Source organism: Ixodes scapularis, unplaced genomic scaffold (assembly GCF_016920785.2).
Source record: "Ixodes scapularis isolate PalLabHiFi unplaced genomic scaffold, ASM1692078v2 PGA_scaffold8__174_contigs__length_109621045, whole genome shotgun sequence".
NCBI lineage: Eukaryota > Metazoa > Arthropoda > Arachnida > Ixodida > Ixodidae > Ixodes > Ixodes scapularis.
The window spans coordinates 95,645,863-95,768,042 of record NW_024609883.1 but is presented as its reverse complement, the minus strand read 5'-3'; the positions used below and the strand labels follow the sequence as shown (position 1 = coordinate 95,768,042).

General features: G+C 46.8%; 4 protein-coding genes across 4 annotated transcripts; 2 read left to right on the top strand and 2 right to left on the bottom strand.

Moving 5' to 3' along the window:
- Nucleotides 1-1,162: 1,162 nt before the first annotated feature.
- Nucleotides 1,163-26,423, bottom strand: LOC8029649 (glucose dehydrogenase [FAD, quinone]). Its single transcript, XM_029995338.3, has 11 exons — nt 26,189-26,423; nt 22,611-22,813; nt 20,729-20,918; nt 18,526-18,657; nt 14,961-15,082; nt 14,063-14,233; nt 13,595-13,748; nt 12,173-12,336; nt 7,572-7,749; nt 2,561-2,783; nt 1,163-1,378 (listed from the first exon to the last, which is right to left on the bottom strand). Exons 1-11 carry the CDS (start codon nt 26,322-26,324, stop codon nt 1,249-1,251), a joined length of 1,803 nt encoding a protein of 600 aa, XP_029851198.2. The 5' UTR covers nt 26,325-26,423; the 3' UTR covers nt 1,163-1,248.
- Nucleotides 26,424-26,739: 316 nt separating this feature from the next.
- LOC8029650 (rootletin) lies at nt 26,740-109,852 on the top strand. Its single transcript, XM_029995331.2, has 30 exons — nt 26,740-26,952; nt 28,889-28,993; nt 32,215-32,406; nt 34,733-34,804; nt 35,070-35,155; nt 40,219-40,390; nt 40,971-41,185; nt 41,829-42,050; nt 45,812-45,939; nt 52,835-52,998; nt 57,700-57,930; nt 61,460-61,781; nt 66,800-66,969; nt 68,511-68,690; nt 69,146-69,342; nt 70,441-70,616; nt 72,671-72,847; nt 74,025-74,248; nt 76,771-77,050; nt 78,832-79,130; nt 79,739-79,859; nt 81,854-82,017; nt 83,402-83,560; nt 90,630-90,749; nt 91,938-92,077; nt 92,643-92,763; nt 97,660-97,842; nt 99,658-99,759; nt 103,061-103,201; nt 108,480-109,852. The coding sequence occupies exons 1-30, from the start codon at nt 26,950-26,952 to the stop codon at nt 108,678-108,680; spliced, it is 5,067 nt and encodes a 1,688-aa protein (XP_029851191.2). The 5' UTR covers nt 26,740-26,949; the 3' UTR covers nt 108,681-109,852.
- Nucleotides 109,853-112,866: 3,014 nt separating this feature from the next.
- Nucleotides 112,867-116,296, top strand: LOC115332839 (cysteine-rich DPF motif domain-containing protein 1). Its single transcript, XM_029995340.4, has 4 exons — nt 112,867-113,072; nt 113,190-113,298; nt 115,469-115,552; nt 116,116-116,296. Exons 1-4 carry the CDS (start codon nt 112,945-112,947, stop codon nt 116,155-116,157), a joined length of 363 nt encoding a protein of 120 aa, XP_029851200.2. The 5' UTR covers nt 112,867-112,944; the 3' UTR covers nt 116,158-116,296.
- Nucleotides 116,297-116,540: 244 nt separating this feature from the next.
- Nucleotides 116,541-120,346, bottom strand: LOC8029660 (protein NLRC3). Its single transcript, XM_029995339.3, has 2 exons — nt 120,012-120,346; nt 116,541-118,851 (listed from the first exon to the last, which is right to left on the bottom strand). The coding sequence occupies exon 2, from the start codon at nt 118,838-118,840 to the stop codon at nt 116,738-116,740; it is 2,103 nt and encodes a 700-aa protein (XP_029851199.2). The 5' UTR covers nt 118,841-118,851; nt 120,012-120,346; the 3' UTR covers nt 116,541-116,737.
- Between the last annotated feature and the right edge of the window lie 1,834 nt (nt 120,347-122,180).

Genomic DNA, 122,180 nt, shown 5'->3' with positions numbered 1-122,180 from the left:
TGTTCTTGTTCTGTGAAGCCTTCGCATTCATGCAATAGTAGCGGATTTTCACAACCACAAAGCTACTGTTTTTTTTTTTTTTTTTTGCGACTAGTTACTGGGTCCTACCTACTGAGCAGTTTTTTGGCGACTCCATCCGCATCTACCCCAATTATAAGGCTGCGAACAACCATCAAATTATCAGTAAAATATTATGCAGCCACCCTTGGAATAGCCATAAATTTGCTAGTCCGTCGGGTCTTAAAGGCAACTGTTGTAATGAGTGCCATTCTGCTCTGGGTATGAATCGGAGCGTAACAAAACATGAACTGCCCAACGGTGTGCAACCTAAAGTAAACAAAAGTCTTCCGGCTGTCCTTGATCACGACTTTGTTCTTACAGTAAAACCTCGTTATAACAAAGTTGAAGGAGCGGTCGTAATTATTTCGTTATAACCATTAGTTTGTTAAGGCCCGTTCACACTCTTGCGACCGAGTACGACTGAGTGAGACGAGATCTCTTACAACTTCTTAAATGTTTCTAGAATGAGGGAACACACTGACATTGTGGCGCCATCTATGCGGTGACCCTAGAACTGCATTTCACAAAAGCGAAGGTTTTGCGGGATTTCCGAAGTCAAATGTGCGTAATACCCATAGAAAGGCTCGTTTATAACATTGACAAAAGTTTTTCGAGACAAAAAAGAAAGGATATTGCGCGAGAAATAAAAAAAAATATGCCGGACCGCCGAGGTTACACTGCTTCCCAATAGATGGCGCCAGTGTGTTCTCTGGTTTAAGAAGTTTTAAGGAACCCAGGTTTAAGAGGTCGCAAGCAGTCGCAAGTGTGTGAACGGGCCTTTATAGCCAATGTCCATTTCTTTCCACTATTAGCAAGCAAGGGGAATTATGATTGCTTTGTTATATCCATTAGTTTGTTATATCCCGTTTTGTTATAACGAGGTTTTACTGTATAAACGTCAAAATGATATTGGTGTAGTATTCAATTTTTAAAGTTTATGACATGGTGCACATATTTCTGATGTCGCTGACTACCATTCTTCCCAAACTGAAATAAATATTCTGGGTAATTTGCGAGGACGTCGCACACCGATCAAAGGGAATTCCGACCCTCGTCGCAAGGCAACGCTGCAGACATGGCTAGAAAAACAAACGACTTGACCTGCAGGCCTACGTGAAAATGACTTTAATGGGCTGGTGTTTTAATTGGTTGATGGGATGCTGATTAATAGAACAAAAGAAACTGTCGTCACATTCCGGAGAGGATGAGGTCAGACGCCCGCTCGCCTATCATGATGACAGGAGCGTTGGTGTTTCCGGACACGATGGTGGGCATGATGGAGGCGTCCACCACCCTCAGCTGCCGGACACCCCTCACCCTGCGGCAGAGAGGGGCACCCCCAAACACTGCTAGTATGCGGTGCACATGTAAAGTTTATCCCTCAAAAATGTTTATCGTGGACTGTTTGAAAGCACGTGAGAACTCAAAACAAAATTCAGTTTGTTCATCAGGCCAAGAAGTTATCTAATGTAAACTATTAGGCAGGGGATACATATACAACGAAAACGGACACTGTCGCGTCAATTTTCATAGTAACCTGCGCAGACACTGCGACGGGAGACCTATGCCCTGCCGCCACGTCGCGGCGTCTGCGCAAGCTGCTGTGGAAATTTGTGGGTGGTGCCCGTTCATATACATGGCTTGCACTGACGTCGCATCGCATACTTTTGACCGCCATGAAAAAGAGAGGGAAGCTGCTTTTGTAGGAATTTTGAGTGATGGCTTAATCTTCTGGGAGGAGAATAGCAACGTCTGGGCAAATCTGGGAAACACAAAAGAGGGTCCTGGTAAGAGGGGAACTTTTTTTTCTCCTCTTCTCTGGTGGCCATCGGAGCGCACTTGGGATAATGTCATGTGTAAGCCATGTAGCTCGTGTGCCCTGCTTGAGCCCCGCTGAGTGCGCTTCTGACCGAGCGCCGGTGCACTGTGGAAAAGTTACGCCCGAGGAAGCAAGCACTGCGGGTGCTTGAATTAAGTGGCTTGTAAGTATGTTAAAAACATAGTGGGACAACCAAAATTTTGAAATTTGTTTGGATTAACCAGAAGTATGAAATATTAGTTTTAATTATCGCGAGCCTACCGTGATCGTCCTGAACGACCGCACACCATCATAAAAAAAATTGCGGTGGCTTAGCTCAGCTATGTCGGGATATATGTAGCGTGAGCTTATGCACACGAAATGAGGCGCTATCAAGCGGCTCCGGTGCAGCGTCGGACTTGGCTACTGCGCAACGGAGGCGCACAGCTGGGCACGTGGCAGCGCCAGTGCGTCTGCTGCGGCTGTGATGTCACTCCTCTGGAATGCGCAGACCGGTGAGGTGCGCTTTGCGGCGGTGGCGGCTCCAGTGCCAGCTGTGCGCCGTGTGACGTCGCTGCTCCTCGCGCATGTGCAGCACGGCTCTTTGGGAGCCACACGAAACTGTTCAACCTCGGCCAGTGTAGCTCACACTACAAAACCGAGCAACGCCCCTACCATGTGAAAGCATGCTCATTCCCTCACCGGAGCTTGCTGTCGACCACGGCAAGACGGTCGTCCGCCGCGCCCATGCGGCAGGTCCCGACCGGGTGGTAGAGGGTGCTCGTGTAGGAGCGCGCCACGCAGCCCAGGTACTCGTCCCCGAGGAAGGGGTACAGTTCGCATCCCGGAAACGGGATGTCCCAGACGCGGGAACCGAAGCGCGCAAACGGAGGCGACTGCCCCAGCCACAGGCACAGCTTCATGGCTGCAAACAGGTGAACACTGTTCACTCGCATTCGCGAGAAAAAGGAGAGCGCCGTTAACGTCGTTGTCGCAGAGCACATATTCGAGCAGAATCTCGTCGTGTAGTGATCGGAGATTTAATGTCAATCTGACAATCGCCCAACTTTACTTTGTTTCAGCTTAAGTCCAGTCGCTAATGGGACTAATCGAGCAGTACCAAAAGCCCAAGTCACTAAGCTTTTTCTGTTTACGACTGATTCAGCAACGACACAGACAAACATGACAAACACTATGATGGTGCACTTCCGACGCTGCCCGATCGGTCCCATCAACACATGGCGTGGACTTCAGGTAAAACTAAGTATATACACAAGCTGTGTCATTTCAGTTAATTTTGTAATCTAGAACAAAAGAAGACTTTAGAGGCTGCCCTCCACTTTTCTCCAGAGATTTCATGCTTGTCTTCCTTCTCACCCGCTTTTGTTTTCTCTAGATGCACAAATGCGAATGATAACAATATCATTCGCGTTTTTGCAATCGCAACTTTCAGCGACGGTGGTGCTGCCTAGCTCCTGGATGATAGGCTTCGGAATGAAAGTGCTCGCTTACGCCTTCCTGACGTGTGGAAGTGTGAGGTAACGCTCTTATTTCACAAAATTGGAACTACTTGTGCATCGTGGACCCAACCTCGTACTGCTGTTCTTCGACGATCATCCAGATGACAGCCATTTCGACAGGAAATAGTGTGCCCCATGAAAGTTGCAAATAGCCGTCCTACATTGCGCTCGCTCTTAAAGGGCAACTCCGCTCAATTCCGAAAAATTTAGTCTTGCATGTGATTCAAATTCACAAAGCACTACTAAACAACTCTACGTCTTCGGATTCGCTAAATGAGGAATATTATTTGTGTAATCCGAATTTAAACATCAGCTGATACCGAAACTTAGGTTGCGTCAAGCAACACTGGTCTCGGGTCGGCGGAGTCATGGCCACGTCACGTCGAACCACGTGGTCTTGTGACGTTCGGGAGGAAGCGAGAAACAGGACACGCGACGCAGGCAGGTCGCTTCGCATGGCGTGGACGGTGATGGCCCGGGGGAGAGAGGAAAGGGGGAGAAGACGAAAGAGGAGATGAGGAGCGGAGAAACAGACCGATAAGCGCGCAGGGCAGCGCAAACTAGCGCATCCGCGTTGCGATGATCACGTGAACGCCCGGTCAGCCAACACCGGGAGGAAAAACTCATGACGTCATCGTTCAATTTCGCTCCGAGAAGTAAAAACAAACAAAACGTGAGAATGACGTAGTCATGCCTCTGACGTAGTGGCTCAATGACGGCTGCTGCAACTCCGTGGCATTGACTGCGCTGATGATTGCGCCTCGCGCTGCACGCTAGAGTTGGCGGATTTCGGCGACTTGGCTCGCTTGAAGGTTTGCTGGCCAGTTTATTAAATATATAAACGGAATTAGATCGTAATATTTGACATGGGGTCTTCCTATATGATACTGAAGAGGGCTACATAGTTTTCTATATATATCAAAAATGAAGCGGAGTTTCCCTTTAAGCTGTGACTGCAGCCATTGCCGCAAGCATGAGAGCACGAGATTTTGGCTTCGAAGAGGTTCCGCAGAACGAGCGCTCATGCTTGAAAGGCGTGTCTTGAAGCCAGAAGTGGATGTGAGCTTGTGCTTGTAGCTTTGGCTGTAGCTTTAAGGGTTGGTGGGGTACTATAGTGCTTGCTGCACAAGTACAATAACTTTAGTGCACCCCTCTGCTTCCCACGGGGTTCAAGTCATCATAAAATTGACTCATTTAGGGGATTTAAACGATGCTCGGCAAGCTTCTGATTGGAACCATAGATTTGTTTTCACTAATTAAGAACAAATTAGTTAATTTTAGGTAAATATTTTGCTAATCAGTTTGTTTTTTCTAGCTCCTGACGTCCGTCGTGGCTGACAGTTTGTTCCCCAAAAAATATCTTTTTCTTTCCCTTAACTATTTAGTTTTAGGAAGTTTTTAAAGAAACGCCTGGGTATATATAGGGTGTCCGAAATAACCAGGGTTGATCTCAAATGGGTCGTAAAAATTGGCGCCTGCACAAAGGAGCACTCTAAACTTTTCGTCAAAGGTGTATTTTGCGGGTCAGTTTTATTACGCAAAATTGCAAAACGTAGCTCCCTTTCTGTAAAAAAAAATAGGGCCAAAAACTTGCCAGGGTCAACGGTGGGCGACGGCGTGGACGACCGATTCGAGTGGTGGGGCGCATTTGGTGCACATATTAATAAATGGCACTAGCTTCTCATTCCAGCTTGCTTTTTAAAAAAAGTGGAAGTACCCCCGTTGACCGTGGTCTATTAATATGAATGTAATCTTTTTCTAATGTACCTTTGGTTTAAAAATAAATACAGACAATGATTGCAAAATGTGAAGTAACAAAAATAGAAGAAAATGTGGTTGCATAACGACGGCGCTCTTGCCGTCGACGAATTTTGTCTGCTTTCTTTCGCTGGTCGGTTACACCATCCGACGCTGCTCCCAGGACCTTTTTTTGTCACAGTTGGTGGGAAAACTGCCACAGTGCATCACCTGATCATCCAAGAGAGGGCAAAGGCAGTCCTTTAGTCGAGAAAAACCAAGAGCATGAGGCAAGTGTTCTCAAAGTTTCGAGCCACTTTTCGTAGGTGCCCATCCACCTGTCTGACTCCCATTGGCCTGGGTAAACCGATTCAACACGAAGAACAGTGTGAAGACCAGGCTGCAAGCACGTGAAGAGAGGTCGCCACAGCAGAACAAATGTTGCACCGTGCTTGCAGCATTTGCGTTCAACCAACGGCTGTCCGTGGGACAAGTCGCAAGACAGTTTGGTATCAGCAGAGATTTTGTATGAACGTGATCCGTCAACAAATCTGTCCATTCAAGCCACAGGCCCTGTTCGGGCTGCAACCCGATGACTATGAACGGCAAAATCAGTTCTGCGTGGACGAACTTTGGCGCATCATCACAAACAGGAAGCTTTCTGCTTTTCATGGATGAAGCTATTTTTCATCTCGACGGATACATTAAGAAGCAGAACACGTGCTGCTGGTCCGGGACAAACCCTTACTGGTTCATTACAGAGGCTGTTGAGTCCTTAAAGGTCGTAGTACGGTGAGGACTTCGGAGGAAAGGCTTTGTCGATCCGTTCTTCTTCGAGGGCACGGTCACTGGCGACGCCTACCTTTGCATGCTCCAACAGGACGTCTTGCCGGAGCTGGAAGCTTTGCACATGCAAAGGTGGGTGTGCATCTTCCAGCAAGATGGAGCACCCCTGCACAATGCCACAGCAGTGAGGGACTGTGTTGACAGGACCTTTCTCAGCAACTGGATGAGTCAAGGGTCACCGACAATGCCCTGGTCGCCACGATCCTTTGACCTGACAATTTGTGACTTTTTTGTTTGGGGTGATTCGTAAAAGCCCGGGTCTACACAATCCGCGTACGCACGGTGACGGAGGTAAACGAGCGGATTATATCCACCTTCGAAGCGATCACAGACAACATGCGGCAGGCAGCCTTCAGGGATCATGAGCGAAGGCTGCACAAGCGCCTCCAAGTTTGAGGTGGACATGTTGACTGAAGAGCATAGCTAACCATTTTGTACACGTGATGAGCACCTTTGACAGATGTGAAAACTGTGGGCTTCTATTGACAAGCACCTTTCAGAGCCATGAATTGCTGTTGACCTAGAGTACGCTCTCGTAGCCTCCCATGTTTGTTACTTTTTACTGTCACTGTTCGCATTTATTTTTAAATCCAAGGTACATTACAAGAATGGTGTACTACGGCCTATGCTGCTGCTGCGCCATAAAAGCCAAAGTTTAATTCAACATTACAAAAAGATTATTTTCATATGAATGGACCACAATTGACGCGAGCACTTTCATTATTTAATTTTTTTAAAGAGAGCCGGAAAAAGGAGGTAGCGCCATCTATCAACATGTGCGCAATACGCTCCCCGCCACTTGACTTGCTCATCTGTGTCGCCGCCCGCCGTTGACCCTGGCAAGTTTTTTGCCCCTATTTTTTACAGAAAGGAAGCTTCGCTTTGTAACTCTACATGATAAAACCAAACTGCAAAATAGACCTTTGACGAAAAGTTTAGAGTGCTATGTGCAGGCGCCGATTTTTAAGGCCTGTTTTAGATCGAGCCTGATCATTTTGGACACCCTATACTATATATTACACTATGAAGAATGAGCATGAAGTGCTTCCTTGCCTGCTTTTCTTTTTCCTCGCAATAGTATTTATACTCCCCTTATACAATGCCCCATCACGGCGCTTTGAGGTATATTAAACAAAATAGATATAAAAGAAATTATGCCGAAATCGCTGCTGTTACTAAGCTGGTTCTCGACGAAATGTGTTAGCATTTAGCACAGGGGTTCGTTGTACTCGGAAAGCCAGTCTGTTCTCTGGGTATTGGCAGTTTTGGATGCAGCCGCCCCAGCTTCCCCTCGAACGCGCCTATGGTCCGCATACCGTTGTCTTCGAAGAGCCAACCTTCTTCCCGGATGCCGGCGGTTTCGCAAAGACGTCGTCGCTGCGCCTCGGTGTTACGTTTTTGCGTACGTTCTGTATACTGGGGAAATGAAACAATGTGTCTACGCCCCAGTGTCGTCATAAGAGGAATGCACATGAACAATGGCATGTCGTTACCAGCGTGCGAGAAGAGTCTTTACCTCTTACGTAAGAGGAAATGCTGGCGCGTTTAAAAAAACACTCATGTAAACCCGCTCCAGATGTGCTTTGAGACGATCGGCAAGCTTGACTGACCGTCCACCATGGTCCGCAGGTCTTGTGGGTGCGTCAGGTAGCGGGGGTTGAGGAGGGGCTCATCGTGCGGGTCCGTCGACCGCAGCCGCACCGTGCCTCGCGACCGCGGCCGCAGCAGAACGGGGTACAGAGACATGGAGTCTTCTCGGATGTGAGGAGCGAACGTGCGGCTCCATACCTGCGGGGGAAAAGCATCGGTAGTATGGCTGTGCACGATATGAAAAAGCCCAGGCAAGCGCTTGGCCTGGTAGACCCGGAACACTATCTAACAGAAGAAAGCTCGACCGTTCTTGAGGCTTCAGCAGCTGTTAAATTTTTGTCGACACTCCCCATTTGACCGGCTGTTGCTGTGTGAACGCTGATTTCAGTGCCGATTGTGGAGGTGTTCTATGTCAAGAGGTGCAATCACGTGCAGCTGAAACCACCGGGCAGGTAAGTTAAGTGATTACTTTTTGGGCGTTTCATAACAAGTTTGCGGGATAAAAGACGATAGGCGGTTTTCACTTTATTTCACCGAGCAGCCTTGCCACTTGTTTTGGAACACCGCAAGCTTGACCCAAAAAAACAGCGCCAAAATTGGTTTTGACTCGGCGGACGTTCGCTGACCAAGTGGAGAGTAGGGACAAAAATTTAACTGCCGCTGAACTGCCGGTGGTACACACAACGTCTTTGATGATAGCTCGACTTTCTTCCATTAGATTGCACCGAAGTTCTTTGAGACCACGCACTCACCTGGGCTTTTCGTATCATCCACAACTGTACCTCTGGAGAGTGCAAAAGGGAATGGTTTGCTGTATAGAGTGGCTCCGCTGGATCTAGAGCTGTAAAACATGCCGTAAAAATCGACACCTGCACATGAAGAGCTAAACTTTCACCGAATGTGCTTTGAGGGAGTGCATTTTTGCCGATGAAATTTTAAGGCATAACTCTCTTTCTGTAAAAAATTAGATTTTTTTGCAGAAAGGGTGGGGCTTTAGAATCTGTGTACAGGCATCGCTTTATTCGGCTCGTTTTACACAATAATATCCACTAAAGCCGTCTCATATATGCATTTGAGTCCTCGATTACATTATGATAATAAGACACAACAAAAGTATCTTGCAATCAGACATTGTACTACGGAGCTCACATATCGTCTCCTGCCTGGTTGACGCTTTCCAATGGTGCCACTGGTCCCTGAAGTAATCAACCTAGATGAAGCAGCAGGTGTACAGTCGAACCCAGATATATTGAATTTAAAGGGGATCCTGAAATAGTTCAACATATCGATAATTTAATATACAAAAATATGTTAAGTTAAGCTTGAGTTTAAATTTCTTGCTGTCTCTGCCAATACCGAAGGTCGTAACAAACGGGATCTTACTAAAGAGAGCATCCAAGAGCTGCAAAATACAGTACAGCGTAATTGGCGTAAACCACAAATACCGCCACACTTACACATGCACCTGGCCGGAACCTCCGCACAGCAAAAACACACACAAATAATAAAAAAGAAAAATGGAAAAGTAAGACGCATAAAAGAATCTCTTGATCCACAAAAAAAAGTTAAGCAAGCAACAAAAAAGGAAGCTCACTAAATTCAAACAACAAAAAAAAGCAAAGAAAACAAAAGGGCAAAGCAATACTGGCAAAAGAAAAGGGCAAACAAAGGTAAGGTTGTGTGTGTTTATACAGCCTAGAACTTGGTCTGCCTCACAGGGGCGACGAGTCTCCCAGCTGTAGATGAGAAATTTAGCCAGTGCGGTACAAACCGCTAGCCTGGGGTCTTTAACGTGCGTCACGCAGTAGTGATACACGACCGCACGCCGGTACGATGCTCATCCAGATCGAAACGGGCAGGGGTGGGGCTCGAACCCAGGATCCCTGGGTTCTGCAGCGCGAGCTTTCGCTTCACGTGCTCCGAGCTGGTGTGCGCTAGACCACTCGGCCACCGATCCCCCATACAAAGGTAAGGCATTCAAAGTGTGATTGCAGAACCGTTGTTGTCAACACACTCGATTTGCCGAAGACTTTTTTTTTTTGCTTATTTTATTTTGGGGCTAGGGAGTCTTGCAGCAGCAGCAGTGTTCGGGGAAAGGGCGCAGGCTACCGTTCCAACAGCGAGCACTCCCTGCTTTCCCTACCCGCGCGCGCGTACCCTTCCCCTTGTTTTTGCCATCCTCTGCTTTTTTTATTTTTTATTTTACAACTTATTGTTTTTTTTTTTTTAGAACTGCTCTTTCGCTGCACATGTATTCTGGCTTGGGAGTCTGCCAGCCCTGCAACCAAAGCTAGCTATGTGCTCGCTTGCTAGCCACCAGCGCAATCGAATTGCTGGAAAAGCAACGGGCCACTGGGCTTCGTTTGCTATATAGAGTGTCCCCGCCATGGGAGTTTGATACAAAAAGACACCACTCCTATACTATTACATGTGATTTTCAAGGGGATGTTTGGACTGTTTGATATAAACAATAATTCAAAATACCCGAGTGTGATATAACAGGGCTCGACTGTATTTACTACCATCTATTGCTGGATGTCATATTGTACAATAGTTAATCTAGTGTAGGATCAAAGTGCACTAGAAGACAGTTATAGTTGTCGTCTCAGCTTCTTACTGGAGCCTCGTAACATCTGCTGGACAAGTTTTATCACAAGTGCTTCTATGTTGTCTGCTAACATTGAGTTAAATCTGGGACACATTACTGACCTAGAAAATGTCCTTATTATCGTGCAGCAAATTGGGTTAGGTCAATCAAACATCGTAGCAGAAGTAACATTTGTAAGAGAATGCCAAACGATAACAAATAAGTCTATCGAAGAACCCGAGACCAGAATCGCTGCACTGGAAAAGAACACTCCAGGACCACAGAATGCAGAACTAACACCAAATATGCAGGTACTTTCAAATGAGATTGCAGTTCTTCAAGCGTCCAGTGAAGATGCAAGCAATCGATTACATAGAACTTACCTGCTCTCCATGGAAATTGAGGACTCCCATGGAAAAACTTGGATGCGATTGGAAGCAAGGCTGATAACTTTATCTTCCCAGTAGTTACACTTTGAATAACATAGAGCAGGTGCATCGTGCTTTGAGGAAAAATTGCCCCATCGTTCAACTTAGTCGATTTAAAAACAAGGAACCAATTTTAGTATGTGGACGCAAACGAAAAGGATCTGAACTTTCGCAGTTAGTGAACATTTCTCTGCTGTGACGAGACTAGCGTGCAACAAACTACTTCCGCTTGTCAAAAAAAAAGATTTCCTTTTAAGCTGTGGCTCGACAAGAGTCTATTATAGGATAGGATATTATCGCCGCAATCCTCCCCCGTGGATCGGGCCCACCGACACTTCTGCTGATCCAAAACGGGTCCCCAAAATATGAGTGGTTGAGAATTAATACGCTAGAGCTTCCATTACTGTCCAACTGCAGAGTAACTTCTTGAATATCTTTCATAGAAAAATTTTACCACAAAATCGCAAGTAAAAATGACACTCTTCTGTACCTTCAGGTAAAATATCATCTCGCTTAGTCACAGTCGCTGCATCAAACATATAACAAGCAAAACATTAGCCTTTAACACCTCGTTTTTTCCGGAGGCTATAACCATCTGGCATTCCCTCCCCGAGGAAATAGCACTTATTTCAGACCCATCCATTTTTTGGCAGAGTGTCACCTTACATCTATGCAGCCACCACTGTCCTACCAGATTGTCACTGCATGCAGTTCTGATAGCTATTGTTTCTACTTCCGATTTCTGTGCTTCGAAGTCTTCATCGGGCCCTTAAGGAGAAATAAATAAGACGAAATGAAGTTATACCGAACGTCTGCTCACAACCGTTCACTATAACTACTAGTATGCTTCAGCATACCAATGAGGCAAGTTGAGCTACAGGGTTCTTACGCGAATACTTAAGTGCCAGTCTGAAAGTGACGGCAGCTGACTCACGTTTGTGGCTAACTGGGTTTATCGGAGCTAACAGAGAGCGTCTTCTTCCGCTGCCGGGAGTCAAGGGGGGACTACTTATGCTTACGTTCCACACAGAAGAGTGAAGCGTCCCATGGGGCCCCGCTCATAAAAGCGTAAAATGTTGAGTGCCAGCAAACCGCCGTAAAAAGTAACACTGCCGTTCACACTAGGTCAACACGAAGCATCATCTTTTATCTGACCACACAGAAAGTTGGGGATTTCGATGCACCGGCAGCATGAAGTTCGGTGCCTCCGACGCATCTCCGAGTGGCCTGTTTACTGCGTCCTAAAAAGTGGCCCCTCGATTTCTGCCCGACAACGCCGTAAAAGTGTCGTGCGGTCTACGGTCGCGATCTGGGCGGCGTTGCAGGAGCCGTGTTTGTTGTGGCAGACGTGCGTTCTGTCGCAGGTCGCTCTCCAGCTTGACAGAGTCCCCGGACAATCCGGCAGCCTAGAGTTGAGACTCTGTGACGGCGGCGACGCTCGCACTCACTTGTATGTTTCGCTGTGACTTCAATTCCCAGTTGCCAAGATCGCGAAGTTCGTTAGCGTGACGTTGCAGCTCTGGGGATGTCGTTTGTTGTGACGGACTAGTTTTGATAGACAAGATGGAACGCTGAAAACACTAGTTAGAGATGCGTTGGCCCTCACCTTGTCGCTGAGGCCATGCGCGGTCTTGAACGTCTGTCCCCCGTCTGACACGGGGGACCCCGACGCAAAGTGGATCTCGACGTCGGGCCAGTCGAGGCTGGCGTTGGCGTAGCGCGTGTTCACAAACCCCAGGCCCTCCACGCCTCCGGGCAGAGTCAGGGGCCCTGGAGAGAGAGCAGGAGAGGGCTGGACACTTGTCATTCTTTGCAACAGAGGCTCGTTTGCACACTTGACCATGTTTACGACCGTGTCCCTTAAGACCTCTTTAAAATTTCTCGTTTCTCTTAAAACCTCCTAAAATTACCTATTTTCCTTGTGCATCATTCTTTGCTTTTTCTAGGCTTCAAAAACTGTCGACAATCTTATAGAACAGCCATTGCTCATAGATAGCACATGCTACATTTGAGCTTGCAAATACTGCAAAATCTTCAATCTAGTGAAAAGCAGTTTCAAGGTCGCCTCGGATGATGCAAGAGTGGCAGTGTGATCCCTCGTCGTAAGAGATCACAAGAGGTTTTGACACATTCAGTCATAAGCAGTCAGAAGTGTGTGAACCAACCTCTATAGCCGGCAGTTTGCTAAGAGGCTGAGCTCAGTCTCGTGACGACTGAAGGTGTGCTTACAACTACTATGTTAGTTCCTCACAACTAATACGTATAAATGACTATTAGTGAAAAGACAGGGAACTGTCATACTACTACAAGCGTCCATGCTGGTATTTATCTTATGTGCTGAGGAACAGTTCACGAACTGCTTCGACACCGCTGGAAATGAATCCTCGTGATCGAATGCAAATTCTACAAAATAAAAGTAAATCACCACTCGTCAACTTACGAAGACGCGATCCAGCAGCGCTCTTTATAGTATTCTTCTAGCAGCTGAACGCTGTGTATTTGTTAGTTTTGAATACGCAACCATGAAACAGCAACTCACGCGGCCAGATTTGTTGTTTGACACTAAACTGCCCGTGCGAACAGCAAAAAAGTAATCACACTAATGTTTGTGCTAACTCTGCTGCACGATGTAAGCTGTGCATTGTGGATAGATGAGGCAAAGTAACTTACTCAAAACAAATAACTATACCGGGTGTTTCAGCATAAACTTCATCATCTGTGTTTTCGCATCATTAGCCTTGTGCCTGATGCACCAGTCTTTTTAAAATAAACTGTTTCAGGAGATTGCTGTGAGCTCAGGAAGTTCCTATTGGAACCATGTCTATTTTTTTTAATTAGAAAGATAATTAGTAATTTTAGTTAACTACTTAGCTTATTAATACGTTTTTGCTATCCGCGACGTCCGTTGTGGCCAAAATACTCGGTATATAACGGATGGATCATTGTCAAATTACACCAGCGAAAGCCTTTCACACACTAAAGGGGAAGTACACCATCTGCGCCTTGTTCGTCGCAGCTGAGCCGTCACCTGTGCCCGTGGTGAGATAATTGACAACTTCAGGGATGGTGAACATCCGCGACTGGACCACAGACACCGGCTGGTCTAACAGGAAGTTGACACCACCGGGAAAAATGTGGTCCTGCAGGTTGGAGCCTACGGGAAGGTCTGCCACAACAGGGATCTGCAAGGGATCAGTGGGGTCCTATGTCTGGAAAACGCTCGTTGGTAAAATTTTTGTCAATTAAGTCTTGCTAGAAAAACTTAACTTCAAAGTCGTAAAGTGACCTAAAGAAAAGCAACTACAAGCCAGATGCTTTTTAGCAGGTGCATTACTGTTTACAAAGTTTGTATGCTTCTTTACTGCTTTATTGCATGAATGGTGAAACTGGTGATCTAAAGAAGATTTTGTTTTTTTAAGCCGGAACTCGCTTCTTAGGAGTATGCACTGGGAGTCCGGAAAACAGGGTACATATGCTGCCTGGACGACCCGCTTACCTTGAAAGCTTCGAGATGCGACCTTGGACCGATGCCGGACAGCATGAGAAGCTGGGGCGTGCCGATAGCTCCGGCTGAGAGCAACACCTCCTTCCGCACCCGTGCAACCTGGGGCACTCCAAACCGCTCAAAGTGCACCCCACGGGCCGTCTTGGATGCATCGAGCTCCACCTGCAAGAACGCAAAGCAAGCTTCGAGTACTTGAGAAATCATGAAGGGGGTGCGTAAATTCCGCAAGAAAAGAAAACTCTGGATGCTTCTGCAACACTTACTGCAAAATCCTTCACTTTTGATGATTCTGCAAGTTTGGAGTTAAAAAAGTTGCTATGCTTTTTTTTTTTATTAACACACTGACATGAGTTGAGAAACTTGGATACTAAAGATGCAGTGATCACTGAGTAGAGTAGAACACCTCTAGGGTGAAGTCAGCTGCTTGTAAGAAAAACCTTTACTCAAATGCCTGCACTAGTAATTAATACAAGTTTGTTTTTTGTTTTTGTCAGGCAAAACTTTTATCTTTTTTCATTGGCCTAAATGTCAGCAATTATAAATTGGACTTTCATTTTGCTTCACTGTAATCTACCTTGACAGTTGCCACATAATATCAGATTTCACCATTGTAAAAAGCATTTGCCAAAAAGTAAAACATCGGAATGAAAACATTCGGGAGTGCAGCATGATCCGACAGGCAGCTCATTTTCTTACATTTTGTCAGACTAGAGATAGTAAAACTGTGGTTTCAGTAAGGCAGTGATCATGCCTGTGGTCTTGTATCAATCGTTGGCAACTGCTTAGAACACATTGTCGTATAGAATTATTGCCTATCTCTGTCTTGTTCGGCGGTCAGTCAACTAAGTAGGTAATGTAGTCAACTCGGTTGGCGGGATTTAGAACATACCTTGGTTGCGTGAGAGAACACGGCAATGTGGAGGTTGTCTCTCCCTAGAACGGGGTCTAGAAATGCCCTGCGAGTGCTGTGGCGACGGCCGTCCAGGAGGGTGCCTTGGGGGATCATGAATCCTGAAGATCCAAGGAGCAAACCACATGTAAAAGACCATTCATTCATTCATTCATTTTCTGTGCTCATGCAATAATGCACAAACTGTGAGATTACAAATTAGTCCAGAAACAACTGAAATGATAAACAATTTGAGTTAAAAACGTTGATATTCGCCGTACTAAGGCACGCATACAGCACTTGTATGGGGATTTCTAATTGTTGTTTACGCCGAACAGTTCATAAATCCCCTTGAAAATCACACGTAACTGTATAGGAGCGTTGTTTTTTCGTATGAAACTCCCATGACGGGGACACTCGATATAGCGAACGAAGCATGGCCCGGTCACTTCTCCCGAGATCGGATTGCGCTTGCGGCAAGCGACGTGTTCCTTTTGTATGAATTCCCCCCTATGTAATGCCCGAAAGGGCCCTTAGGGTAAATGAATAAATAAATAGCTCGCGTTGCAGGGCTGGCAGACCGCCAAGCCAGAATACGCGCACAGTGATACAAAGCAAAAGAGCAATTGTTAAAAAAAAACAGAAAGGAAAAAAGTAAAGGATGGCAAGAGCAAGAAGAGGGACACGCATGCGAACGCCTAGGGAGGGCGATGAGTGCTTGCTGCTGGAACGGTAGCGTGTGCACTTCCCCCAAACACTGCTTGCTGTCGCTGCGTGACTCCTTAGCCCCAAAATAAAGTAAAAAAAAAAAAAAAAAAAAGAGTCTTCCAGGTCGAGCGTGTCAACAACGATGTTTGAGCAATCACACTTTGAACGCCTTATTTTTGTTTACCTTTTTCTTTCGCCGTTTTTGCATTGAGCGTTTTTTCTTTTTTTTTTTGATGCCTGAATTTAGTGAGGTTTCTTTTTTGTTGCTTGCTTAACTTTATTCAATGTATCTAAAGCCTTTTTTTATGCAAATTGCTTTTTCCGTTTTTTTTTTATTTTCAAAATTATTTTTGTGTTTTGTTGTTGGCGCTGTGTGCACGTCGTGGCCAGGTGTAAACGATCGCAAACACCGTCGCGTAAACGCGGCGGTGTTTGTGATCTTCACCAAATAAGTAGGGGTGTCGCGAACTTTTGTCGAACCGGATTTTTAGGTCGAACTTTTGGGGTTCGACTGAGTCGAACCGGTTCGACGAACTTTCGAACTTTTCACCAGATTCGACCGGTTCGACTTTGTGGACAGTGTGGCCAGACCTTGATAAAAGCATGTCTAGGTTTGGATAACTTTTTTTTTTATACAAAGAGTTATTTTAATTTTGTGAACAGCTACAATTAAAAGAAACTGATTCTAATAACTGAAGAAGTTAATAACTTAATTTGTTGTACTGTATTAACTAAAATAACCAATCAGTGCTGCCCTTAGTTCATCCCTTAGCCATCACCATCCAATCCGAAACCAACTGGCCAGCCCGTCGTGCATGCGCACACTAGTCGAACCTCAATACAAGGTTCGTCGAATTTTCCACTAAAAGTTCGAAAAAGTCGAACCTGGTCGAACTCGAACCTCGGCCGGTTCGCGACACCCCTACAAATAAGCTCTACTGTATTTAGCGGGTCTTAGAGGCTCTATTTGGAAGGTCCCGTTTGTCGCGGCCTTTCATATTAGCAGAGACGCGCGAAAAAATGCAACTGGAGCTTAAAGGCCCGTTCACACTCTTGCGACCTCTTAAACCTGGGTTCCTTAAAACTTCTTAAACCAGAGAACACACTGGCGCCATCTATTGGGAAGCAGTGTAAACTCGGCGGTCCGGCATATTTTTTGTTATTTCTCGCGCATTATCCTTTCTTTCTTGGCTCGAAAAACTTTTGTCAATGTTATAAACGAGCCTTTCTATGGGTATTACGCACATTTGACCTCGGAAATCCCGAAAAACCTTCGCTCTTGTGAAATGCAGTTCCAGGGTCACCGCATAGATGGCGCCACAATGTCAGTGTGTTCCCTCATGCTAAAAACATTTAAGAAGTTTTAAGAGATCTCGTCTCTCTTAGTCGTACTCGGTCGCAAGAGTGTGAACGGGCCTTAAGTCTACATATTTTTGCATATCAAATCATCGATAACTATTTTACAATTCCCTTTGAATTCAATATATCCGGGTTCGACTGTACAGTTTTTCCCTACACATTCTCAACCTTGCATAACTCTGAGGTTGAGAAAAGTGGCCGGCCTAATTATGAAAGCGCCAAAGAATTCGACATTCTGGTGTCGGCTGTTCGACACTATCTTTTATTTTGCAGAACAAGCAAAGATTGGACGGGTTCAAAAAGTTTCTCATGAAAGAGAAAGGCACGCCCGCAACCCGAAGATGAAAGATTGCCAACTGCTTTGCGACTGTCGGATTTTCTCTCGCGAGCATGCTTCCCGAGCAGGTGAACGATTCCCATAGCTGCAACGGTCTCTACAGGAGTGTGTGAAAACATGTTGGCAAAGCCACCGAGTATAACTCTGATTCGTTGGTGCTTGTCAATGTGGACGTTCCTGTTGTTGCTCCCGCCATGGATGCTGAGATCAAAGACCTTGCATATGGCCAGGGTAAACACAAAGCGACACTGAAGAAGCACCTCGGAAAACGCAGATGACTGTGGGGACGCGAAACATTTTACGGCTGGTTCGAAATGAAGTAAAGTGCAGCGACGGTGACGGTGCTCTTGCGATGCCTGGAGCTGTTTGAGGAGAACTGATGCCTGGATTAAGTAATCGGCAAACTCCACTTAATTATTTTTTTACTTGGTAAAACTGCCGCAAGATGTTCATAACCAAGGTTTGTTTGATTAAATATTCAATCAGAGTGTATCATATTGTTCCCGTCAACCTTCAAGGCTGCTGGCACTGTTTCTCTGGCTCTATCGCCTTTATTGAATTACCACTTATATTGAATTTTTGGCCCTCCCGTTGACTTTATTATAATGAGGGACTACTGTATATTTGTCAGGTGCAGACTATACTACAGTCGCTGACCAATTTTTCGGACTTTGCAAGGACTGAACACCTGAATAATAAACATCTGAATAAAAAGGCAGTCCGAAAAATCGGCAGATTAAAGAACTTGCCTTTTGTTACGTCTAGTCGGGCTTAAAAATTTAGGTAGTGCTGCCAAATGAAACCAATCCATGTGCAGCCAACATAGAATCCAAAATGGTCACTTCTCGGTGGTGTTTCCCGCTGATCACTTGAAACGATTTTGTCCAAAAAATCAAACTTTCAGACTTCAAGCTGTCCGAAACATTGCTTGTGAATATGCACTATTTCTATCGGGTAGGTCACGGTTCCTCCTTTAGGTCCGAAATATTGAACAAGTCTGAGTTACCGGCGTTTCAAAAATCGGTCGGCGGCTGCATGCAGTCCGGGAAATATGACACCTTCATGTCTGCATAAACAAACGATTCAAACGTCGTAAAACTATACACGGCCCTAAAACTGTGGCAGGGCACTTTCAAAATCCAGTCCAAATAAATTACGTACCCGTAAGCTGTCCGGCGTTGATGTCTCTGGCAGGGTAACCCAGGTGAACTCCAGCCTCCACAAAAGCACTGGCCAAAGGCGTCGCGTACGGGGCACGCATCACCGACAGCGGGCCGCCAACATTATGGTGTCCTGCGCGTGTGCGCACAAAACCACATTTGTTGGTTTGATTCGGCGGAAGACAGGACAAAAGAACGACCCGACGCCCAGCAACTTTGCTCGTATGTCACAAAAAAGAGAGGATTTTCTCCGCAGACACGATGACAGAATTGCCTGCAAACACTGCCGAAGCATGTTTGCAGGCATTTGCATACTTCAAACATGTCTGCAGACTGTTTGTGCGTGCGAGAAGAAGTATGCCTCGGATGGTGTCTGCAGCAGTGCGGCCATGACTTTACGAAAGCACCGCGATAGCGAAACGGTGGGCGGGTGCACAATCTCGCGTAATCTAAGATGTTTCAAATAGTGGAAACAAGTTGGTTACCATATTAATCAAAATAAAGTAACTGTAATCTCATGTTAGTTTTGATGAAAGAAAAGTCATCATAGCTTCTATTATAATGCACAATAGTATGTTTTGTTCGTCTATTTGGGTCTGCGACAGTGTGGGGTATTTTGTGCGTGAATAGATGGAAGTAACTGCAAAACAAGTAGGGAAAACGACAGGAAAGATTAAAAGCTAAAACGTGCATAAAAACTTTATCTCCAGCAAGGCAGACAATCCTCTCAGTGTCCTCTTCCCTTAAAACAAAAGGGTTCAGACTTATGCTATAAATCAAACAAACAAAAATACTGCTACCATAGTTAATGCAGTCGAAGTTAGGGTAGGCTGTTTTGGATTCATATCATAAAAAACTTACAGAAAGCCATACACCCGAGACTGAGAAAAAACAAAAACACATACAGCAGATTTTAAAACATGTTGTATGCATCTCCCACGTTTTCCTTAGCCTCGGGGTTTAGTATATGTCAATCTTTAAAGGGAAGCTGCGGCAATGTATTGATAGACAATGATTTGCCTCAAAATTGATTCAACACATTAATAGACACATCTCATTTACAGTAGACTCTCATTAATACAAACTCTACGAAGGAACGAAATTTTGTTTGAATTATCAGAAATTTATCTCACTATGATGCAAGATAAAATTATGATTTTCCGTATGAATGGCTAGACATACAAAGCAGATTTTTGATGCTTTCCTCTACATAGGCCTACTGATCATAAGCAGGTATGCCACGCATGAAACATTTGTGAAATGTATGACAGAAGTTTATTGATCTCAAAAACGTTGTTTATCGGAAATTTCTGCGTGGGGCCCGTTTTCGTAGCTCATGTGTGCCTTGCTTGAGCCCCGTTGAGTGCTCTTCTCCCCGAGCACCAGTGCACTGCGAAGAAGCAACACCCGTGGAAGCAAGCTCCGTGGATGTTGCTTCCCGGCAGTGCACCGGTGCTCGGAAAGAAGCACACTTAACAAGGACGCGGGAATAAAAATTATAGATTACATAAAAACACCGTTCGAATTGAGCGGTTTATGAACGCACTAAAAAAATAACGGGACATCAAAAATTCTAAAATTTGTTTCAATTAACCAGAAGTATGAAATTTCCGAGTCTGTTGCAAGCCTGTGGTAACCCATATCACAAGTAACAATTATTTTTTCGATGTTATTAAAGTTTAATATTTGGTCTGCAAGGTTGAGAGACTACGGGCAACAGTGAAAATGTGACGTCAGATATTATGATCATGAACAAATGTGGGCAGTCCAGCTTGTTCTTGATGGTTTATGAGAAGTTTGATGGTTTGAAATTATGTAGATTAAAGCACATGCCAAGAAAACATATACATGCACAGAATACTGTATTTCACACTGCCTGATTGACTTGCAAGTTATACAACGCGTGACATTTCTCAATTTCTCAATATCTATTTTTAACTTTAGAGAGAATACATAACATGCCGAGGAGAGTAAAACCTGGGTATTCTGAAAATGTGTTTAGTTAGGGTAGCTTAAAAAACTACTGGAGCTCTCTTTTTTACCCTTTCTTAAATATATCCTTCGACCACTCTTTTTTTTTTTTTTTCAAGTTTCTTTAAAAACACAAACTCCAGTCTTCGTGCGACATTTCTGCAGAAGCAAATGGTCCTACGGAGAATTCTGAATTGTCTGGTTTCGGGCGTGCCGGAGGCATTGCCACTCACCGTTCCGTGCAATGTCGGGGTCCCTGTTGTGCTCAGAGCGCAGGAAGTAGGGCCTGACGTCTGCCCAGCTCCAGCCCACTGCACCCTGCTCTTCCCAGCTGTCGTAGTCTCGGGGGCTCCCTCGGACGTAGAGCATGTAGTTGAGCACGCTCGAACCCCCCAGGACCTTGCCCCGAGGCCACCTGCTTTTCTGTACACAACAAACTCCAATTTGGAACGCATCCATGTGAGTGTTCAGGGCATTTCCGAGGGAAGAGAACTGTGTTTTTCGGCCTGGGTAAATAAACTATGCATTGTAGAAAGCTCAAACTCCGTGAGTATGCTACACTAGCAGTTAGGATAAAAACTGAAAGTTAGAGAAGATATGGTGTTGTCTGGAATAAAAGATAATTGAGAAAGTCTAAATTTTTCTATGAGCCAACATCCCCCTAAGCCTAAGATAGTCAAAATAAGAACTGCCATCATAGATGCATGTGGCATTTATATAGTGAGAAACACCTATCAGCAAGAAATATAATTTTGTTTTCTTTGTTTTCACTGAAAAAGATGCTGGAGGTGCTTGCAATACCATTCCTTGTTAGGACGAAATTAGGCTGAGGCATATGTCAGCTAACAAAAGAAATATAGTCTTTCTCAATTATCTTTTGATCCAGGCAATGTCATGTTCTCATACTTTCGTACCCTATCTCAACCGCTAGCGTCACAGTCTCACAGAGTTTGAGCGTTCTGTGATGCATATTCCATTTATGCGGGCTGAAAAAACACAATTATCTTCTCTCACAAACACCAGGTACTGGTCACTTTACGATGAACCTCACAGAACACTACGAGCCATCAAAACCAATCCAATGCCGTTTGAATGTCACGTGAGCTTTTGGAGGGATGCATTGTCACATTGCCACTACCAGATTGGCTGGGATGGCTTAAAGTGTCTGCTGTTTTTAAGTACTTATTTAAAAGGATACTTCAACAAAACTTGAAATATACCCGTCGTGTTCAGAAATAGGCTGAATATGATCCGCAATACCCGTAAATGACAATTGCACATTTGTATTTTTGAGCCCGATGGCTGTATTTTTCGTTATAAATGGCCCACTCTGGCAAGTGCTCGAAGAGCAAGTGACACCCGGCGCAATTGTGACGTAGATTGTCTCAAGATTAGCAAAGCTGCAGCGAGGCTGACGTCGATAAGATGTCCTGGCCGCTCCAGCGACCGAAGCAGCCAAAGCATGCCGGCGATCGGGCAACCACAACTAACCCCAAAGCTGCATTTGTATAAATTTTGATTGGCATGTTAATCTTTTATAATCTTGTAGAGGGACAATAGTGACATCTGGGACACACAAAAAAGAGTCCCGGTGAGAGGGGAGTTCTTCCTTCCCCTCTTCTCTCGTGGTTGCCGGGCAGCTGGTGAAATGATGCCAAGTTCAAGGCATGTATAGTTCTAGGTGAGATATGCATCGTCACTACCTGTCAAGGTTCCTCGACGAGCAGTACAAACGAGGCTTTAGCGACATTTACCAGGTACTCTTTGCTAATTGTTTAATTCATTTAAAAATTTGTTTTCATGTTGTTTTTTTTTCAACAAGAGTTTGGTGAGTCCAATGTGATACTGCTCCCTTGAACACGTGTAGACCAAAAAACTAAGCACCAAAATTTAGTTGTAGTATTCCTTTAATGAAGTATAGGTGGTGCAAGCCACTGCCCGATTTAGAGGGTGCAGCTGTTTATTCATCTATCCGTAGATTATGGGATGGCTTGAAGCACCTTCTGGCCAGCCTTTGAAGCCAACGACAAGTTCCCACTTTTCCTAACCATGTATTAGGGCTAATGAATGTTTGCTGACTTAATGCATGAATGAAAGCATGAATAAAACACTCGCCCCTTCATGCAGACCGAAGCAGGCAGCCTCCTGTGTGATGGTGCGGTAGCCCCAGTCGAGGGCTGAGCCCTGAAGAGTCGCAGCCACCAATGGAATGTCCGCCAGAACATTCTCAGAACCCCCGGCTTCGAGGAGCAATACTTGAAGGCCAGGATCGGCGCTTAGCCGATTGGCCAGCACCGCGCCCGCCGAGCCCGCACCGACTGCAAAAAGAAATTATATTTCCTCGATCTATTTAACTGATTTGGTCCATGCATACCTGCAGCGTGCGCACCTTGACAAGTTCGTCGTAACATATTTTGTAAATACACATTTCGTTGATACTGTGACGTTTTGCGGCAACATGCTCTCGCAACATTTCGACGACAACATACATTTTTTTCCTAAGTGCGCAATAAAATCTGGAAGCTGCTAAAAGCTGGCGCCCGATTAACTGAGGCGTGTTTGCTCGAGCCTTGGGACCTCTTTCTCTTTCCCCCCCAAATTAGGTGAGACGCAAAAAGTTTGTTACGAAAGCAGCAGCGTTGTGTTCGGCGAAACGGTGCGATGTGTGTTGATAAAACGAATGCGGGAAGATTTTCAATGAAACAAACTGTAGATGAAATGCAGCAAGCTGACGAAACGATCTGTCGATGACATGTCTTTCGATGAACTGATTGCCGCTGCCTCTTGAAGTAAACTAAAGAGGAACTTACACTGGGTGCAGTAGGTGCACTTAAGGTGCCGTCGACATGAGCAAATTTTCTGTGAGCTGGCTCATTCCCTCACTAGTGGAAACTGGCACTTATCACACCTGTACATAAAGGGAATGGATCCCCTGTGTTGTCGGTTGCCTCTTACGCTCTCACGGGCCCATTTCGAATACCAGTGTTGTGTGAAGAACAATGTAGCATATCAACAAAAAGCTCCTTGAACACGTGAAGCCGCACGACTGCCTCTCGCACTGCCAGCACGAATTTTGACTTGGTTGATGTTGCGAGTCAGCCCTGGCTACTACCCTTCTGATGCCAAACTAATTTTCTGATGACCGCACCCTGTGAAGTCTAGCGACTCAACTTTAAGTGAGCCTTTGACATGGTGGACCTTTGAATTCTTCGTCAGAAACACGCGAAGGTGGAAATCTCGAACTGCCTCGAGAAATTAATTTCAGACTTCTTATTGAGTCACTAGCGAGTGGTGTCCTGAGGGGCAGGCTCAACCGCAAAATGTGTCCTGTCAAGAATTCCCCAAGGCAGCATTCTGGAACTTACCCTGTTTAATATTGTCACGGGGGGTGACCAAAAGAACAATAAACAAACAAAAAGAAATAAACGTTTAATGTGGCGAACTTGTGCCAAAAATAAACGGGCACAAAAGATAATAACAAAGCGCCGCACGCATCGAAGTTGGCGTGACAGCAGAGTCGAACGCTGGGGTGAAACTGACTCCGCTCGCCTTGCGGAGTCCCTTATGTACCCTCGTGGGTTCCTGGATTGTTCGGCGTAGAAGGTTCAGCGCGTAGAACATTCTAACCTCGAATCAGCAAGACGGTTCTCGAATTCACCAGAACATCACATTACAGCATCAACAAAAATTAGTAGCCGCGCCCAGGAATCGAACCCTGGCCGTCTGCGTGGAAGGTAAGTGCGATAACCGTTAGGTTATCACGCTTACCTAGTTAGGTTATCGCGCTTACCCAAGTAGCGCGCTGCCTACTTGGCCAGCTGCTTGCGCGGCAATATCTTCATAAATTATATTACATCCTCTCTACAGTACATCCCCCTTCTGTATGCTAATGATTTAACAATCATTCAATTTGTCCACCACCCACTCTAATATCAGAAGGACGACGTGACCATTGTCTTTCGATGGTCAAATCTATTCAAAACAAGCTACCCCTCAGCATCCAGTGTTTGTCGACCCTCCTCACTACGCCCAGGAGACAAGTTACCAGCCACAACAGTCTACAGCTGAGCAGAATGGTACTCCTTGTGACCAGCCGTGCAGGGTTCCTTGGTGTGACAATAGACTCCAAGTTAACGTTTTCGACCCATATCGCTGAGCTGACCTCCAGAGCCCAGGGTGCTGGAGCTAGTGTGATGTGGCACCTCTACACCGTTCTGGTCTTCCCATAACCGTCGCCGTCAGCGTCCCTCAAGAGTGTGCAGCGGCGTGCCGCCTACGCAGTTCTGTGGCAGCAAGCCTCTCCTAGTCTACCACTTCCCCGTGAGTTATCCACACGGGAGGTTTTGGGGATGGTGGGGTGGAACTTGCTGGCTGTTCGTCACCAGGTGGCATCCATCTGGCTCCTGGCCACCTTTTGCCTCACCAGGTGACAAGTTAAGAGGGAAGTGGAAGCTCCTTCCAACTTTTTCCACTTCAGCAAAGCAACCGCTGGGGAAGAGGCGGCCTCCTCTCCAGTGTCCATTTTTTTCCTATTCTTTAGTAACACGACACCACAGGCTTTAGGTATGGGTCAACAACCTTTTTGTGGTGTCGAAGCCCTTAAATGAAGATTATGACTCTTATTACCATAAAAGTGAAATTTGCGGGTTTTACGCACCGAACCAATCGAAGGGCACCTAGCACGCCCCAGCGGAGGGCTGAGGATTAATTTTGATCACCTCTGGTGATCTTTTGGCGTGCAACTGAAATCTCGATTACACGGCGCGCCTTCTCCGCAATAACAGGAGCCCAAATACACTTGTTTCCTCAATCTCGGGGCCTTCGTGAAAAAGCAACTTCAGAAAGCAAAAATATTTTTACAATAAAAGCAGGAGAAAAAAAAAAACTGTGGATGCATTTTAGACGAGGAAATATGACAACTAATTCCTTCATGAGCATGACAGGTTCATTTTACGTCAGACTTCTTTCTTGAGATAGATTAAGAAACAAACAAGATTATGGTTAGTGTGCAGGCAAGCTGGTGGAACTTTACCATGATGATATTAACCCGAAACTGGGGCAGAAGGATTTTTTTTTTTTCAGTTGAAGAGAAAACAACAGGGGCAGACAGCATCTTTAACTCAGCTAATAATTTAATCCAACCAACCTCCTTATATACAGAACTACAACTGCCACAAAACCACAGCTCATACTGTTTTTCAAGGACGCGCGCAGTCCTCATTCACATCACAAAACGAACTAAGTGAGACCATCAACAAAGCACAACCACCTTTGGGTTTATACAAAAAACCTAGTCAGCTGGAGGTCAGAAAAAAAAAATATACAATGATTTTGAACTAGACATACACACACACAGTGATACCTTTGGTTGGTTTAGACGAAAAGCTTGTGAACTCTTACCTCAAAGGACCACATTAACAGGATGTTTGGTGGCGGTTGTTATTCCGTTTATAAGGAATTTGGTTCAATACAATTACTAGCCGAGTTTGAGACGTTGTCTGTCCGTGTTACTTTCTCTTCAGCTAAAAAAAAAAAAACTTTTTTGTTTGTTTTGTTTTATTTTTGGGTTAATATCAGCATGGCAAACAAACAAGGGAGTGACATCTGGTTAAACTGAAATCTTCAAGCGATATTTTTCGGGAAACTGACGCGACATGGTGCTAATGCTACTTCTCGTGAGCGTGCACACTCACCGATGATGTAATCGTACTCTTGCCGCAAATCCGCGGTCTGCAGGTTTCTTTGATCGCCGCCCAATCGATAAAAGATGAAGGCGGCCAAGGGTAACAGCGTCCTGAAGCCAGGAAAAGCCGGAAAAGCACTTGCCATAGCGCCAGCAAGCTTGGCGCCAGCGCTAACCACGTGTACTCCCCAAAACAACGAAGCCGAAGCGCGCGTGCGCGCCGCTCAAAAAACTGCGCCAAATGCGCTTCCGCAAAAAAAGAAAAACAAATATTGGATTACGTTGGCTCACATGTGGATATCGGATTTGAGATCGACTTCTTCATCCGAGATATGTTTTTCTACTTCGCATTTTTCTCATTTTCTTGTGTGTTCTTTTTGTTTCCTGATTGCTGCATGTCTCTTAGTTTTTCTCGTTGCTGCAAGAAATAAAAACTCAGTATCACTAGGCGGGGTAAGTCTCCGTCCAATTCAAATAACGGAACTAAATTTCTTGAACCCTTGATAGATCCAGCAACATAATTCTGCTCTTTTTTTTTTTTTTTCGTTCTTGATTATTTTTTTTTTCTGGGCCTGAAGCAACAGCTTTTAAGTTCCTTGGATTCGTCGTTTTAAATACTGTCAGCATGTGGTATATCATCGCCTCGCAAACCTTGACAAGACTTCATGACATATCTTGGCGACGGGCAAGTTCAGGCGGTTCAGGCACTCGGTGGTTCATTCCAAGCATTCTGGAGGAGCGTTATTTGAAAGCCCGCTTCGCATTGCAGTGATGGTGAGTCAACGTTTGAATCTCCTCCAAGCTGTCAGTCATTTTCAAACGAGCAAGAGCTGTTCTTGCGGCCGTCGGGTCCTTGGGATATCTTCTAAGATATCTTCTAAGGTAATGATCGCGTAGTTTTGAGTCGTTGTGAGATATTTGTCATGCCGTGATGTCGGAGCTGTGCAACTCTGGCTTTATGGTTCCTACTTGCTCGATGGCACGTGTAACAAGCACGACGGAGACTTCTTTGAAGCCGACGTGTTCATAAAAACCAGCAACATGAAAGTTGACATTCTGACGTTACCCTTTTTTCCTTCGATGAAAGCAAAATAATACGACCAAAGACTCCGGGCCCAATAAAACATGGTGCCCGTTGGCCAATCGTGTTTGCTTCCATCGAAGAAGATTGTGTACTCCACCTTCACCCTCCCACCCCTCCTAAAATATTGAAGTCTGCCCCTGCCCCCCGCCCCCCTTGGAAACAAGTTCTGCGGATGCCCATGCTGCTGCCTTTTACTGATCGAGTACCTCGCTAATTTACCCAAGCACTGAGGAGTGTGCTGCGAGTACAGCTCCACACGCTTGACATGCCGGTGTCTGCAGCCGTAACCTCAAATGCAAACTCCTACAACAAATGGCACGTAGCAAGTGCGTACATCACCACCTTAGTTTCGTTATTTGCTTAGAATCTTTTATACATATAAATCTCCACCCCTGTCTGTTTTGATCTGGTGTGCGATCATGTATCACTGCTGCGTGATGCATCTTTTCTGGGGCTATGTAGTAAGAGCACAACTCAAGTGCTCACTTACATCGAGCACCGATCAAAGCTGTGCATTCATGGTCTTCACTCCTAGGCCAATGCACCGTTTATAAACAAACCCGCGTTTGCCCCCACCAGGTGTGGACACTGCATGCGCAGAAACCAGATTCGCACGAGGAGAGGCGTCTGCATTGTGCCGACACAACGCTACCGAGGCAGTGTTACGTCAGAGCTGCATGTTTGTGTTGCACTCGATAAATTTTTCGTCTGCAGCGGAAACAGTGTGCTAAATGCCCACTGGGCTGATTCACCTCACACAACACACTTATTAAGGATAAGGCAAGCGGGTGCGGTGCATGCACCTACATTCCCAGCCTTCTCTTTGGTGCCCACGTATTTTGGCAGGTCTGTTGACTGCTGTGCAGAAATGACTACAGTAAAATACCACAGAAGCATGCGCTTCATTCAAGCACCCACTTTTGACATTTCCCAAGCTTGGAAATTTTGCAAATTATATGTTAAAGGGATGCTGAACCGAAGTCTGGATTCCACGAAGCACGGCGGCAAAAGCGTACAACAAGATACTACAAACACCAAAACATCACTCATACAGCGATATCTCGAACGGATGACCGTATTTTTCAAAAAAAAAAAAGGAGGTGCATTTGACAGAAATGTTCATGTCATGTTTCTCTGAGAAGGAGAGGGAACGACCTCGCGTCTTCTCCGCCTCGCCGCCTTGAGGGAGCGAAGCGAAGAGAGGAGGAAACGAGGTATCTTCACACCACGCGCCTCGTCGACCTAGGTTCAATCTCGACCTCTTTTTCCAAAAATACGGCCGTCCATTCTAGATATCACCTTACGAGTAGTGTTGTAGGGATTGGAGAGTCCCGCCTACATCTCCTGCATTGTTTTTTTTTTAAATCTGAATTTCGGTTCACCATCCCTTCGAGTGCCTGATTTGACCGGACAAGTGTCCACGTCTAGATTAACCCAGTTTTCAGTGGAAGTGGGGTTGGCGGTGCCCCGGTATTTTACGGTAGGTCTGTGCTTCCTAGGGGTAGTCGTGGTCTTTTCAAAAACCAGAACTGCATTTTAATCATGCATTGTTATTATTTCACATGCTTCTGGAGGTCATTTACTCTTGTTCTTAAAGCACTTTCATTCTTTTCTACCACCATCAAGGAGCAGCAACCGGAGAACGTAATTGCGAGGCTACCGTCGTCCTCGACCATCAATGACGAGGACTATGCAACGGCGGAGGAGGAACCACCAGGCAGAACCTCGAGGGTACATATCACCTAAAACCAAAAGTCGTAGCGCAGAAAAAAAAAAAGAAGGAATTATGCTGCGGGCAGAACATATCGCACAAGCAGTGAGGCAACATTTTACTTAATTGCCTATCAGCTACGCAGAAAACCTGTAGCTTGGGGGGATCGGTGGACGAGTGTGTTAGTGCACCGCAGCTCGGAGGATGTGGAGCGAAAGCTCACGCTGTAGAACCCATGGAGGGACCCCAAAATTAATCCGCGCCCCTGTCTGCTTCGATCCTGATGAGCATCGTGTTGGCGTACGGTTGTGTGTCCCCCCTGCGTGATGCACATTAAAGAGCCCAGGCTGGCATTCACACTGCGCTGGCTAAATTCCTCATTGTCAGCATAATCCAGCGTCGCCTTGCTTCAAGGGCAGACCGACCTTGCGCCGTCTGGACACGGACGTCTAATTTTCTCTGACCCGTTGCTCGACAAAGGGCATCCACCAAAAAGTGTCCCTCCGCCGATTGGGCTTCAATTGTGTCCTGTTTGTGCGTATGTTTTTCTCTTTGTGTAATTCTTTCTTTATTTTTTTATGCTCCCCCCCCAGCCGCTGTTGGTTTCGTAATTAGTTTCCGGCTGTACTGAGGCATTCTCATATTGAACCAGGGAGGGTATATAAGATGTGCTCTAAAGAAGATGGAGCTTCTTGAGTGAAGCCACATGCTTTCTGGCGTTTCCAAGATGGCAGTGCACCAGCTTCACTTCAGGAGTGCCCTCTTCACTCTAGCAAGTTATTATACTGGGTGTTTCTCAAAACGCAGGCCAAATCACTCCTGCAAAAAGTACTCATTGCACATAGAAAAGGTCGACGTCCTATGCAGAGCGCAAATTTGTCTGCTTGTTTTTCAGGAGTTGCGGTGATGTCAGAAAGATGCCGAGCTCTAATTGGTTCTGATTGAAGGATAGCGGGTAGAAATCAAGGCAGCTTGCTCTGAGGTCTACCCACTATCCTTCGATCAGAGCCAATGAGAGCTCGGCATTCTGACTTCACCACAACCCCCACAAAAGAAGCAGACAAACTTGGTTTCCGTCAAAGGGACTATTTAGGAACATTAATAAGGTTTGGTGTAATTAGGTTTTTAATTACTTTTGTGTAAGAAGTTTTAATTAGTAATTGTAAAGGTATGGTTTAAATGAGGAACTTTCTGGGCATCATTGAAAACGACCGAGTCTTGTGCACGAAAAGGCATATTTAGCATTTTACGGCGCTCTAAAGAAACACTCACTTTGGACGTGATTCTAGGTTTTGGTTTTCTATCGGAGCGCATTTTAGCACCAGCGGTCCTGCTACCCGCGACCAAGGCGTGCAACTGCTGCCTCGCCTTTCTCGTGGAAGAGAAGGAAGTGGCACGAGCCAGCGAAGTAAGGCGTTGTAGGACTCGGAAAATGTCATCTATGACGTCACAGGCGACATCTCTCCTCTCCCAGATATTTCCGGGACTCGTTTCGCGGGCTGGTTTGGACCGGCCTACCCAAAGTTTGAAATGTGTTCCGCGCTGTGATTACATGGCTGGACGCCGGTTTGATGCCTCTCCATGTCACAACAATTAGGAGCACAGGCTACATAGATAATGGGCTGAGCAGATCTACGACGTGTGCGTCAGATTTAATCCCTGTGCCCCCACATTTGCCCCGAAGCCTCGGATCATTTGTCCCGGTGTGCTGAAATTAAAGTAGGCTAGGCGGAAACGTGCAGTCATAGCGGGGCGAGGGTTCATCCGTCGATTCCTGATGAGCTAGAGCCCGCCCAAATCCGATGAGCCTAAGGCAACAGAATTGAGATGGTCCTTATGTTCATGCGACAAAGTCTACACGAGACCTATAAAAGCTTCGACATTACATGTGCGCTGAAGCCTAAACAGATCAGGAGCTCACCTTAGTAGGGGTCGATATCAAAACAGCTTCAATCTCTTCTTTTCTTTTTGATTCTAGGCAACAAATTCCATAATTGACCACGTGTGACTCGACTGATAGCATCAGTGAAGCTGTGCGGATTATGCGTGTCTGGCGTTTCTGCCACAATGCGGATGAGCAGATAACACCCACACCATCACTTCCAGCCAACTATGCCGGCAATGAGCACACCTCCCTCTCCAGTCCACCCCTGCGGGTCGGTGCTCAAGGCATCACTGAGCAGGACGTCATGCCGAGTCCTGGGCGATTTACACGTCCTTCACACGAGCCACTGTCGTTTGCAAGTAACAAAGCGTCTGAAAGGACTAACAAACTTAAAATAAACAAAAGAAGGATACCACTCACGCTTTCGGGTTATCAAGACGACACAAATGCTTCTTCTGTAGATTTCTTCTTGTTGTTTTCTTTCACAAATATGTATATATACATGCACACCAACGGAATTCTGCCAGCTTGGCGTCCGTAAACAAAGTGAGAAAGCGTAATGAGATACAGCCGAAAAATATTTGATTTTGCTCGCCAGAAGCGCTGCTCAAAACTTGAGAGCTACAGGCCTATACGCAGAGCAAGTTTTCAAAAAGCGTCTTTGCAATGCATCGAAACGCGGAGAGGGGCACACTCGTCAATCAAAGGGAAACAGAGAACGCTGACAGAATGTGAGATGACGAGGCAGCCAAGTCCGCGCCTCAATGGTAGACATAGGGCGGGGAAACAAAACCTGAAGTTAAACTGGAGGGTTAACAAATGCACGAGTTGCGCATGCTTACCCTCCAGTTTACCTTCAGTTTTCGTTTCCTTTTATTCTTTTTACAATTCCCTTCACGATTACCATAGCATTGCCATATTAGACTAAAATCTTTCTAGCAATGGCCTTCGTGAAGGCTTGTAAACGCCCGTTTAAGTGACTCTCGGCAAGGTGAGAGGTCAGCAATGGCAGCTATCTTTCGTTTAGTTCGGTACCAACCTGCATATTTAGTGATTACGGCAGCCCTCGGAGCGAGTCTTATCTGGAGGGCAACAGTTGCAGTGACGTCAAGACGACGCTGAGCTCTTATTGGCTGATTGAAAAAAATAGTGGAGAGACCCCAAGGCATCTGAAAGGCTCTGGCTCTACCCGCTTTCCTTTCAATCAAAGCCAATCAGAGCAGCTTGGCGTCATTCTGACGTCACTGCAACTGCTGTGCAAGAATCAAATGACTTGCTCTCCGCATTACTACGACTGGGCGGTCGGTGGTCCAGAGAAGTAGCATTCAGCGTCGAGGGTGGCCGCATTTGTTCTAGCTCGAGGACGACGACCAGCAGGACGTGCTCTCGGACGCCTGCTCGACCGACAGCGACCACGAGCTCGAGTTGGTGGGTCTGGATCGCGAACACGAGCTCAAGTCGAAGCTGGAGAAGTCGAGGACCATGTTGCGCGCCTACGTGCAGCACACGACCAATCAGGACAGGCTGCTTGGGCACCTGGGAGCACAGGTTCGGAAACGGTCTTGTTGAAAGCGGCAGCTGAAACAGCACCGCCTTTGCAAAACTGGGCCTGTGGCAGTGGGAGGAAATAAAAATAAATTACAGGGATAATTTTTTTTTTCTTTAACTACCAGTGTTCAAATTATTCTAGCAATGTAAAAAAAAAAAGGGGGGGGGGGGGGGCGGGGCAGACCTTTTACAGGCGACCTTTTTTTTTTTCTACCACTGTCAAAATGTTTTCCTCCTGTCTCAGCTCGCCTGCTTTTTCCCGCCTTTTTTATTTTTATTTATTTTTTTTTTTTATTGTGGGAACGTGCCTGCGCATGGCGCGTGCACAGCGGCTTTCGCGTGCTGAGCATTCCAAAGTCCGGTTGCTACTCTTCGCGGTCGCTGCAGCGATGAACAGCGAAGAGCAGCTCCCTGTCAAGCACCGTATCCGTATATGGGAAAATCGGAGAAACCCTGCACCGCGCAAGGTAGCGTTAACCATATCTCGGGCTTTCACGCGTTTTTGCCCCAAAGAAGCTGGAAATGTAGAGGCTACCGTGTAGTAATAATATTTATTTTGGTTCAGAATAGCCGCGCCGCCGCGGAAATGCAATATTTCAAGAAGGCCTGCGCCGCCGCATCTAATGATGAGTGTTCAGAGGAGACAGGCAGTTCATCGAACGACGTTTCATCGACAGCTCACGTGTTAACCCACCGGACAGCTCAGGTGGATGAACAGTTTTGTAATGAGCCGCCGCAGACTTGCCGGCGGGCGCGGGGCACCCAGCGATACACGCGTGACAAAATTTCCTCATAGCGAGTGTCGATGAAACGTTCGTGTCGACGAAACGTGTGTCTATGAAAAGTTGTTCCACGAAAACGAGTTTCGACGAAACGATAGGGACCCGTTTTAAGTTATTTTGTTTTGTTTTTGTGCACTTTTTTTACGAAGTGCCCCCGTCGGTTACGAAAAGCTCGTGTCGTCTGTATCTCTGTATTGCCTCCGTGCCGCTTTCGTTTTCATAATCTAGTCACCAGCACGCAGAACCATTACTTTGACTCTTTTGTTACTTTCGAAAATGTGGTTTCGGTTTCGCTTTGCTGCGCAGCGCTTGCACGTCGGGTCCGCGTTTCTATCGCTTTGTGGGCCCTTGAACTGCGGCGTGGACGCGCGCTTTTCTGGAGCGGTCCGCGCGGGAACGCGTCGGTTACCATGGCAGCGGGTTTTGTTTACGGCGCGCAGTCGATGACGCTTGGTCTTAATGGCCGCCGTCCTTTCTGGCCTGCCAGTCCGCGACCGGATCTTGTACTGGGAAAGACTCCTGGCGCAAATACGAAACCAGGTGCGAATCGACATGCCTGTGCACGCAGGTGTGAGCTAGTTCTGTGTGTTATTTGAGAAAGTTTTCGGGGCGCACCACTTGCAAAGTAGCAAAGAAAAAAAAAAGTTATGCACTCAGGTTGGAGGTGCAGTTTCCCTCTCCATTAATGTTTTTGCTTCAACTGGCAGAGTCTTTACGATTAATGCTTATCCAGTCACCTAGGAGGCATTAAAGAAAACCCATTTAATCTGGCCATCGGCCATTTAAAACATTCCTCAACCTCAGTCTCTTACAACATGAGCTTACTCAATGGAACATTGGTTGCAAACTGCTACAACTTTAAGAGCTCTTTTTACACGAATAACAAATTCGGGTTTGCATTGAGCTGATAGTGACTGCTGTGTCTTTGCTAGTATTTGCCCAAATATTCATTGTTGAATAATATTTCCCTGTCATGCTTTCCGCAAGACTCATAAAAACATAGTAAATGAATGTGCTTATTTTGTTTTTACTTTTTTTTTCTTTAAGTATTACAAGTAGCACATTCACCTCAATATTAGGCTTGACTCTCTACTTGTCTCGAGCCCTTGCCACAAACAAACAAATTTAATTGTATTTTATTTATTTTACTAGTAGGAATTGGCGAGGCACTTAATGTTGGCTTAGCCTCTTTTTTTATCTGCCTTGGCGGGATAGAGCATAACGCAGCAAATAAAACTGGAAAGAATTGGAGCACGGAAAGATTACATTGTTTCTCAGCCATTGCCAATCACACGAGTTCCTTCTTTTTCTGAGGCAGTGCTGTCAAAGAAATGGGCGGCTGCACTCTTGTGCACCTTGAATTCCGATCGGAGCTTTCCTGATCAAAGCTGTGTCGATCAGAGCTGCGACGCACACCCTTCACTTGTTCAGAAATGCCAGAGAACCTCATATAGGTGGCAAAAGGTTTGGAAGCTTACGGAGTGTGAATGCTTGACTTTGAATCATATACCAGAAATGTTGGATCAGCCTGTGCCAATCTGCAGGTGGAGGAGTACCGGAACCGCTGCTCGAGATTGGAAGAGGTCCTCCGCCAGTGCCCGTGTGCCGATCGAACTGTGAGCATGATTCATGCAAGAAAACCCGCCGCGAAATTGAATTTAATTAAGATTGGTTTCCACTCAGGGTTGGTTTTCAGTTGGGATTGATTTCCCTTAAGGATAGTTTCCAATTAGTTTCCAATTGGGAATGGTTTTCAGTGTGGATTTATTTGCAGTTGGGATCAGTTTCTAATCAGGATTGGTTTCCACTCAGGATCAGATTAAAGTTGGGACCAATTTCCGGTCAAAATCAGTTTTAAAAAAAGTGTCCTCCCCTGTGCAGGAAAACATTCAAGACGATCGCGCGTACGAAGAAGATCCTCCTGACCTTCCGTCGGCCTTATCAGCACTGGAACTAGAGAGGGCAAGGTAGGATGTCTTTTCAGTCGTTTAGTCCCTTCTGTGTTTTATTTTGTTAAAGCTTTGTGTAAGCTGTGATGCCTTGGGCATGACCTTGTACGGTGGTTTCACTACATAGTTGTAGCTTAGATGGTATATTTTTGGGCCGTGTTCCAAAATTTACTGTGTTGTACTCCAGGGTACGGGTTTTGTACCTTGGCGTTCTAAAACCTACTCGCGTCCAGCGTTTTCAATCTGTTGTCACGTGATACAAGGCACCGGTATAACTTAGGTCAGGGTTTGCATAGGTCCTTGAAAGCCTTGAAAACCCTTGAATTTGCAAAAACAGCATTTTCCAGGCCTTGAAAGCCCTGGCGTTTCTAGATGTGCTAAAAAAACCTCTGACACGCCCCCCCAAAAAAAAAAAAATTTTTATGCTAGGTGTTAAATTGGTGTATCAGGACATCACCAAAAAAACTTTTCACTTTAGAGTTGCAAAGTTTTTCTAATAAAAAAATAGAAATACTAAGCCCAATTCAAAGTACCCACAAGTTCCCTGTGGCGTAACAGTGTACCGCAAGGTGTCGGGGCGGTCAGAAGGGAGGCATCGCCGAAAGTCACGTGTGTTATATCACTCCTCGTGCTTACCGCGACCGCGTGTAATATTTTTTTTTTCGATTCTTGTTATTCTCCGCACCTTCACGAGCAATCTAAGCAGACAAGATTCCTTTTATTTGCTTTTCATTGCCTAATGTCGCTGTAAAGGTAGAAGAGGAGTCAGGGAACCTATTTAACGGGTTTTACTCATGTTCTAGACAAAACACTTACCTTATGCTTGACATTACTTGTACTTGGTACACTCACCAGTTTGTATTCTCTAGACGGCAGGCATCTTCAGCCTGGAGAGTATCCGATGATTCGACGACCTCAGTGTCTGAACCTTTAGCAATGTGATCGGGCGTGTCGTATGCTAGCAATCCTAATTTCTGCGAGCGTTCTAAAATTTATTTTTTCAAAACTCAATGGCTTGTTTTGTGCCCAGTATGGCTGTGTACCACCGGACTGATGGCATGCACTCGTACACTGGCTTGTACTTGCAACGCATTCATCATTGACCTCCATCACGTGAATCCACTGACTCTTCGTCCTCAATTTTTGCAGCACGCAAACTAACCAACGGTGCAGCGATAAAAAGCCAGTGGAATTGAAACTTAGTTTTCTACGATCGCTCGTAAAAAAAAGGGAATAAAAAAAAAAATTAAAAAAGAAGATTGTCTTATGCACGACCATAGAGGGCACGAATAGTGAAACTCACTTTTAGTGATGTAAGTCGATGCCTCCCTTCTGACCGCCCCGACACCTTGCGGTTCATTGCTACGTCACAGGGCACTGGCGGGTACTTTGAATTTCTTGGGCGTGTCAGAGGCCCTTTAAAAACCCTTAGATTTCCCAATAATATTTCTTTTGCAATAATTAGATTTTTTTTACAATACTAAAATAAAATATATTTGTTTATGTGTATGTTAACATAAATTTTAAAATATCAATGAAGTTTTTTTTATATGGCACATTTAGGACACATTTAGCTATCGCCTGCTATGCACCTAGCCACATTGGTAGCAGCCGCGGTGATTCCAGATCTGGTCTCGCCCGTCCGCCGTCTTGCGATCTTGCCTCTTGTTCGCCTTGTTTTCTCGCATACTGTTTGCGAGCTACTCGTGGTTTGTTTGTTCCACATCTGTTTTATGCTACACATGGTGAACATTCTGTAAAACCCACTGATCTCAATGACAATTGCTGGATCGCGTTTGCCCGCTCTGCGAATGCGGTCACTGGCGGCCATCTTTAGGTAGAGTTATATTACCTCTAGCCAAGGTAGAGCTCCTGCAGCCACTGTAATCCATCCATGGCAGACAGCGTTTTGGCAGGTATGGTGGCAGGCTGCCGTCAAAATAGGGTGGATGATATTTTGTGCTTGATTGAAATTGTTTGACGAAACATGTTTTTGAAACCCAGCGTGAACGGTAGCGCGATCTTTGAGGACCCGGTGAAAGTTTCACGAAATCGCAGCACCGGGGGAAAAGCAGCGCAGCTCGCATCGAAAGTCGCATCGAAGGAAACATCGAAAGCAGACGCCGTTACGGAGTCTGCTTTCGATGCAAGCTGCGCTGCTTTCCCCCGGTGCTCCGCTTCCGTAGAACTTTCTCCGGGTCCTCAAAGATGAGGCTACCGTTCACGCCGGGTTTCGAGAATCTGTGTCGTCGAACAACTTGAATCAAGCACGAATTATCTCCCACGGTACAGTGTACTAGATCCACGGCTATTTTATGGCACCCGGCCACCATTGCGCTGTCCGCCATAATACTATGATGGCTAGAGATGATATAACTCTACCTAAAGATGGCCGCCAGTGACCGCATTTCGGTCCATAGGCGGAGCTGGTCAAACGCGATCCAGCAAATAGACATAGAGATCAGTGGTCAAACCCTTTATTTTCGCGGCTACACATGGTGAATCATACTGTAAAACCCTTTATTTTTGCGGCCCCTATTTTTCGCGAAGCGGTCACTGAGAACATAATCATGGCCACTTGATTTCACAAATTCCAGACGCCTGCATTGAAACTCTTAAGGATCGAAATTTTTGCCTGCCCTTAAAGTTTGCGAACTTTTTTATTTTGTGAAAATTGCACTAATAGACCCCTTCCGGAATTCAGTGCCATCTGGTGACTCAAATGGCAGTTTACCTTTTACTATACTAATGGCGGCAATGAACCTGAGGTCTGCAGTATTTAAACGGGCACCGTCACTTAAAGGTCAACGGTAAACGAGAATGTGCACTTCACTAAGATTATTTTTCAGTCTCTTATAGTGTCGATGGCGAAACAAATGCAGCCAGTCGAAACGAAGCGCCAACCCACATAGGTGCCTTGATAGAGTCCTATACATCAAGGGGCTTTGAGGCCGAGTGAGTGCTACTAACAAATTGACTGGGACTGAGTTAGAAATGTACGCTTACGCAGCTCTTGCGTCCGATTCCTGCTTCACGTCACGCTAAAATCTAGAATGTATAGGGCCTCGAATCATCTGCTTAGGAGCATCTTCAACTTCTTCCTTCATCAGTAAACAGAAGGCCGCCATTAGTATAGCACATATGGCGTTTTCAGATGATGATGATAGTGATCAAAGTGGTCAGTCTGAATTCCGGAAAGGGTCTATTAGAGGCTCCCTACACATTAAGGGTTTTACAGTATTTTGAATTGTGCGCGATGCCTGAGAAGTGCAACTTTCAGTGGTCGTGGCTGGTCACAACAACTACGGACACCCAGAAAGTGGAGACAGCAGATGACACCACCTACATTTTTGCCGTTTTCCTTTAGGCTGTTCAACTTGACATTGTAAAGTTAAACAGCCTAAGGAAAACGTCAAAAGCAGAGATGCAAGAACTTCTAAGTATCAATTAGGAAATCAAGGAAAAGCTGCAGTAGCTCTACTAAAGCTTTTACTAGCACCTCTTTGGCAAATGCGCCTTTTCCCAGGTATCGTGCATCACAGAATTTTCGCAGTGTATTTCAAAAAGTTGTTATATTATAAATTTTCTAGATGGAGTATTTTAAGGGGTCCTTGAATATATCTTTACAGGCCCTTAAAAGTACTTGAATACCCTCGAATTTGTTTCTTTGAAGCCTGTACAAACCTTGTTAGATCCATTTGGGTAAGATTTGGAACACAGCCTGGGTTTCAGGTTATGATGGATCGCAGCAGACGCTAAAATCATCCCAGCCGTTCCAACGCTATGAACATATCACCCCTTTGAAGGCCACGGGACATTAGCATGGCATTGATGTGGCATCGATGGCTTGTAATGTGTGGTTCATCCGAAGGTAAAACTGAGCATATTAAGTAGTGCTTTTAAGAGCTTACCTCAGTTGTACTTTGTCGAGAAGTGTCGAGGTACGCTTTAAAAGCTGCTGTGGGAGCTTGACGTATACTGCTCAGCACTGTTAGTGCAAACATGACATCGGCGCTTTTTTGCTGTATGCTGAGACGGAGTGTTGGTGGGTACCGAACTTTGGAGCTTGAGTGACTGCCCTAAAGGAGGGCTTTCTACCCCACTAGTTGTTTTTATGGTAATTTTCAATTAAGAAAAAAACAAAAAAAAATTGGTGATTACTTGTTCTTTCGTTTTCTTAACGTTGCGCTCGTCTCGCGGAAACCAGTTCGGGAACCAGCCGTGAGCATTTGGTTCACTGTGTTAGTTTCACACTGCAGAAGTTGTAGTTCGAAGAAACCATTAAGTAGAAATAGCCGTCAGTTCCCAGCAATGGCGATGTTTGCAAGCTATGTAGTACACATTCTGCGTTGAAAATATTGATTTGTCTTGAGCAAACAGCGATGTACCATGCAGGAAATTTTCCCTTTTTCAGAATATTTTCGGTGAAAAGGGAAATGAAAGTTTGAACGCGATTGCAGGGAATTCTAATGATTAAGGAGCGAATTTGGGAAAAACTTTAGATGACACTCTGCTTGGCAACGAAAGTCTGCAGCGGCTCATTTAAAAAATATTAACCCAGCTGGCCCACCCTTACACGCTGCTTCGTGGCGGCCGACCATTCGCTAAAGTGTCCTTCGATGAAAAGTCGAGGGCGGGACTTTGCTCGCTAAAACACCATTTGACCGAGTGCCACCCCCCGGCAAAAGGGGTGTCTGAACGACTCCTAGACGCAGTGAACAGCCGCGTCTAGAGGTTATATCATTTGGTTAATAAAAACATAAACTGACCAGTAACATTTTCTTCTCTTTAATCATGCGATTTCACGTGACTTTTATGGGAAAGGGCGTGCAAAGCGGCCCGCACGAGCAAAGAAGTCGGCCGCAATGTAAAGAAATATGCAAGGACATTTCGAAATTTTGCTTGGTACAAGTACCTCAAATAGAGAATTTTTGTCCCCAGGAAAGGGAGTTCTTAGACATGGTATTGAACAACCCTGGGAAATCCTACAGTCCATAGCGCTGTGGCCCAATCGAGCGACAGTCTGTCGCTTTGTTTCGCGCCGTCGTTACCCACGCGTCTGGTCGGCTCGTGCTCCGCAGATGTGCGGAGCTGAAGCAGCTGAACGTGGTCCTCCGCGAGCACCTGGAGATAACGACGGAGACGAATGCGACCCTCACCATGCACATGGAGAGGATGACGGAGGACTGGCAGAACGCGACCCGGGCTGACGCGGTCAATCGCGGCAGCAGCAGCAGTGCCACCCACGACGAGGTAACAGCGCCTCTTTACAGTGCCTCAAACACACCTACGACTTGTGTGGTGTCGGGATGCGGTCCCTCGATTTCCGCCTGACAAAGTCGAAAAAGTGCTGTGCTGCCATCAGCCGCGATCCCGGTGATGTCACAATAGCGGTGGTGGTGGATGACCGGTAAAAGCGAGCGAGTTGAACATGAATACTTAAAATCGAAAGAATAAAACACGGAAGGCAAGCACAGGACAACCACTTGTGCTGGTCCTCCGTGTTTTATTCTTTCGATTTTAAGTTTTGGTGGATGTGACTCACCTATTCTGCCGCAGGTCGCTTTACTGCTCAACAGTCCGAGAGAGCTTCGACGGCCAGGAGTTGAGACCCCGTGATGACAGCAACACTCATGTTTGCTCTCACTTTGACTGAGACTTCTAACCCCAACCGCCATGATTGCATCATTCGACGGCATGACGCCCCTGTGACATTTTCGGGTGCAAGTCTAGGGACCAGTAATGAGGGCGCGGTAGACAAACCAGTCGGAGACGTGCTCCAAGCACCATACCCTGCAAACTATAAAACGAGCGCACCTTTTTTTCTCCTCAGTTTCGCGCAGACTCCGAGCAGGGCAACGTTCCCAGGCTGCGTCGAGACCTGCAGGAGCTGAAGGGGGACCTGGGAGACATGAGGCAGGCCTTTGCCACCAGCCTGGCCTCCATCCAGACGATGCTGCACGACGCCGGCGAGGCGGCCGGGCGTGTCCAACTCTCGCTTGCGGACGAAGCGGCGGACAGCGACCAGCCAGACCTCGGGCTCACCAGGTGAACTAAAGGCCCTTTGGAATTTTAGTTTATTGGTGTGTAATGCACTCATTGTGGTCTTGCCATGACATGCAGTTATTGAATTCTTTTGATCCTCAGGACAAGGTAGGGAGACAGACTGTGATGGTGTCGCTTGCCTTTTTGGAACATTGTGACACCGCATGATACAATGATGTCATGTGACACTGACGTCCCAGGACACTGACACTGCGTGACATGATGTCAAATGACACTGACATCGCTTGTCACCATGACATCACGCGACAGGCAGAATGTCGCACGACATGACGTTGCCCGGAGTGCGAGGGAAACAGCGGCGCAGCAAAAAAGAGCAACGGGCACAGTGAGGCAGATTGGATCGATAAATGCTGCATTTTGAGCGCTTTTGGGACATGCCAAAGAGACGGACAGTGATTCAGTAGGGTGAAGATTTGGGCGAGTTGGTTTTGCATAGTGACGAATACGAAAAAAGCGCAAACAAGACGAAGGACAAGAGGAGACGTAGACAGACAGAGCGCTCAGAGGGCAGTGTTTCATTCGTGTTTCTCGTGCGTGTACCTCTCTTGCCACAGCCTCAACGAGGCAAGCAGTATTCGTAAGCAAACGGACATTTGGGTTATTCCGTCTGCCATTCGACGTCCAGGTCTCGGGACGAGGGCGTGGCGGGAGTCTCTGCGGCGCCGCTGGACTCTGTCGCCAAAATGGTGACAGACGACCTCAACCACCAGGTGGAGGCATTGCATCGTGAAAACGAGGGCCTGCACACGGTCCTGGCGAGCAGGCTGGAGACCATCGAACAGATGACAAACATAATTGACGCACTCAAGGCCGCACAGTGTAACCTCGGAGCCAGCGCCGAGAAGAGGTGAGACCGAGCGTTTTGTATTTCGTCTCGTCCTACGACAAACTGCAGTCGAGGTTACCGTGGAATACCGTACGAACACCGTTTCTCGAGAGATTGGCCGACCTGTTGTTCTGGCTAATAGACCCCTTTTCAAAAGTGTGCGCAATCCAAAGGCTGCTACGCTAATTACCCGAGTCCGCCGTTGCTCGGACACATGCTCTAGCGTGTATTGGACGCGAGTTGCATCGGCGTTCAATCTGAACTCTGCTCGGCTCGTATAGAAAACGAGTGCCGCGTCGGCATTCGGCGACGACTTTGATCCAATCGCGTGCTTTTTGCCCGAGAAATGGCGACTGCCATCGTTGCTCGATGAACTTTCAGAAAGGGTCTATTGTTTGTAAACTACGATGTCCGAAACATTGCCCACTACCGATTCCCGGCCAACGAACCAGATGCTTTGCGGCATCGGTAGGTGCCGAGTGAGCTCGTAGCAGGTTTTCACATCTTCGTCGCGCCCCAGAACTCGAGTTGGCCTCGTCCGCGAGCTGCGGTCGCAATGTCGGTTGACGTGGCGGGCAAGTTTGTAGCGCGTTACCGCGTGTTTATCGCAACGTAGAACGCGAATCTGTTGCGTCCACAATCTGCGATGTCGGTACGGTACCCGTGCCATGTGGTTGATAGCGTGTGCAGTGGTGTTTATTGGCTGGTTTTAAAAGACTTTCTGCCGTATCATTCCCAAAGATCTCTCAGTCGATTTTTTTTACCAATCATCTCTTCAGAATGGATGGGCATTCCTACGAGATTTTACAATACATCCTGCAATGTCCAGTTGCGGGCCAGATTAGAGACTTCGCGGTTTACTGCTCCGACAAGAAATATGCACATCCCCGAGCACCAAGATTCGCACGTCGAAGCAATATGTTATGCACTTTTTATATGGCACGTGGTTCCTAAAGAAGTAGAAAAATCTTTATTTTTTCTTGCTATTCAAAAGTTTTGAAATGAGGTACAGAGGTCATTAAACTTATCCAGAACGTGCAAACGGCATCATTTTGTCATGGGAGCGCTATTCCAGTGGCAAACGAAGAACTGCTTTACGATGTAGCACTCAATAGAACCGTCCAGGCATGGGAGGCCGCTTGCTGAACGCTGCTGGGTCGGGGACGAGGCAATCTGCACTTTTCGCCTTATTCAGTAGAAAAATAAAATGCTTACTTATTGAGTAATCTGATCGCTGACTGTTTTGTTGGTCTCCAATGCATCTTCGCGCAAAAAGGTGGCTATAGGTATACTAGATTAGCCAATTGGCGAAATTGCTGCGGCATCCACAGTGTGCTGCGATTGGCCTCCTCTGCTCTAGCAGTTCCGTTAAGCACTGCGTCGTAGAGCATTTCCTTGCTGCTCCCATTATAGCGCTCCCACGAGACAAGATGCCAACCACGTGTTTCGAGAAAGTTTGGCTTGCGCTGTTCTAAGGATGCAGGCAAGTGGGTTCGGGACTAAATTGGGAAAACAGCGCCCGTCCCGTCCACCACTTCTACGCGTCTTTGTGTTTGTTGCACTGTTTTCTCGGTTTAGAGCACTGTACATTTAGGCAGTGGTGGTGACGTAGACAAACTTGAAACAACTCCCAGATTGGCATTGGGACGGACGCCGAGGTTTCTTTTCCGAGGTTTCTTTGTGAAATGGTCAGTGTTGGCACTCTCCGAATTCAACACGCTGGCGCCATCTATGAGGCGACCCTGGTACCCCATCTCACGAGACTGAAGATTTTGTGGTATTTGTGAGATCGAATGCACATACTACCATGAGAAATGGTTGTTTATAACATGGTCAAAAGTTTTTTGAGCCAGTAGAGAAAGAATGATCTGTAAAGATGTATGGAAATGGCAAGCGTTCCACGGTTACTTGATGGATATTGTGGTCGTGCATTCTCTCGTCATAAGAAGTCGCAAGGGGTTGGAAGGCACTAAGTTTTAAGCTGTCGCAAGTCTGTGAACCAACCTTAAAAAGTTCTGAAAAGAAAAATAAAGTTTTTTTAACAGTCTGGAGTGGGACACGCATGTCAAGAAAAAAATGTTATGCAAAAAAAAAAAAAAAAGTTATTTAGAGCGATATTGACGGCGAGAGATTTATTTGCAATTGTGTGTGCCAAGTTCACGAAGTCATACGGAGCGGTCATTCGCTCTTTCGACCTCAATGTGAAGGCGAAGCCAATCCATTTCTCCTCCACACGCCCAAAATGCCGAGGGAGAAATCAAGTGGAAAGGAGGTGACGACCAACTGAATTGCGTCTTGCACCATCAATATTGCCCTAAAAAAATTTTTTCTTTCGCTTAAAATTAATTTTAACGTGCATGTCCCAGCCAGACTGTTTAAAAAAACATTATTTTTTCTTTTCGGGGGCCCTTTAAGGAAGGACACCGCCTGGGAATGTCAACTTTTGAAACGCTCGCTCATTCGGCGTGATACTTGCAGGTGGTGCTTGTAGCCATATAGGAGGAGGGCATGCGGAGTTCTGCGCCAGTGGTTAAGGAGTCATAAGTGTGTGAACCTTCCTTTACGACCTCTTGTGATATATTATGAGGAGGGATCACGCTGGCATCAACTATAAAGTGACCTTGGAACTGCAGTTCAGCCTTGTGAACCAATTTTATGAGGTATTACACCCCCAGAAGGTAAAGCATAGCTTTGCATGGAATCTGCTCAATGAATCTATCCTTGAGAAATGGTGTTGATGAGCACATATTGTTCTGGTGGAATGCATACTAAAACGCCTTTTGCCAATTATTATAAAAAAAAGTTTTTTTTTTTTCATAAAATATGCATTTTTAGATAAAAAAATAGTGAAAAGTTTTTTTTGTTTTTTTTTTACATTTATTAAGTTTTGCAAATTACCAGTTTTTCATAATAAAGGAACTTGAAAACGCAAAATCTAAGTTCGTAGGAACCAGCTCCATTAAATTGCGGCATATAAGCTGCAAATATTAAGTCTATCGATAGTTTCATTCTAAAACAATAGTTTTATTAAAATAAAATAGATACCAAAAAGTGGAACAGAGAAAAATGCATTCAAGGTGCTAGAACTTCTACCTTTTCTTTAACATCGGTGGAGTGAAAATAATAATAATAAAAAAATAACTATGCAGTGTAAACCCATAAAGGCCCTTTCACACTCTTGCGACTGCTTGCGACCTCTTAAACCTGGGTTCCTTATAACTTCTTAAACCAGAGAACACACTGGCGCCATCTATTGGGAAGCAGTGTAAACTCGGCGGTCCGGCATATTTTTTTTTATTTCTCGCGCAATATCCTTTCTTTTTTGGCTCGAAAAACTTTTGTCAATGTTATAAACGAGCCTTTCTGTGGGTATTATGCACATTTGACCTCGGAAATCCCGCAAAACCTTCGCTTTTGTGAAATGCAGTTCTAGGGTCACCGCATAGATGGCGCCACAATGTCAGTGTGTCCCCTCATTCTAGAAACATTTAAGAAGTTGTAAGAGATCTCGTCTCTCTCAGTCGTACTCGGTCGCAAGAGTGTGAACGGTCCTTCAATCTTTCTGGGAATACTCTCTAGGTGTTGGTGGATGTAAATATGGCATTTTTTAAAAATCAACATTTTTTTTGGGTAGTGTCTCCCCTTAATTAAGTGGACCTGGAATACTGCTTCGGTGCTTGCTGAAACGTTTCTTGGGTTGGATGCCTCGTTTCTCACAAGGTTGCCTTTGCATTCGTGCAAGTGTCTCTGCATGTACGTGTCAAGCCATTTTCTGCTTGCAGCAGCCAGGAAAACGTGGACCTGCGCGTGCGGGAAGCCATGCTACAGTTGGAGGTGCGCAGCCACGAGGCCACGTCGAAGAACCTCGCCTCGGAGCTGGAGTCCGTCCAAAAGGAAAAGAAAGAGTGCAGTGAGTTGTCGGCCACCGACCGCCGTGTTGACTGCGCTACGCTAGAACCAACGAATGGGCTGCGCTCGAGGCTGGTTCACGCACTTGCGTTCGCTTACGACCGTGAGCCTCAAAACCTCTTCAAATCTTTTACGACGAGCGAACACAGTGGCACCACCTATCGGGTAGCTGGGGAACACTTTTCACTTTCATATATTCGCAATATTTTTTCGTTCGTCTTTTTTTTCGGAATTGAGAAACTTTTGAGAACGTTATAAACAACCAGTTTTCATAGATAGTATGTATACGTTGGATGTTGCAAATACAGTAAAACCTCGTTAATTCGGATTTTATCAGACCGGCAAGAATGTCAGAATTATTCGAAGGTCGAAATATCGAATGGAAGAAAACTGCGCAGAGAGGTTTCCCTTTGAAGTATCGTTATTTTGAGAAGAAATCTTTTATTGCCGCCTGCTTTCTGGAGGACATTTTGGCGGAGATTACGACTTTTAGCGCAGTCAGGTGCTCCACCACACTCGCGCTGTCGGAGGCGTCGTAGCGAAATTCCTCGAGCACAACGAGTGCCTTCGCGGCCTCTCGTGAAGTGCAACGGGATGGGGTGGCAGCTCCTCACACGGACAGTCCTCATCTTCGTCCGAAGCACGTCCGTTGTCACATAGGGCATCACTGATGATCTGATCGTCCTTCGACTGATCAGCCACAACAACATTGTCATCAATTGCGAAGCAGTCGGCAAGTTGCGCTTGGACAGGAAGGAGACCGTCTAAATCGCCATCGTCGTTTTCTGCGATGTCTGGGTCTCTACCGCCTAGCAAGCTTCGAACCGAAAAAGGCCGCCGTGCTTAAAACAATTTGCGATCATCTCAGCGGGCATGTTGTTCCGCACGTACGGCCAAATGTGGATCGCGCTAAGGGGCAAATGTCTGCCCTGACAACTCACCGCTGCGAGGCCTCTTCTTGTTTCGGATGCGCCCCCTTCAGCAGCCGCTTTCTTTTCACGTTGAACTTCTCGCCCTCGAAGGCCCGTAAGATCTCGGCCTCATTTTTTACGTACGTGGTCGGAGTGCTTTCCTTGACGTCGTACCTTTCCATCATTTGTTGTCGAGAGACGCCGTGTTTCAAGGCCCTGGGTATTTCCAGTTTCTTCTCAAAATCCTTGGCCTTTTACTACCGCTGCTTCATTGGTAGCGCCACCATGGAAGTTGCTGCAGTTAGTTGTTGCACATGATGATGACATCGACGACATGCCAGGAGCATGCGAAGCAATGCGCCGAATGCGTGGCGTTCTAGAGCAAAACTGGCACGAACCCAACACAAACTGAAAGAACCATGTGTGCACCTCGGATGGATAGCAGTCATACCCTTTGGAACGGGCGGTAGCTTGCGCCATCTGCCGAATTCATCCGAATTAACCATAGCGCACCCTACTTCTTCCAAATTAATGAGCGTTGGGGCCTTTGACTAATACACATGTTTGACTGGGTCGGATCAGCAGTTAAAATTATATGAATTTGCGAATTAGTGGACTTTAAATTAACAAGGTTTTACTGTCCTGCAAAACCTTTGTTCTAGTGAAATGCAATTCTAAGGTCGGCTCATACTGGGGCGCCAGCATGTCATTGTCTTCTCTCGGTGTAAGGGATTACAAGAACTTGATCATAAGCAATTGCAAGTGTGTGAATGAGCCCTAAAAAAGCTGCAATGAAAAACTTTTTTTTTTCTAAAAGGCTTCTTTAAAAGGTCACATATATACAGTGCTAGATGTAATTTATTTGCATAATGTAGAGGTCGCACCCCGCTAAGCCTCGCCCCGTGTTTACATTGGCTTACATCTCTCATTGACTGGAGAGATGATTGGCATGGGAAAGGTTGGTTGTAAATTGGTGTCTCCGTGCCGTAATGGTATTTTAATCGACTATTCTTTTATGTTTTGAGAAGCAACTAATCAAGGTGGAGGCATTATTGTTTTCAAATGTATTCTAAGATTGCTTCTCCAGCTTTAGCTTTAGCTTCTCCGGCGTCTGCGGAGTGCTGAACAAGCGTAGCTCATAGAGCTCGTCAATTTGTATGAGTGCGAGTCGTTTCGAGTTTACAGAGGTGTTTAGAGGAAGGCCTCATCAACCGACGTAGTTTGCAGCAAAAATCTAGCTGTCGCATGTATGCGCCTTCGGAAGCGCTGTGTGGATGCTTGTTTTCGTAGCGGGACTGACCTAAGCCTAGCATCCCACATTCACTACTTTGATTGATCTGGCTTGATTTCTTTCTTTGCACGTGTTGATGCTGAATAAAGATGTTGATTTCCGTAAGAGCGGCCCCGCTGCTCTGTGAATTGTGCAACCGTCTTGATTGCGACCATGGTTTCAATACTAAGAGGATACCTACACAGGTAAGGAATCAACCAGGGCGTTTGGCTCGCTTTAAAGACCGACCAACGAAACCATTTTCCGCAAGGTAGGAAAATGCCCCCCGCACGCTCCTCTTTTCACCCTCTCCCAAAAATCACGTGACGGCAGGGGCTTCTTTTGTGTCGGCTTTTTCTGTAGGGATAATCCTCAAAAACCGCGAAATGAGCGGCTAGCTGCGAGCGCCACAACGACCTTGAGACGTCCAGGTGTCTTCCCTCGTTGACGCGGGTACGCTCAATCTGCGAGATTGAGGAAGCCAGCGCGACTGTACGCTTTTTCCCATGAGCTGCAGGTCCGAGGCCGCTCGGTCGGTGGAGATCGAGGGGTCGTGGTATGCGGGGTTCGCTCCAGTAGCCGCTTTCTGGCATCGCGCGGCTGCTGGAACCATTCCCGTGTCTGCGCAAGGATTGGCTTGCGCAATAAAGGGTTCAGGTCGTCGATAATACATATATTTTCGAAACTTATAGATCAAGCGGCTTTCCCTAATCTCTTCTTTACTGTTTGAAACACATCTCCTCTCATAGGTTGTTTATCTCATTTTGGACTCTTTTGCGTATTTATTCGTCCTTACCTCTCCTGGATGTTTGTTTTATTACTTGATAAAGACCTTTAAATATTGGCGCGAGCTTGCGCGATCAACGCTTTACCGGATTTATCCAAAATTGGAAAGATTGGCGTCAAGAGCGGTTGAAGAAGCAAACCGAAATCCTTGCTTCTAATGAAGACGGCACAATCGCAAGATAGGTCTTTGCTTCACTTGCCTCCACAACGCCCCATCGTTTGCACTATCGCAACTTCTCAATAAAATAGCGGTATACCACATTTTACTCATGGTTACTATAGATGTGGCCCCACAGGCTTTCCCGTTATCAGCGAGTCGACGTGTTAACGACCGGCGACTCTCCTGAGTGAGAATAAATATTATCACCTTCCATCAACATCCACCCCTTTCTCTCCCTCCACCCCCCCCTCCCCTCTTTCCCGAGTCGGGGAAGTATCAGGCCACTCCAGGAAGCAGCCTGCAGACTGCGCTTTTCAGCTACTCATCCTCAACACATTCGAAAGTGGAAATAAACATATCGCATGAGCGACGCCCAAATTATTTGCAACCTAAATAATGTGGCTCTACTGTTGGGACCCAATCAATTTCATCATCAATCATTATTTTTTACGATTTCATGGTAAAAGTGTGTTTGTCGTGATGCCACAAAAGTGGTTGATTCAAATTTTGCTGAAATACTCGCTCCTGTGACGCTCTAGTGCGTAAGGTCAAAGCACCCGAGGCAGTGCGTAATACTTTACAACTGTCGTTGACAATAAAATATTCGTGGGAAGTGCGTAAGATTGTTTACACCACAAAAGCGTACCTAAACACAACAAAATATCGCAATGGCAAAAAAAAAAAAAAAAAAAAAAGTCAGCTTGCGAAGTTTGTTGCTTTTATCTCTCTCTCTCTCTCTCTCTCTCTCTTCGCGCCACTACAAAAAATAGCGGCCGAGCAACGAAATTCTATCAAAACCTCGCTTCTTGGAGAAAGGACAGCAGGCTATATGGTAGTGAATTTGCCAGGGAGCTTGTAGAAATTATAGGCGACCATTGAACATAGCCTTTTACACAAATCATGCCCGGGATATTTCCATTTTCCTTCCACGGGATTAGAAGGAAAGACGCTGGGAGAATTCATGTGCATTAACATGCTGCTTCTAAAAGAAAGTACCAGATTTATAGTGCATGTCAATTTAGATGTAAATAGTTTAATCACTGTGCACAAACATTCGCGGCCTGGAGGATGACATGGAAGCATGACGAAAAGCAGCTTGCTGAAAATAGAAGTCTCTATTGCATTGCACTGGTGTGAAGAATTATTACGTATTTTGTCTTATTTCCGTGCCAAAATAAAAACAGCGTTTAGAAACCGAACCCTGTGCGTTTTGAGGAGCGCCGAAAGGACATAAACAAATCGGGACAACCTGAACAATACGAGGCGCCTTGCGTCACTCAGCTTTTCCTGGTTGCTTGTTTTTCCGGAGCCTTTCAAAAGGGGATGAAAAATTATGAACCAATTGACCCGACTTGCCACATTAGAGCAGTTCATTTTCATTACGACAGGCTCTCTTAGAGCGTCTTGCATAGTTCAGCTTGTACTGGTCCGTTTTTATTTGTGTGGCTTTTGTGGTGTAAACAATTTTACGCACTTTACACAAATATTTCATCCTCAACGACAGTTGTAAAGTATTACGCACTGCCTCGGGTGCTTTGACCTTACGCGCTAGAGCGTCACAGAAGCGAGTATTTCCGCAAAATAAATACGAGGACCTATTTCTCCCTTTGAATTGACCACTTTTGTGGCATCACGACGAACACACTTTCACCATGAAATCGTAACAAATAATGATTGATGATGAAATTGATTGGGCCCAACAGTAGAGCGACGTTATTTAGGTTGCAAATAAACAGGGCGTCGTTCATGCGATGTGTTTACTTCCACGTTCGAATGTGTTGCGGATGAGTAGCCGAAAAGCGCAGTCTGAAGGCTGCTTCCTGGAGTGGCCTGATATTTTTCCGACTCGGGAAAGGGGGCGGGGGGGGGGGGGGGAGAGAGAGAGAAAGGGGGGGATGTTGTGGGAAGGTGATAATGTTTATTCTCATCCAGGAGCGTCGCCGGTCGTTAGAAAGTCGACTCGCTGATAACGGGAAAGCCTGTGGGGCCACATCTATAGTAACCATGAGTAAAATGTGGTATACAGCTATGTTACTGAGCAGTTGCGATAGTGCAAACGATGGGGCGTTGTGGAGGCAAGTGAAGCAAAGACCTATCTTACAATTGTGCCGTCTTCATTAGGAGCAATAATTTCGGTTTGCTTCTTCAACCTCTCCTGACGCCAATCTTTCCAATTTTGGATAAATCCGGGACAGCGTTGATTGCGCAAGCCCGCGCCAATATTTAAAGGTCTTTATCAAGTAAGAAAACAGACATCAAGCAGAGGTAAGGACGAATAAATACGCCAGAGTTCAAAATGGGATAAACAACCTATAAGAGGAGATGTGTTTCAAACAGTAAAGAAGAGATTAGGGAAAGCCACTTGATCTATAAGTTTCGAAAATATATGTATTATCGACGACCTGAACCCATTATTGCGCAAGCCAATCCTTGCGCAGACACGGGAATGGTTCCAGCAGCCGCGCGATGCCAGAAAGCGGCTACTGGAGCGAACCCCGCATACCACGACCCCTCGATCTCCACCGACCGAGCGGCCTCGGACCTGCAGCTCATGGGAAAAAGCGTTCGGTCGCGCTGGCTTCCTCAATCTCGCGGATTGAGCTTACCCGCGTCAACGAGGGAAGACACCTGGACGTCTCAAGGTCGTTGTGGCGCTCGCAGCTAGCCGCTCATTTCGCGGTTTTTGAGGATTATCCCTACAGAAAAAGCCAACACAAAAGAAGCCCCTGCCGTCACGTGATTTTTGGGAGAGGGTGAAAAGAGGAGCGTGCGGGGGGCATTTTCCTACCTTGCGGAAAATGGTTTCGTTGGTCGGTCTTTAAGTTAGTCCAGGTATGTTCCCATCATTTCGCTTCGAAAGGCAAGTAGCTCTCAAGTTTTGCAGTGCACCTGGCCTGCTAGAGCGAAAAATTTGAGCTCACGTTTTAATTGTGCATCTTGACGCCTCGCGGATGTTATGCGAAAAAAAAAATAAGAACATAAATGCTGAAATGACTGCATATTTATTGTGTTGCTTTTTTTAGTCCTCTCGGTCGCTTTTTACCGCACATCGACAGACGTTGACAGCAGCTTGTATTGGACTGTTGCTCGCGCATGATGGAACGCTAGAACGTCGCTTTCATGCTAGAGTCTTGAGAGTTTTGTAAGCTTTTAGACGGGGGGGGGGGGGGGGGGGGGGGGGGGGGTCGGGGGGTCGGGGGTCGGGGGTCGGGGGTCGGGCAGGGCAGGGGCGAATTGCACATGAACGAAGGCGAAAGCAGACGCCGACAGGCAGCGTTCATGTCAGCATTTTTCGGGCATGGCAGACGACGATTGACGGGTGGTGAAATAGCAGAGAATGCTGAAGACTGCCGCGCGTCTGCTCGCACAACTATCAGGCGTTGCCAGATGCCAGATTAGACGCGCCGGATGTCGTAAAAAGGAGACACCAGGCTTGTTTGCGTGTTGGGCCGAGTAGCCAAGCCAATCCAGTAGTAATGGGCGGGGCAATTGATTTGTGGGCGGGGCTTAGAGCGGGTTGTGACCTCCACCTAAGTTGAGTAAAAACGTAAATATTTTGCGATTTTTTTTTTTGTGGTAAAATTATGAAATGAATATAATAAGTGTTTTAAATAAGCTTTAAAAAAATGTTTTTTTTTTTCTCTTGTAGTGTTCCTTTAAGTCATCTCAGAGTTTTTCTTTCGTGACGGCAGACTGGCGACTCTGGGCCTTTGTAATGTTGCCGGCTGTTGGTGTCGATGCAGTGGGAGGACAAACATCTCCCTTGCAGTGGGTGTAATTGCGTCGCTGCGCAAGCATGTCGCCAACCTCGAGGACCAGCAACAGGTGTCCGAACGCGAGCTCAGCGTTCTGAGGAAAGCGGTGCGTGACATCGAAGAACTCAACGACTCCCTGGAACGGGAGATGCAAGAGATGTGCAACGCCAGCATGCAGGTGAGTCCGCCAGAGTGACGCACAAGCTGACAAACCGGCGCTCGGCGCCGTCAGCGCGGAGCACCGGTTTGTCGGCTTGCGCGTTTTAAGCGCCGTCAGTGCTTAAAACGCGTATCCAAACTTGTGCTTCGGAGAGCAGCATAACTAAACGTCACGTCCCCAACAAATCGCATATACACAAAAAAACAACGAAAGAAGTAAGTTTTACGAGCCAACTTTGACGCTAAGCAGCCAGACCGTCGGCGACAAAAAAAAAAAGAACAAAAAGAGCCCGCGCTTTTTGATGTGCAAGGTGGACCACACACGATGCTACAGAGAAGCGCTTTGAGAGGCGCGCTGAGAAAGTTTTACGAGCCGCCTTTGGCGCCGGGTGGCCAGATTGTCAACAAAAAAGAAAAATAACAAAAAAAAAAAAAGGAAGGAAAAGAGAACTTACGTTTTCCGGCGTGCAAGATGGAGCGCACGCAATGCTACAGAAAAGTGCTTTGAGAGCATGCGCTGGCCGTGTGCGCCCGACCACGTGCTATGTTCTCCGCGCTACTCCACACCAGATTGGTTGTGCTGGCTCGTGCCATTCGCTACGGTCCATCTCAACGGCGTAGAGGAGCAGGCGCATATTGGCACACATTCGGCTTTGCAGCAAAGGGCCCGTGTTTCGCCGTACATTGGTGGTTTTTCTGCCGTGGTGCCTTGCGATGTGACCCCGCGCACATTCGCTCGGGACGAATTATCCGATGCAGAGTCTTCCCGAGTTGGAACTATCAAACTTTTCTTCCCATAGAAATGTATGGGCGCTCGCCGGGACTTTTGAAGACGATCGAATTAAACGAAAAGTCGAATTAACCGAGGTCGAACTAACGAAAGTTGACTGTATATGCCCATTATCGGATACCTTCTACATGCAGCTACCGGAGAAAGTAAGAATTATGAAAATTGAATGTGTGCAAGTGGAGATAAGGCTCCCATAAAATAGCAAAGTGTGTTAGTGATCAATTCTAAAATAATTGCAAAAAACATGCACCAACCCATTTTAGTATGTTTTCAAGTCAGTTTCACGAGGATACTTCAGGATAAGATGACAAGTGCCTGTCAGTCTTCAAGAACAGTGTCTGCCCTTAACTCTGACTTTGAGGATGCCTGCGTTTTGAGGCTGTCGGCACATTTTCGGTAATAAAGGTAGCGGGAGCTTTCGGTGTCCGATATTGGTTGCCCGGTGAGAGAGAGCTTTCTCGGCTGCCGATTGGGTGTGCCGTAGCAGCTTTCTGCCGGGCGAGCGCTGTTGGCCAAAGAGAGATTTTTTATCTGTTCACGAATCCACAATCGCACGGTATTTTTTTTTAGAACTTCTCTGCGATGCACAGATGGCGAAAGATGTCCCGCGGCTTCTAGTGTGTTCATCTCGAGTTCTTTGTGAACCACCAGTAAATTTTAGCTTGTGTAAGGCAGAAAGACAAATTGAGATTTCTGAAGAAAGTATGGGTCGTGGATCGACTCTTGAATGTGAAACAGCAGACGATTGCAGTTTCAGCTTGCTTCTGATATCGCTTTGTCTCAGCACTTTGTTTCTAGCAGACGCCACCTTTATTTGGTTCCATTTGCAGGTGATGTACAGTGTTTTCAGTTTCATTTCTGTCTGCGAGGGGTGCTTAGTAGCAGGCAAGCCCCATTCTTTTTATGTTAACAGATGAACATCTACTTACGACATCTTAATTTGCTTAACGAGGGCCAAGCTATACTCCGGGACAACTTTTTCTGGCATTTCAGACAAAGCATCAATTGCACATGCACAGGTTTGAGTGGTGCTCGAGATGCTTAAGTGCCCGGGTACCCATAGCTTTGGCTTCCTTGCCAGAAAACGTCACTCTTGTGACAATCAGACATGTCACCAGCATAGCAGACGGTTGCAATTTCAGCTTGAGTTTGGTATCGCCTCCCTATGGCACTTGGGTTTGTTCATAGCATAGCAAACAAGCACCTTTTAGAGCGCAGCTCTTAGGCGCCCGTTTCCAGCTTGAGCGTCGTCGCCGTCAGCGTAATTGCGCAGTGCATTATAGGTAAAGTTTCCTACTAAATTTAGCGAAAAAATTTCCCCGCTAGATTTAGCAGAAAGAATTCCCCACTAAATTTAACAAAACAATTTCTCCGCTAGATTTAGCAGAAAAATTCCCTGCTAAATTTAGCAAAAAAAATTTCCTGCTTATTTTAACCGAAAAAATTCCCCGCTAAATTAAGCGGGAAAATTTTCCCGCCAAATTCATTGCAAAATTTTCCTTGCCAAATTTAGCAGAAAAATTTCCCCGCCATATTTAGCGGAAAAAATTTCCTGCTAAATTTAGCAGAAAAGTTTCCCCGCTAATGTTAGTGGAAAAAATTCCACACTAAATTTAGCGGGAAAATTTCTTTGCTAAGCTTAGTGGAGAAATTCCCCCACTAAATTCAGCGACAAAATTTTTCACGCCAAATTTAGCGAAAAAATTTCCTAGCCATATTTAGCGGAAAAATTCCCCCGCTAAATTTAGTGGTAAAAATTCCCCACTAAATTTAGCGGAAAAATTCCCCCGCTAATTTTAGCGGTAAAAGTTCCCCATTAAATCTAGCGAAAAATTTTCCCCTAAATGGGAGGCGAGCAGGAGAAGAGGAGGGGCATAGCCTCCTCTCCGTACCTTCCCCTCCTCTTCCTCAAGAGCTGCGCTCTAATTTGGCGTTACAGGGAGTTGTACACATCTTTCGGTTTTTTCTTCTTTTTTGTTCACTTAGCAGGTGATTTGAAGGTGTTTTCTTTTCATCAGTGAACAATGCTTTGCAGCAAAGAAATGTTTGACAAACCGCCTGCTGAAGATATCTTGGCTTGTTTTGTGAAGGCCAGAGTGTACCGTAGATCTCACCCTCGCAGTGACCGAAATCGGACTCCTGAGTTACTATATTTTGTTTCGTTTACTGTGGACACAAGCAGCTCTTACTTTTAGAAGTGTGCACATTTTGCAGAAAATTTAAAATCAACTGAAGACATGTCATTAACTTGCCAACAGGCATCTTTTAGTGTTATGAGGGGACAAAATAGATGCAAGTCACTTTTCGTAATTTTTAAAGAAACTAAAGGTGTTGTCGGGGATGAGACAGGAACGTTAGGGGGTAAAAAAGAAAGAAAGTCTGGTACGCTTTTGTGGAGCACAAAATGAAACGTCATTAACCTATTTACGGTCGTCGGCGTACATGCACGGCGGCGATTATACATTTTAAAATGCCCACCTAAATGCGAAACCGCATATCCCGTGATATATGTTGCTCTTTTTATTATGTCTGGCAAACCATGAACATTATGTTTGTACGGCGTTTTGCTTTGCTCGGGCTATTTATACTTCTGAAATTAGATGCTCTGTGCATGTGATGGTTGCTTCGCATCTGGGCTGTTCTGGCAGTAGTGGCAGGTGGAGCATCTGCTATTCCGACTCAGACCCTAACGCTTCTGAAAATTGAATTCAGAGGATGAGAGTTTATCATCCAAGGGAGGAGCTCTGTAAAGTGCCGAAGGTTCTGAATCTTAGCCCGCCAAAATGGCAGGAGTGGATGCACCAAAATGAAACCGAAAAAAAGAAAGGCGACAACTTTTTGCCTTCAATATTTCCATTTGGTTGCTCTAAACCTGAACAGCTTGCAAGTACTGTGCATGTTCCTGCTAGGTAATAATAATAATAAAAAAAAGACCTGTGCATTCACTTTTTATTTATACTACTGTAAAATATATAATTTTCGCAAGGACTTGACCTAGAATATAAATTGAAAAATCGGTCTTGCGAATATATCACCATATGATAAAATGACTAATTGCCAAAATATTTCCATAACTCGTATATCCAAAATTTACGAAATACAGTAAAAACCGTCTAGAACGAACCCACGTGCAGTGAATTATTGTCGATATCGAACTCGCGGGAAAATTTAAATAAAAATGCATGTAAAAAGTACATTTTATAACTAACAACATATTAGCTATATCGAACTGGAAGCCTTCCCGGGGGGGGGGGGGCCGGGGGCCCCTGGGAAGGCTTCCAAAAACGTGTAAATAATCATCTTCTAGCCTGTCCCTTCCCCCCAAAAAGGAGTAGGAAAGAAGTAAAATTCCTTATGCTCAAGTTGCAAACAAAATTGAGCGAAGACAGGCGATTCAGGAGGGGAGAAAGCTAAAAAATACACCTTGCATGCATGCAAAAAAAACAAAAAAATCTTTTCAGCACGTTGTTACAAGGCGGAAGTGAAGAGAGGAGAAAGAAAGAGAAGCTCTCGCCTTACAACGAACACATCGTGGAAGTTTGTTGTAAATGGTTTTTGCTATATCGAACTGATGGTAGCGTTTCCTGCTTTTCGTTATGAACGGGTTCGACTGTATTGAGCCTGCAAATAAAAGTATACTAGGTAACGGATAGAATAAATCATAGAGAGAACAAAACACAGATGAGTACCTATCTGTGTTTTTTTACTCTCTCTGTTTTATTCTTTCGGTTATCTAGTATACTTTACCAACATGCTCATTACGAATACAAGTAGTTTACAGTATTTACTTGGAAACGAAACCTGACCACTGAGAAACATCTTCTGGGAAAAAAAAAACTCTATTGTCAAACGTTTAAGGAGCAGAGGTGCACCAAACGTGCCATTATCTACTTTTAAAAAAACAAATCCTGGTGTCTCTTGTCTGTGCAGCTTAAACAGTCCAACTCGGAGCTGGCAAAGGCAAAGAGTGACATGGAAGTTGCGCACGAAGAGTTGGCCGCGGAACGGGACTCCCTGGCACGACGGGAAGCGGATGTAACGCGAGCGATGGCCCGTCTGGAGTCGCTCTTGGAAGAGAGCGCGTCTCGGCAGACGGATCTGGAGGCCACGCTCTCTGCCAGGGACAAGGAGATCGCCTACAGGAAGGCGGCGTTTCTTCAGGTGACCGCAGTCTCGCTTCCCATTTTGGAGTCAGCACTGGTATCTTGACTTGGAAGTCTTCATTCTTGCCGGTGTATTTATTTTTTCATGAACACCTCGAAAGCCCTGCCATAGGACACCACAGAAGAGATGAGCTCCCAAAACTGCGATAGCGACAAAAAGTAACAAATACACCGAAGAATGAGAGTTATACACCCAAAGAACGATATACATAGACATGGAAACAAACAGAGGTTATACGTGCAAAAAATAAACTAGGAACACATTATTACGTAATAGTATTCAAACAGTACAGATTCCAGATATTTGTTGAGAAGCTCTCGAAAAGTATCAATATTGTTAGCAGTGACTGTGTGGTTAAAGGGTTTCATTCTGTTATCGATAAGAGATAGGAGTGTTTGCATAGGAGGTGATGGACCTGAAGATGGGTTGTGTATGATAGGTGTTGTCTAATCTTGGAAAAAATGCAAATCGAGGTAGTAACAGTGTGTTTCTTACTGTTTGACTATGGTAGTAAATTTTGTATCATGGGCAGCCTTGAAGCCTATGCATAATCAGAAACAGTCTTCCCGGTTATTTATTTATTTATTTGCGCAGTACCTAAATATTCCAAGGGCATTAATGAGGGGATACGTAGTATGCAAGAATTGATTATTTTGTTGCACCGTGCATAATAATACGCACATTGCATAAAATATTTTTTAAAGTTGTACCAAAGTCACTTGAAGAGAACGTAACTAAGCAGGCGAGCTGGTTATTATAAGACATTCTACAACCCAAGACAGAGGTTTTCAAGGACTGACAAACGTTTGCGTTTGTCCATTCTTGTAAACCTCTGTCTCAGGTTGTAGAACGTCTTATAACCAAAGTCACACGCAGAATATGCATAACTTTAAACAGCAAAAAAGTGGGGAGAGAACTGTTAAGGATTGTCTAACAACAAGGCGGAAAACGTGGCTTTGCAAATCTGTGAAGATGAATAGTGTTAGACCATTCCAGTCGCTACTCGATTTGGGAAAGGAGTTTTTAAACATTTCTGTTCTGCACCTCATATATTTGTTTTAATTTTTAGCAGATGATTATTTTTTTGAAGGAATGCAATTCAGATTATGTAGATAGTTAACGTATTTACTCGAGTAATAGCCACACTATTTATGAACAAGGCCCTTGCATCTACTTTCTCACAGAACACATATACAGCCAATCATTGTGTTGCACATAAATAACATAGCGAATAACTAGATAGAGAACATAATTCTCTATACAAATGCAATCTTCACGGATTGTATCTTCACACGAAGACGTTATCTCTGTCCTGTAAACAGCACAAGTCATGCTGTCGATCGTGGTGATTGGCAATCTGCGTGCTCCGCGGAAAAAACTAACCCTCAGGTTTTTTAATAAACAGTGCGGCTATTACTCGAGTAAATACGGTAACTTTTGTGATAACTGCATTTCCTAAAACAAATATTTTTATGGCGTTTTATTTTAAGGCCTTTTATCAGATAGTCTAGTAATGTCCAATCTGGGTTTTTCACCATGCTTCAGTGGAATTTGTAAAGGCCCGTTCACACTCTTGCGACTGCTTGCGACCTCTTAAACCTGGGTTCCTTAAAACTTCTTAAACCAGAGAACACACTCGCGCCATCTATTGGGAAGCAGTGTAAACTCGGCGGTCCGGCATATTTTTTTTTTATTTCTCGCGCAATATCCTTTCTTTTTTGGCTCGAAAAACTTTTGTCAATGTTATAAACGAGCCTTTCTATGGGTATTACGCACATTTGACCTCGGAAATCCCGCAAAACCTTCGCTTTTGTGAAATGCAGTTCTAGCGTCACCGCATAGATGGCGCCACAATGTCAGTGTATTCCCTCATTCTAGAAACATTTAAGAAGTTGTAAGAAATCTCGTCTCTCTCAGTCGTACTCGGTCGCAAGAGTGTGAACGGGCCTTAACTCTTCGCAACAAAATAAACCGGTCTGTTTTGAACGCGTTTTACTTTTGCAGATAAGTTTCAAGATAGTATACATAGTTTGACGTGTGTGGAGCACTCAACTACAATGATGGTCTAGCATCATTTCGCATCGCGATCAAGAGCATTCGGCATGCAACGTCGTCTCACGCTGCGCTGCGGAGCAGCTGCAGGTGGAAAGAATGACTTGTACGAAGAGCTCGCGGTTCGGAGGGCAAGAGAAGAAAATGCTGATAATTTATTCATGATAGGCATTATATAACAACCACAATGGTCATGTGGGTCGCAGACTCCACAGATGGAAAATTTTAGTAGAAAGTGGTTTGTCGAGCTAGGAGGGCCTTACAGGGCAAACACGTCTGCGAGATTGGCAGTCGCGTTTTCTCGAGCATGCGGAACAAAGCCCTGTAGCTCGGGACATATTTTTCCGCCAAATGACCCAAGCACCAAGGAGAATGACGAGAAGGTGGGTTCTGTGCGTGACACTAATAGCGCAAAGAGGCGATTGCAGGTTTTTTCTCCCATGAAGAGACACAGCACACTGGCGCCGTCTGTTGGGTAGTTGTGGAACACTTGGGCTGTCCATGTATTTCCTTTTTTCTTTTCCGCTGCCTTCTTTGTTTATTGGTTTGAAAAAAGTAATGCCGAATTAGAGCGCAGCTCTTAAAGAGGAGGAGGGAAGGGCACTGGGGGGAAGTGGGTCAACTGACCGAGGGGTCACGCGATGATGACAATGCCGATGAATTCATCAGTGACGTCACTGATGACGTCATCAGTGACGATTACGATGCCGGTGATGTCATCAGTGACGTCACTGATGACGTCACCAGTGATGATGACGATAAAGATGCGGATGCCGGTGACGTCATCAGTGACGATGACGTCATCGGGGTGGGTCACGTGACCTCGGCAAGGGGGGGGTCACGTGACCTTGGGGGGTGGGGGGTCATGTGACCTCAAGGAGGGGGTCACATGACCTCGGGGGGTCACGTGACCCCAGGTCACGTGACCCCGGGGGGGGGGGGGGGGGGGGCTTGCGCGGTGCATTATGGGACATTTCCCATAATGCACCGCACGGTTACGCCGACGCCGACGCCGCTCAAGCCGGAAATGGGCGCCTAAGAGCTGCGCTCTAAAACTTTTGACAATGATATAAGTGAGCATTTCTCATAGATAGCACATACATGTGATCTTGTAAGTACCACAAAACCTTTGCTTCAGCGAAATGCAGTTCCAGGGTCACCTCATAGATGGTGCCAGCATAATCTTGTAAGAGATTTCAAGGACTCGGTCGTAAGCAAACGCAACTGTGTGAAGGGGCCTCTAGCGATTTGATTTCTGCTGAGGGACGCAGTCTTTCGTAAAGACTGCTGGCGGCGTTATCATGTCTTCGTCACATTCGTGAGACTCTAGGTTCGGAAAGGAGCCCTAAAATACGCAGTGGTAATTTTGGCTAGTTGGTGTAACATCGTAAAAGGATAAAAAAACAGTGCAAAAAAATACATGCCGTGCATGAACCAAGATCCTACCCTAACTCGTTTCTCGTACTTGCTCCAGCTGTCCTCTCAGAAGGACGCGCTCTCGCAAGAAGCGTCCAGCCTTCGGCAGAGTGTCGCGAGCCAGCGGGAGACAAACGAGCAGCTCAGCGCACAGAAGGAAGAGCTGGCCACGGCCAAGTCTCAGCTGGAAAAGGAGCTACGGCACTGCCGGGCCGAGGGGGACAAGCTCCAGAGCGACCTGACTGGCTGCAAGGAAGCCCGGGAAGCGACAGAAGTGGACCTGCGGAACGCCAGGAATTCCCTCGCAAAGATCCAGCGGGAGAAAGAGACGACGGACGCCAAGCTTCGGGACTCAGCGGCAGAGCTGGAGAAATTGCACGGTGAGTTTCGGCTTTGCATGGGCAGCAGATGTTGGCAACTTTGGCCTTGCGTAGACGAGGCACAAGTGCGCTTGAACCTGTTGGAAAGATCTAGACACCTCTCCAAAAGAGGCTCCTAGGTTGCCGCCATGTTGCTGATGCTGATGCGGCTAACGCGACTCTCGTGCCCCCTATCAGCTGTAAATTTCTGCCACTCTTTTGGAGTGTTGAAACCCACTGAGCGCGATTCTCTGCTTATGTTTTGCGGTTTTTCATTCTATGTTTTCTGGGCCCTCTTGAAAGTTTCCACTTAATTTTTCTGATGCATGCTGCATACCCTTTCTGTGTTATCTTCCACTGTGAGAAATAGGGTTGGTAAGTGCTGGCCATCCAAGCGTATCTGCTCGGCATTCACGGCAAGCGAAGGAGGGGAAGGACGTAAAACGGCCCTCGACACGATTTTGAGAACAGTGACAACTGTTCTCCCCCACTTTCACAGATAATCCATGTAGAGTCCTTGTAAGTCATAGCCAAAAATAGTTGTTTGGGTTGGAGTCAGTCGCACCCGTTCCTTTTCCTTGGTGCTGGTGTGAAAAAAGGAAACTCTCCCCAAAACGTGCCCCAAACCAGTCATCTTGGATTCCGTTGTCGTCTTCTTGTTTCTTGTTCTTGTTGTCTTGTTGTTTCTTGTTCTCGTTGTTCTCTTGTTCCCCTTCTCCAGGGATTATTTTCGTCATTCCTGTCCAGCTTGCTTGCAACCTTGCAATTAATTGCATCATAATCATAACTTTACGATGCAAGCCTTTCATCCTTGTTGGTGTTAGACTGGTGGCAGCGCATAAAACCTGTTTGCTCTACTGACGTCTAACCCCTGGTTAGCTCAGTTGGTAGAGCGCTCCACTGGAAATGGAGAGGTACCGGGTTCGGTGCCTGGACCAGGCGAATTTTTTCAGTCGCGCACCAGTCACCTAGCTATGATGGAGATTTGTGTTTGTCCTTTGTCCCTCTTGTTCCCCTTCTCCAGGGATTATTTTCATCATTCAAATTTCAACTTACTAATTGCTTCCCTGCTCTCAAAAGATGACCAGCCCACTTCCCCCTGTACTTCCTCATTCGGTGTCTTTCCATGTGTTCCCAGTGCCAGTCTGCCTACGCGTTGTTGAATTTCTAATCCTGATTAAACCTCTGATTTCAAACACAGCACCGCGTTGCCAAAAGACAGTCCTGGTACCATTACTCCTTTCCATATACCCCTGACCACTTTATAGTTATTATAGCTCTAGTATAATGCCTTGAGCTTTACAATAGATAAATTTCTTTTCCCTTTTCTAATTATATTCTCCTCATGTTCGTCTAGATATTTCCCTTCCCCAATCGAGCCAAACTCCCAGATATCTGTATTTTCCTACATGGCCTATTACAATGTCTTGTATCCTCAGGGGTTCCCTCTTTTCGTCGTCAAACACAATTACTCCAGAATTGTCACTACAAAAACTCGTGCCCAACGTGACCCCTTCCTCTCCACATATTCACGCTAGTTTCTGTAATGTATTCTGGTTATCTGCCATAAGTACTATGTTGTCTGCATACATCAGTCCTGGTATTACCTGTATTACCTTTCTCCCTCCTTCCATATAACTTGTATCAAAACCTAAGTTGCTCTGCTCTAATTTCTTTTCCATTTCACTGAGATATATCACGAAGAGCAGAGGTGGCGGTGGACAGCCCTGCCTGAGTCCTCTTTTTATTGGTGCGGGTTGTTTAGTTTCTGCTTCCCATGTTATAACTAACTTATTGTCTTTGTACACCTGCTGAAGAAACCTAACCAAATTTGCATCCAAGTTATACTCCTTCAGCTGACCCCAGAGTTTTTCTTGGCTCACAATATCGTACGCTCCCTTGACGTCCAAAAAAGCTAACCTTAAAGGAGTTTGGTTCTTCATTGCTATTTCTATACATTGTGTGGTTACGAATGAGTTATCTTCCAGTCTTCTATCTCTTCGGAATCCGTTTTGGAGCTTGCCCAGTATTTGCATACCTTCTGCCCAATCCTGCCTTCTCCACTTTACTATCTGCATAGCTAATCTGTATATAACTGAAGTTACCGTTATTTGGCGATATGCTTTAATGTTGTCTTTGTTTCCTCTGCCTTTATAAATTAGTCCCATTTTATTTAGTACTTAGAGCTATGAACAATCTCTACCAAGGTTGCCAGCACTGATTGATGGACATAAATATTTCTTTCTTTTTTAGTCTTTTATTTGATTCAGTTTGGCCCTCAATGTTTTGTTGCTTGTTGCAACCTGCACTGCTGAAGCTCCATGCACACTTAGCTCACAGGGCACCAAAGGCACAAGCATGAGCTAGCCCACTGTCCTTGCTTTGAGGTGTTGAGTGAAGCTTGTAGTACTGGTGCATGCTTCTAATAAGTTTACTGATGTTCCATATTGTTGAGAACGGTTACAATGAAGTCAACGGGAATCTGAAATCACTTCGCTATATCCGCTATTTCGTTATAACCGACTTCGGTTATAACGAAGTGCAAAAGGGAACAGGAATTCGTGATCACTTCGATGTAGCCGCTATTTCGTTATGACCGGTCTCGACAGTATTCGGTCCGTAATCTGCAAATGTCAGCTGAAAAGAGTTTCCTTAAATATATAGACAGTTTTCACCTGGTGCCTAGCCCTTACCGCCTGGTACATAGCCCTTACACAGCACTCCTTGACAAATGCCTGCTTTATTAGCTCTCAAAAAAGCTTGCATAAGACATTGATCATCATTAACTTGCTCTGTCATTCACAAAATCCGTATCGTCGTAATGGCATTGGTTCTCAATTGAGGGCCTGCGGACCCTTTGGGGCTCTTAAAGGCCACCTTAGGGTCCTTGAAGCCCTCAATGTCAATCAAAACAAGCAATAAAAAAAAGTTTTTTTTTTATTGATATTAGCTGTTTTACGAAGCTAAATAGAACAAACCTTGTGCTCCAATTGTCCAGGGTTGATAATCCTTCGATTTCGAGTTTCAAAGTTGGCTCGAATTTTACTTTAGTCATTGTCATTGTCCGATGACACCCCCCCCCCCTCCCCTTTCTGTGGGTGGGGTCCGCGATCACTTCTGCCGATCCAGAAGTGGTACACGAAACATCAGTGGTTGAGAACCACTGGTCTAAAGAAAACTAATTTATCATCTATAGATAGTCCACACTGCATATAAAATTTTAACTTTTAGACCTGCATAGTCCGGAAAATATGGCAACGAATTTAGTTTTGCTTGGAAATTGAGTTTACTTGTGGGAAGCTATGCCATAACCTAGTAGAAGATGCATCATAGCTTGAAATGAACTTATGTCAATAGGCCCCAGTCATTCACCTCTCCCTTTTCTTTTTCCCTTCAAATGCAACTTCTTACTTAACTTGTGCGGTAAATGAAAGTGTGGTACACCCGATTTTGACAGTTTTCTTTTTCTCGCCAATGTAAGAATGTTGTTCCGGTACAGCCGTCTGAAAGGTAAGCAGAGTTTCAAAATTTGGCGCATTGGCGGTTTCGAACATCTATACCAACGATTTTAATGTTGAAAGAATTTGCAGCATGTGTCTTTTACATTGTTCATCTTGGTACAAGTGAGAGAAAACGCGCAACCTTCCCCCAAAATAGTGCAATTTCACTGCCTAATCGCAAAGAAAAAATATGTTTTCTCGATCTGCATTCACGTCTGCCAGTAATTGGAACTAAGGCGTGGGGTCCTTCGGAATACACAAGTTTTCCTGGTGCTAATTATCGGAAGCCAACATAAGCTTCCTGTCCGTCGCTATGTCCCCATCTTCCTCATGGCAAACCGTCCTCTGTCTCGATGGCTTGCCGCAACCTTTAATAATGCTAAGTGGGTGCGGTGCACTATCGTAGCCGAATCGGACTTTGAAAAGTCGACAATCGCGGAGGGAGGTCTGGCGGTGTCCAAGATGGAAACAAATGAGGCACTCTCAGTGACTTCACTGCATGCCCCACTGGAAAGACACTGTGGGAATCGAGGGCTATCCCAACCTTCGATTAGTTCAGTCTTTGTTATATAAAAACAAATGCATTAAAAAAAAAAGGCTTTTTGTTTCATTTGTAGGTGACTGGCTAGAGATTTAACTTCTGAACTACTCAAGTGATCGGAATGAAATTTGCAGGGGGAACTTAATGTCAGATGTAGGTGTGCTGTGCAAACTTTCAGCTCTCTAGGACTACTTCACATACCTGCATAAGGAGATGTGTCGCTCTTCGTTAAGAAATCTATGATATGCAAATGACGCTATTAAGCACCATTTTGACTGCTAGAGTATAAAGTGGGGGATGTGAGACATTGGGCTATCTACTGGTAGTTTCTTTTTTAACTGAAGTGTAAACATTTCAGGAATAGGGATTACCTCAAAATATGAGATATGTATCTGTCCTATACCAGTTTTAGAAAGCATTGTCTTTTTTCAATGAGGACTTCAACTTAAAACAAAATTAAGTAGATAACCCGATTCCCCTGTAAATTTCAGTTCAGTAACAACTTGATAGTGGTATGAGGATACTTTTACCTTCAAACAAAATATTCCTTTGGGTAAAATTTGCAGCAAAAAGTGGAACTAAGGAAAAGGCATTCAAACTTTGAATTAGACATGAGGAAGAAACACAGAAAGGGGGGACGGACAACGAAGACTTCTTCCTCATGACGTCCGTCCCCCCTTTCTGTGTTTCTTCCTCATGTCTAATTACAGTTACCAACACGCTCGTTTTGTACTCAAACATTGAACTTTTTTACTTTGTTACTGCCTCACAGCGTGTTAAAAATATTTTATATCAGCGTAGCTATATTTGGTATGTGGTTATCAAATTTAGTGTAATGGTGTGCAATTAGTTTCTAAAACCGAACTCATGAAAACTGAAAAATTATTTTTTTCTAAAATATTTTTAATTTAGGTTCATGTCCCCTTTTAAGTACACCTGAAACAGTCGGTGGATTCAAGGCAAGTGCAGACAATGCTGAATGCTGTGTGTACTTTCAGAGAAGCTGAAGAGGCTGGAAAGGGAGCGAAAAGCCGACGCCGAGGAGTGGGGCATGCTGCGGGCATCCCTGACCGAGAAGCTGCAAGCTGCGGAGGAGGCGGCGTTGCGGAGGGTAGAAGAGCAACGGCGGCTGTTCAAGGAAGAGATGGACAAACACCGGCAGGAGAAGGTATGCCGGTTGCTCCTGGGCTTGGCCATTTTTAACCCTTTGGCGGTACATTTTTTTTTCCCAAAAGATGTTTCCCAGTGGTAGGGTGTTGTGTCAAAGCACAAGTTTTTTTCTTAATTATCCAGCGGGAACACCCGCAGTGTTTGCAAGCCATTCTGGCCTAGAAACAAGGGTTGCCACCTGCCCGGTTTTTGACCGGCACGGTCAGTTTTTTTAAAATAAAAGACCGGTTGCCGGTCTGTTTGTAAAACCGTCCATCATTCACCGTTTTTTTTTATATAACTATCCAAGCACAATTTTTTTTGTTTTTTTGGTGGAGGGGGTTGTTTATTAATATACTCTGGACCATCAACGTTATTGGGTATATAGGCATATGCAGTGTCTGTGGGGTGGGGATTGAACCCAGGGATCCTGGGTTCAATCCCCACTCCTGCCCCTCTCGATCTGGATGAGCATCGTACCGGCGTGGGGTCATGTATAACTACAGCGTGGTGAAGGTTAAAGACCACAGGCTAGCGGTTTGTACCGCACTGGCCCAATTGCTCATCTACAGCTGGGAGACTCGTCGCCCGTTGAGGCAGACTAAGTTCTAGGCTGTATAAACATACACACACTCCAATTGTCTATTTTTAAGATAGTTTTGCAAAGATATTTAAGATATTTGTGCAAAAGGTGAGCTTGCTTTGTCCACAACACCTACTTAATCCATGGCTCAGTCGGTGGAAGGTGGTTGAACTAGGGGGGGGAGGGGAGGGGGGAGGAAGAAAGGGGAGGGGAAGAGGGGAAGGGAAGGGAAGGGGGGGGAGGCACTGCATATTGGGTGCTCGCAGAGACGAGCTTGCAGAACCCTGTTTGAGAACCTCTGAGGTGGTGGAAGACTGAAATTTGACTAGAAAATATTCGGCCTAAAGCACTATTTACTTTGAACTCAAAATTTGTTATCCGCACACGACTACCGTAAAATACCCCAGAAGTGCCCACTTCGCTCAAGCGCCCACTATTAACATTTCCCAAACCTGAGAATTCTGTAAATTATATGTTAACTGCCCGATTTGACCGGACAAGCGCCCTTGTCTAGACTAACCTAGTTTTCAGTAAAAATGGGGTTGGCGCTTCTCCGGTATTTTACGGTAGTTCTAAAGCTGGTATATTATATATGTAGGATGATTTTTTTTTTAATATACGACACTTGCTAAAATGGCTCGCGTGATACAGTTTGCTTTCATAGTTTGTGACGAAATTTAGCTATGCGTTTGGGACCATAGAGGAGGTGGAGCAAGTAGCTATCTGCGAGCGTTCAGTTTTAGTACTTTTCCTTGTGTGTAATGTAGGGCCATGTTGGGTTTATGCGCAACGTCTTTTTGTGATTTTAAGTATTCGATTAAAGTTTTGTGCTATAGTCATGTGGACTTACTTATGTACATAAAGCAACTTCTAGTCTATTTTTCTCGATTCTTTAAAGCATTAGCAGCTTTGTGCCATGTCTAGTCAAAGGCTAATGTTCACTACATGCGACTCGATTGGTCGGATCCTTCTGGTAGGCTGGCCAATTGCGGCAACTCGAGGAAAGCCACGCAGCTGAACTGAAGCGCCGGGAAGAGCTGCTGAGCGAGACAGAAATCAAGTGGCACAGCGAGGTGGCCCTGCACCAGCAGAGGCTGGAAGACGTGAGGGTGGAGCTCCAGGAAAAGCTAGCTTCTTCCGAGCAGCTCAGAGCCGAGGTAAGACTCCTTTGATAGTGTTCCACAGTGAGAGTACAGTTCCTAGAATGCTTCTTCGACCCCTAGGGTTATGCTTTTGCCCCTGTACTTTTGATAAGGGCTGTCACTTGCTTTGCCTCCGTCGCTCTGATTAGTTTGAAGGGGCTGTAGCATTCGCTGTTTGCCAAGTTACTGCAAAATAAAGTATGGTGTGCACTTTTGTAAAGGGTCCATTGCACATTAATAAGCACCATGTTTCAGCTCGGGATTTATGCACCTGCCTATGAATGCAGCCGTACAGAGTGTGTGGTGCCACCCGCCCTCGCGTCAGAAATGATTGGAAGAATATGAAATGATTGGCAAGTTATTGCGTTTCGTGCAGGTGCAATCCACGGCGGAGGGTGAGCGTCACTCGCCCTTGTCAGAAATGATTGACAGGATTGGAAATGATTGGCAAATGATTGGCTTCTTTGCAGATGCAGTCTATGGCGGAGGACGAGCGCAGGGAGCTGCTGAACTCTCTCGGCCGCTGCAAGGAGGAAGTGTCCGTGCTCCGGCGAAACCTGGTGGCATTCAGGGATGAAGCAGGCTCCAAGATGGCCGCCGAGCAGGCCAAGGTGGCGTCTGCTCTGAAGGACGTCGACACACTTCGCGTGGAACTGGAGCAGACTAGGTCAGGTCGTTAGCCTCGACGAGCAAAACAAGCGGCTGGTTGTTTGTCTCAAACAAAAAGGAGCTAGGATTGGGGGGCAAGGATACACTCATCCTTGCCTGGTCTTCGGTACCTGAAACACGTGTCTGGCTGGTCTGTGTACCATGTCCTAAAAAGTGGTCTCTTGATTTCCACCCGACAACGTCATAGAAGTGTCACATTGTTGCCGGCCACGATCCTTGTAGTTGGAAGCTTTGGCGGCCGAGATTTGAGACATTGAAGTGACAGCGACACTTGCGTTTAGCGCTTTCTTCCGGAACTACAGTGGAACCCACTTATAACGATACCACATATAACTTTGCACTGCTTATGAAGATCGGTTATTAGAGTTTCTAGACTGGAAATTATCAGTTTCTAGTACAGATACAACAATAATCGGTTGTAGCGATTGAAATTTCGGCTTTTCTCATCATCGTTATAAGCGGGTTGCGCTGTATGTCCACGCGCCAGGATGGCGACATCCGACAGCGTAACACTCTGGCTCTTGGGACATCATTTGTCGCCTTTTTTGGGACCACTTTCTAGACATGGGCGGTAAGGAAGCCAAATACACCAGTCCGAGACGCTTTCCAGGCAGTGCACTTGGGCTTCTCTCTCTCCTTTTTGTCTTGCTGTCGCCCTATATTTCCGGTGAGCGTATATTTCCAAGATGTTGGTTGCTCATTAATGATTTTTCAAGGAGACACGCTTTTTTGACTGGCATTTTGCAAATCTGGTGCTATTATTTTTCGTCATAACTATTGTTTGGTAGTTTTCTTCAATAACAGAAAAAGAACAGACTGACACAACCAATGGCGGATTCAAAAGGGGGTGGGGGGACAAGATGTTTCAACAACCCCCCTCCTTTTTGAATTCTACATGTGTAAAATTTTAGGGCAGGGAAAGGGGGGAGGTTTTTTTTTTCATCTGGTATGCCAACACCGCTTCCTTGACCACTAAAAACTGACCTGGGTTTTGTTCCCTCTTTTCATTGGTATTTTCTCACAAGCTTTTTCAAAACGCTTGTGAGAAATTTTCATAGTGTGGTGCTTTATGACATGTCGAGTGTTTCTTTTCTAGGACGGCATTGCGTTTGAAAGAGGCACAGGAAAAGTCACGGGAGTCGCAGTTTCACAAGGAACTCAGCCGGGTGACCGAAGAAAGGGAGCGTGCCATTCAGCGGCTGAACGAGGCCGATGCCAGTCACGCGGCTCTTCAGCGCGAGCTGTCTGAAGCTCTCGGCAAGAAATCTGAAGGTTAGTTTGCAACCTTTCTGTCCACCTCGCTTGTGCCTCAATTTTGGGCGAAAATATTTTTGGTGTATGGTTGCCAAGCAAGCGTGAATGCTGCTTCAATGAAAGAAAAGTATACGGCAAAATGAGACGAAAATAAACCATAAATAGTGACGACCACAATAATGTGTTAAAGGACGACGTCACTAAATGCAACATGTGTAGTCGTAAATGGTTTGATACCAAGGAAGGATTGACTGAACATCATATGATTGGTTTAAATGTATGTTAAAGCAAACAAATCTAATATATTTTTGTCTAGTGTGCAAAATGTTCGATGGGTAAATGCTATTATTGAATTTATCCGCGATAGTACGTAAAATGCTTTCCAAATTAGAAATTTGGTTAACTAGTATCAAAATGTTAGTGTATTTACTGAGAAAAACAAAGCAAAAGTTCAGGTTGCTGTTAAAAAGATATTACAAATAAAACCAACCACGAAACCCAATGTGCAGTGTTAATGCAGCAAGCTAGAACGAGTGATGGATAATTTATATTTTTTTTTTTATTAAAAGTGTTATCAAAACTGGAGAGACGACACATTTGGTGTCCGCCACTATCCTGTGGGAGTAAAAGACTGAAGAAGTTTCAATGTCACATTTGCCTTAAGTGTGCTGCGCAGCGTATACATAGCATGGCGTGGAAATAGAAATAAATACAATTGTATGTGGACAAGCGTAACACTTACCGTAAAATCCCCAGTCGTCGCCCGCCCCACATTTTAGGGGAATGCCGATTTCCCAAAAAAAAATATGCACAGCGATCGTGCACCTCTACAAATACCCGAACGCGGACTCCGCAATCCGTGAACATTCATCCTACTTGAATGACGCGACCATGGAGCATACAGCTGGGGGACGTCCGCGACAAAGTAAAACGAAGGAGAGAAAGACACATCTTTTCTTTTACATACGCTGATGTGTATGTAAAGAAAGAGATGTAAGGTCAAAATCCATCTCCACCAAAATCCCGACGCCAAAGTATTTGCCAACGCGATCCCCGGCTTTCCCGTTTCCCCAGCATCGCTCTTCGGCGCTCGCTGGCTGCACCTGGTTGGTTTTTCTACTTTCTTGTTGACTCTCTTTCTTTTTGCCCCATTTTATTTCTTAATTTACACATAGCAAAGTCTAACGAAGGGAATGTATCGTTTAAGAAACATGTTTTCACTGAAAGAGCATTTGCTCTGTATGCCAGGCGGCATTCATTGCAACAAAGCAAGCAACGGACTTCGCAATAGTAAGACATATTTTTTGGGAGCATTTCTTTCATAAACAATAAAACTACGAGTTTTGAGTTTAACTTATCAACCGTGCGGCCGGGCTAGATGCGTACAAAAAATAAGTTAATTCTTACCTTTTTTAAACTTTTTGTGCTTACCCACCGATACATGGCCCACCCCACATTTTTTACGAATTTCACGCTGCGGGAGGGTGGTCGTGTAGTCGGGATATTACTGTATACTTGCTAAGCGAATGATTTAGTTGCAAAAATAAACTCTGCGTCACCAAATGCTCATTCCTTGCCAAAACGCAGCACTAGTGGTCGAGACCAGATGCCAGAGTTTTAGAAAGGACCGTCATCTGATTCAAAAGTTTCAGGCGATTTTCATACATTCTCTATGGGAAAATTGCAGCTGACCAAGTCCGCAAATACATGGGGCCGAGGAGAGTAACCACCTGGAACAGGCCCCTCTTTTCCATTGAAAGTTTCAGAAACTCACTTGTAACATTTGAATTGGATAACAGTTAGCTCAGAGACTTGATCGTCTGGTCTGGATCTATAGTGTTACATTTGGATGGTGTTCGGCGGTGCATGGCTAATTTTTGCTGTGAAAAACTGGCGTAAAGTTTTTTCGCGGACACGCTCTGTTGGCATTTAATGACACTTTGGACTTGCACGGAAATGTCTAGGCGACCCTCTGGGCACGGTTAACTTTAGTCGATATTGGAGAGAACCCAGCTAAATGAATGCGAAAGTTGTCTTTGTTTCTAAATCTGCTGTTTGTTTGACCGTTGCAGGGGAGCGTCGAGTTGAAGTTCTGACTCATCAGTTATCCGAGGCGCGTCAGAGTTACACGTTGGTCACGGCAGAGACCGAGCAGCTTCGCCGAGTCATTGGGGAGCTGCAGCAGGAGTTGCGCAGCGCCACTCAGGAGAGGGACGCCTCGCTCCAGGAGGCTTCCGAAAAATTCCGCGGTACAACATCTTGTCTGTTCATGAGTTCAACTTCTTTGCAAGACAGCTTCTTCGAGGCTGTGAAGAAAGTTTTATCCCGTACAACGGGTACGAGGCTGGCAACACGAAAGCACAGGTGGTAAGAATATTACGGTGCAATCCACTTATAACGATACCAGATGTAACTATGTACTGCTTATAATGATCAGTTTCTAGAGACGCTTAGTTTCTAGTCTGGATAAAACAATAATTGGTCATAATAATTAAGTTTTTGGGCTTTTCATTATCGTATCACCGTATTTACTCGAGCAATAGCCGCACTATTTATGAACGAAGCAATTGCGTCTGCTTTCCCACAGAACAGATATACAGCCAATCATTGCGTTGCACATAAATAACATAGCAAGTGACTACATCAAGAATACAATTCTCCATACAAATGCAATCTTCACAGATGTTATCTTAGCACGAAGACGTTATCTCTGTCCTGTCAACAGCTGGAGTCACTCTGTCGATCGCGGTGATTGGCCATCTGCGTGCTCCGCGGAAAAAACAAACCCTCAGGTTTTCTTAATAAACAATGCGGCTAACTCGAGTAAATACGGTAAGTGGATTGCACTGTATCCGCATTTTCATATTGCTGGCCTGGTGCCAGCTGCACGAGTGAAAACTAGTGCATCTCCTCGCTTTACCTGTGCTTTCTCTTCCTAAAATCGACTCATTTAGGGGTTCTCGCTTGGCAAGTTCTTAATTTTTACTAATTACAATGATTATTTTAATTTTATCAAATTATTTTGCTGGTTAGTATGTTTTTATTATGGTGCGTAAAATGCATCTCTGACCGGTGTGCTTAGCGTCCCATTCCCCCACTGCATCAAAAGTGTTCTCGAAGTGGTAACGAAGGACGTCGCAAAAGTCTGAGTGTCTTGCTGTCGAATGTCGCGATCCTGGCAGTTGGGTGTAGAGGTTGCGGAAAAAATTATGAGAATGCAAGCATCGCCGAAGCTTCCGTGGGCGGTCCAGCTGGAAAGCGACGTGCAGCAGAACGGACGTCCGCCATGTCCACCACCACTGCTGCGACTACGCGAGGATTGCGGCCGGCGACAGAAAGATACTTCCGCAAATTTAAAAGGAAATGAGGCTTGGGCTCGGAGTGAAGATGCCCATGGGAACGCTCGTCTCTCGGCGACCGTTACAGGCGCGGAGAAAGCGCGGGCGACGTTGGCGGAGGAGCTCCGCGAGCTCCGGAACACGCACGACGGCGTGGAGCGGGCTCGGCAGGTCTTGGAGCGCAAGGTGCGAGCCCTGGAGTCGGCTTTGCTGGAGCACGGCTCGGAGCTGGACTCGCTCCGGAAGCTGTCCGAGCAGAGGGGACATCAGGTGGAATCGGCACGTCAGGACGTTCTCTCCTGGAAGCGGAAGGCAAGAACTGCATCTTTCTTTGTTCCTGCATCTACTGGAACCCTCCACGGGTCTCCCTTGCTTGCGTTGGTCAGACCGCACGGCGTCGTAATGCCACTTGACGTCCGGGTGTCACGTGGCGTCAATTTCCCTGCAAAACGTAGCCAAGAGATTAATTAACGCTACATTCTTCGCTTCCTGAGACGGCTGACTTATCCTTTGAGTGCCGGGTATTTTTAGTGTTGGATCACGGCAGGTTAGATTCTTTAGAGGAACTTCTTACCGAGCACGGGTGCACTGCGGGAAAGCAGCACCCATGGAGCTCGCTTCCGCGGGTGTGGCTTCTCCGCTGTGCACGGGTGCGTGGTAAGAAACACACTCAAAGGGGCTAACCCGCCGTGATGAACACTTAAAGAAGTAGACGTGTAGCAGCTGTTTGCTTAGGAGGAAAGCTCATTTCTAAAACGGGATGTTGGACACGTGCGCCTGGTGTATTTCAAAAGAAACGGAAACTTTATGAATGTTGATATCTACATGCAGTAAAGTTTTCAAAATTAAACTGGCGTGCATGAGCACACGTTAAGCAGAGGTGCCCTGAAAACCTGTGTTAATCATACATGATTTAAGGAAATATATTTGCACGTAGCAATAATAATTTTAAGTTTCTTGATTAGGTATAGCTGGGCACCTCTATAGGCTTAATTTTATGTCAAATGCATTGTTTACTTGCCGTCCCAATGTAGGTATTGAACTTTCGGAGGCCACGGTCAATAAAAATGACTGCATCTCCATGTGGTGAATGATCTTGATTGGGGCAAAGCTGTGGTGGTGCTGATGATACTGATTTTGTTCATAGGTAGTGCTGATGTCAGAAAGAGAATATGTGATATGGAACGTGGTTATATAAGCATTTGAGCATTTGACCACAGCGCCCTCTCTTCTATAAACGTTGGGCCAATGCATGCAAAGTTTAACGCGATTATATACACATTTGACCGCAGCGCCCTCTCCTGTATAGACGTTGAGCGGCTACATGCAACGTTTCATCCATGACATCCCCAGCTCTTGAGTTTCTACCACATCTCGGAGCCCCCTACTCGTCCCGCAGTTGTGGCTGAGTGGTTAAGGCGATGGACTAGAAATTCATTAGGGTCTCCCCGCACAAATTCAAATCCTGTCGACTGTGCAAACATTTTTTTCTTTTTTTAAGAAGACAGATGGGATGGCACTCGATTTGAGCACGGATGCAGGACAAGGCTAGACCCTAAGGAGCTTCGCCCCTGATAGTTAATTGGAATTAACTTGACTTCGAAATGGACAAGTGGAGGCTTGGCCAGAACTTTCACAAGTTCAGCTGGGCTTTTTATTCAAGCATGTAGTAGGGGAAGGCTTAGGGAAACTATTCGACATTCGAGTTGAAAATATTTGGTCAAAAGCACTTTTTGGTTTGAATTCGCTTCCAACTCAAAATTCACTATTTGCAGAGGACTGCAATGTGTATTTATCAAAGATACAATATTTTATGGGCAAAAAGTTAACTGACGTCTGCATGCCACCTAACTAAGACATTTTATAATATTGTGCTTTGAAGCCCAGCGCTACACATTGGCATCCACCTCGCATTCTAAGGTCACGTGTTAAGCAGCCTTGCTCGGCCTTTTTTGTTCATTCGGAACTGTAACTTCCTTGTTTCCAGAGTCGTCAAATGCAGAACTCGTTGGTAATCTTAAAATTTCAGCATTTGCCGTGAAGCACAAGGTTTAACTAAGATTTGTCTTTCTATAACAACGAAGGTGCACATTCAAAACGAAAGTCGCTCATTAAACAAACATTTTTACATGCTGGCAAAAAGTGTCTCCATGCAATGCAGCGTTGTTTTCATCACTTGCTCATACTTAGCACTAACGTAGCATCCTGAACGAACACCCTCCAAAACGGAAGCCGGTAATTGCGTTAAGCCGGTAATTCCATTGGGCCAAGTTGGACACCTTGTCATTCAGAAGGAGCAGGCTCTTGTGCAGCCTTCTTGTTTGGTGCATCCATGCATGCGTCCAGAGACTTCTGAAAAGAAAGGCCTGCCCAGGTGTCCCCAGTTCTTCGAATCGCTGTTTTCAAAGGGCGGACGATACATTGGAATTTTCTTTGACATAGATATTTTTTTTACCTAAAAGGGGGGTGGACCAAAGTTTGAGAATTGACGTACGTTTTAGATATTACGGTACACTTAAACAAAATATTTACAGCCCAGTTGGCAGTGGAAGGGAGCGAACCAAAGCTGAAACCACACGGGAGCGGCAGTCAAACGGCTAGTGCCTTCTAAACAAATTCGTACATTCGCTTCTTAGACGCCGCATTCCACGCAATATAGGACTTGAGGAGTGAAGGTTGTTGGAAACATTTTTCGGGGAACAAGCTTGTCCTTGAGAAAGAACCTTGTTTTCTTTTTTTTGCTGGAAAGTTTGTTTCGTCGATACAAATACCAGGCGCCCACAGTGAGCGAACGCATGAGCGGGCGAACCAAGAAGCGACAGGTCTCCTCGCAGGTTGTCGTGCTCGAGGAGGAGCGGGACGCGTGGCAGCGCGAGCGTGCCTCTTTGGGGCGTCGCCTGGACGAGAGCGAGCGCCGGGCACAGGCGGAGCGCAACGCTCGCGAAGGGGTGGTGCGCGAGGCCGGTCGGGTTGCCGAGAGGCTGGCCCAGGACCGGGCCGACCTGGAGAAGCAGCTGCTGGCATCTGGGCAGGCAACGCACGAGGCACGCCTGGCACTGTGCGCCGCGCAGGGCTCCACGGCTGCCCTCGAGAGCGAGCTCAAGATCGTCTCCGGTGGGTCTGCGTGCGTCGACCGGGTTCAGGCCTAAACCGGTTGACCCCAACCGTTGTCGCTAGCGCAGCACCACCCGGCTTGCTCTGACATCGTCGCCGGCGCTTCCTGCAGCGTCTCGCAACGAGTGCAGCGCCTGCATGCGGTGCAGCGTCTCTTATCGAGCTTTAGCGCGTTTTCCGCTTGGTTCAAGGATCAAGTCACAACGACGTAATGCACAGGCCTGGTCTTCAGGTGCTATTGCCTAAACAAACTCCCAAAAAATTGCCCCTTTGCTTTGTTCTTGTGGAGGAGGCAGTGGCGACACAGAATGTGATGCCACGTCAAGCTAGTCGCCGACAGAGCGAGAATGGCCACCCGGCCTTCAACACGCATTCCGGGCCTTTCACCGCGCGTTGGCTGTGCGTGCACGCGCATGCTCAAGGTACACGAGACGTTGAAGCGTCGATGAAGGTATGATGCTTGCGCTGGAGGGGACAACCCTGCCGTTCTCACCTAGTCAATCACTATACCGTAGATGCGATCGCAGTGGCAACTTTGCCTTCTAACTCCCGGAACGTGACATGCCCGAACGAAGAAGACGAAAGAGTTGCGCCGCGCTACAGCTTCTTTGTGAACAGCACTATCAAAAAGCGCCCCAAAAGATATAAAAAAAATATGTTGAATTGCTAGGCAATTGTCTTGCATGCGTGTAACATTTTAGCTTCACAAACGTTTAGCAACACTCATAGTTGCCAGACGCCTACGTTCACGGCGCTCTTCATCACATAGTTCAACATGTATGATGTGTACACTTGATAATTGTTCCTAGAACAAAGCGACTAGGAAACCTTGTGATCTTCCAGAGCCTTCCATACTCTCAATCTCCTCTGCCTCAGCGCGCACGGGTGGTCGAGCTCCTCTTCGCCTACACCTCCATTCATGTGACCTACCCATTAATTATTTGGCGTCGAGTACCTCACTCCTCCTCTCCCACTCGTCAATGTCGAGTCTCACAGTCACGCTTTTATCTTATCTTCACGAAATACCCAACACCTATCCAAAGAATGTTTCACGTTAAAAGAGAGCATGCGCTTGCCAAAAGCCTGGAGCTCGCTCGTCTAGTGTGCACTTGGAATTCAGTACGTCGCCCGCTATATTCCGTGTTCGATCTTGTGATGTGACCCGCGGGACTAACTCTTATCTCCTCGAGCAAGGCTTTCGGCTGGGGCTTGTGTGTGTTCATTCGTCGTAAGACATTGCGAGACGTCGTAATTAGGGTTTTGTATTTTTGGTAATCAATCACCGATAAACCTTGAAAGCTAACCCCTGAGGCAGTTTGATCAAAATTGGGAAACCGATCAACACCGAATCGGAGCTGTCCTCGAATAAGAATAACCCAAGCTTCATTACAAAGTATTTGTTTGATGCTTTATCTTATGCCAACCCAGAACGCAGACCCCAATGAACTGCCCGTGAGGCTTCTTTTGGTTTCAGAACCACACATCTAATCTAAACTTTTTTCTTTTTTTTTATTGGCGCGGGGAAGTTTTTTAAGTAGAAGGGTGACATGCATGTTTCTTAAAGATTGAGGAATCCCATTTCAGCGTCCGATTTTCTTCAACAATGGCCTCGACAAACCTCGATTTTTCGCCCGACACAGGAAAGTCCCGAATCTATGGAAAAAATATAAACCCCCAAAACACGAAACCCTAGTCGTAACGCACTCAATCATAAGCAGCCGCAAGCGCGCGAACCAGCCTTTGTGCTGCAGGGTTAGTGCAACCTTCGTTCCATCGTGCAGAGTCTCGGAAGTCTATCGAGGGCACTCTGGACTCGCTGCTGAGCGTGCTGCGCTGCTCCCTGGGGATCCAGACCAAGTACGAGCTGCGGTCCCCCTCCCCCCAGCGACCGGCGGCAAGCCGGCCCCACGGCGGCGACCTGTCCAACGAGAGCTTTCGGGGGGACGGCTCACCCTTTCGGTCGGAGGTCTCCCTCGGCCGCTCCCTGCTCCGGCGGCCCACCCCCGACGTCGAGGCCGAGCTCGTGCTCCAAGCCGTGGACGCTCTTTCGCGCCGCATCGCCGCGCTTGAAGCCGACAAGGTGCGGAGAGAATAGCGCTTTGCTTGTTTTTCTCGTAGTCGCCAAGAAGTCGAGCTCGTGTCGTACACGAGTCGTCGCTAACGTACTTTTGTTGACGAAATCTGTCGCGTCTCGTCGTAACGAGCGGTCTCAAAAAACCAGTTCTTGTATAGCCCGCAGTTGTCACTATGAGGAAGGCAAATTGTCTGCTTCCTGCGCAGGAGTTTCGGTGTTGTCAGAACAACACCAAGCTTTGATCATTTTTGCTTGAAAGGATAGTGGGTAGACCTTAATGCTAGACGCCTTGATGTTTACCCACTATTTCTTTTCTTTAATTGACCAATAAGAGCTTCGCATTCTGACATCATCGCAACCCTGTGCAACAGGCAGGCGAACTTGCACTCCACATAAATGCATTCCATCGAACCGCATTAAATTTGAACCTTTCACCATGTATAGTGTGCAGACTAAAGTCCAGAGAATACAGTACCTAGTACATGTACACACAATCCAAATGTGTGGGTGAATGAACTGTACAATTAAAAACTTGTGAGGGAAAGTTTCAAATAAATTTTGATTGTCGCGAGTGATTAGTGAGTGGTGCCCGAGGGCTGCTGTTGCGTTTGCAGGAGAAGGTGGAGGCTGAGTGCGAGCGTTCCCAGCGGGTGGTTGCCGGACTGGAGGACGAGCTCGCGGCCACAAAGTCCACGCTTGCGCAACTGACCAAGGCAAACGATGCTCTCGTCGCAGGTGTGTCCCTGATGTGCAGCGGTTGCCTTGCCAAAGGCTCCTACTTTCTCTGGTGTACACCGACGCCTTTCAATAGACTGCTCTTATTCTTTGTTTTCGGGATACTTTGTGTGCCCTAAAAGCGGTGTTAGCAGTTGAGGTGTGTCGTCTGTCCACAAATATAGTTAAAGGCATCTTAATGTTTTAGCCAGTGGCTCGTTCAGCTTTCACAGCCTATTTTTTGTAAAATGCAAGAAACCGGAATATCTCTACACCGGTGGTTCTCCACCGGTGATGTCTCCGGGACCCCTTCCACCCAGTGGGAGGGGGGTTTCTAGCAATAACAATGACAAAAGGATAAATGAAAATGTCGGGGCACTTGTGCAATCCGTGAGGTAAAACACTGCGACAGTTGAGGTGCGACATCAGTGCCACTAAGGTGTCGTTTCGGAGCAGATGGACCGAATGAATGGTAAAGGTGCGAGCGTGCACCATAGAGTTCGCGTTGGCGTTACGTATTAGACCGAGTAACATACCGGACGAAACTTTCATGGCGTTTTAAAACTAGTGTGGGTGTATTATTAAGTAGAGCATTTCGTGAACCTGTTATTGGACACAAACTAGGACTGCCTTGTGGTAATTGAAGAACACTTCGAAAATGGCACGCTCGAGTTTGAAAGCCAGGCAACGACGAAACCTCATGTGTATGCGTGAATTATTTCCTGTCGTTGGGGTGGCTGCCTGAACGTCTTATGCGATGTTGGACACAAACAAACCGCCTTGTGGTCACTAAAAAACATTTCCAAAATTGCACACTCAAGTTTCAAGAGTTACAGCTCCACCTAATTTCAAGCCCGCGGTTTCGCCGGCTTAACACCCACCTAACTTCATTGTTTTTATCACCTGTAAACCTTTCTGGCATAATTAGCATAAACAATTTTTTTTTATTGTTCTCATTGCCAGCAGTGTCATGACTATGTTTCTATGTGTCGTCAAGGTTTCACGTGACAACATATTGTTGCGTGACGTCTGTGCATTTCTGTGCAACATGACGACCTGACAATGTCGCATGACGGTGTCGCCCGACGCGAGGTTGCAGGTGACGCAACGCGCGGCGTGACATCTGAGACACGTCGAGCGACGTGACGCCAGCGGCGTAACGTCAATGTGGAATCTTTCGGCGGAGTGCCGAAAATCGCGTCGGTACAGAGCGCGGTCGACGGCGCGAAACCTGCAAAGCGTCCCACTAACTGCTGTTGCAGTAAAAAACTAAGTGCGTGCAAACCAGCTTGGAAGTTCTGAAACGAAGGATAATCAACCCCACTCACTATGCACATGTTTGTTTCTTTAGCATTGGGCAGTGGCCGGCATCAATAGTAATAAAAAAAAGTTTAAGAGACCTTTCTTGAAAGCCTGCACCATCGCCTGTCTGCCATTGCTTGATCACCTACTCTGAACATTTATTGGACACAAGGGCTGGACAGCATTCGGCACGAACTCAGCTCGACCCCTATTGAAAACAAGCGCTACGCTGGTGTTCGGCGAGTAGTCTGATACAATCAAGTGTCTTGTGCCCGAGAGATGGCGATCATCCATGTTGCTCGATGGATTTTTCAAAAAGGGTCTATTGCTCGGCATCACCAATGTTCAAAAGATTTGGGAGCATGTTATATGTCCGGCCCTTAGATGTTTTCAGTTTTGGACTGCATCGGCGTTCGGCTAAAACTCTGTGTTATTGTACAGTCCTCTCTTAGAGTCGGACAGAGTGAAAATGGCAGGATGCGTCTTTTGAACGCCCGATTCCAGTTGTCGAAGGTAGGAGGCTCGCACTGGAGGCGGGACAACTGAGGCTCCTCCCTCTCGTTTTCACCATGTCAGTGCCTGTAGTTAATGCAAAGTGTTTGTTTCTCGTGCAGCGAATTTGAGAACGTCGTTCGCATTCCTTCCCCCCCCCCCCCCCCCCCCCCTCCGTTTCCTTTTTGTCCTCGAAACGTGCGTTGTACTGTCTCGTGCAGACAATGCGGAGCTGCGCTCACAAGTGTCCTCTCAGCTGGAGGCGGTCTCGGAGCTCAAACACGCGTCCCAGACCCTGGAGTGGGAGAAAGCGTCCCTCGTGGACCAGCTGGCAGACGCAGCACGCCGCTACCAGCTCAAGACTGACCAGTGCGACAAACTTCAGGTGTGTGGGGGGTCTACGAGGGTTTGAGGAATTTCGCTCCTTGCCTCGCGTACCAGTCGGTTCAAAGGTCAATTTGATTTTTGATTCGAAGGCTACGTGACTCGAAAGGAACACTCGGCCATGGACTGCAAAAATTAAAGTTTGGTTTTCATTAGGGGACGGAATACTTGCGGGAGTTCCTGACGGTACATGACACTGCGAGAGAACAGCTGAAATCCTCGAATACGTCGCCACCGTCGCGTAAATTATTAGAATTCGATTATCGCCGAACTTCTGTGAAGCAGTGGTCATGCTGCTAATAAATCATACAAAAGACAGTCTGCAGACGCTGTCTAAGGTGTGTTTCTATTTTTTTGACAGCCCTGTCATAATATTTAAAAAAAAAAAAAAAAAGATTTTGAAAAGTTATTTGTGTATTAGTTGCACCCCTCTTTTTTCCGAGGCACGCCGACTGCTTCCGCGGTGTGGTGCGCACTCTGCGTCTCCGTCATCTTTACTCCGCGAAATACTATGCGCCTCTGCTCGCACTTCTCACCGTGTTTTGAAATGCAGATAAGAAAGCTTACGGGAGTGAAGCTTTGGAGAGCTGTCCTTTTTATACATTTCGTATCATCCACGGTTGCCTTCTGCCTAGGTCCCAAGAAACCGGACACTTCTGCCAATGTTTTGCTGTGAAATCAAGCACGCGGATTTGCAAACGTGGCCGAAAGGCCAGTTAGGCTTTGTGAAAGTTTTCTTCTTCTTCCAAGTTGGTCTGTGCGGGCACCATAACTTGAGAGCAGCGGGCAGGTACTTTTGAACTGTCACTTATGCTTCGGAGCACGGCAGACAAGCAGCAGGTCGCGATTACGGTGTCGACGAGACCTGCGTACGGTGCTGCACGAAGCGTGAGGTGCAAGGTGGGCTCATTGGTACGCCACAGCCGCTGGATGTCGACATTGAAACGAACGTTGGAGCGAAATTCTGCAAAATAAACGGTGAACGCAAACCCCTAAAACACGCTTATTGGACGACTCAAAAGAGCAACTACGGCCACTGTTGACGCCGGTCAGACTCCAGTGCCGAGGACATGGCAGGTTACAACAATCGAGATCAAAATGAAGTCGCTCTTGACCACCGCGTGCAGTTGCAAGAGTACATTTATTTTTTGATGCACATTCAAAGTTATCTAGTTTTTATTCACGTATCGGGCTGTACCTAAGAAATTGACCCTGAAATTTGGAGAAACGAAGTGCAGCCCTTGCACATGTTCATACGGTTCAAACATGATTGAAGTGTGTCCACAAATAATTCTATCTTCAGTTCGCGGTGAACGCCGTTTCTTTTGTACAATGTATGAACAGTGTGACGGCGACCTTAAGAGGATGGCGTTCTGCATCCGCAGGCCGCCCTGAGTCGCAGCCGCGACCACCCACCATCCCCGATCCGGCCCTCCGAGCCCCTCGAGTCTCGGCTGTCGAAGCTCGAGCTCGAGCGACAACTCTCGCAAGCCAAGGTGGAGAGGCTCAAGCTCAGGGTGACCGAGAGCCAGGCGGAAGTGAGGGTGAGTCCCGGCAAGGTTGCCTTTTCAATGCGTCAACATTTATTGCCTTGGTTCATGCAGCCATCTTTCGTTTGGACGGCCGTGGTTTGAACTGAAGGGGACCGGTTTCGGGAGGCCACGTTGTGGTTTCCAGTGTGCTCAGTTCGCTCGTTACGTCCACTTTCCTTCGCTTTCGCAGAGGACGCGGCGGGCGCAACATGAGGCGCGGTGCACCATGCACACACCGGTGGTGCCGCGCTTGCGCCGTCGGGCACCTCCCAAATCACTTGAAAGCGTGGTTGGGCTTGATCGTCACGGTTGTTGTATCACCTGCTAGCTTACAACCACCTTGACACTGTGCTTACATTATAAAATGAATGCAACCACACCTATCTAAGTTGCACACACAATGTCCAAAGGTTCAAGAAGCTTCCTGCTCGTTGTACTCCCTCGTATGATCTATGTTTTGCGAATGCACTGCAGATGGTGTGGAATCGTAGATGGCGATTGAGGGAAGCTATGGTAGCTGTATCTGAAACCGCCGAAGCTTGGAAGAACAAACTGTCTCTTCGAAGACAACGGTGTGCTGACCTTTGCAAGGCTGGAATTCCCATCCTTCGCCAAGTCGTAACCTCCAAACTATATGATAACGCATTTCATCGATAATCGGCGTAGTGACAGCAGCGATTTCGACATTGCTTATTTTTTTATACTCCTTATTGTGACTTGGCAAACGGCGAAGACTATGGTCTCAGTGAGTCGACGAGCGTGTCGGAGAGAGACTTGCGAGTATACTGTCTCACCGGTTGCACGCAGTTCTGTCAAAGCCACAGGGAGGAAGGGAAAGCTGCTTTTGTACGAATTTTAAGCTAATTTTTCGTGGGGAAGAAAAGCAACGTCTGGGACAAACAAAGGCGGCTTGGTTTTGAACCAAGGTCCCTCCAGCCGCGAATCCGACGTTGCGCCGACAGCGCAGGCGGGAAAAGCGAGGTTGAAACGTCATCCCAAGGCAGCGAGCACGCTCGCCCCCTCTGGTGGGAGCATGTGCAGTTGGCGAGGGGGAAGGGAACAGGCATGTCAGTGATGTGATTGCTGCGCCAATTGCGCCAAACTGCGCCAACGGGCTAACCCTGCTACATCCCGCTACATTCCGCCAAAATATGGGTAATCTGCGCCAAGCCTGCGCCAAAGGACCAGTTTTGGTCGCCTTTCAAAACCGAAACTAAACTGAGTACCGTAACTGAGTATGCGTGAGCTAGGTGGCGCAAGCGGCCACCCGACACAAAGTACTCTGCATCAATCGTGACATTGCAACCCTGGAGCCGGGTAAAAGAAAGAACGTAGAACAGGCAAAAAACTCCAATCTCAGTATTGAACGAGCTTGCTTGCACCCTTGCTTTAGTTACATCAATCGCCTATCCGGTCTCGCATGGTTTTTCCCGCCGTCTTTTTTTTCGCGCTCTAGCCGTCTCGTAAATGTCGTCTCTCCTTTTTTTTTTTTTTTTTTATTACAACGATAGATACGGGCGTGTGCGGGCGCTCCGCTAACGTGCTGGGTACCAGCCATGCCGTCACACTGAAACGAAATTACGTTTTTGCGCGGCTGGAGTTACTATCTGAGCTGTAGCACTCGCTTCGGCAAGCAACGGCCGCGGGAAAACTATATTTGGTCCTGCCTGCCAGTCCGCACGTCGCTAGAGATATGGAGCTTCCTAAACTGAAACATAAGGACCGCCGCATGTTCATCAACATTCCTGTTCTTGTTTAAAACATACGCTACTACAAAAAATCCCCCATTAGTTCGAAGACTGCTGTGTCTAAGTTTTGATTACCTAGGTTTCTCTTGGATGGCTTTCTTTCGAGAGGGACCCCGGTACATGAAAAATCTGTCGCGCAAGAAAGTTGGTGAAGAGAAGTGAGCTAAAGCAAATAAGGCAATGTCTGCACGCTGAACCCGCACAGCGCGCTTGTTTGTCACGAGTTCAGTCGTTGCACAAAGCGCTCCAAGAACGTTTTGACCCTGACTCGCGATACCCTGCATCAACGCGCTCAGGTTCTTTTTTTTTTTTTTTTTTTTTTGTTTATCTTGTACCTCGCCTGCCGGCCTTGCAAGCACGCGCCGCTGAACTATTTTTTGTCGCATGCTGGGCAGTTACATTTTACATACATTTTTGGAGACCAGTTGGCGACGGAGCGGAGTGGCATGGTTTCGGTTTCGATCGAACAGCCGTCACCACTGGCGCGACGAAGCGTGTACAGCTGCAAGCCTGCCGAAGTTGCCTTTACGTGTATGCGATCATTGCACGACAGAGGCACCAGCCGGGACGCTTGCAATCCACTGTTTTACGTTTACTTTTGACGAAAGTCTGGCACGTCGGGAATCAGTAAAACAGTGGGAAGCGGTTTTTCAAAATTTTTCGGCAACGCCTAAAGCACTGTACACTTGTGGGGTGTCTCAATGTTTCTTTGGAGACATTAAAAGTGGACATTCATTGCTAGCCTAAGCCAAAACGAAGCTTACAGCAGCTTTGCAGAAAGTTTTGAAAAGCGAAAAGTACCCGCTAGTCGTACATCACCTTTTTCTTGTGTGCAATTTCGCATTGCACTGCAGTAGGTATCTGTTTCATCAGTCGGGGACTGCTTCCATTTATTATATTATATTACTAGTCAACCTAATGCTGGGATATTTACTACTAAGCTGGTCATTTCAAATAATGTTTAATATGTGAAGTTTAGTTTTCAAATAAGCTTGAATATGTGAAGTTTGGTTCTTATCTATCTATTGTGGGTACATATATAGGTATCATTTAAAGGGGCGGTGCAACGATTTTCGGACTTGGGTCAAAGATTTCTGGAAGTTGCCCGCTGACACTTCTGAAGTAAAGAACAGAAAACCGATTTCGCCTGCGTGTCCTAGTTGTTGCGTAAAAAAAAGATAAAGATCGGCATTTCGGGCACCCCTCAACTCACTCCCAGTCTTCAGGGTCACACCTGGTCGCACTCCCAGTGACGTCATTCCGAGTGCCGTGTAGCTTCCCGTGTGCTATCTCGGAGGACGCTTCCCCTCCCTCTCTCTGCGTATATTAGCGGGCGCTATGCTGGAGCTTAGAGCCGAGCGAGGTCACGTAATCTTTCCGCCGTAGTTCCTTCGGCTGCCACTTGGGGCTGCAGGTGGGGGAAAATGCTCGACTTTTGCTTTGCGATTATGCAGCGGAATCGCGAAATTTTTAATGAAAAAAGTGTTTTCTCTATCCTCTGGGATACGATAAACAACGTAAAAATGACGAGATGCAAATTCTTTTAATCATAAAATCGTTGCACCGCCCCTTTAACTGAACCATTGCAAAGTCTGTCATGTCATTGACATTTCAGTTACATCTTGAAAGACTCCTGGGTGGTCGAACGACTATAATTCGTTTATTTCAGCGAGCAAGTGCCCTTCGTTTCTCCAGCACGTTAAACGAATATTTTTATTTTTCTAAGAATATCTGCTCCGAAAGCCATTTTTGGTGTCCGAAAAACTGTTTTGGCTGCTCCGAAAGCCACTTTTGCTGCTCCAAAACACTGTTTTGGTTGCTCCGAAAGGTGCTCCAAAACGGCTTAGGCCAATCACATCACTGCATGTGATTCGAAGGAAACTGGGAGACGTGAAATGGCGGTGCCAAACCTGGGGTGGGCAAACATAAAGAGATGTGAACTTTGCATTCCGTTCCAGTGCTAGCTTTGCCAGGGCTTCTTTTCAGTTCTACGCACGTTGGCGTTTCTGCTTTTGAGGCACGAAATGCGTACCAGGTTCGACGGTGCAGCACAGACCCAAAATTCTCGTCAAGTGACGAGTTGTAATGTAGTTGTGCCGTTCGTCTGTTGACTGGTACGAGTAACTTTTGAGAGGCACGAATATAATGTTGAGGTTCTCTGTCAAGCAGGGTATGGCTAAGGTCACTGGGTATTGGAGTACCATATTTTCCAATCTATAAGTCACATTCTTTTTCAAAATTTCCGTTGGTGCGTTTTATATGCGACGGTACAAATTACCATAAAAAACGAAGTATAGTTTGAACCAGACAATAGTAGGTTGAACCCCCAATTAACAAATAGTGAAAATATAGAAGTTTTTATAATGAGAAAATACAACCTTACCTGGGAAAAAGTGAAGAGTGCAGCACGGCGAGAAATCTCTGCACGTTTATTTTGCTTGCACTGCTTTGTACCTGCACGCAATGAAACACATGCATGAGTGTTACTTCTATACCGGCCAGAAGTGGCAGTTGTTGCAAGCTGCCAGTGTGTGTCAGATTGTCGTGCGTGTCTTCACATGCGACTCCTTTTCGCATGAAAGATATCTTAAACTGGCATCTAATTCCACTCATTCCTGCTCACTCCCTGAGCAATGACAAGCACAACAAAAAAAACCAAGTAGCACATGAAAAAATAAAATGGCTGCATCAGGCACCCGTAGTTGCCAGACTTTTTTGTTTTTCCGCCAACGATCTGTATATAAGACGAGGGTCAACTTTTTCTAGTGCATTTCTGAAAAAAATTTAACTTTTTTTTGGCAGTTTATACGGCATACGCGTTTTTTTTGTACCAGCGTGGCCCTTAAAGGGCAACTCCATTTCATTTTTGATATTTAGAAAACTATGCAGCCTTCTTCAGTATCATGTAGGAAGACCCCATGTCAAATATCACGATTTAATTCCCTCTATATATTTAATAAACTGGCCAGCAAACTTTCAAATGAGCCAAGTCGCCGAAATCTGCCAACTCTAGCGTGCGACGTGAGGCGCAATCGTCGGCGCAGTCATTGCGACGGAGTTAGAGCGGCCAACGTTGAACCATACGTCAGAGGCATGGCTACATCATTCTCACGTTTTGTTTGTTTTTACTTCCCAGAGCGAAATTGAACGATGACGTCATGAGTTTCTCCTCCCGGTGTTGGCTGAACGGCGTCCACATGATCACCGTAACGCGGATGCACTAGTTTGCGCTGCAATGCGCGCTTATCGGTCTGTTTCTCCGCTCCTCTTCTCCTCTTTCGTCTTCTTCCCCTTTCCCCCGGGCCATCATTGTCCACGCCATGCGAAGCGACCTGCCCGCGTCGCGTGTCCTGTTCCTCGCCCCCACAAACGTCGCAAGACCACGTGGTTCGGCGTGACGTGGCCATGACTCTGACGACACGAGACCAATGTTGCCTGACGCTACCGAAGTTTCGGTTTCGGCATCAGCTGATGTTTAAATTAAGATTACTCAAATAATATTTCCAATTTCGCGAATCCGAAGACTAGTAGTGCTTTGTGAAATGGAATCACATGTGAGCCTAAATTTTTTGGAATTGAGCGGAGTTGCCCTTTAACCGTGCAAACTTCCCAGGGAATTAGGTTTCTTGTTCGGTTTGTCGGTGAGATTATTGAAACTGGCCACAGCGTGTGCATATGTCACAATTGCAGTTCACACATACGGGCCTACCAATGCAGTTTCACCGCCACCACCATACAAATATGTAAATGCGACTTATACAAGGGTGTCACTTATTCACAGACTTTCTTGTGATAAGGGCATATATATGAGGGAAGCGTGACTTGCACGACGGTGCAACTTATAGACAGTTCCTCTAGTAAGAGTGGAGAGAGGAAAAATGCTCTCCCCCACTCACCCCGCGAGTCGTCTGCTCCGCCGAGTGGGCTGTACCTAACATCCGTCTGACGTTCAAACTCTGTTTAAAATCGCGTCATTTTGGAAATTTCAGGTGCAGATGCGCGGATTCTGATATCTAAGTTATTGTGTAATGCCATGCTCGAAAAAAAGACTAGCCGAGTCTAATTGCAATGTTACCTGCGTGCGAATAAAAAAGGAAAAACTGTCAGTGTCCGGTCGCTCTGGCGAAAAGTAAATCCTGTTGCTGTAGCTATTATACTATACAAAGTTTGTACTGGTGCCGGCCTTTAGCGATAACGAGTCGAAGTCTAAAATAATAGATAAAAATGTGCTTTCCTGGCGCAATAGACGCAGTGATTTAGGTGCCGGCTGACTCCACTGCTATTGAACTAACGGGACAAAGATACGCTAGTTGATCATTTACTGAAATAAAACAACAGAGCGCAATAGCCTGATTTTGGAGTAGCCATAAATATTCTAAGAATGCGAACCATTTCATAACAGCAGCCACGAGCGAGAGTTCAATGTTCGGTACAGCCCAAAGATGGAGAACGGCAACCTCCCGGTTTGTCGTCTGCTAGCGGAGCCGGGCGCGTACCCTCTCTCTCGTTTTACCCCGCCGAACCTGCTGAACTTCCCGGATGTGTGGAGAGGGAGCTACGGTTTAACAAAATGGTGCTGCCCTGAGAGCGCTAGATGGAATGGTCTATAGACCAGAAAATATGTTAGGTGGATTTCCGAGCTTCCCACAGAGGCAGCAGCACGGTTAGCACACGCAAGCACTCATTTTCTCTAAGATATATCTTCAAACTGAAAGGCCTTTATCAATACTAATACATCGTGGCAGAACGTGTTCATCGAGAGCATCGACACAGGGGGTAAAATTCTGTGTTTCTCACTTCCTCTTCCAAGTAAAAATGAAAAAAGTGCCAATGTGTGCACCTTCCGTTTCTTTTTGTACTCCTTGCCGCCACCCGAGAGCTTAGTGATCAGCCGTGCACCGGAATGAACCCCCTGTGCAGAGTTTTTTGTCACCACCACAGGCACTTCCTAATGGGTGTCTCGACACAAATACGATTCGGAAAGCCCAGACACTTGACTGAAGTAAGCAGAGCTGACAGCGAGAACACTACTATGGTCACTAACATGTGAGAACGAGGGGCCGTGTCTTTCGAACTCCCAGCCTCTGGCACGGACTCCATGCAGTCTGTTGTGCTTGGCATGCGTGCACGTTCTCGAGGTACATGATACAGCGAAGCATTGTGGAAGGTAGGAAGTTTGCGCTGGAGAAGGGTTGACTTCCTGCCATTCTCACTATGGCATTGACTGTAGCAGTCGATAAAAGGGGATCTGTCAACCTAGTCTGCAAAACGAACGGGAATGCCAGTAGCTCTACCTGATACAGCACGTTCCATCGTTTTCCTTTGTCACACAGAGGCTCCAGGAAGCCAAGGAGGAAGCCACTTCCCAGCTGACTCGGCTCGAGAGGAGGGCGGAGAGCCTCGACCACGACAACAGCCGCCTGAGGGCAGAGATTGCAGAGCATACGTCTAAGGTGCCCCCTTCTCACATTAGTCTGTTGCGGCGACGGATGTCAAAGGAACGACATCCTCGGCAGCATCGCTTTCTTTCTGAGCCCTTAGAGGGCGGTATGATGAAGTTGTGCTTTCAGTGAATACTGCTTAGTTTGTAACCTACAAAGCACACATTCGTTTTTTTCTCCACGCGATGAGAGTCGCGGGAAAAAATTGGAAAGAAAGCTAGCAGCGTTCGCCTCCTCCACTCGTAGCCAGAACACTCCAGCCGCCTCGGCAAATTTGAAACAAAGCGCTGGCCTACGGATCCCCAGGTGGCGGGTTCAAATCCCGGCCAAGGCACCCGCAATCTGACGGAGGCTTATTGCGGAGAAGGCGCCGTGTAACCGAGCTTTCGGTTGCACGTCAAAAGATACCCGGGTGGTCCAAATAAATCCTAAGTCCTCCAGTGGGGCGTGCTAGGTGGCCATGTGATCTGGTACCGGTTGTATACCGCCAGTGTTGGTCGTAAACACTCTCTGGAGTTAGCAAACCACACGGCGTGTGCCGAGTTACAGAGCGCTGTTACGGTTCGACTGTTCTAGTCGGGGCGGCAATTGGACGCGAGCCCCTACTCCAATGCTCTTCTAGACATTTGTAGTCGTGAGTCCGAATTGAGCGCTTGCGCGGGGCTTCTGTGCAATCTGTGAGCTGCATTCAAATATTACCATGGGGTGAATGTGACGGTCACATTGGCACTGCCACCCTGTGGTGCGGCGTCCGGTTTTTCGAAGAAGAGACCGAACGAAAACTTCCACTTTTGTCTTTGAAATCACACTGTGACAGAAACTCTTCTTGGTCAGTGGCGTCGCCTGCGAGTGTACTTGAGTCGTTAGTGTCAGGGAGCTTGAGTAAATTACGAGTTATTCCAATTGAATGTTGTTTCATGGCCCCTTTCAGAAGGCATTCTCTGCACTTTGTATTGAGGATGTGAAACTGTGAGTACTGAGGGACTGAATTACTAGAAGTGGGCTATCTTTCAGTGTTTCTGAAAAGATGGCAAATCATGCCAAAATTAGGGGTGGGCCATCTTGGTGTGAAGCATCTCCTGGGTTATCACGGTACTTCTCAGGTACCGTTAGAGCTTTTTGAGAAACTTGTGTTTGGCACACTGTGCCACTAAACTTGCAGTCACCATTGGGCTTTCTCTACGTTTTGCCACCATGCAGGTGAAGATCTTGAACGCTCATCTGGTGGAAGAGATCGCCAAGGGACGCAGCCTGGAGGAGGAGAAGCGATCTCTGGAAAGCCAGCTCAGGGTGGCCAGGGTGCAGCTCGAGTCTGCCAGGTTCGACCGGAAAAGAGATGGGTGCGTGCTGTCCTGGTGTGCCTTTTTGACGCGGAATGTGTTACGTGGCTGGCTCCTAGCAGTTTGTAGTAATGATCTAACAGGCGAGCATGGAACGAGTGTCGTGTTGGCATTCGGCTGGAACTTCATGCTTTCATGCAGAGTCCAAAATTTTCAAAATTCAGTGCCATCTGGCGGCTGAAAAAGCAGTTTCACTTTTGGCAAACTAATACCGATCGCAAAACCATTTCGTCGGGCACCGTCACTTTTGCACGCCGATGGCAGACGAGAATTGGTTGGGTCGATCACCTCCTAATTCTCTCTCAATTTGTTCCAGTTCCGATGGTGTGATCTAAGAACTGACCAGTACAAGACGGCGACCCAATAAGGGCCTCGAATAAATTTCCGCCATTGGAGGCTTTAGAGTCAAACTTGTGCCAAAGGATCGATTGGACCGCACCCTGAAATAAACGCTAAACGCGAGTGTGCGAACTAGTCTTAACTCCTGCCAATGTACCCAGTGCTCGACATGTCCGTGTGTTGTCTCGTCCTTGCGACGACGTGTGCTTGGCAAACGGCGACGCAGGTCGGTGATTGATGAGCTGAAGGGCCAGAAGGGCACTCTGGAGACCAGGCTGTCTGCGCTCGCCGTACAGCTGGCAGAATGCGAGTCGGCCAAGCAGCGCCTTGACAAGACGCCCATCAGGGTGCGTGCATTTGTCAGTCGCCCCCTTGCCGTTTTCGTTGGGAGGCTCCTTCAACCTCGCGCTCCAAAGATTGGGATAGGGTTTCTTTATGTTAAGACTTTTGAGTTGTAGTCATGTGGATCGGTAGTCATGTGCAAATAGTGGATTTTGAGCTCCAAGCAAATACTGGTTTTGGCCGAATAATTTCTAATAGACTGTCAAATAACTTCTCCCCAGTTTTTCACTACCGCGTGCTGTGCTAAAACGAAAATTCAGCTGAACTTACAAAGGTTGTTTCCAACCTTCCACTCGTCTGCTTCCAAGCTCGGTTAATTTTAATTTAACTATTTGAAGTGTGGCACATGAACGACAGATTTGCCGCAGCTATCCTAATCGAGGGGACTAATAAATCCGCATGCTATATGCAAATATAATTTCTTTTATTTCAAGTTTGACAAAAAAAAACGGAGCACAAATGATTGCGGGCTGTCGGGACATTGCTGCCTGGCATATGCTCTCGCATAATCGCGGCGGGTTAGCCCAGATGAGTGCGCTTTTCGATGAGTACTTGTGCGCTGCGGGGAAGCAATACCCGCAGAGTCCGCGAGCGTCGCGGGTGTTGTTTCCTCGCGGTGCACAGTTGCTCGTTGAGAAGCGCACTCACCGGGGCTAACCTGCCGCAGCCAATTCTTCGAAAAGTATAAATATCGCAGCTCAACTCAAAGCAAATATCGAATAGCTAATTATTCAAAACTGCTATTAGAAAATTAGAATATTTGTGCAGCGATATATTATTACCGTAGTATACTGACTCAATGCCCATCTCCAAGACATTGTCCACCCCTCTTCTAACGCAAAATATTAATTTTTTAAAAGACACGGTCACATCGTCCATTCCTACAAAAAGACTGAGGTACGCCTAAGCACTTCTTGTGAGTTGTGAATACGAAAGCTTGCACATCATTTTTGCTGTACGCATGTTGGCGCGCTGGCTGGCGCCGACTAGAGCCACTCGATATGGCAGCGTAGCTGCCAGAGTAGCGCCACGCTTTTCCTCGTGCCGCCTTTCACCGTGATTGGTCACACGCGGTACCATAGCAACGAGCTGAGCTGGCTCCGTTCCCTTAGCAACCGGGTGACTACTCGTCACGTGACCTCGCAAGAGCCGTGATGTCACCGGTAAGATGGCAGCGCCCAGAGCTGGTGGATACGAGTTTGTTCGGTGCGCGGTAGTCGTAATGTGCCGCTGCTTGCCGACGATTTCGAACTTCTTCATGCTCTCTGAAGCAGGTATAACGTGAAGATCTGAAAGAATGTGACTTTTTACCTTTTCTGTGCAAGATCGCTCTGGATACTAGCACCTGTGCGACAGCATCAGTCATATCGCCGTAGCGGTGCTCGTGTTCCTGGATGTGTTCGAGGATCGATAAGACATTTTGCATGCAATTTTCGCATACTCCTAGCCTTGTTTGAACGTTGGAATGTCTGAGAATCAATGCGAATTGTATGCGTCGCATGTTGGACCTTGGGGAAGTTGTTTCAGCCCCAGGTAACCGCGTAATCACAAACTTTTAGCGAGGAAGCTCCTACGATCTTTACGTGTCGTAATAATCAACGATCTTACGATATAGCTTTTAGGATAACATTTTCGCATTTTCTAGCTTCCTTTGAATGTTGGAATTTCTGAGAATCGAAACGAAAGGTATACGTCGTGTGTAGGGCCTAGGGGAAGTTGTTTCAGCCCTGGATCGCCGAATAATCACAGCAACTTTAAGCGAGGAAGCGCCTGCGACCTTTAACCTTCTGTACTAATCGACGATTTTACAAATTGACAGTTCTGAAGACTTTGATAAACGTCCTTTTGTTTCAATAGCTTGCATTTGATCGCAGTGTTTTTTTGTTGTTGCTTTTTTTTTTTTTTAAGTGACAAGCTGGCGTTTGCTCAAATGACGTATATGAAATGACCTGCTCTATAAGAATGCATCAACACACACTATAAAATTTATATGCTCAGAGGTGTGTTCGTCTTTGTAATGAACAAGTTACAGACAATTATTTTTTCCGAGTGTAATATTTATTTTCTGTAGCCTGGGCCCGTCTTATACTCATTAATGTCCGTGTGATATGATGCTATTGTCATGTGTGTATGGTTCTAAATACCCTCTTTGCAATACCTACAAAAGCCAAAATGAAGTCAGCCGACCCCAGCTCACTCATTTGACACGAAAACTGCGTCACTCGGGCGTATGCGCTCGTCAACAATCAATTCGCCGATGAATATTTCAATTCGCGTTCGTGGCCAATGAGTCCACATGAGTGCACTCGCGAATGACAAGTTCTATGGTGTGCTTAAAAAGCGCGGTGGAAGCTTGGGGCCATCGCACCGGTGCCCTAGCATGTCACGACCGCGTGATTCCACTGTTCGCTTTTGAGTTGAGGATTAAAGCTAAGGAAGAAGAAGTTAAAGAATCATTTCATGGCCCCTTTAACACGGGTATGCGTGCTACACCAGATAAAAATCTTGACATTTTGCATGCCGGAAAACTTCCGGACGACCACTTGGCCTGTCGGCAAGAACACCTCATATCTGGCGTCAGTCTCTTTTGATGGCGTTAACAAGCCTCTGTAGATTACCGTGCTGTCCTTCGTGGTTTAACCCCGTCGACTGTTCATTGCCCAAAACGAGGGTGATACCGTCGTCGACTTCCCTCCCTGCCAGTCGGTGAGATAATCTCATCTTGAATGAATGATTGGGTCCTGAAGAAGTATGCTGCTAAGCATACATTAACTTAACTATGGGGCAGTCAAGCAGCAGTCATGTCCCAAGGCAATCGTCCTGTCGTGGCCGGCGTAATCGGATTTTGTTCCATAGGAGCGAAGTCCGAAAGCACAAGGACGGTACGTTTGTCCCACGAAGCCGCCGCCATCCCGGCGGCGCGGAAAACCACTCGCCTTGTCCGTGCACGCTGCAAATCGTCTCATTTCACAGAAGAAACAGGCACCGCTTCTCTAGAGGCCCGTGCCGTACCGCCATGCAAAGCGTCTTTCAGGTCTTTTACCACTTTTCAATTAACGAATGGAGATATCAAGTAGATAAAGGTCGCCGCCCGGCGTCGCTAGCAGTGCGGTTACCATAGAAACCTCCCAGGCCCAAAATGGAGATCACTATAGGCGCTTCTGACGTCGTGCGTCTAGATAATTTTGCGTCGTGTCGCTACTCTGGCAGCTACGCTGCCATATAGAGTGGCTCTAGCGCCGACCTGGCACTGATGGACACGCAGCGCCATGAGGTGGCCAGTCGTTGAAACTGACGCGCAGCGTCAGCGTCAGTTTTAACGACAGGCCACTCCATGGCGCTGCGTGTCCAGCGAATGGGAGCCTGGTCGACGCACGCTAGCCAATGGGGTCGAAGCGATGAGGTGCCGTGGCCATACCGGCGAATGGGAGCTGGCTTGTCTTGGAGAAGGATTTAGGAGCCGTTTTGCGTGGTTTCAAAGCCGATGACTTCGGCTTGCTCCATGGGACAGTTAATGCTTTCGCATTAAAACCCGACCCACGGGCCATGAGATGAGCGAACATTCGTCCTCCCCAAACCCTTAGTTGGAGAACGTTTTTGGCAATAAAAATACAAAGGAGATAATAGAGGGAAGCTTTCTTTGTTCACAAATAAAAGAAAGTCCGCCTCTGCCCAGCAAATTCAACCGCAGATCACGAGGTCAGTGGAGCAACCGCCCATTCTTCCTGAACATTGTGACCATGAACCCTGAGATTGGAGAATGTTTGTGGAAAAAAAGGGACATAAAAGAGCAAACCTTTTTTTATTTAATGAATAGAAGAAATTCTTTCCGGGGTTATCCCGGAACCATGAGCCCCAAAACCAAAAGAACAATAGTGAAAAGACAAAAAATTTTCATGCCTAAGACTTTAGAAAAAAGCCCAAAACAAAAAAAACAAAAAAAAAGTGAAGAAGTTAACGGAACTAACGAAGCCATCGAACGAGTGTCCACGAATTTTGCCGCATGTCGGCGCCGGAACTTCACGAAAGCTTGCTAGACGAAGCACTCGGCATTGTAATTGATTCAAACAGCAATGCCTTGTTTGATGGCTTTGTAGAGGATGATCAGTGAATAAAGATTTGTTAGGGCACCCCGCTTGAATGTTTGTGAGACACACTTGCCTTGCTTCCTTTGGCTCAAACTGTGTGTAATGCACACCATTCTCATACACTTGCGCTGCACGGACATTGGTTGCTGCGATCTCTATACTTCTCTCGCTGATGCATAGGGAGCGAAGTGAGTGAGAAGTTTTTTGTTGCGCGGTTTTATTTTTACAGCTTTGAAGCGCAAATGGCAAACATAAGCTCGTTCAGGTTTACGGATCGTCTTTCAATTGCGGCCATCCGGGAGCATGAAGCCGCATCCACGCTTTCCATTACACGTATGTTAGAAGCGAACGGAAGTTTATGTTGCGCAACAGCGAAATGTCGTAGTGCTTCGGGCAGGAAAGCAGGAAAAATCTACTAACACTTTCTAATGGCTGGAGGAACATCTCGCGCTAATTATAAAGGTAAGTCATTGCATAACGTGGTGTACTGACTTCCACCGTTCAAAAAATGGTTTCGTGGCACCCTAAAGCTCTGGTCGCACCGCTAATACACCATACGAAGAACATCTGCGGACACTGTCCGACGCGCATTTCTCGCTCGGTCCCGTCGCACGGATCGTACAAAGACTTTCTGCAGACGCTTTGGAAGCGTACGTACGCAGGAAGCAGACGCGCTCGAGGCGCGCCCGCAGATACTCTCGTCATCGCGTCTGCAGCGAACGCAGTCTCTTGCACGACGTACGAGCAGTGGGACTGTGCGGACGGTGCGGAAACAACGGTCTCCAGACATTGTTCTGTCCGCGTTCTGCTCAGACTCCCCACAGGGAAGAGACCAGGACTTGGCAGCAGATGGTGGAGACGTTGCGCGAGGAGAAGCGGCAGCTCCAGGGGGAGGTGACGCGCCTCCGGCGGCAGCTCACGGGCACCATTGACAGTATCCTGCCGCCGGCGACTCCCGACGGGAGCCGAGCTTCGAGGCGGACACGCCGCAGTCTGGTGAGTGCTCCCGCCAGGGTGCGGGAGACGACAACTTTTCTTAGCGCAGTCGGATGCTCCACTGCACTCGCACTGTAGGAGGTGTAGCAAATTTTTGGAGCGCAACAAGAGCCTCCATGGCCTCTCGCATGGTGCGACGCGGTGGCGGCTCTTCACACGGAGCACCTTTGTCCGAAACATGCCCATAGTCAGGTAGGGCATCCCTGATGATCTCATCGTCACGCGGCTTATCGGCCACAACAACACTGTCATCAACCGCGAGGTAGTCGGCAAGTTGCACTTGGGCAGAGAGGACATTGTCGAAACGGCCGTCGTCGTCTTCAGCGATGTCTGGGGTCTCCACCGCCTGGCAAGCTTTGAACCGTACAAAGCTGCTGTGCTTCAAACAATTTGTGATACTGTTGTTCCACACATACGGCAAAATGTGTATCGCACTGAGAAGTGAAAGTGTGTATTCCTTCGCAGCCTCGATGTGCAGTAACATTCGCTCCAATATATGCTTTCTGAATGTGCTTTTCATGTACCAAATTGACCCTCGATCCATGGGCTGAAGAACAGCAGTGGTGTTCGGATGCAAAAATATGACCTGAATGCACTTCAGTACATACTAACACGTTGGAGTGGGCGCTGCAATAATTGACAAACATCAATGCCTTGAACGTCTTGGTGTGGAAGCATCGCTTGATAGTCCACGGGAGGTTGTTCAAGGTTTCTGGAACATCTCGGCTTCTTTGCCTTTCCAATCGCAGTAGGTGGCAAGCGCTCCATATCGGTCATGCTTGTGCAGACTAGAACTCTGACCCTTTCTGTACTTTTTTTTTTCGCCTTTGTGGGAGTCTCCTTTCAGTGTGTTGGTTTTTTCTGGTAGGGCTTTGTAAAACAACGCTGTCTCGTCTGTGTTTAAAATGTTGTTGGGCTCATGTACAACAAGGCGCCTGCAAAGCTTGACGTTCGTCCAGTCATCGATTACCTACATCGCTGTCGACGACACCTTTCTCTCCACACACATTTCTGAGGACCAGTTTGTGTCTGTCTTTGAAGCAAGCAAACCAGCCCTCCAATGCTTTAAACGAAAAGATCTTCATCCTCCTTGCATACTTCTCTGCTTGTGTGCAGATCAGAGGGCCATTCAAGGGCAGCTGCCCATCACGTACGCTGACGACCCCCCGCAGCAAGGCCTCTACTAGTTTCGGATGTGCCACCTTTTGCAGCCGCTTTCTTTTCGCATTGAACTTCTCTCTCTTTAAAGCCTGTAGGATCTCGGCCTCATTTTTCACGTACATGGCCGAAGTGCTTCTCAAGACGTCATACCCTTCTGTCACTTGTTGTCGAGAGATGCAGTCTTTCAAGGTCCTCAGTATTTCCACTTTTGTCGCTAAATCCTTGGCCCGGTATTCGTGCCACTGGCAGCGCCGCCATGAAAGTTGCTGCAGTTGCTGCACGTGATGACAACATGCCAGGAGCGTGCAAACCAGAGCGCCGAACGCACAGCGTTCCAGAGCAAAGTTGACATGGAGAACCAGAAGAACCACGTGTGCACCCTGGATGGATAGCGGTCATAACCTTGGGAACGGGCGCTAGTTTGTGCTATTGGCCGAAATTATCCCGATTAACCATTATGCACCCAACTGCCTCCGAATAAATAAGCGTTTGGTGCCATGGACTAATACACATGTTTGACGGGACCGGATCAGCAGTTCAAATTATCCATATTTTCGAATGGGGGGGGGGGTTGAATGACTGAGGTTTTAGTCTTAAATAATTAACTGCACCTTGCAGCATCCCTTTGCCAACAAGGCATGCACTGCATTGCAGGCGGAGCGTGACGTGCCAGACGGTGCAAGCCTCCATTCTCCCGAGGTGTCTCGCCTGAAGACGCAGAAGAGCCTCCTGGAGACCAAAGTCCGCACTTTGGAGGTGAGCAGACAATCGTCAACCGACCACACGACCGGTAATCTATCGGCCGATCCGTCGCCACCGGCAACCTGTCTGGGACGCGAATAATCATGGGTGCCTCCAATAAAAAGTTAAAACACTCCTTTCGTGTATGTCCCAAAAGTCCCATATGCAGAATGCATTAGCAATGTACAGGGTGTTTTGGCAAAGGCCTGATAAATTCCTACCGATAGGTAGTCGAAAGAAGGAAACTCTTTTCGGGAAGAAACTGCCAGCCATCGCGGACATCAGGGAATGCAAGAAACATACTAATTAGCTAAATAATTCACAGCACTTTTTTAACTTTTTAATTAGAGAAAATAAGCCTATGGTTCCATTTAGAAACTTTCTGAGCAACATCGAAAGCTCCCAAGTCTATCAGTCTCAAAGAAAACTTAAAGCTCGTATGAAGCGCTGAAGTGCACTAAGATTACCGCTCGCGCAGCAGGCACGAGGCTGGCATTGCAGAAATGTGAACGATAAGAATATCGTCTGCATGTTCACATTGCCAGCCTTGTTCCTGTTGCACGGGTGAAAACTTTAGCGCACCCCCAGCGGGAGCAGGAGCAGGTCGGCTGCATCCACAAGATGGTAAGATGGAGCAGTACGAGGTATTCCCGAAACAAACTTCACAGTATTTTTTTTATTCCAAGAATAAACTATCCCTCGTTGAACGCTCGGTTTTTGTCCAAATGTAGTGCTAGCAATCTGAACCAGACGCCAAAGTTTCAGAACTAACCGTTATCTTATTCAACGGTTATATACTAGACTTTTTCATCTTGGTAGTTGCCTGATTGGCGGATAGAGGGTGCTGATGCACTCGCTGCCCTAAGGTGGCTTCAATTCGGTTGGTTTTGGTGTCTGCGTGCACGTGGCTCGCTGAAACCGACGTGCGCCATTGCTAAGGCTGATTGATTCCTGTGCCTCCGTTAGGTCCCATGCAGGTCTTGTATCGCCGACGATGAAAATGCTCGAAACGTGTTATAAAGTCAAATGCAGAGGTTCTGAACATAGTAACGGCATGCAGTTAGGTAGTAAAGACAAACGTCGGATGACACTTTACTGAACAAGGCCAAAGATTGCTGTGAAACGTTACGAAAAACATGAACACAACGCATTCGCCAAGGTACGGAGGGGAGGGCGGAGTGATGAGTTGAAGGCACCTTACGGTGGTCGCGTCACGCAATTCCAAGATTGCAGCGCCAATGCGACGGAGGGTGTTAAGGTCTACAGGCGATTTTTTTGAAATTTTGAATGGTGAAATGGTTGCCAACAAAACCGAGAAATGCACAGAGCTGTATTGTGCTAGCTACCGGGAACGGGCCCCATTTTCTTATTGAAAGTTTTAGAAAATCGCAAAATTCGAACAAACTAATGGTTACTTTTGAGACCTTTCGCATCTTGTCTGGACCGCTACCGCTACATTTGGACGGAGACTGAGCGTTCGGTGATGCACGTTTTAGTTTTTTGGTAAAAAAACGCAATGTTTCGGGGGGGACACGCTGTAGATGCAATTTTACGGGTTGCCAATTTTATGTTTGGGGTGATGACTGGGAGGAAACTGCTGAATGGTCAGTGAAAAATCATCCGACGGTTTCACACGAACCGCTGTCACGCCGTTCGTGCATCATGCAAAAGGCATGGTGTTTGCTCCAGACATGATCACAGAATTATCTCTGATCGAAGCATGTTTGCTTTGTGCAGATGTATTCTTTGAACATGTCTCCAGACAGTTTTTGCATAATCATTGTGACAGGACCATCGTAGAAGGAAGAAACACACCCGACACAGCGTCTGTAGACTGCATTTTGGATGATGAAGGGATTGGTGGCCGAGCGGGCTAGCGCGCACAAGCTCAGAGCGCGTGGAGCAAAAGTTTGCGCCGCAAAATTGGGGGATCCTGGGCTCACTCCCCACCCCTGCCCGTTTCGCTCTGGACGAGCATCGTATAATGGCGTGCGGTCGTGTATCTCTACTGCGTGGTGCGCGTTAATGACTCCCAGGCTAGCAGTCGTACCGTACTAGCTGAATTGCTCATCTACAGCTGGGAGACGGTCGCCAGTTGAGGCAGAGTAACTTCAGGCTGTATGAACATACACACAAGCACAATATTTTCTTTGATACGTTCGCAGTGTGACTGCGGCTTACCTGCTCGTGTGTGGGCGACGGAGAACTTTTTTCGAGCAATGCCCTTCCGCGGAGCTTGTCAACTAATGCGCTGAGAAAGTGAGGGAGAGTGCGTGCAGACGTCAGAACACCAAGCTCCGATTCGAGTGCGAACATACGGTTTGCCAGCACCCTATTTGTGACCATGTCTCGGCGACTATTGAATGGCTAGCGAGAATCCATCCGACGCTTACGGTGGCTGCCGTGCATGTAAAGCTGCGATCGCACATTGGAAATATCCCGCCTAGACGCCAAATTGCACACACCCTAAGAGGTGTTGCTATTTGTTAAGTCTTTGGGAAATTATAAACACTGTACTATTCGTGTAGTGTTTCGCTTTGCTTGGGCTATTTATGCTTCCGGAATTGGATGCTTTGCGCACATGATGTGCGTGAGATTGTCGCCTCATACGTCGGCTGCTCTGGCGGTAGCGACGGTTGGAGCGCCGTCCATTTCAACTCATACTTCAATGTTTCTCAGAGTTGAGTTCAGAGGATGAGAGCTTACCATCCAATGGAGAAGCTCTGTAAAGTACCTCCACCTTTTAATCTGAAACTGGTGGAATGTTGTGGAAGCAAATGTGCCAAAATGAAACCGAATGGAAGAAGGGTGAAAACTTCTTGCCTTCAATATTTCCATTCGACGCTTCTAAACCTGAACATGTTGGAAGCACTGTACATGCTCTCGCTAGATAGTATTTAGAATAATGTGCATTGACCCTTTCTTTGTTATTTCTTCGGAAACAAAACCTGACCACCGATCAGAAACATCTTTTGAGAAAATAAACTTTCAGCCTTTCCACTCTGGTGAAGAAGGAAGGCCAGCGAAGCTGTACTATGGTGGGAATGAAGTAATGGTCGGCCGCGAGTCGGCAAGGCAGAGTGGAAAGGCTCGAAAGGTTGCCGCCATCTCTGAGCGACGGCAACAACCAGACAAGCGGCAAGCAAGTCGTCTGGTTGCTGCCGTAGCTCATAGAGGGGGTAGCTTTCCAGAGTTCTGTGTCATCAATTTGCTGACGGACACGATCCTGGGGAAACTAGCCCTTAACAGCTCCGCTGTAAAAGCTCAACCAATCAAAGGGTTAAGGAGTAATCGTTCTACCGCTTGGCGGTCGCAGGAGCGCCTCTCTCAGCAAGACCAGGTGCACTCGGAGGAGCTGACGCGAGAACATCGGGAGCTGATCGCCGAGATCGCCAGACTGCGGGAGGAGCTGGCAACGCACGAGCGGCGTCGGACGTCGACCCCCGTGCACAACGAGGTAGGCGGGGCCACCTGGAACCACTCCCTGTTGAACCCCCTGCTCAAACTCTGCCTGCTCGAGACCTCTGCCTTGCTCCTGGGGCTGCTGCTCTGCCTCCTGCACATCCTGCTTGCCCCCGAGGCGCCCGCGTCCGACCGGGAAGCCTACCTGCTCGAGTCTGTGGCGTCGGGCGCCTAATGCAGAGGTGGGGGGGGGGGGGGCATCGGTAGTTGGTGGGGCTCCGTACTATCGTTTGTGGCCACAGTTCAATATATATACGTAGGTGTGGGCACGTGGCACTGCGAACGCTGCAACGCGATCAACCGGGTAAAGTCTTATTGGCACGCACCCCAGTAGACTGTTCCAACGGCGTCGCCGTTGGCCGGACGGCACAACTGAGGAAAAAGCAAACGAAAACACAAAGCTGTCTCGTTGCCATAGCACCCGGGCGCACGCGCTTTTCGCTCGGCGCCCCTGCTCTGGCCTTGACGGATGCTGGCTAGAACATTGCGCTGGAGATTTCTCCGCCTAAAGAACACGTGCAAAGGAAAAAAACATTTTTTTTTTAAACAGCCCAGATGGAAAAAGAATACCATAAGACAAAACTTTAAACGAAAAAAAATAATTTTTAGAGCCATATTTTTGGTGCGAAACGAATTTGTAGTTGGTGCCCGCGGGAGCCCGCAGAAAAGTGGCCGCTATGTTCACGTGGTGCTTGCGCCCTTTCGGGAGCTTCATATGGCCTCTAAACGTTACTTATTAATCTTCGTTTGAAGGGTAGCAAAAAAATGAAGATTAATAAGTAACTTTTAGGGCCCAAAGGAAGCTCCTGAAAGAGCACAAGCAGCACTTGGTAGACCTGTGTGCCAGTAAGAAATTAACAGTGGCGGCACGCCGGAGTGTTCCCTTCCGGCGGCTGTGGCGGCGGCGTGACATTGTGGTTGCGGTGGCACACAGGTCTAGCATATGACCAGTGGCGGCTCCCGGGGGTGCCAACTACAAATTCGTTTCGGGCCGTAAATATACATCTCAAGAAAAAAATTTTCTTTTGCAAATTTATTTTATGGCATGCTTTTCCTGTATAGGCAGTCTTTAATTATATTTTTTATTTATCAGCACAATTTTTTTTTAGAATTAGCATGCAGATATGCTTTTAATGATGATTTAAAATCTGGAATTATATTTCACACATCTCCTCCAGGACAAAAGTTGTGACAAAATATTAAATTCCAATTAGGTCATTTTTGTGGAGTTTTTCTCATTAAAAAATATTTTTTTTACAATGTGCAGTTAGTTGCAAGGGTCCACCATACATCCTAGAGCTAATAGAATCTATGACACCAGTTTTTTACCATAAATAAATAGCAGACCGGAAAGCAAACATAATCAGCTTATAATTAGTCAACGTTTTGGCTAATTATTTTTAATCTGTTGACTCTATAAAACAAACGAAAGCTTTAGGATGCAGTTTAGTTGTTGCTGAGAAAAACAACATCAAGTTCACTGGTATTCATTTATGCAAACATTATAAAAATGTCCGTAAGGCATGGACACCTTATAGAAAGGACAAAGCTGAGAAAATAGCATTTGAAGTTTTATGGTAAAACTTTTACTACTGAATTTATAAAAAAAAAAAAAGAAAGCTTTAGGATGCGATGCAGTTATTGCTCAGCACAAAATGAAGTTTTCTAGGAATCGTTTATGCCAGTGTATTTAGAACATCAGCTGAACAACTGCAATTGAAGAGGCAAGTGCAGAAAATTATGTTTGAGTTTTACGGCTGCGAGTGTAGGTTCAGTTGAGTCCTGGGCAATAGCCCTGAATCCTTTCAAACTTTCGCCTCTCTGCCATCATCATTTTCACCTTCCCGCTCTCTGTGCGAGCCTTGTCAGCCTTGCGGAGCCTCTGCTTGTCCTTCTCGAGGTTCCTGCGTGTCGGACAGCTCTCAGTGCTGTGGCCGAGCTGCTCTGCTACCACCTTACTGGTCTTCATCAGTAAGTAGCGCTGAAGACGGACACTGCTTCAGCGACAGCCCTTTCCATAGCCAGCAGAGAGTCACGTATGCTCTTCGAGTTTCGGCCTCAGATCACTGAGTGTAGGCTCTCAATGGCGTTCTGTGTCATTCCATCATGGCAGCACTCCAGGAGGGCCTGTTCACCCAGCTTCTGAAAGACCTAAATGCGTACCCATAGTAGATTGTGATTTTTTTTTATCTTTTCCCGTATCAGCGTTCCTTTTCCTCCAAAAGACTCTCCTTGTGCCTTCTTCTCTACCAAGGTGCAAAGAGCTGCCCCCATCCGCTTGTGCACATGGTTCAGGCAGTCCTTCTTAATTTCGAGGCAGTCATAAATGCCCTCCTGCGTCAAAGCACGGAAGGTGTGGCCATCTCCATCAGAAAGAATGGTCATGTAATGCAGCTCATTCTTTTCCAGAAACCTCTTCGACAGGATCGGGGCTTTTTCGGCTTCCATCCGTCCAGTGTTGCAGTCGACATTCTCGAGGCACCTGTGGTTCAAAACCATAACCATCGTCATCTGGGTCAGGTGCCTCCTGGCAGCCACGGTAGTACTTGGAAGGGACAATGTCCACGTTTGTCCTCTCCAGGTCCACGTTTCCAACAAGGTTGAGAAAGTTTTGGTACAGGACCTTCGCCACCTGCACACTCGCTGCTTCTGTGGCTTTTACTGCTGCCTGGCAAGCTTGCACTGTGGTGTCCCCTGGAGATGTTGTGGTGAGACCCCCAATGGGAGAGGTTCAGGGTGGCAAAGAAGTCTGCGATGGATGTCTCTCTCTTTCCTATGCTCTAGATCCTCTTCATTGCTCTCAAGTTGATTTCAAAAAGCGTGATCTTGGATTCTTTGGCGACTTGTGGCGACGAAAAGTGGAGCTTGGTGAAATCGCAGCTTGAGTATGGAAGCACTAGCTTTACTGCTAGACCGTACCGCCTCTCGTCGCACTTTGAAAGTTCAGCAGTGGCCGTCCTGCACTTGCCGCATGTTGTGGACGCAAAGAGTTTCTGCAGCACTTTTGTGTCCGCGATGAAATAATCTTTGCAGCAATCGTCGTCTTCGCTCGCCAAGCTGACATAAGAGATGCTCAAACTTTTGCCAAGTTGCCGACTTCTCCACCTACGAAGATTTTTCGTCCTCTGCAGATATTTTGCGTTTATCTCTGCGATCGGCGCTCAAGCCTGGTCTGGCCACATCCGCCAGCGTTGGAGTGCCTCACAGTTCCGCTGAGATGCCTTACGGTGTCACTGAAGTTGTTAGTGCAGACACGTTCACAAGCAGTAAAACGACTATTGGCGCTACAGAAGTTGACAGTTTCGTTTTCAACGATGCAGTGCACTTTTTATCCAAGCACCTCTAAGTTTACTGTGCACTTTCTATGTGCTCACTTTTAAACGTCGTTCTCTCGCCATCAAAATGAGCGAAATGAATCGGAACACTGACGTGAAGCTGGTAAGCACACAAAAATGAAAAGCTAAAAACAAAAGCGAGACGGAGACCGAAATATTTACACAAAAGATGAGAAGAAAGTCAGGGGCATGAAAAACTCTATAGAGCACAAAGCAAATGTGAGCAATATCAAAATAGGAACTGGAGAAGAGCAATGGCGTCTCGAACAGCGTAGCGGACTAAAGCAGACGACATGGAGCAGGCGAGAGAGCAGGCCGGGCAGATCGGGAGAAAAGGTGCGTGCCAAGCACAATCGGAGAGCGGTGCTTCGGAGGAGCGCGCACTTCAAACAGTCGGCGTCTCTCGAGCTCCGCTCGCGCTCTTTTGCAAAGCATCTACGACGCTGCTGCCTTGATGCCGATGTCACTTCGAAGCATGCCGAAACCAACTTTCAAACAAGACCGGGATGGCACCGACCGGGCTCTTCAGCACTTACAAATGTCATCTCTTTTTCTAAATATTTAGACCAAATTGAGCATTCATAATTTGGGAAAGTATACTGTGGACTATGAAGGCTTCAAAATCGTGATTTCTGAAAAATTGTATATCTAGCGATTTTTTACTATATTAAGACCCGCGTTCATAAAATGGTTCCTGTTGTCGCCATTGAGGTGCGAAACGGGTCAATGATGAAGCTGTGTCTAAGCAATGTGCGTAGCGCAAGTGCCAAGTACTAGATAATGCGGTACACCCATAAGTGACTTTAAAAACAAGCATGTGTCTCGCTGAGAAGCATGGGAGACCGGGCATGCGACAGGCAACCTCTAGCCGCTTATCAAAGAGTCATCTGGTGGAGCCGCTTGCAACCAAGGCGGGAAGAAAACTTCACTTGGCAGCTCGATGCATGCATATGTATATGCTGCACCGTGCTTGAGGCTCTCGTCGACGTTATTACCCTTATATACTCAATAGGCGCCCACACAAAATTTTCAGATAATGTCAAAAAAAGATGGGGTTGGACGCTCGTTGATTCTGAGGGGGAAAAAAATACAAAAGCAGCACGGGGTAGAGTAGACTTCCTCAGATAGTGAAAACATAATAACTTCCCTCACTCCAAATGCTGCTACTGAAAACTTTCGAAATCTATCTTTTGATGTGTTGAACATAAGGTGCTTATGTGTTTACATGCCATAAGACACTTTGTAAATTTTGCGTTAATGCAATCCATAGCTCCCGGCAACTTGTACATTTAAACAAAATTGGAAAACGAAGCTTAAAATGCGACGGGTGCCACACAATACAGAAAGGAGAGCGAGCGATTTTTGTTTGTATCCAGGCTTGTAGTGCTCTCGCACGTCCTCCGTGAGCCATCTTTATTGTCTTCTTTAATCACCCGCAATGTGTGTTTTTTAGCTGCGTGAGCTGCATTCTTTAGTTACTCACTCTATCTTCACTCGTATATTCATCTCATGTCTGTCTGCCTTTTCATCACATACAAATTTTTCTACATTTTAGTTTCGCCTCGCGGCGCCCATTGGCCATCGGAGGCCAGTCGAGCGTCAGCGCTTTCATCTCCTGCCTCTCTTTCCATCGTTACCTCTACACTCCGTTGCACATAAAGTCCGACCACAGTTAACGCTACTAACCTGATGAAGCCAATCAAGCAGCGACAAAAGTGCATTGCGCGCAGGATCAAGCTGCATTCACCGTGCGCAGTTGGTGTAGCCAATGATAACAAATGCAAAGACGACGAGCACCATGAGGATACACTTGTGGCACTGCTCAGTTGGTTCCGTCAGATTAATAGCGTAGGCCGCTGTTAGACTCGTGAAACTAAGTATAATACCGAATGTGCCAGAGGAAACAGCAGTGAAGCAAACGATTCCTCTCTTTTGCAGCCTCCCGAGTTTGCCATCAATCTAAGCCACAGGCAAGACATCCAAGGGCTGCTCGACCGTTCCCTCCACACCGTGTCCGAAGACCCGGAGCGGCTGCGCGACCAAGCCATGTTGCTCAGCGCGTTCATCGACGGAGCGCTGGAACCGGGGGACAGCCTTCGGACCCCTTCTAAGCTTGCGCCAAACAAGCGGACCACGTGACACGCGTCGCGCGACACGCGCCGCTCGGCCAGCCTTGCACTGCCACAGCCGAATCTGCCTCGATTGTTTGCGGAACTCCGTCCAAGGAAGCGAACTGCTCGTCGAACACGCGCTCCAGATTCCGTCTCGCGTTACGATGAACCGCAGAGGACTACAAGCTGTCGAGACCAATCCAACGCCACGCGGGAGTCACGTGACCTGCGGGTATGTGCGTAGTCACGCGGACAGGTTCACGGCCGACTGGCTGGCTGGCTGGGATGGCTTGTAGTGAATGCCGCGGTTCGTTGTGAGGTGAAATGATGTGTAGCTGTTCACAGCTGAGGGAGGGCAAAGTTTTGCTCAGGTAGAAGGGGGTTTTAATCTTTTTTTATTATTTAATAGAGTTCCAATTTCGCGTTGGAAACTTCCAAGTTGAAATATGTTTATTATATACTCAATAGAGCTTCAATTTTGAGTTGCATACTTCCAAGTTGATTTATGTTTATTATATTTGTGTTGTAGAATTCACATACTTTTTTAAAATTTTAAACTTTGATTCAATTTTTTTTTTTATTGAGGATACCACATGCTGTCTTCATATTTATGTGAATTTGTGTGGACTGCTTGATGGTGAGGTTTAAAGAAAAAAAGAATGTGCAATTGAGTGATGCAAGTTAAGTACTTATCCATATTGTGCATATATGCACTCACCGGGAGAAATACAGCTCCCGAGTGTGCTTGGTGACGAGCTCATTGTGTGCTGACTATCAATGCAATAGAATATCTATTTTACTATGGCTTGGAAATTAGTATGCATTGTATATAGCAGTTGCAAGCGTGTCGTATTTGCTTGCTTGTGGTGCTGTGCATTCCGAAGGAGTAAATTTGAACAAACCGTCTGTTCTGTAACCAAAGTTACGTCACAAATTCAACCCCACATACCGTAAAAATACCACAAAAGCGCCCACTTGGTTCAAGAGCCCACTATTGACATTTCCCAGATTTGGAAATTCTGCAGAGAGCACCCATGTCTAGATCAACCCAGTTTTCAGTGAATGTTGGCTAGATGCTTCTTTGTATTTTGCAGTAAGCTCGCACATCTGGGGGCTGGAACGAAGGGGCAATAGGTTCTACTTCAAAGTTGTTACGCTACCGAAACAAAAGTGCAAATAAAGAGTGCAATCTTATTCTAATCACTGTCCAGTTCTCTTCCAAAATATGACAGAAGCGTGCAAACATTCGAAATTTTGAATAGCTTGAGTATAGTATTTGCTATTCTATTCGACTTTCTGCACACTTCTACTGTTGAAGGCATTCGAGTTTTACTACTAGTATTGAAAAGTTAGGAATAATGTCTTGTGTCAAGCTTCACTGCATTGCACTAGTGGCCCAGAGAAATGGCTTGCTCGCCAAAGCACGGCGGCAGGCACGTAGCCGGGGTGGGGAAGGGAGGGTGTTCAGGTGTCAAAACACCCCCGAAATTTGACTTTATTATATATATATATATATAGTTTTTTTTATTGTTTGTTTCAAGGTCCACGAGCACCTCGAAACACCCCTCGAAAGTATTTTCTGGCTACACCACTGCATCTAGGTTAGCTCAATGGGCTCAGAAGTGGATCAACTAGTATCCTGCCCCCATGTGGGTGGGTCTGGTTTTTCGGGACGAAAATTGGTCACAAGTTAGATCAACCCAATTTTCAGTGAAAGTGGGCTGCGTGCTCCCCTGGTATTTTGCAGCAAGCTCGCACATCTAAACTAAAACTTTTTTTTGTGTGCTTCATTATAATAGTTATCCTGGTCACAGGGAGGGCATTGCATGACTTTTTTGCTTTTTGATACGCAGCCATAAAAAGTTTGGTACACAGCCATACATCTTTTCCACAAGGGCACAGCCATCTTGAATGTTGTCACTCGTGGTATGCGTTATAACATTGGTTTGATCTCTCCATGCCGCTGGAAAGTGTTTACAAAAAATTTGTGAATGTCAGACATTCTTGTCTTGCCTGAGCTACATTTTCTAGCATATTCCAGGTTGAAATGTCTTATTATTTATTTGTCCCGCATACCAGATCGGAACCCATGTCCGTGAAAACAAGACCAAAAGCAAAACGTCTATAGAATGTGGCCATAGCATTTTGTGCTCGCTTCTTCCCGGTAGGGTTTACATGAGCGAAGAGAAGGCGAGGTTGGCAAGGCCGAGGTGGCGAGGCCCCACGAGGCGGCGAGGCCCCGACTGCCCCGAAGAGCAGACGACGTACCACGCGATCAGCTCGTCGCTATCCGTCGTTCGTCCCGAAGGTCTTGCCAAACAAAACTCTAGGAGTGGACGCGGTGCGTGATGTGTCAGCTGTGCACGCTGGAGTACTGTGCTCGCTTCGTCTGGTAGGTTCAACGAGAGCAGCGTGAAGGCAAGGCCCTGGTGGGCGGCCGATGGACCACAACGAAAGGACGAGCCGAGCTGCTGAGCGGTTTGAGTTAACAAAAGTGTGCGGTGTTGCCGAGACCAAGGTGGGACTTTGCAGCGTGAACGGCTGCAGAAACCTTTCACGGTGAGCTTCGTTCACCGTCACACCCCTGTGGATCACGTCCTGAACTTCGCAGTGACGTGAACTTTTAAACGGTTCTTTTTGGTTTCCGAGAGCCACCGAGCTGCTGAAACGATAGATTTTGGCCCTTTGTTTCGACAGTGAGTGGACTTCATCGAAGTGGAGTTTCGTTCTCTTCAAATCTAATGACTTTGACAGTCATGCCACGTGTGCGATCGCGCCCTTGGCGCTGCTTCAGTGGCTTCATCAGCCTGTAGCATTGGCTGCGCTCTGAACTAAGGTGAAGCGAAGCAAATATTCAGATCTTGGGGTTTTATGAGCCAAACCAATGAAGGTCATCTGGCACGCCCCAGCGAAAATCATGGAGGTTCATTTCAAGTTGATCCAGTATGTTGGTCAGAGGATACATATGAAAAAACACACTAGTTAAACTCACTACATGGTTCAATGTTGGTTGCGGTGCATACCAAGGGACACCCTAATTGTATTGCGAACTCAATTGTGTGAACACTCCACAAAATATTTCGCACAAGCGTGCACAAAATAATTGCTGTCAAAATTTGCAAGTAAATTTCTGTCATGACTACTTTGTGTGATCGAGGAAAGGACACATGACGACTGAATGGCATTTCCCATAGCTTGCTGGCGCAGCCCTGGCCCGGCAACTCTTCAAACCACGTGGCCGTCGCAAAGGCTAACACAACGCGGCTGTCTCTGCTGGAGGACCGAAAGGCGAGGGCTCCCGCACCGAGTTCCCTGTTGACCTCTCAGTCCATCGCTCTCCTCATCGGCCCTCGGCCTCCCCTTTTTATAGACAGCCTCCCTGGGTCCCGAGAAGGAATGCTTCTGCTGTGCTCGGCTCTTTTAAGTGGAGCGAGTCCCCTCTTGGAAAACGGCAAACTCGGTTGTGGTCGCCAGCAAATAATAATTTATTTTCTTGTAATATTTCTTTCAATGTGAAACACATTTCTCAAGCTGAACGAAGTTATGCACATCGTTCAGGGGCGGATCCAATAGAGGGGCGGGGGGGGGGGGGGCGCCCCCCCCCCCCCCCCCCCTTTCCTTTGCTCGGAGGGCAATTTGACATGGGTGGACTGGCCCCCCCGGTGCACAAGAAAGAATGGGAGAATAATATACTTACAACCCCCCCCCCCCCCCCCAAAAAAAAAGGAGTTTTGGATCCGCTTTTGACATCGTTAAAACACTTGCAACCACTTGCACGATGCTAACGTGCCAAATGAAATGCAACAGGTGCATTCACCTGCCGCGATCATGAACAACCACGGTGGAACCTGGTGCCACCCAATTCCCAGTCGCAATAGGTCGCAACTTCGCATCCATGTTCCATTCATTGGTCACATGTGGTTCATGTTTGAAAGGAAAATCGGCGAAAAAATTGAGAAAGAGCTCGAGCGACGCGGGAGGATGGCGTGGCTTGGCAAAGCTACGTGGCTGACGTCATGCCCTTCCCGAGAGATGTAAAGATTTAAAAAAAAAAAAAATGTGTTCTTCTATGGCTTGGTGGCGCAAGCTACCGCCCATTCACTGTGCATATCGCCCACTGATCTCGCCATTCATTATTTTCCTTTTCTCTTGGATCCAATCCAATCCAATCCAAAGCGCCAGCCCCATTTCAGCTGAACTGGCTGAACCTGAACCGCTGAACCAGCTGAACTGGGAACATTCAGTGACTCTACTGTAAACCTAATGTTGTCTGAAGTAAATTTCGGCTACAAATGCAGCGAAAGAGTGGGCCAATAGACGAAAAGGACAGGCAGGAGGACAAGTACTTCGTCTGCGATGTGTGCAACATGAGGGAGAAGTACCATGTCGAAACCGATGCTATCAAACGCCTAGAGCTTCGGTAAAGGTTGACGCGGTTCATTACCGAACCTTCGTACCAACTTCGTCAAAAACATGCGCGAATGTCATGTACTGCCCGTGCTCGATTCTTAGCAAATGTATCGTGCAAACTTCCTAGGTTCCTCGAGAAGGTGTACCTGATCAAAGACGGCACCGGCGAAGATATCGGGGGCTTCGCCGTCGGTTCACACTGCTCGGAGTGCGACAGGTGCGTCTGTCTCAGCTCCGTAAGTACACCATGTTCGTTCGTTGTTTGTCTTCATCGCTGTAGGAACAGGAAAGCCAACCCGAAAGTTAGGACCTAAGACTTTTTTTTCTTTATCTTTTCGTACAAACTTAGTGATCCGCTTCACTCTTCAGAGTTGCCTGTGCAGGCATTGGCTCGCATCGATCGGATCTTGTAGAAACGTCTTGCATTGGTTATAATTATAATGCAATTAAATGCAAAGGGGCAAGCAAGCCGGACAAGAATGACGAAAATAATCCCTGGAGAAGGGTAACAAGAGGAACAAAGGACAAACACAAATCTCCAAACACAGCTAGGTGACTGGTGAGCGACCGAAAAAATCTGCCTGGTCCGGGTATCGAACCCGGGACCTCTCCAATACAGGTGGAGCGCTCTACCAACCGAGCTAACCAGGGGTTAGATAGAGCAAACGGGTCTTATCAGCCACCACCAGTCTGACACCAACAAGGGTGAAGCTTGCAAATTTAAGGTTATAATTATAATGCAATTTAAGGCAAAGGTGCAAGCGAGCTGGACAAGAATGACGAAAATAATCCCTGGAGAATGGGAACAAGAGGGCTTCGTTTGTTTCCCAAAACTCTGTGGTATTCATTCGACCCCTGGCAATGTTTTTAGGACCTCTCCAGCCTAAAATGGAATTATTAGAATTTCAGCTCGCGGTTTTAAGAATAAAGCATGCATATAATGCTCAAAGCAATCAAGTTTAGTGTGACATGTTGCACCATCTACCTCAAAATGCTTGCTACACTGGACCTTTTTTTTTTTTTTTTTGCGCCAGTTTGTTTGTTTGTGGGGCTGTTCACACATTGATTTGAAAGGGTTGATTTGAGCGTTTTTGTTTTTTATTCTTAACATTGCATTTGGATGTTGCAGAGGACTAACGTTGAAGCTGTAGGCACTGTTGAGTACCAAACTGTTGTAACCCCAGAAGCTTGGCAGGCGTGAAGCTCCGCAGGGTCCCGTCTTGGCCGTGAAAAATAAAACTCCGTCAGAGATGAAAAACTGTTGTGAAAGGTGTAAAATAAGCATTCGGTTCGCATTGCCTGACTTGAGGTGGATTTCTAAATGTGCTATTTGATTCAATATTTGGAATTAATGTGCTCAAAGCCGGGTGTTGTCTTTGGATACAGTGTGATGGAGTCAGATCGGTCCTTTGACACACTCACTGCTCTCTACTCCGCAGACACATCTTGGTTGAACAATGTATTGTGGATATTTAATCGTAGTTACCGAAGCATTTCCTGCTATTGAACATTTTCTCCGCCTCGCCGGTTGCAGAGTATTGTCATTTGTGCCTTTAGCATGATTGCGTAGCTGTTCAAGAGGGTTGCTCTATTTCGACCCGTGTCTACGTGGTTCTAACTTCAACCCCGCTGCAAAAAAAGTCTACTCAACAAATTTAAAAAGAAAAACATTTACTTACCCCACAAGAAAAAATTATCCATGCAGCATTTATTTGTGTTCTACGTAAAAGAGAACAGCATATTCATTTGACGAAAACGAGCATCAGTTTGCAACGAGCAACTGCGTACGACACAATCCAATTTCCCGGTTGCTAGGTGCCCTGATCTAGAGATCTGTTGTTTCCAAAATGGTATTAACCTGAAATTGGTAATATTATGCGAGAATAGCCTATGTAAATGAGACCGCGGTACAGGGCTCGAAACTAGTTTGATCAGCACACATTCCTGTTTGTCTGTTTCGCTTCACACAAATTTGCCTTTTAGAAGAAAAAAAAGTCATCCAAACTTTTCGAATTAATATATGGATAAAATCGTAAGTTATTTTGGCTGGATAGAATTGTGCATAACATGAAGGCCTTTAATCACCATTTTAAGATTTATCTTTAAGAAACGTGGGACATGGCCTTATAATCATTATCGATTCTCGCTCTTCAATCCGTTCTTATTGCCTAATTCCACAATCTCAACCACAGAGCGGTAATGAGATGCTTATATCCTCCAGTTTACAAAACGTTATTCGTTGCTGTTGCAATGCCTCGCAAAGGTTGTACAGTGCCGTAGCAATTTTTATAATTTTTACCCAATAGCTCCATTTTTCTTTTTCTTCGATGAACCCACGCTGCTTGGAAGTTTGTGCCGAACGAAATCAAGATGCATCGTAAACACTTCCTTCTTTCTTTCTTTCAGGAATGTAGCGTCTTCTACACGCGCCGATTCTGCAAGGACTGCTTTTTAAGTAGGAGCCGGCAGTTTCCGCCTCAAATCGGGCAGGTAGGTTGGGGTGCATTTGTTGCGTTCAGAACCGCAAGTCGCCCTGCGGAACGTCTCCCAGCTGGGTCGTAAATATCTGCCTTCCCCCTTTATGCTCGTCAGCACAGGGAAAGGGATGGGAAAATGAACCTTTCTGCATCGACTCTAGTGACGATTCACACTGGGAGCAAATTCAGTATACCCGATTGATGACCCCAAGCATTTCTCCTGCACTCCTGTAAAAGCTGGTTCACACACTTGTAACTGCTTACGACCGTATGCCTTAAAACCTCTTTCAACGAGAGCAAGTTTGGAACAATTCACATTTTCGCATATTCCCCCTTTTTTTTTCTCATGCATCTCTCTTACCATTTCTTATAGAAGATATAGACATTTCATCTTGAAAATACCACTTTGCTCTGGTGGAATGCAGCTTTAGGGTTGCCTTATGGATGGCATCGTTGCGTTCTCTCTTCGTAAGCAAACGCAACTGTGAGAACGGGCCTCTACGAATACTGCGCCAACTGGCGACTCGTCTTTAGTGAGACATTTTAAAAAAGATGGACGGAATGCGCGCATTTCAGATATTTCAAGGGTCTGCAATGAAGGCGTCCAACCTGGCGTGAGCCCCTTCCACGAGCCACGAATTTCTCGTCCCTGGGAGAGCTTGTTTCGACCAAAACGTCGTCAACGAGGTGGTTTTGTGCGAAGCTCGTCATAATAAAAGTTCCTCCAGAATCGGCGTTCTCAGGATTGTGACATCGAGTAGCTTCTGGCCACTGCATAAAATTCCGAAAAACACGGCAACTATACCCTGTCGCACGCTAAGAAAAGCAGGACAGGTTTTTTTTTAGTTGTTTTCACTTAGCAGAGAGAACGTCAGAGAGGAGGTGAGAAGGGACTCTCCTCTCCTGGTGTTCAATCTGCAAAGTGGAAAGTGTGCAGGGCTTTGTGGGAGAGCTTGTACTGTTTACCTCAACCTGAAACTGTGTAAAATATGCCAACAGAACCAACAACTGAACTTTTTCTTAAAACTAATCCAAATATTACACGCTGCACTCTCCTTGAGCCAGCGGGCGAGACCTCTTGCATGGTCAACCATTAAACACGGTCTCAAACTTGAGGCAAGCACACCACACAGCATCTTTCACGAGTCAATATTGATAAAAGAACCGCTTAAGTTAGCAGAAATTGCACCGCGCACGTTCAGACCGCTCTCGCTGCCGTAATCTCTCGCAGAAGGGATGCCGCGGCGTCCCCTATCCTTTCTCTCGCTTCCGCGTCCGTGAGATGCGCCACCGTCTTCGTTGCTTCTACGAGCGAGTCCTTTCGGTAGAGTTTCTTGAACGCCTCTTTTGACTCTTCCGCGTCGACGCCGGTTCCGAGCACGAATTCAACCGCCCTGTTCAGCGTCATCCGGTTCCTTCTGAGACGGTCTCTGATGTTGAACAGCCCCTTGCTCCTCGACATGTTGTCCCCGAGCGTCAATTCTATGAGTATGTCGTTTGTCGACATCCCTTCGGCAACGACCTCCAGTTCCTTGTCGCTCAACGCACCGGTCGTAAACAGAAGCCAGTGTAGTGTCCGGTTTACCCTCAATGCTTCCGCAAGATGCTCTGCTTCTCTACCGTAGTATGCCACGTCAAAGTCTCCGAAGTCCACCCGTGTGAGGCTCTCGTTCAACTTCAGTGCGTTGATCAGTGGCACCACATGAGCCAGGTCGTATTGGTACTCCGAACGGAGCTCCAGAGTTTTCAAGCTTTTCGAATGAATCAGCGCCAGGGCGAGGTTAGCGATGCTCGACTTCGGTAGGTCTCCCGCATTCTCTATGTAGAGATGCGTCACGTGCTCGCTACGCTGCACCGCGTCAAAGACGTCGCCTAGCCGCTTTACTCCGACGTTGGTGTCGAAATTGATGTACCATTCCTTCGTGAATTTGCTTTCGATGTCCACGGCGAGCTGCGCGAGGCCCACGTCATTCCACGCGACGCTCAATTTGCCGCAGACGTTGCCCGACGCTAGAACCGCCCGCAAGTTGCCTTCCTCCCACCCGTTCGTGCCGACATCGGGGAGACGAACCGTGACGAGACTGGTGTTCCGCTTGAGCACGAGCGCAAATACCTTCACCACCATGCAGCTCACCCTGCCACATTCCAAGGTCAGCTTCCGGAGCGTCTTGTTTGTTCGCAACGCATCTGCAATTGCGAGAGCTCCCCTGCTTCTGATGCCGTGGCCGTGTATCTCCAATTCCCTAAGGGTGCCGTTGACCCTCAGTGCGTCCGCAATCGCTGATGCGCCCAAGCAGTCGATGCCACTCGACGTTACGCTGAGTACCTCGAGCACGCAGTTGGCCTTGAGCACGTCCGCGACGTGGTATGCCAGCCGCCTACTCCCACTGTAGATGTCGGCCGTTACGAGCTTTTGAACGGAGACATTGCTTCGCATTGCGTCGAAGATGATTTCCTCGCACGCTTCGTCCTTGCTGTAGGGCATCTCAAGCTCCCGAAGACCCGCGGTGTGCCTCAAGAACTCAGCCAGGAGCTTCGCCGAGTCGAGGTTGACGGACCAGTTGTGGAAGACCAGTGAAGTGACGTTCCGGCAGCGCGACAGTGCGCCTATCGTCGACGCAAATCCTGCCGCACTGTAACTCCCATGGGCCATCTGCACGCTCTTCACGCATGAGCTGCTTTCCTCCAACATCCTCGCCAGATTTCCGACCGCAACTTCGCCAACCCTGCACATGGACACCACAAGCTTCTCCACATTGGACAAGCAGGTCAGTCCACGCGTGAACTCGCCCGCCGCGTCTTCAGTGAGATCCCACCCCTTCAAGGAAACGCTCTTCAGCGAGCTGCATTCACCAACCACGGTTTGAAGGACAGAAGGCAGAGGCCCCTCTATGTTTTCCACGCCGAGTTCAAGGACGACGATGCAGCCGCGAATTCGCAGAAGCCATGACGCCAGCAGGGCTCCGTCCAGCGCGTCGTCGTCCGCCGCCGACCCGTCGTCTTCCGTCACCAACTCCTCGTAGGGGGGTTCTAGGGATTGTGGGTTTCGGGCCACCAGCGCAAACCTTCCCGGTTCATACTCGTTAAGTTCCAGTGCCACGGACTCGAGTACCGCGTTGCAGGCCGTGAGGGCCAAAGGCACGCTCAGCTGTTCGGCGCGCAGCCTCGTCACATTGAGGCCCGCTCGTCCGAGCTTTCCCGCGAGCCTTGCAACAGAAGCTTCCACCTTGCGGGGGTCGTTGTCTGGGAAGTTGTCCACCAAGACTTCGATCCTGGCAACGTCCTCCATGCCGGCAGCCATGATGGTGCACCCTGGGAACAGGCAATGAATTTGGGAATGCTACCACATTTATCGTGATGCTAACCAACCAACCAATCCCCCCTCCCCTCCAAAACCAATGCGGAGTGCAAGTTCGTCTGCTTCTTTTTGCAGGGGTCGCGGTAATGTCGGAACGGCAAGCTCCGATTGGCGGATAGTGGGTAGACCTCAAGGCAGCTTGCTTTGAAGTCTAACCACTATCCTTCAATTAGTGCTAATCGGAGCTCTTTGTTCGGACGTCACCTCGACCCTTGCAAAAGAAACAGATGAACTTATGCTCTGCATACCACCCAGAAGACAATGCTTGCAGATAACACCATCGTTTGTGGTTTTCCGACACACCCCACTACGAGTTGCTGCTGGCAGAAGCGGCCATCTTGACGTCGGCGCATGCTAGCGTTGCGCGCGCTGCGAGACGTGCTGGCGGCGATGCGCTAATGCAAGTTGGGTGGTGTTGCGTGGATCCACTAGTGACAACATTTGGCGGGGAAGAAAACAGGGCTTTTCTCCTAGATGGTATTGCCAAAATGCAGATTTCAAGGGGCTATGAAACAATTTTCTTACTTTTGCTAAACACTGCTCTGTCAAGAATCCTGCAAATTCACAGCCAACGAAACACGCATTATGTTTTCTCCTCACGCACTTGCGGCTGAGAGAAATGTGAAAAGTGGACAACAGCACCACCCTTGTCCACCACCTCCTCAGCTTGCAGTCGGGACGAGACCGCGCGTTCTGGTTTCAGGCATCGCATGCCGCCAACCTTCATCAGCCAAGTGCTGGGGTAGGCAATGCAGAGGGCACGTGCTGTGCTTCACATATTGTTAGGATTCGCGACTACTACTGTCATTCTCAGTCACACTTAGCTGCGGTTGAAGGTGCCCGTGGGACTAGGGTACGAGTGGGACCCCCAAAGTCGAAGCTGCAAGTTCAGTGGTCACGTAGTGCCTGATGGCTGAGCAGCAGAGCCCGCTTCTATTCTTGATTGCACCATGACAAAGAAGCGTCTGGCTCAGTGGTAGTGAGTGTCAGTACCCATTATCGTTCAAATGGTTTAACCGAACATTCCGTTCGTGACGCAGAACAATGGACGGCTTCGCAATCCACGCTAACATACAAAGATTCAGAACTCCGGTGAAGAGGAACGATAACTTACGTTTATATCAGATCGTCCGATCTCGGGGCTAGAAACGCCAGAAGCAACAGATTTTCATAGCACATTTTCATTTCGATTTTCGATGAACGCGGACATTGGGCTTTCTAAGCGGATGGATGTCTTCGTGCAGTGTGCAAATTGTAAAGGCAATTTTTAAAGGTAGTTAGGCGGTGGCTAGCGTCACCTAGTTGATATAAACACCATAACCAGTGTAGGTAATTGGGACAAACAAATCGCGGAATGTGAAAGTAGCTCGCCACGAACGATGTTCGTGGCGAGCTACAACTCGCATATGTACGCAACAAAAGCAAGAACCAAAATTACAAAAAGGATAGGATTGGATTTGCGACTTCATACGCTTCATACTATATTTTTATTCGTTCATTTGGTATTATATTTCTTTTGTGAAATTTTCTATTTATTTATGATATTCGACGCTGCTTTGTCTTATTCGAAATTAACTTATCGAACAAGACCACTTCCATAAACTGCATAAACGGCATAAACCCCCGCATGCAACACTGCGCGCGTTGCACTCTGGGAGTTAGTTGGCCAGAGAGGAGAGTGGCATGGTTTCGGTTTCGATCAACTGTTATCTCATGTTTTCTGGTCCCAAGAGCGTCCTTTTCTTGGAGCCTGCCCCAGGCGCCCGATCTTCTACCGAGAGGGATCGGAAGAAAGGACAAGGTCCTCCTCACCCGCATCATGGCAGGCGCCACCCGCTCTCCGGCACGCATGGCCGCATGGAGCAAAGGAATACGCTCCAGCACGTGCAGCAAATGCACGAACAACATAAAAGGAGGCATAACTCATCTCTTACCCCCCCATTCACACTGGAAGCGGATCCGCGTTCGCGAAGCGGTTGCGAAAGCGGTTGTATAGACGCTTTGCAGCAGCTGTGCATGGACGCCGCCATAACTGACCTTCAGTTTTTGTTTCCTCTTATTCCGTTTATTTCACTTCATGATTACCATAGCAGGCCAGGTTATTGCCATTTTAAGTGTTACTGTGTCCTTTTCTAAAGCATCGGCCTTTGTAGAGGATCGTCAACTACCGTTTCAGTTGCTCGGCATCTCGGTAAGACAAGAGAAGGTCAGCAATGGCGGCTGTAATTTCGCGCGTGTGCAAAGCGTCTGTTGTATAAAGATCCAGTGCAATTGCACGCGCATTTGATGTCATCAAATGCGCGTGCAATTGTACTGAATCCTTATACAACCGCGTTCGCAACCGCTTTGCGAACGCGGATCCGCTTCCAGTGTGAATGAGCCCTTATGGGAATGCCACTACTATCACAAATTTGGACCAAGTTCAAACCCATATATGCCCAGAACCTGGATGACTGGGTTCACCCAAAGAAGTCATCGGACAAAGAAGGGCCACCTTATACGCCTCGCAAGTGGGCTCATTTTCGTCTTCTGCGCATGAGAAAGGAAGTAGCGGTGACGTCAGAACGCCGAGTCCTGATTGGCTGATCGCGACCCCCTATTAAACGTCGTCTGCTCCTTTGCAACGTCGTCTGCTCGCAACATCGTCTGCGTCTGTCTGACCTTTCCTGCGACTTTCGGAGCGAACTCGACTTAAGGGAGGGCAGACGAAATAACTCGAGCGGTGCGTTGTTTTCGTCTAACAACTAGCAGACGCGCAAGGGAAGTCAAAGGACTCACTGGCGAGGTGTCCCGGGGCGCCGAGGTTTGTTTGCTTAGTGTCCGCAAGTTCCCTCCCAAATACTTTTTACCTCCATTCGTGTGCGGCGAGACCCCTCACTCTTTAACGGCGCCGGCGGGTTGGCGCAGTTAACGTCGTCTGCTTTACGTCTGCTAGTCAAAGCGATGGCTGCTTTACCTTTCCTGCGTCTGTCGGAGATTCGCCGCTTTTTCACCGGCGAGACTCACCGTTGCCTCGGGAAACAAGGAGATAACAAGAGAAAGAAATTTACCTCTTAATCTAAAATTGAGGTCAGCGATCAAAGTATAATACGGGAAGGGTTCACAAGGGTCGCGCGGGCATGTTCCATTCAGCACGCCAGCCGGTCGTGGGCAGACGGTCGCCGAGTCGCGGAGTGCCTGCTAGGCCTAACTGCGCAGCTCGCTTGGTCGCGTTCGGTGGAATCGTGGCCGTTGGAGCTTTTCCCGGGTGTTTGTGGATCCAGCGTTCTTGTTCGTCGTGGTC

What these genes read in the sequence shown, in the direction of transcription:
- LOC8029649 (XM_029995338.3), bottom strand. Translation starts at nt 26,324, where the DNA reads ATGGCAAGTGCTTTTCCGGCTTTTCCTGGCTTCAGGACGCTGTTACCC. An exon ending in CGCATCTCGAAGCTTTCAAG is followed by an intron (nt 13,749 to 14,062) that starts GTAAGCGGGTCG and finishes GATCCCTTGCAG; the next exon opens with ATCCCTGTTGTGGCAGACCT. An exon ending in CCTGCGGACCATGGTGGACG is followed by an intron (nt 2,784 to 7,571) that starts GTCAGTCAAGCT and finishes ACCTGTTTGCAG; the next exon opens with CCATGAAGCTGTGCCTGTGG.
- LOC8029660 (XM_029995339.3), bottom strand. Translation starts at nt 118,840, where the DNA reads ATGGCTGCCGGCATGGAGGACGTTGCCAGGATCGAAGTCTTGGTGGAC.
- LOC115332839 (XM_029995340.4), top strand. Translation starts at nt 112,945, where the DNA reads ATGCAGCGAAAGAGTGGGCCAATAGACGAAAAGGACAGGCAGGAGGAC. An exon ending in ATCAAACGCCTAGAGCTTCG is followed by an intron (nt 113,073 to 113,189) that starts GTAAAGGTTGAC and finishes CAAACTTCCTAG; the next exon opens with GTTCCTCGAGAAGGTGTACC. An exon ending in GGTGCGTCTGTCTCAGCTCC is followed by an intron (nt 113,299 to 115,468) that starts GTAAGTACACCA and finishes TCTTTCTTTCAG; the next exon opens with GAATGTAGCGTCTTCTACAC.
- LOC8029650 (XM_029995331.2), top strand. An exon ending in GTGGAACTGGAGCAGACTAG is followed by an intron (nt 69,343 to 70,440) that starts GTCAGGTCGTTA and finishes TTTCTTTTCTAG; the next exon opens with GACGGCATTGCGTTTGAAAG. An exon ending in CGAGCTCAAGATCGTCTCCG is followed by an intron (nt 77,051 to 78,831) that starts GTGGGTCTGCGT and finishes TCCATCGTGCAG; the next exon opens with AGTCTCGGAAGTCTATCGAG.